Here is a 144179-nt window from a genome sequence, read left to right as displayed (position 1 = left end):
CTAATTTCTCCTACGTCTTTTACTTACAGTATTTCCCTTTCTCGCTTGTCATCTCAATGGGGTCTGAACCCCCCCTTCTCTCTGCCTATCTCGTCCTCTATCCTGCTTTACCACATACACATCTTCCTCTACTAAAACACATAGTTTAACCCTCGTTTTTTTTTTTTTTTTTTTGGAGATGTCTTTCAGCACGTCTGGCATATTCATGGACTGCTTGCAAACTGGCTACCCAGTGGTCTACCATATGTTGACTCACAAAACTGCAAAGACATCCTCATAGGAATGCATTTTTTAGTTGTAGCTCATAAAGACTATCATTTACCATGCCCTGATCTGGTATAGGCACACCACTATATGTGTCAAAGACTTCCTTCAGTTTACAATAATATCAATCCACAATCCCTTAATTATCTTATTACCTGACATATAGTTGATCTTGTACCTTGCCTTTCTTGGCATTCCTTTCTTTATTTTCCCTCCTATTACATTCCTCATAATATTGCATTGGAAAGAAACTTATAACTTCACAATAACGTATTTGCATAATGCTTTTACATTACATGTCTGATGCCCAATGCTCCTGTATGAGGAGGCTGCCATATTTGTGCAGCAGGAGGCCGTTAGCATTAGAGTCTCTAACTGACAGGCTGACAAAACAGTCAGGTTGGCAAAACAGTCAGGTTGGCAAAACAGTCAGGTTTAGAAACTTCATCTAATAATTACTTACAAAAACAAACCTCCCAGTAAAGAGAAAAAAAAAAAAAAACATGACCTATAGGTAACTTTTAATGTACATTTTTTATCGTCAGTACCTCTCCAACAAGCAATCTATACTGTTCCTTGTCTAATATAGGGTTAAAATTAGAATCCTCTTTCTACCTTTTAAGAACCTGATATTATTTGGATTCTGATCACGCATGAACTGAGCGTCCTCAGTTAGATCATTGATACTTTTACAGCATTTATTTCCCATGGTTAGTAGGTATAGATGACAAACAATTGACAAACAATTTTGTGGAGTCAAACGCCTGGTGAAGCAGTACTCACGGATATGCCCTCACAGCTTGGAGCTCGGCCAAGTAAAACCTGAGGAGCAAGGTAGTCCGTTTGCCGAAAATGTTCACCGGTCAGTGTATCGCCCTTTATGGCCTGTCTGAGGGGTTGACCATTCCCTCTTTGACTCCCAAACACTCTCTTTCACACACTTTCAAACAACAAATTCAGCGGTCCCCGGAGTACTCTTTATCGTTAACGTGCACACGGAGTTAGTTATTCCTGTAGTCTTCTCACACAGACTATGGACTTGTCCGCTTGTCACTCTGTTTCTTTATCAAAGGCGGGCGATTATGCCACTTAACACCTTAATATCAACAGTCTAGGTGACCGGACCCACTATCACTCCCTGTCTCTTTATCGAAGGCGGGCGATTATGCCACTTAACACCTTAATATCAACAGTCTAGTGACGGGACCTTTACGTAGCAACAGTCTAGGTGACTGGACCCACTATCACTCCCTGTCTCTTTATCAAAGGCGGGCGATTACGCCACTTAACACCTTAATATCAACAGTCTAGTGATGGGACCTCTACGTAGACAACTAGTAACAACAACAACAAAAAGAAAACATATACGTTACCAGATTCCAGTGACCCTGGTCGCTGTGTTCTTTGGAAACCGTCACTGTTCCCCCAAACGAGTGCAACTGGCCTCTCTTTACGACAGCTGTCGGAGGTCTTTCGGTTCAGTCCACAGAGAGAATAGGATTAACCCTCTGCAGTGACCACAGTCACGTTTCCCGTTTGAGAAGACAGATGTTGGTTTCCGGCTCGAAGGACCAAGTTGTTAGAAAAATCTGCCAATGACCATTCAGGGTTCAGAGGAATGTGATAAGTTTTATACTCGCTGCGAGGGGACAAGCAATACAGAAGTAAGCTGCAGGTTGACCAGCTAATACAGAAAGTAGCTGGCTTTTATAGATACTGTAAAATGTTACAATCTTTCTGCAGCTGATCTGGCCCCACGTTCATGTCATTTATTCAGGGGACAGTTAGCTGTGTACAAATGCACTGTTTCAAATTATCACAAAGACTTGTTATTGTTAAAGAAGCTACAATTATCACAAGGACATGTTATTGGTAAAAGAAGCTACATTTCACATATCATGCGTTTCAAGTATTAACTCAAGAATTTCCTTACAGAAGGTGTTTTTGAGTCTATCATGTTGATTTTCATTCACAATGTTTATGTTTGATAGTTCTAACAGTTACACTTTACTATCTACATTATTTTTTGTTTTAAATTTTACTTTCAAAATTTAGTTTTTTCACTATTATTTGTTTTATGGCATATATGTTGTCTCTTATTTCTCTCTAAAGGCTAAAACCCCCATTTTGGTCACTTCCCATCACTTGATGCTCAAATATTTTGATAATGGATAAACTTACAATAGTTTTTTGGAATGTAAATGGAATTAACTCGCCTATTAAACGTAAAAGAATGCTATAAGAATTAAAAAAAAGAGGAGCAGATATTGCTTTACTACAAGAGACCCATTTAGATGAGGTAAATAGTTTCAAGCTTTGTGCGTCTTGGGTAGGAGAATCTATTGGTTCTCCAGCAATTAAAAAAAAGGGAGGAGTATCTATTTTGATTAACAAAAAATTATCCTATCACAAAATAAGATCTGATAAGGATAATATGGGCAGATTCACACAGGTGGAAATTTTAATTAATAATAAAACTTGGAATCTTTGTTCTATTTACGTTCCCAATGATAATAAATCATTATTTTTTTCTGACATCATCTGCATCATCCAAAAAATAACCACCCTTAGTGCTACTAATCTAATAGTAGGAGGTGATTTTAATGAGTCTCATCTATGGCTTTTGGACAAATGCATTACTCAGTATAATAAATCTCAGAAAAAGTCTAAACTTCTTTCCAATTTTTTAGATCAAACTAATTTAAATGATGTTTGGAGAATTCTTCATCCCTCCGAAAAGGAATTTACATTTTATTCACATGTTCATGGAACTGGTACAAGGATTGATTATCTATTTACTTCTACTAATTTTTTAAGTCACGTTCATGAAGCCAAGATAGGGAATTTTATTTACTCAGATCATACCCCAATTAGTTTGACTTTATTAGCATATTCTCCTCCCAAATCTTATATTCCGTGGAATTTGCCATCTTTTCTTTCCGGTAAAATAGAATTTCAAAATATGCTTAAAGATCGCTGGGAAACTTTTTTGATTAATAATACAATTCATACAGATAATCCTCAATTACTTTGGGATTCATGGAAGGCCTATATTAGAGGCGAAATTTCATCATTTAAATCCTATTTTATGAAAAATCTCAATTCTCAAATCCTTAAATTGAGCAAGCAACAGAATGAGGCATATATTTCATTTAAATCCGATCCAAGTCAAAATAATAGGTTTGCCTTTGAAAATTCTATAAAGGATATGAAATTGTGGCTTGATATGAGAGATTCAATTCACCTCAGTTATTTTAAGGCCAAATATTTCAATTTAGGGAATAACGCTAATAAATTATTATCTAATTTGACTAAGAACTGGTCTAAATCTCAAAAGATTTCAAACATAAAAAAGTTTAATGGTGATATTATCCATAGCCCTTTAGAAATTGTTGATGCTTTCAAAAACTTCTCTGATAAATTATATTCTCAAATTGAAACAAATTCGGATAATAGAAGATCCAAACTAGAGAATATTAACTTCCCTCAGATATCTCATGATGATTTAATTGATCTTAATTCTCCAATTACAGAACAAGAGATAAGGTCAGTCATCTCTTCATTGAAATCAAATAAAGCGAGTGGTCCAGATGGTCTCTCAGGCCCTTTTTACAGAACTTTGATAAACAAAATTTCTCGATTTTTGACTAATTTATACAATAATTTAATCTCAAAAAAGGTCCCTTTACCTTCCAGTCTGAATTCTTTAACAAAAGTAATTCCTAAACAAGATAAGGATCCTACTAAAATTGAGTCTTATAGGCCAATTGCATTGTTAAATCAGGACCTGAAAATACTTACCAAGATAATTGCCAATCGCCTTTCATCAATTCTTCCAAAAATTATCTCTCCAGAGCAAGGAGGATTTATTAAAGGTAGATCAAGCACTAGAAATATTAGGACTGTTATTAATACTATCCAATCTGTAAAATTTGGTAAATTCCCACCGCTCTGGTTGGAATTGATGCAGAAAAGGCCTTTGACAGTATTTGTTGGAAACATTTAATGGATTCTTTAACAGCTTTTGGTTTTCATGGACCATTTGTGGATTTAGTTAGGCTACTATATTCTTCACCAAAGACTCGTATAATTGCAGCAGGAGAAATGTCTGACTCCATTCATTTGAAAAGAGGGACTAGACAGGGTTGCCCTCTTTCGCCATTATTATTCAATATATCATTAGAACCTCTTATTAGATATCTCAAAAATTCAACCTTTTTACCAGGAGTAAAATTCAATAAGGGTTTACTTAGACTATCTGCATTCGCTGATGATCTTCTCCTTATAGTTAAAGACCCAAATGAAAATTTAAAAAACATTTTCTCTATTTTGAACATTTTTGAATCTATTTCAGGATTTAAAATTAACGTTAAAAAGACTGAACTTATGGATATCTTTGGACACACTTCTATGACATCCTTAAAAGAGTTGGGTATTGAAAAGAGACAGTCTCATATAAAGCATTTAGGTATCTTTATCTCTGCTGATCTAAACAGATTATACTCTCTTAATTTCACTCCTTTGGTTAAGAATGTTATACATTTATGTAATAAATGGATAAATCTTCCTCTGAATTTAAAAGGTAGAATAGCTTTTTATAAAATGTTGATTTTTTCAAAATGTATTTATTCTTTAATTAATTTACCTCTGCTTTTGAGACATAAGGATATTATAACTTTAGAAAGTTCTATCTCAAGATTTCTTTGGAGAGGAAAAGTAGCTAAAATATCTTTATATAAGTTAAAACAATCAAAAATGTATGGTGGTTTGGGAGTTCCTAATTATAGGTCTTTTAACCTATCTTCGATTACCCGTTACATTATTGAATGGATATGTGAAAAGGATAAATATACTAATGTTCCCCTAGAAATAACTAATGATACAGGAGAAAATATTTTAATGCTACTACATAAACCTTTTAAAAATTAACTTACTGAAGTAAAGACAAATCCATTATATAGAGATACTTTCTCAGTTTGGAGATTGTTACACAAGTTATTTAAATCTGATTTTAGGAATACTCCTTATTAGCCTTTAACAAGAAACAAAGACATTCCTTGTTCATTGTTCTCTCTAATGGTAACTTCCTGGAAAAGGAAAGGTATTCGTCTTATGACATTATTTCACCTTCAACAGGTAAAATCTTTGATTGGGATGAATTCAGACTCAAATTTCACATTTCAGGAAAAGAGAAACTTCTATCTTCAATTGGTTCATTGGTTTAACAAATTAGACAAGAAAATTTTTTTTGTCTTATAACTTTATTATCTTCCTTTTTCAACAAACATTTATATTCTACTACAGATATTAATAACAGATACATTCAAACCACTTTATGGAACAATATGGATTGACCTATACTCGATATGGAATTTAAACCTGACCCGATGGAATCAACTGCACAAAAGTGGTCCATTTATTTACAAAAGGAAATTAAAGCTGATGATCTAACTAGTTCTATAAATAGTTTTGATAAGCTTATTGTATCTGAAGTTTGGAGGGAACAACATTTCAGATTAATTCATCTAGGTTACAAGGGATTTAAATTCAAAGCTAAAAATTCTAGTTTCCTTAATAGCTGTCCAAAATGTGAGTTTCCTTCTCCTAATTCTTTCCATATGCTTTCGGATTGTAGAGAGATAAAAAAACTTTTGGATTAATGTTGAGAATTACCTTAGTAGCATTTTAAATTTCAAGATATCTTTATCATCTCAAGATGCTCTTTTTGGGTGGACTAACTCTATAGATCTTGGATCATTAGTTTGACAATCCAAAGATTTTAATTCTGCACATATTTCAAAATGTATAAAACTGGTTTTGGCTTCAGCTCGTAGAGTTATTTTTAAAAAATGGATTGAGAGCTCTTTGCCTTCTTTAAGTGAGGTTTTGTTGGAGTTAAAAACTCTTTATACTAATGAGGCTATTGGTTATAGAGTAGAAAATATACAGAACTGTTTCAAGTTTATAACCAAATGGAAAATCTTCTTCCATACTTTAAAAGATGCAGAAAGAGTTAAACTCAACAAGATTCTTGATTGTTCCATTGATACTTGATTGTTCCATTGCTATTTGTTAACTTGTAATTTGTTATTGTATTCTAGCCTTATGGTTATGAATATTTGAATGCCTATTCTTTGTGATATTGATCCATGTTTATGTTACTTATATTATTATGATTTTTTAGTTCATTTGTTTATCTTATATTTAAATGTCATCTTATAAAATGATTGTTTTTCTTTAATGAATTAAGAATAAAAATATATTAAAAAAAATAAATAAAATATATTCAATCATAATAAAAATGAATACAAAACTCTGGCAGGTAAAATTTGTTGAGGTCCTATAGATTCAGTAGGAGCTGCGCTGATCTTATTGGACTGTTTTAAATCAATTCAGACAATATTTTGCCATGGCAGAATCAAAACATATTCAGTTTAAAGAAAATAGAGAAAGTCTCAATGTAGTGGCTCAGTGGCTAGCACATCTGCTTTATAGCACTGGTCCCTGAGTTCAATTCCAGCTTGGGCACTGTGTGCAACAACTTTGTATGTTATTCTATGTTTGCTTGGGTTTTCTCTCATACTCAAAAAACATACAGGCAGGATAATTGTCTTAAGGCTAAAATTGTACATAATGTATGTTATAGGGAACTAAGATTATAAGCTTCAAGGAGCAATAAATGCTTTATAAATATGGAAAATATATGGAATGTCCAATATTTGTTGCTGGCACATGATTTACAGAACATGAGCATACTGTATGTAGAGCAAGTACTCAAATAAAACATCTTCCAACCAGGTGAATAAAAGCAAGTAGAGACTTTATTTATGTACATATGAAGCAACTTCATGATAAGAACACTTAGTCATAGGCTGGCTAGGCTATTTATGATAAAATATATAGGGCAAAGAATTATATAGAATAATGGTAGTTGAAATGTCAATGAGGTTTGTTCCCAAGTAATTGTGATTTTGTGTTAATTTCATGTTTAAACAAAATTATATAACATTTGTGTAAAAATATACAGGCTAAAAGTCCAGCACTTGAGGTGAGTATGGCAAATATCTCCACACACACAGTGTTTTTGCCTTTGGTGCTCAGATAGGCCGGGATCATTGTGATCCAAACACTGCAGAAGAGCAGCATGCTGAAAGTGATGTACTTGGCCTCATTAAAACTGTCCGGTAATGTCCGAGCTAAAAATGCTAAAACAAAACTAACAGCTGCCAGAAGCCCCATATACCCAATAACTGAGTAAAAGCCAATAGCTGAGCCCTCATTGCACTGAATGATGATGGTTCCAGGGTAAGTGTGAATGTCCAGTTCCTGAAAGGGAGGAGAAATGGCCAACCAAGTCATGCAGATTATTATTTGAATGGATGAGCAGAACAAGACTACAGAATTGGACAGTTTGACTCCCACCCATTTTCTCCATGAGCTCCCTGGCTTGGTGGCTTTGAAGGCAATGTAAACCATGATAGTCTTGGCCAGGAGAGAAGAGACAGCTATGGAGAAGGTGATTCCAAAAGTGATGTTACGCAGCATGCAGGTTATATCCACAGGGCGACCGAGGAACAGAAACACACTGAGGAAGCTCAGCTTGATGGAGACAAGGAGGAGGAAGCTCAGGCTCCTGTTGTTGGCTCTCACTATGGGGGTGTCCTGGTATATAATAAAAACTGCCAAAATCAGCACAGTTATAAGAAATAAGATAAATGAGATTGATGAAAAAATCACAGAAATCACATTTGTGTATGAGAGAAATGTTTCTATTCTCGCAATGCAGATAGTCCTGTTCTTATTGGACCATTCCATGTCTGGGCATCTGATGCAGTTCTCACTGTCTGTGAGGGGGACAATAATGAGAAATCAATTAAATTCCAAAAATAAATTATTTATTTAATACTTTAACACATGGTATTCAAGTTCAAACTTGAAGAAGAATTATCAACAAATCATATAAAAATATGAAATATCTAATGCACCTCTGAATAGTCATAAAAATAATCCAACAGAAAAGAAAACAAAGAATATTAAATTAACTCAATACAAATGGTACTGCACCACTTCAGTGGAATCAGGTAAAACATAAACACAATGGGGCTCATTTACAAATACAGGCACATTGAGGGCAATAGCATTGAAATACTCACAAGTGCTGGGAACATGTCCAGACATAAGTATTTTAATGAATGGTGCCAATAAACACAACGACTTGTTATGGAATTGGCCATATAAAAAGTTGACCTAAATGTGAACCATAATTTAAGGTAGGGTGTTCCAAATTAGATATGGAACACTTCTGAGAAAACCAGTGGTCTCAAGCATTCAGGATAACAGATCCCACATCTGTAGAAAGTTATATAAAAATAAATTTGCCAGTCAATATTCAACCTCAGCAATATTAATATTGTTCATCTTAAATTAACTTTTAGTTTGGTGTAGAGAGTGATATACTGAGACAATTTGTAATTGTTTTAATAGTTTGTAATAGTTTCCATTTTTAATTATTTGTGGTTTTTGAGTTATTTAGCTTTTTATTCAGCAGCTCTCCAGTTTGCAATTTCAATATCCAAATTCCCCTAGCAACCATGAACTGATTTGAACAAGAGATTGGAATATGAATAGGAGAGGCCTGAATAGGAAGAGGAGTAACAAAAAGTGTTAATAACAAAACATTTGTAGCCTTACAGAGCATTTGGTTTTAGATGGGGTCACTGCCTCCTTTCCATTTGAAACTGAACAGAGTCAGGAGGAAATAATTTAAAAAAGTATGAAAAAAGAAAACAATGAAGGACAGTTGAAAAGTTGCTTAAACCTGCCCATACTATAACATACTAAAAGTTAATTCAAAGGTGAATCATCCCTTTATATATGTATGAATAAGTTATTACTCAAATAGACCAAAAAACTATTACTTTACAGTCTTAAAGGAATTGTTCAGTGTAAAAATAAAACTGAGTAAATAGACAGGATGTGCTAAATAAAAACAATATTCAATATAAATGTTGTAATCAGTATAGATTACAAAAATGTAATGTATAAAGACGTGAGCTGAGGTGTAACATAATAGTAAGAACACTACTTCCTACTTTGCAGCTGTCTGATTACCAGGCAGTAACCAATCAGTGACTTGAGGTGGGACCACATGGGTCATTTGCTTTTGAATCTGACCTGAATGGTAGGGATCAAACTCAAACTAACTGAACATTTATGTCCCATGTGACCCCCTTTCTTCATGTCACTGACTAACTCAGAGAACTGCAAAGCAAGAAGTAGTGTTCTGGCTATTGTTAGACATCCAGTTGCTCCAACCTCCTATAGATGACACACTGGCTAACTAACTAGAAATAGTTTTATTGTGTTCAGCCTAGCTATTTACCCAGTTTTTATGTTTATACTGAACTGTTTAATTTTAACTTTCAAACATCAGTATCCAAAATCCAAGAATTTATGAGATGCAAATGCCAAACCTCAAACATGGAATTCAGATGTAAATGTCCAAATAATGTGATAATGCAGCTCCACTCAGTCTGCTCTGATAAACTGTGTGTGTGACATTCATTATATTTCCTCATATTCTATTGTATGTTCTTACACTGGGAAAAGTAATGTTTATAAAGCAGTTGTACCAGTTTTGTTGGAGATTTCTCCCTCATTACATCGGACACATGTATAACAACAGGTATGAGATCCAGGCAATAACACCTTACTGAAGCCGGGGAGACAATTTTCATTGCACTGAGCTCTTGGCACCTAAAATAAAAGAAATATAGAAAATATAGAAAGCTGTGAGCATTATGGAGGGAGGACAAGGTTTATAATGGTGTTATGAGAGAAGTTTTATCAATGGTGGCTCAGGGTAATTATTTGATAAAAATGTCTTGTATGAGGCAGATTTGTAGGAAAGAACTGTTGAACTCAATTAGTTAATGACCTAATATGTTTATGATTTCTATTGGTTCCTAATATGTATTTGACTTCTGAAAGAACTCATAGAAACTTCCTTTATTATAGCCGGGGGCACAATATGTACTCGGATACTAATAACCAATAAGATCTCTGCTTCGGGTGTTCTTGTTGGAAGCCTGGCCAACTCCTGATGAGCACATGGGAAGCAAGATCTGCTGTTGACCTAGTGGTTTAATGTATGAGCTCATTGTTTATTAGAGCATATAAAAACGGGTTCCCCATTTTGTTGGCTGAGATCTCTCCTGTGGAGTAAATGGGTGAGGCACATTTATCAAGGGTCAAATTTTAAATTCATTTGAACTTTTTAACTCATTTAAATCAAAATATATTCAAAATTCTACTGGGGGGTTATTTAAAGGAACAGTAATATCAAAAAAGTAATTTTTTTTTTTAAAGCAATAAGAATATAATGCAGTGTTGCCGTCCACTGGTAAAACTGCTGTGTTTGCTTTAGGAACACTACTATAAATAAGCTGCTGTGTAGCCACGGGGGCAGCCATTCAAGCACAGGATACACAGTAGATAACAGATAAGTACTACTATAGTTTATATAAACATACTGCTGTGTAGCCATGGGGGTAGCCATTCAAGCACAGGATACACAGTAGATAACAGATAAGTACTACTATAGTTTATATAAACAAGTTGCTGTGTAGCCATGGGGATAGCCATTCAAGCACAGGATACACAGTAGATAACAGATAAGTACTACTATAGTTTATATAAATAAGCTGCTGTGTAGCCATGGGGAAGACCATTCAAAGGAGAAAAGATTTACACAATAGATAATAGATAAGCTCTGTAGAACATAATGGTGTTATCTGTTATTGACTATTTAATCTATTCCCATATAGCCTTTTATCAATTTCCGCCATTGCTACATAGCAGCTTGTTTATATGAACTACAGGTATAGTAGTACTTATCTGTTATCTAATGTGTATCCTGTGATGAGCATTTAAGGAACAGTGACAATAAACTGACCACCTTTGAGATTGTGTTGCTGAGACAACTGTATAAGGGAGAAATTGGTCTTTAAGTTAAATTTTAGTATGCTATAGAAAGGCAAATTCTAAGCAACTTTGCAACTGGCCTTCATTTCTACTTTTTTATAGTTTTGAAATTATTTGCCTTCTTCTGACTCTTTCCAGCTTTCAAATGGAATTGACCTTGTCTATAATGATACAATAATAAATTGTAAGGCTATAATTGTATTGTTATTTCTACTTTATATCACTCATCTTTCTGTTCGTGCCTCTCCTATTCATATTCCAGTCTCTTATTCAAATCTGGATTTGGTAAATGGGAGAGCTGGAGGTGCTGGAGGGAAAATATGATGTGATTAGTCTTGTCAAAACATGGCTTAATGAGTCACATGACTGGGAGGGACATACACAATAGAAAAGTAGGAGGGGTGTATCTGTTTATTAGGCAGGATTTAAAAGCTTATATAAAGGAGGAGGTTATGTTAGAAAATGAGGGGGCATAAATCTTATAGGTGGAGCTCTTCAACTATGATAGAGTCCAATATATCATTATTAAACCCTCTGATAAGGGTGGTAACATTGTGATATGGTCATGTGTCATGTATTTAACAGAAGCATTAAAACAACTCAATGATAATTCATGTTATCACAAATTACATGGTGAACCAACAGATAAGTTTAGGACATCATACAACACTCTGATCGAGGATACTTTTCAAACTGGATTAATTAATAGAAATGAATACAAAGCTCTCTGTATTATTTCTTCCACAACTCCCACATTCTATATGTTGTCAAAAATAAGAATATATCCAAACCCCCTGGATGTCCGATTGTATCAGGGAATGGCAACCTTTGCGAAAAGACAAACCAATACATAGATGGCAAACTGAGGACATTTGTTACCAATTTTCTCTCATACATCAGAGACACAGGGAAACTATTACACAAATTTCAAGATATCAAAGTGGATACTGGAACCTTTTTAGTAGGATATGAGTCCCTATACTCGTCAATTTCACACAAGCATGGCTTACAAGCTGTGAGATTCTTCATGGAAACTGAGAGTAACTGGGACAGTCAGTACATATACTTTACGATCGATCTAAGTTTTGCCTAACTCACAATTTTTTTGTCTTTAATGACAAATTTTTATTTACAGGTGAGAGGGGTTGCCATGGGAGCAGCATTTGCACCTATGCTAATATTTTCAAGGAATGGTGGGAAGCCTTCTGCATATTTGGAGACTTGATGTCCCGCTTCACCCAATATAAAACCGTATGGTTTCGCTATATTGATGATCTTGTGTTTTCAAGGTTGGGTAGCCGGGGATATTTGGATAAATTCCTAGCAGCACTGAATGATAATGATCTGAACATCAAACTGATACACGTCATCAGTAACCAGAGTATAGATTTCTTGGATGTTACCTTAACTCTGAATGATGAGGGTATGATATCAACAGATCTGTTTTGGAAAACCACTGCTACCAACTCCATATTACATTTCCAAAGCCACCATCCCATGTCTACAAAAAGAGGAATTCTTGTGGGAGAATTCCTACGGCTAAGACGCAACTGCTCGGATTTACCCACTTTCAAACAACAGGCAGCCGAACATACAGCACAACTCTGGCAAGAGGCTATTCTCATTCTCTAGTTCAGAAGGCCTACCATAGAGCAATCAAGACCTCTCAAGACTTTTTGCAAACAATGGGCAGCTATCAATTCTGTAATAAACAAACACTGGCACATATTACTAACCAATCCAGTTCTGGCCACGACACTTGGACCCCGTCCTCTTACTTGCAGTCGAAGGGCACCCAATTTGCGTGATCGCTTAGTTAAAAGCCATTTCACCAAGCAAACAACCAAACCTATAAGACAAGGGACATTTCCATGTGGAGACTGTAAAGCCTGTAAATATATATATATATATATATATATATATATATATATATATATATATATATATATATATATATATATATATATATATATATATATATAAAACCAAGCATCTGTAACAGATAGGTTTGGCAGGCAACATAAAATTACACATTACTTCACATGTAATACAGATTGTGTAATTTACATGCTGACATGCCCATGCAACAAAATACATATTGGGAAAACAAATCGTGCTTAAAATCATGCTTTCAAGAAACGAATTCTCGAACATGCATTAAGCATTGACAATGCTCTGAACTGGATAAAATCAAAAGCTGATGACCTTTGAGTCGAGACAGCTTTTCTCTACTAATCTCTTTTTAATTCACTATGGTTTTTGGCATTTATTTTAAATATTATAAATAAAGGTTAGGTTTAACCTAATTTCAAAGTGGGAACTCAGGTTCATACAGTGGGAGGGTGCAAACCTATGGGTCATACTTTTTTCTCTCTTAACCTATTTATTTCATATATTATTTGACCCTGCACACCACTAACTTGTTCTTACATCTCAAATCAATGGAAGGTGCTACCTACCACTCTCCTAACACAGTCCAGTAAATTAATTGTAGGGGTCGCTATAGACCCCCTAATGTAAGTAAAGAGGTGGAGGAGGCTAAGTTCCTGATGCAAATAGAAAAGGCTGCTAGTGTGAGAAAAGTAATAATAATGGGGGATTTTAATTACCCAGATATTCACTGGAGCAACAGTACTGCCAGGAGAGTTACTGGGAACAAGTTTATAAACTTGTTGCATGACAATTTTATGGCACAAGTTGGAGCCAACTAGAAAAAAATGCTATTCTGGATCTTATGATCTCTAATGAGCCAGAACTTATAGCAAATATGCAAGTGATGAACCCCTGGGTAATAGTGACCACAATGTCATATCATTTAATATCTGGTGCAAAAAACAAATATAGACTGGGGAAACAAAAATCCTGAATTTCAGAAAAACTCCTTTTAGTGCCTTGAGGGCTGCCCTTCAAAGCATAGATTGGGGCATTATGTTTTCTGCTAAAAACACAGAACAGAAATGGTTGTCATTTAAAATGATATTAAATCATTACTGTTCTCAATGTATTCTCTTAAGAAGAAAAAATGTAGAAGCACCAAGAATCACCTGATGTGGCTTAATATAGAAGTAGAAAGGAAAGAACAGAAAGGCATTTAATAACCACAAGTCTGTGGGGAGAAAAGCTGCATTTCATGAATATAAACACTTTAATACATTTAAAACAGCAATTAGGAAGGCAAAGATAGGAGATAAGCAGAGCATAGCGGCAGATGTTAAGTCTAACCCCCAAAAGCTTTTTCAAGTATATTAATAGTAGAAATATTCGGGTTGAGAGTATGACTCAAATTATGGTACAGTATGAAGGTAGCAGATACAGAAAATACAAATGTGCTAAATCAGTTCTTTTATTCAGTGTATACAATAGAGTAGTCAGAGTTCACAGACTCACTTCATAGCTGCACTGTTGGCTCAGTTCAATTTAGTGAGTGGCTGACTCAGGACATGGTTCATAAACCTTTACTAAAAATCAATGTGAATAAGAAGCCAGGGCCAGATGGAATACACATTTGGGGTTTAAGAGAGCTTAGTTAGTTTTAGATTGACCTCTATATCTGATTTTCTCAGACTCAGATTTTCATCTGGTATGGTACCTATGGATTGGAGGAAAGATGATGTCTGTAGCGACCATGTTGTCAGGAACCTTGTTAGGTGACTGTACCTTGTGGATGCACATAATTCGTGAAAAAATCATAAGCGAGATACAGGCAGGGTAAAAGGTTTAAGGCAGGCGGCAGAAACCATAGTCGAGAATCAGGCAAAAGAGTCAAAAACCAGGGATTCAAAAATAGTAACAAAGCTTAGGCAGGATCAGTAAACTGGAACCAGCTTGGGCATAGAAAAAATGCAGGACCGGCCTTTTAAAAGAGTTTTGGCGTCAAAATTCAAAAACCGTTGTCTCTGTCTGACGTCATGAGGCTCTGCGTCACGACGTGAGCGTCATGATGTTCGGCATCACACAGGACGCGAAAACAGAAGTGCACGCCTGCGTACCAACAGGTGAGGAGCCGGGAGGTAAGAGACTTCAGCAATCTCCTGGAGCGTCTCACAGTACCCCCCCTTCAGAAGTACCCTCCTGGGATTGCCAAAACTTCTCTGGAAACTTCCTATGAAAGACCCTGATCAGTCGAGGAGCATGAGTGTCAGCAGCTCTTACCCAAGATCTCTCCTCAGGTCCAAATCCCTGCCAATGGACCAAAAATTGTAGCTTGCCTCTCACCTTCCTGGAATCCAGAATCTCTTGAACCTCTTGGTGATTATGAATAGGCTTGGGCGAATTTGACCCGTTTTTTTTTTGATGCGAGACGCCATACAAGTATATTGGCGTAATTCTCACAGCGAAACAAGGTGAAAAAAATCACCCATCCCTAATCATGAAGAATGATGAGAGCAGGGGAAGGTAAGCAACTGAAAAATTATTCCTAACAAAAGGCTTGAGCAAGGAAACATGAAAAGCATTGGAGATGGTAGTTCATGGTAGAACAAGGTTCCTGACAACATGGTCGCTACAGACATCATCTTTCCTCCAATCCAAATGAAAGAACACAGGGTTAATCACCTCCTTAATCTTGAAAGGTCCCACATAACGAGGTCCAAACTTGGGAGAAGGTAGATGAAGTTTGATGTGTTTAGTAGAAAGCCAGACAAAATTAGGATTAGCACAACGTGTTTGCCGGCCGCTTTCAGAAGAGATTGGTGGACTTGAGACCAAATGGTTTTGAAATCCAGAAAAATTGCATCTGCTGCAGGAATCTCAGTCTTGAAAATCTCAGATGGAAGGGCGGACAGATTGTAACCATACACAGGGAAGAACGGAGAAGATCCCAACGAGTCATGCTGCAAGTTATTGTGAACAAACTCAGCCCAAGGAAGAAGTTCAATCCAATCATCCTGATTACAAGAGATAAAGCACCGTAAGAACTGTTGCAGGATTTGAATGGTCCTTTCAGTCTGACCATTGCTTTGGGGGTGATCCCAAAGATCATTGTAGACGTCAGGAAGAAGAGGACTAGATGCTAAAAGCAGAGATGAAGCAGCCATAGGAATAACAAAAGAAGAGATGCAATTCGACAATACGGACTCCAGGCCATAAGTTCTCCTGTAGACCAGTAAATGGAAGGGTTGTGAAGCGGAAGCCAAGGAAATCCCAAAATGATTGGAGTATCAGGACAATCAATGAGCAGAAAGGAGATCTCCTCTTCATGAAGACTGCCCGCTCAAATTAGGACTGGAGCAGTGGCAGAAGAAAGAACACCAGGGGAAATGGGCCGGCCATCCACAGCCTGGGCAACAAGAGGAATCTTGAGAGGTATGGGACTCAAACCAAAGGACTTGGTGAAGGAATTATCAATGAAATTTCCTGCCGCTCCGGAATCCAGAAAAACTTGGCAGGAAGAAGTACCAGACAAGATGGAAAGGGAACGAAGAAGGCCCATGCGAGACTTGAAGGAAACTGGGAGTGCAGAAATCTTGCCTAGGGGAGACTCCCCCCTCACACCTAGACCAGAGCATTTCCCTGATTCTGTGGACTGGTAGGACAGGATCTCAGAAGATGTCCAGCGCTTCATTATAATATCAAAATATGGTCGCGGAACCAGAGGCCTGGGAATGTTCCATGTTTGGGCCCATGCTAACTATAACGACCACGTTGTCAGGAACCTTGTTCGGTAACTGTACCTTGCGGATGAACAGATGAACCCTGTGGGTTCCGGTGCTCACCGGAATCCAACAAGAAAATGTGTGGAATAAAATGTAAGTGAGGTACCGGCAGGTTTGAAGAAAAGACATAGTCGAAGTCGGGCAAAAGGTTCAAGACACGAGTGTCATGACGCTCTGCGTCACACAGGACGTGAAATCAGAAGTGCACGCCTGCGCACCAACAGGTGAGGAGAGACATTCCGGGAGGTAAGAGACTTCAGCAATCTCCTGGCGCATCTCACAATGTCATTCCTGTATTTAAAATAGGATTATGATCTTGTAGGCCATTAAGTTTGACATCTGTGGTGGGCAAATTATTTGAAGGCTTGTTAAGGGATCACATTCAAATTTTGTCCTGGTGAATGGCATTATGAGCAGCAATCAGCATGGCTCCAAAGTGTTTGATACCGTGCCCCACAAACGACTGCTCTCTTAAGCTGTTTGGCTTAATGAAGTAGTTTGCATATGGATAGAAAACTGGCTACAGTGTTGGGTACAGACGGTTGTTGTTAATGGGACATTCTCTACTTGTGTTAAGGACATGATACTGTTAAAATCTGTGTCTTTCTGACACAAAGGCAGGAATTTTGCAATGGCCTTTATGATAAAATAATATTGATGAAAGAGACTATAATAGGTATCCAAGCAAGCCTTTGAAAACACGGTTATGTTAAACAAAGTAAAAGGTTTGGAAGACAGTTGGTGTTACTAAACCAAACTAAGAAGATAGTCACCTTTCTCAACTGAATCCAAGTAAAGAGTGCTGATCATCTCCAAGGAAAACTAGTTTAACAGGAATATAGTGTCACCTAATGGATGGTATTCAATATAGTACAATACTGGAATTTAATTGATGCCTATGGGATTTGAAGTATCTCATGGTCCAGAGTGACTACTACTGAACAGTGTTTCATCCTGTTACAAGATGTGTACAAACAAACATTAGAGGGCTACTTCCAGGTTGTCATGGAGGGCAAAGAGCTATAACTGGAAGCTTTTCCATTTGGTCTAGCAACAAAAGAAGAAACCAAGGAATAAGGAACAGATTATATATCTGCAGAAACACTGGTAAGGATAGCCACATAGTCATAACTCCATATGCTTCACACCAAGACATTAGGTTAGAGTAGTTAGAATATTCCTTATAAGCATTGTATGTTGTATGCTTCTTTCATTATGGGATTTAATGTACACTATGGTAACTTTTATGTCTCTAAGTTACCTGAGTCTTTTATATGTTAGTCTAACCTGACAGGTTAGAGTTGATAACCTGGTATTTAGGGGGGCTTTTTACAACTTGGAGTATGGTTCTTAGTGGGGTCCCTCGGGCTCTGTATTTGGTTACCTTTTTTTCCTTGTTCATTAATGACTTAGGGTAAAGTTTTGTAAGAAATGTATCAGTGTTTGCAGCCCAATTAATTCCATCAAGGATGCAACATCCGTGCTGCAGGATCTTGACAACTGGCAATCTAGGTGGCTATGTGGCAAATGAGATTCAATGTAGATAAATGTAAAGTAATGCACCTGCAAATGTAAAAATGTGCAGCCACTTATTGTCTTAATGGGACTGCAGTAGGCAAATCCATAATGGAGATGGAGCTTGGAGTCCTTGTAGATGATAAACTTGTCTGTAGCAAGTAATGCCAGTCAGCAGCATCAAGGGTAAATAAGGTCTTGAGCTGTATTAAAGGGACAGATATTTGAGGGAGGAGGGGGTTATTCTTCCACTGTATAGAGCACTGGTAAGGCCCCATCTAGAATATGCCGTACACTTTTGGTCTCCATCACTCAAACAGGACATTATTGAATTAGAGAGGGTACAGAGACTAAGCTGGTAAAAGGTATGAAAAATCTCAGCTATGAGGAAAGACTGGCCAAGTTGGGGATGTTCACGCTGGAGAAGAGGTTCTTAAGGGGTGATATGATAACTATGTATAAATAGTTATATAAAGGTCACCTATTCAGAAAGACAGGATGAAATAAGGAGTATAACTTTATCTAAAAGGCCCACGTCTGATTTTTATCTGGGGTAACCAAGTAGTCTGGCCCCATCTAGGTATAAAAATCCATTGAATACCTAAATAGACCATCCTAACTGCCGGAACTATGCTATGAACTAACCCCTACTGCAAAAACCGCTTCCATAGCACCCAAGGAGCCAAAGATCCGAGTGAGGCCTACTCACTCTCGGAAGCCGGGGGCTCATGTAGGATCCGGAACTGGGAGCAGACCGGAACCGCAGCATCAGACAGGTATAGCGGCCACGCAGGTCCACTGCGGGCTGCCACCATCAGAGCCAGTCGCCAGCTGCCCTGTACAGCACAACTTGCCCCTCTAACACCAAGGGAGCCAGAGATGCTAGTGCGGCCTATCCGCCCACGGAAGCCAGGAGCTCGCGTGGGGGTGGGATCCAAGAATACAGGCTGACTGGAGCTGCGTTGCCCAACAGGCACAGTCACAGCAAACTCTCATGACTTGCGACAAGTCCCCCAAAAGACCTGCTAAGGGGTGAGTACCTCACTGCATCTGGACGCACTGTTCCTCCACGCCATACATCCATAGCTATCCACAGTCCCATTGCCTCCCTGCAGCTTTACACTCCATCACAGCCAGGCTGGACAGACATAGGCAGCCTATTTTGTAGAGCACCTTGGGGAGACTGCTGACCAAGTAGATACACAGACTATAATGCTCTAATACACAGACTATAATGCTCTAAAGACACAACTTCACTGGGGGCATATGCGTGGCACGATTTGTTAAAGATGCATTAACCCTGAGTTTCACACTCCATGGCTACAGGCCTCCTCCTTTCAATAAGCACCAATAAGCTTTAATTTTCCACGGGGATAGCCCTACATAAGCGTGCACCAATGGGGAAACAAAGGAATCGTGAGACTCTAGGCACAATGTCTCCATACCTTCACAAAAACTCCACATGCAATACACGGAGAAGGGCCCAAGCTCACCATCACGGCCATAAACTCCCGAGAGCAATATAATCTCCTCCTCTCCTCAGACAAGCACCTCGGAGCTGCCATCAACACAAATGGTAACTCCCGACTTCCTTAACAACTAGCCGCACTGCACAACTCCCTGTCCTCAGCAATAGCAGGCACAGTTAAAGCAGCAGTAAAAGAAATTAAAGCAGATATACACTCTCTGGGACAGAGGGTAGACAAGCTGGAAATGATAGCTGACAACCTCATTGTAAGACAAAACACCTTAGAAGAAGAGCAGCTTACCTTACAAGAGGAAATGATTAAAAGGAAAGCATACTTTGAGGATTTGGAGAATAGAAACTGATGACAGAACCTCAGAATTAGAGAGATTCCAGACATCATGTCCCCTAAAGAAATCAGACAATTAGTGTATGACAAAAACAAAAAAGATGCGGGTCAAAAATGTTTTACTGCGCGTCAACATTTTTTTTGTCACCCATAGACTTTAATGGGCGTCGGCGACATTTCGCCAGCGGAAATTTTTGGGGAAGTGAAACAGATCAAATTCGCCCATCCCTACAGACAATACCTCAGATCCCTATTTTCTAAGCTCTGCCCCGATTTACCAGCAGAAGCATGACACTTTGATAGAGCTCATAGAGCACTTGGACCAAAACGCCCAGGTCAGCAAAACCCCAAGGACGTTATAGTTTGCTGCCATTATTACGAAAGCAAAGAAAAAATCATGGCAGAAACTAGAAATAGTTCAACTGTGGACTTCCAAGGGGCTAAACTGCAAATTTACAATGACATCTCTCCAATTACATTAGCCAAAAGAAGGGAATTGAAACAGATCACAAAGCATCTCCGAGACAACAATATTCCCTACAGATGGGGATTCCCTTTCAAGCTGATAGCTTCACTGAAAGGCCAACAACACATCCTTACAGATGTAAGCCAGGCAACAAATTCATACTGTCCCTGGGACTTTCTCACATCCCAATTGATACAGGCAAGCCTGCACACTAACGTGCAAAAATGACACCGGAATGGGAATCAGTGAGCCCTAGATGTGCAAGGCCCTCGCCTTCTTCATCACATTGGTCCGGATCCCCAACATGAGACACCATGCCTAGATCTTTACGCCACGGAAATGCAACCGACCCATTGATGGATGCACACCAGCAATACCACAGCCATGGGCGTGAACCAGGAACTTGTGGAAATGGAGACGAATCGGATCACCTAGATGCTTCCCCTGGTATTTGATAGAAACATACCCACAGTGTCACCAGGTACCAAAACAAAGGTACACCTAATGACTGTACAAAGTTTTTTTTTTCTGTTTGCTTTTTTCATATTTCCCTTGTGTAGTTTCTGGCAGGAAATTTATCTCCAGTTATTTTCAACACCCCCCTACTGCCAACTCGAGGGTAAGTTTTTGACTCAGAACCTAGACATAATTTCTCAGCCACATTATAACCATCTAACGGATCTCCGCTCCACAACAATGGATAGCCCAATAGAGCCATCATACTCTAGAACACAAACAGATTGCAAAGTCCAAAGGTTTAAGTGTCTCACAGTTGTTCCACTAGTTCAAAACAACATACCAATTTTCCCTCTGGTTCAGGTAATCACTTATTTAATGGTACCAGACTTACAGTAACTCTAAATAGTAGAGTGGAACATCCGGTGCATGCTTTACTGTATATATTGATAATTGGTTCTTGTCAGCATCTGCTGACACATTTGGTATAGGCATATGAGTCCAAAACAACATACAAATTGTTTCTGTAGTTGAAGCATTTACTGGTTTATTGGTATTAGGTAACAGGATAGAGATACACTTCCAAATCAAAGCTCTACAATAACTCAAAAAGCTAAATAATTTAGAGCCTTAATTAGATTGCATGCATTATTTGATTCCTGGTGACTAAATCACCCAAGGGATCAATGTTACACATTCTACTCCTCACTCCATTCTACTTCCATGAGATTGGACTATTTTTTCATATCTCAAAACTGTTTAAGGTACCCTATAGATACTTCCATTAAGGCAATATCATGGTCGGACCATGCCCCCATAACTCTTCAAATAGCCTAACCCCGATGATACCAAAACAGTCGCACTGGAGAATGAATGAGACTATTTTGCACAACTTGGATACTCCGAACAATAGCTAACCTCATAAAAGAGTATTTTGAACTTAATAAAGGGTCCGTCCAATCTAAAGCTTTAGTCTGGGAAGTGCACAAAGCGACTATTAACTGGCACCTCATATCACTCTCCACAGCCAATAAAAAACGTAAAGAACAAGAAATGTATACCATAGAAAACAAACTGAGGTCTTTAGAAACTATGAATCAGCAACATCCCAACCCCCTCACACATCGGGCAATACAGGAAATATGAGCCTCATTGAAACAAATAGCTATCCAAGACGCAGAAAAATCTATAATTTGGTCCAAACGAAAGTATTACCAGATGGGAAATAACATACCCTATTAGCTAACCAACTTCGAAACCAAACTAAACAATCTCAGATTTTAACTATAAATATACCAAACGGCCAGGTAACACACAACCCATCACAGATTACTGACACCTTCCATTCATACTATACATCACTATATAACCTACCCCCATCAAATGTGGAAGATGACTCCCCACAATTAAGTCAATTTCTGGAAAGCTGTAATTTACCCACCTTATCTATAGAGGAAACCGAGGAACTCAATAAAGAAGTCACCACGGAAGAGGTCCTCTATACTATAAAAAATCTCCCCCTTCATAAATCCCCAGGACCCGACATATTCCCCAATTCATATTATAAGACCTACAAAGAATATTTCTCACCAATACTGGCAGACCTTTTCAATGACTTTTTACAAGACAAAGAACCCATACCACAACATATGCTTTCTTCCTATATCACTGTTCTACCTAAACCAGGAAAAGATAATGCAGCAATTACAGGCCCATAGCATTACTCAACTGTGACCTGAAATTTTTTACCAAACTCCTGGCAAACAGATTAACACCTATCTTACCTCGCCTAATTGATGCAGATCAAGTAGGCTTGTTTATGGCAGGCAAGCAGGTGACAACACACGCAGAACAATAGATTTAATAGACATAATTCAAACACAAGGCATCCCCTCGGTAATCCTAGGATTAAATACTGAGAAAGCCTTCGACAGGTTAGATTGGGGGTATATGTTTCGACTTCTCCAACAGTTTGGCTTTAGAGGACCTTTCCTACAAGCTATACGCTTGCTCTTCTCAAATCCAACAGGTCACCTGAAAATGAATGGGAACACCGGGAACCCGATAGATATTAAAAAAACGGTACAAGACAGGGATGCCCTTTGTCTCCGCTATTATATGCATTGAGCATTGAAACTTTAGTAGCCAAAATTCGTAACCATCCTGACATAACAGGTATACCAGTTGGCAAAGAGGACTATAAGATCTCCCTCTATGCAGACAATGTTATGATGACTGTAAGCAATCCACATGTATCATTACCCAATCTACACAGTTTTCTACAGAACTATGGTCACATATCCAGTTACAAAATAAACTGGTCAAAATCAGAAGCGCTTGCACTAAATGTGGAAGAACGCTCCAAGGCAGCGCTAAGGTCCACATTTAAGTATAAATGGCAATGGACACAAATTAGATATTAGGTATAAATCTGACATCTACCTACCAAAAGCTGTACAAGGCAAACTATATCCCATTGGTGAAACAACTTGAAACAGATATGAAAGAATGGAAAAAACATAATATCTCCTGGCTAGGAAGAATAGCAGCGGTAAAAAATGAATATATTGCCTAAATTGTTATATCTTTTCGAAATACTGCCCATAAAGGTACCCATCACTATGTTACAGTATATCCAAAAGCAGATAATTGGCTTCATATGGAACACCACAAAAAGCAGAATCCCATGGTCAAGGTCAGGCCATGGCCTGGCAGTCCCTGATATTGGCAAATACTATGAGGTGACTCACCTAAGACAAACCTTAGCATGGTTACAACCCGATGCACCTACAAAATGGTCTTTACTTGAAGCACAATGAACTCAAACTTATCACATCAGTAACCTTATATTAACTGATAAGTCTAAGGTCCAACTATCAAATTTGGCTCCTAAACCTATATGCTTTACGATCACTATTTGGGCTCAATGTGTTAAAAAATTTAAGATCTGTGCCCATCCCTCACCATTGACATTACTCATACAGTGTCGGACTGGCCCAGTGGGACACCGGGAAAATACCCGGTGGGCCCCGACTCTCATGGGCCCCCGCTGGGCCAGAACCCCTTTCTAAATATTTATATTTGAAAAAAAAAATCCCGGCACTGTGCAGCGCCGCCTGTGCATGCGCGACAAGCGACGCTGTTGCGCATGCGCACCGAGCGGCTTCCTTGCTGAGCCGGCGTGTCACAGTGGGGGGACGGGTGGCCCTCTGCAGCAGTCCCGGTGGGCCCCGGTCCCCCCAGTCCGACCCTGTACTCATAGCCAATCCTGTCTTCACCCCGGGGCAACAAAAGTCTTTCTCCACAAGCTGGGCTAACCACAATCTGGTTAGAATCATAGATTTCTTAGACCCCCGAAACCATAAAACATATCCCTATGAAAAACTAAAGGACAAATGCAAGTGGGGAACAAATAAAATAATGGACTATAACCAAATGAAACACTTCATAGAGATCACAATGATCACTCCCTTTGAAAAAATTCTAAGCCCATATCCCTATAAGGGTCTGATCTCCCATTTATACATATCGATGAACACCTTGGGGCAAATTCACTAAGAATCGAAGTTGCGCCAGGCGCAACTTCGCCGCTCTTCGCCGCACTTCGCCGCACTTCGCCAGGCGAATTTTCGCCAGCGCTCCGCAAATTCACTAAAATGTGAAGTTGCGCACAGGGGTAGCGTAAGTTTGCGAAGTTGCGCTAGCGTTGTTTCGCTACATAAAGCGAAGTTGCGCTAGCTGTAATGGAAAGCAAGGAACCTACCCCACGGGACGTCCAAGATGGCGACCTCCTGCTCCACCATGCGGTCCTTCCTGGTCGCAATATGGCCGCGTCAGAAACGTGTCGCCCCAGGATTGGTTGCCGGCGACGGAATGGACGCCGGCGTCAGAATGTGCGTCAGCGTCAGGACGTCAACGAGAGGACGCCGGCGTCATGACGTCACGGCGTCAAGTTTTGGCGCCAACTATGGACTATTTAGTCTCATTTTCCCTTTCTGTCCTTGCCCAATTATAGGTCTATTTCGTATAGTTCCTGGGTGTGATTCTGCTATTTCTGATTATCCGTGTACCGACTTCTTGCCTGTTTAAACGATTCTGATCCTTGCCGCCTGTATTGACCATTTGCCTGCTTACGACTATTCTTCTGATAAATCCTTTTGTACCGCGAACTTGGTGTTGTGTCTCCTCCTTGGTCCTCACTACTACTGAGCCTTCGGGCCGTGACACTAGCGAAGGCTAATTTGCATATGGCGCGAAATTCAAATTTCAATGGAGGAACACGTATCTGCACTACAAATGCCTAGAAAACCTTCAAATCAGCCAATAAAAATGTTATTTTGCCTTACACATGTGCCCACTGTCTAGGTAAGTTGCCATGAGTCAGGAAATGTAGGGGGGGGAAGGGGAGCCCCAAAAAAATTTCGATCTTTTTCAGCCTATCACCACCTGTCATGTAGAAAACACGCCAGCGTTTTTTGGGACTTAGAAAAATTTTTGACTTTTTTTGAAACAATCCCTATCTACTCTATTGTGCTTCGCCAGGTCTGAGGTGGCGAAGGAAGTCTAGCGTAAAAGGTAGCGTTCGCTACACTGCGCAAGTTAGTGAATTTGCGTAGTTCCGTCGCTAGCGAAAATTCGCCTGGCGTAAGGTTGCGAAGTAACACTAGCGAAACGACGCCAACGTTCGTTAGTGAATTTGCGCAGTAGCGAAAATGCCGAACGCTAGGGAAAAAACGCTAGCGTTTGGCGCTTCGCGCCTTAGTGAATTTGCCCCCTTGTTGGAAGAACCATTTCAGAAACACTCATATATGAAATATTGGGAAACAATTTTGGGACAGGAATGGTCTATGCAACAATGGTATACTGTATGGGAAAATGCATGCAAAATGGTGACGTGCATCCAGCAAAAGGAAAATATTTACAAAGTCATGATGAAATGGTACCTAACCCCAGATAGACTAGCCAAAATATTCCCATAGGCAAATCCTAATTGCTGGAGGGGGTGCACTATAAACTGTACACTAAGCCACATATTATGAACTTGCCCCAAAATAGCAGGCTTCTGGGAGAAGATTTCTAATCTAATATGTAAACTTCTGAACACCACAGTAGAGATTGGAATGCCTCACCTGCTATTAGCCCTCCCAATCCTGAAGTTTACAAAGCCTGCCCAAAGAATAGTCAACCAAATCACAACTGCAGCTCGTATAGCATTAACCTCTAGATGGAAATATTCAATGACTTCCACCATAAAAGAGGTTATCTCCAGGGCTGAAAGTAATAAAAGGTTTAAAGAAATGACAGCCAGAATAACTAACACGGCACAACAATACATAAAAACATGGCAAATCTGGGAAGAATACTCAGCAATCTTACAGAATACGGTAGATACAGTAGATAACCTTAATACTTACACAGCAGCCCCTCCATACCATGAACATACCATGAGCAAAGAGGGACCAGTCAATGACTTACCCTCTTCTCCACTGCTAGAACAAACAATGATTTGATTTAAAAAGACTATCAATGCAGAACCCATTGTCCACTAAGATTATTTATGCTTTAAATCTGACTGAACCGTTATAACTGTAGGATTTTCTGTTTTTTTTTATCCAGGACAAAAACGAATAAAAATATAAGTTACAAAAAAAACCACTAGTTTCACACCTTCATTCTTACCTAAGGGACTCGAGTCATCTGTTAGAGAAATTAAAAGACATCACATGGCTTGACACTAGTGATGGGCGAATTTGCACCATTTCGATTCGCCGAAAAATTCGCGAAACTGTGAAAAATTCGTGAAACGGCTACGGCATCTTGTTTTTGACGCCGGTGCCCGTTTTTGAAGCCGGCGTCCATTTTTTCGAAAAAATTTTTTTTGACTCTGGCGAATTTTTGCCGCAAATTTTCACGGGCGTTTCGCGAATTTATTCGCTGGCGTCGAATTCGCACCTGGCGAATAAATTCGCCCATCACTACTTGACACCTATTGTTGGATATCGATGGATGTCAAGTTGTTATATTCATGCATACCACACAATATGGGACTATATTCAATCACTGAGATTCTGACTAATTCAGGACAGTATACACAAGATTTTGTTCACTACATCACTCTGGTTTTAGAATTTTTACTCATTTATAACTTTTTTCACTTCAATGGGGGTTTCTACCTCCAAAGATGTGGGACTGCTATGGGGGCATCTTTTGCCCCCTCCTATGCCAACCTATACATGGGTTGGTGGGAACAGTCCCACATCTTTGGATGTTCCAACCCCCATCGAAAACACATTGTATGGTATGGTCGCTATATAGACGACCTTTTGTTTATTTGGGATGGGTCACTTGAACTCATACAGGACTTTCACTCTTATTTAAATAAGAATAATTATAACCTTATCTTTTCATTGACACATAATACACAAGAATCTGGATCTTAAACTGAAGGGGAACACTAATTCAGTCAATATTGAATCGGAAATTTTCTGCAAACCCACAGCCAGCAACACCATACTTAGGGCAAACAGCTGCCATCCAGAACATTCACTACGCAGCATACCTTATAGCCAATTTGTCAGGTACCATAGGAATTGCAGCTCTAACAGATCCTTTAGAGAACAGTCTAGGGAGTTATCCAGTAGATTATACAGAAGGGGGTTACCCGATGAATTTGATTAGGAACTCATATGACAGGGCAAGACGAGTTAATACAGGAGATAAGTCCAAGAGAACACCCCTGAAATCAGCGTATGACAAAGAGAACATTTTCTTTGTGACAGATTATAGCGAGGAATTCTCTGCAAAACAATAAGAAAATACCTCCCCATTCTATATAGTGACAACCAACTTAAGGATATATTTTCCTCTAATGACATTAAATTTGTATCAAAAAAGCCCCCACTTTAGGTAAGATTATGGCCCCTAGTGTGGTTTCCTCCCCCATATCAGCTACTGGGGCGAGTTGGCTCTCTATGAAGGGCACACATAAATGTGGAGCTACCACGTGCAAAATTTGCAAAGTAATTACAGTAAATTAGGGCTTCAAGTCTAATATAACAGGCCATGAATACCAGAACAAGGGGTTCTTCAACCGTAATTCGAAAAACATAGTTTACTTGTTAGAATGCAAAAATTGTACCAAACAGTACATTGGGCAATCGACTCGTACTTTGAAAGATAAAATACGGGAACATAAGATCCCCCATAGGAAAACACTTTGCAGCCTGTTCCCGTAGGGGCCCCCTTGATTTGAGAGTAAAAATTATTGAACAGGTTAAGATTCCCCCCGCCCCCCTGGGTGGGGACATTCTACGCCCTTTGAATCTGACAGAAGCCTTTTGGATTTTTAATTTGGATACTAGGGTCCCCAAGGGCCTGAACACCAAGCATGATCTTGCATACTTATATTAACATGTTTTTTGACTATACTTGCCCGTATATATATTTGATTTTCAGTCTTCTTAAAAAAAAGATAGCAGAATAAAAGAATATTTTTCTCCTTATGTTTTCTCCCTTCTCCCATTTCCCATATAAATATTCATACAACACACTATTCTGAGTTTTCAGAATTATTGTTTAATATTTATGGCAATAACAGATAAGTCACTATTGACAAATATAACATGTTATTTGATTCCGATAGCAGCCTTATATCTCAAATAACTAATTAATAATCATTTTTTACATATTAATTTATGTTTTCAAATTTAAAGCAATTATTTTCTAAATTCCAGGTAAACCTGAAAGCATTGACCATTCACAAAATTGGGTAACAAATTCTCTTAACCAAAAGTTTTTTAACTAAAAGTTTTCCTTTTAATATATTAATAAAAGGTGGTTTTAGTAATTTTGATACATAGAAATTAAAGATTTTGATATACATATATACAAATAACTTTTCTTATTCTCTTTTTAAAAAAAAAAATATTTGTAACATGTAGGGCTTGATGTTTAGCCCACTCGAGGTCACTGTGACATCAACTATTTAATGAAATGTTGAATGTGAATTTCCCGAAACGCATAAGCCAATGATGTTACCCACTATGATGCAATAAAGACAATTCTTTATACTTATCCGGAGTGCCGCCTGGAATTTCTTTTGGACTCATCCCTATTCATATTCTCATTTAATTAATTGATTACAAAAATGTAAAATAAATTCATGATAGGTAACACATTTTTGAGAGGGAAGGGAGCTTATCAATTTCTTTACTATAAACATACAACTAAAATTAATGGGGTAGACTTTAAAGTTAAGTTAAGTTATAGGATGTCATTTTCTTAGCAACTTTTTTATTGGATTCCATCCTTCCTCTTTTGCCTATTTCCACATTTCAAATGGGAGAGGGCGTCATTGACTCTAGCAGCCAAGCAAAGCTACACTTTTATTGTTGCTACTTTTTTGCTAATCTTTTTACTCAGACCCTCTTCTATTCATATTCCAGTCTCTCATCCACACCACTGTGTGTATTATTTATTTTGTTCAATAAATTCAACGGAATAGTTTAAGGTTTACATTTATTCTGTAAGAAATGGATTGAATAAACAAAGGCAAAATATTCACATTTCTTACCTATTATTTGTCCCAATATTATAAAACGTTGATTGATGGTAATAGCCTTTTGATACTTGAAAGAGTTTCATTCGAACTACTACACTGAATGAATGATGTGAAATTGGAAGAGTTATGGTACATGTGAAATGACAGCAGGTGCCATTAGTTTATATCATAGGGTCTGAGGCAACAGCTCGGTGGATAAATTGCTGCACATGTTAGTGTAAAAAACATTATAAAGTAAAATATTGAAACACATTGTAAGGACCATCTGGGATTTGAACACTTGGGACTGGGGTTGCTGGACTTTAAGTGTTCAGTGGGTGCACTTACCAAGTGAGCCACTGGAGGCTCTTGGGGTTGTTCCTGAAAACCTTGTATGCCTAGGTCCTGCCTTCTTTGTTTCATGTGTTATCTGCCTATTCACAGTCTGTTTTCCGCCCACCTCGTTTACCCTCATGTGTTTCCCATTCCTAATCACCTTCCCTTTATAAACCCCGCCCTGAGCTGTGCTCAGGGCTGAGTCATTGATTGTATTCTGTTTGTTCCTGACCTGCTAATCTGTTTGAACCTTGAATCTGTTTGTATCTGAATCTGAATCTGTTCCTGGATATTCCAAGTTCCAAGTTCCAAGTCCTGAATCTTGTTCCTGTGTTTTTGTTCCAGCTTTTCATTGCCTGCCTGGTAAAGACTTTATTTTTGACCTGTTCCTGTTTTTCTTCAGTTTCATTAAACCCTGTATATTTCAACATGCTTGCTTCAAGTATTTGTGGCTTTTTCCCTGGGCTTCCACCACACGCACTTCCAAGTGTGAATTCAACTCCTGTTGCAGCGGTTTCCTGCTGTGAACATTACACACATACTGTACATGCCCATGAGCACATACATATTGTATCTATTGAGGGAATCAAGAAGTAGTTTCTTACCTCTTTGTCTGGGGTGTTCCATATTATTATATTTGGATTTAATATCAATCTTTGCTCCACTGGAGCCCATGGTACATAATGTCCAACTGTTTTCCAGGATAACTTGCCTCCAGGATCAAGGAAAGGATTAATAATATCATATTGACTCACAAACTCTCCTTTTCTATTAAAAGATAATACTTGGCTCCCGTTGATGGAATATGAGACATTTCTGAGGTAGCGGTGTAACTATAAAGTGCAGATTATAAAGCAGTTAGTAGGATGTGTGTTTATATTCAGAAAGAAAGCAAAGGAACTACAATAATTAGATAATACAATATAATCATTATGTTGACTTTCCATCTGATTACACACTGATTACCAGGAATGACAGAGGGATAATGTGACAAGTCAAAATGATATTTTATTAAAACGTTGACAGAACAGGGAGATTTACTGTATATTAAAAAAGGTTTAGCCAAATTATTTCTTCATACTTAAAACGATACCAGTCAAACCATTGTGTTGCAAACCCCCCCAACATTTTGAAGAACAATAGTTAGTGTTGTCATTGTCGCATGACTTGTTGACACAGACATAATGTAAAGATCAAAACAATAAGTAAAAGTTGATCTTGGTCAATTGGCATGGGGCACTTTAGAAATCACTGCTATCATAAATAGATTGCCTCAGACCCAGGTTAGGCATAACTCCCTGCAACTCCCAGTGGGGCACGTCTTGCAAGTACCTCTTCTTCACAGGGGGTTCTCGCTTACTGTTGGGGGAAGGGTTAACCACACTGATTCCACACACAAAGATTGATTGATTTAAATAAACTTGGGCACCAGTGGTTCATTTAAAACAGATTGATGGATGTTGCATGAGTTCTTTTTGGTGGGTACTGATCCTGATGGTATAATATTTAATCAATAAATGGTCAAATCTTTCTCAACCAGTTGTAATTTGCTGCCATCATTGTAGTTTTCACAACAGCCAGAGGTAATATTGCCTGTCTTGGTGAATAACGCCAGCACTAAGTGAAGCTCACAATGTATTACTCCTGGAATCTCTCTATTCCTGAGCCTGATGCTTGATTCCCTACACTGGCAGCATTGACTACATATGGTACTAACCCTTATTAGTCTCCTCATTCTTTTTGGTTTTACTAGAGGGATTGTTCCTTTACATCACATTTTCTTTTCTGGGGCCTTGTTGTCCTCGGCTCCTCAGAAGACATCTCTGTTTCACAGGTAAAGCCCAAAGAGAGAGAGCCATGAACTCCCAGTCACTATATAAAAAATCCCAGGAAGTAGTCATAACTATAGCCGGCCAATAGGGAGTACTATCCCACCCAGGTACCTGTAAAGGTAATACAAACCCTAGAACATTTACATTTTGATAATCCATTAGAAAAAATGTTTCATCTTGCCTAACATCTATATAATGATACCATTTATGTCTTTGTTCTCAATATAATGGTTTTTATTTGAAAGTAAATTGTCTCATAATTTCATGTAATTACCCATCTCCACTCTTCACTCTTTAATATCCCTTTACCCAAAACACACACATTGAATTTAAGGGAACACAAAAGAGCTAATTCATAACTTAAAATCCTTAAACAGTTAATTAGAACATGCAGGGCCGCCATTAGAAATCACAAGGGCCCATACAACAAAATTTTTGGGGCCTGCCCACACAAGCACCCAAGCCCCACCCCAGATCCCGCCCACTCCACCCAAGCCCCAATCCACCCCGCCCAAAGACCACACAGACATCAGCGCTAAAAAAGTAACCCCCCACACACAAGTTATAAAAAGTTATTGATCAGGACCCCCTCATAAGTTAAAAAAAAAAACATTGGTGCCACGGCCTCCCTTATAAGTTAAAAATTAGGGCACCAAAAAATATTTTTTCAAAAAACATTGGTGCCAGGGCACCCCTTACAAGTTAGAAAAACATTGTGGCCCCAAATTTAAAAAAAAAAAAAAAAAAAAAAATTGGTGTCAGGGGCCTATAGAATATTAAAATAAAACATTGGTGGCCAGGGGATTAAAAAAAACCCACATTGGTGTTCAGTAGAATTGAACTTCAACTTCGCCTCCTTTCGTGACTTTGGGAGTTCAGCTTTGGCTGTTTTTGTGGCTTTGGGTCCTACGGCTTTGGTGCTCTCAAGGGGGAGCAACTGCAGCACTGCTGGGCCCCCTTCATGCCCGGGCCCTGGTCACTTAGCCCTCCTGTCCCCCCCTTGATGTTGGCCCTGAGAACATGTATTGGAAAATGATTAAAATTGTTGAAAGTAAGTAGTTCAAAATATCCATAAAAGAGTTATTTAAGGCAGTGTCTTGCCATTTTTTTCTGATGGTTATTCATTGCTTTTGACTAACCCAGAAGTTAATTGACATTGTCATGTAATTGCAGTCCTTATATATCATTTCAGTACATTTAGGAAGACCATGGGTGCAAGTGCTAGAGCATAAAGGGGAACAAATTTGTATAATTCTGGGGTCTTGCTACTCTATTCACTCCTGTTTCATGTAGTTTTTATTTAAGTGATTGTGCCAAATACATCTTGCCCCCTATTAATACATCACAGCTTATTGTTGCCAAATTGTGGTTGGACGGTCTCTGCTCATTACTTTGTCTTCTGGAAATGTTCAGCACACAGACACAGACTGGAACAACAGGGGGTTTCCCTACCAACCAACCAATTTACCTGGTAATTATAATTATCCATCCGTCTGTCCTTCCCATGTGTTTGTTTGCTATGGGAGTTGTACATGTCCTCTAGTGCCATAGTCATTATATCCACTGCTTGTATCATACTGGCAGAGTGATAAGAATTGAGATAATTAGGAATACCTGTAAGATTTTCCTTTCCAGTGCAATCACCCAACATAAAAAAAATGAATATATAATACATATTTTTGTCATCATTAGATTTAAGGAGACATCTATGGTTCCATATCCACATATGTTGAAGCAAATCATCATCTGGGTATTTTGATGGATGGAAACTGTGTGAGAACTCTATGAATTTTGCATCAAATTCATTATCTAATCTATTCTGCATGAATATTACAGTGCCAGCAAGAAATAAGGTCAATCGCATTTCTTTCAATTGAGTTAACCATTTAGATAAAAAGATACAGGTCTTTTGTCTTAATATTTTAGGTATATAATCAACTTCTGGATTATATTCAATGATGGGATCTCCACAAATAATAACTACCCTGGATAAGGTTGTCTCAATATTTTCATGAATTCCGTCAACCAAATGCATTTTTATCACAAACTCAGTGCAGATTTCTTCCCTAGAGAGATATTTGATCAGCAGTTGAGCCTCTCTTTCTCCTCTGACATTATCTACATGAACAATTCCAACCCAGTTCCAACCAAAGAATTTCAGTAATTTGCTTAAAGCAATAATTTCCTCTTCATCACTTTGTAGTGTCCGGAAGAAATAAGGGAAAGTGGCTCTATCACTGAGTGTCGGGTCTGTAGCTCCATAACTGATCTGTAAATAAGGAACAAGTTAAACAGGGACAGACTTGCTCTATAACTCACATTAATCCTATTTAATCAGTTAAAAAAGAGAAAAAACACAATTCTGGATGCAATTTGAAATGTTTTCCAGCATAATCGCAGGTGTGAGGGGAAGGTGCGTCTGACAAAATTGTTCTGGATGGTTAAATACAAATTGGATAGAATTCTGCTGGAAATTGATTTCACTTTTCTGATGCTCAGCATTAAAATGCATCTGTGTGTGATACTTTAGGTGCAAGTATCTTACATCTATTGTAGTAAATCCACTATAGGAACCCTGGAGCTACAGACAGTTTAAAGGAACAATAACATTAACAAATACAAAGTAATGAAAGTAATAAAATATCATGTAGTGTTGCCCTGCACTGGTAAAACTGATCTGTTTGCTTCAGAAACACTACTATAGTTCATATAAACAAGCTGCTGTGTAGCAATGGTGGAAATTGAAAAAGGCACAGAATAAATAGTGGATAACAGATAACATTATGTTCTACAGAGCTTATCTGCTATCTGCTGTGTAATTTGAGCCTTTTCTCCTTTGAATGGCTGCGCCCATGGCTACACAGCAGCTTGTTTATATAAACTATAGTAGTACTTATCTGTTATCTACTGTGTATCCTGTGCTTGAATGGCTGCCCCCATGGCTACACAGCAGCTTGTTTATATAAACTATAGTAGTACTTATCTGTTATCTACTGTGTATCCTGTGCTTGAATGGCTGCCCCCATGGCTACACAGCAGCTTGTTTATATAAACTATGGTAGTACTTATCTGTTATCTACTGTGTATCCTGTGCTTGAATGGCTGCCCCATGGCTACACAGCAGCTTGTTTATATAAACTATAGTAGTACTTATCTGTTATCTACTGTGTATCCTGTGCTTGAATGGCTGCCCCCATGGCTACACAGCAGCTTGTTTATATAAACTATAGTAGTACTTATATGTTATCTACTGTGTATCATGTGCTTGAATGGCTGCACCACACTCACTGGATTTAGGCTTTGTTATAACCATAGCCATAATCATGGCCCTTTTATCTAAACTTCTGGACATGGACAACCTATATCATTGTCAAGAAGCAGAAGTCCACCGCAAGCTTTGCAAAAGCACAGGAGAAGGAAGGTTTAATTAGCTCACCGGTTATGAATGTGGGTATTATTATTATTAAGATGAATTTTTAGGGAATTCTGGGGGGCAACCCAAGAGATGGCAGCATTTTACTGAGGCTCCCGCTGGAGGACACAAATCTGCAGCCATCCACCACTAAACAAAGGGTGCAAATATCACCAACTGAGTGCACATACCAGGGATAAGCTTCACTACAAAAGATTTTTAACTTTCTGGCCTCCCTCGCCTTGCAACCCCAGAAGCCATCACATTGCTACTGCAAACCTGGACCCAATAATCTACCACCACACAACCACTGTTGCAATCCAAACAACCGGCTCTGATCAGCAGGTAAACACTCACACAGGCAAGTGACCATCAGAGGGACCTTTACCCAGTCACAGGAAGACAGAAAAGACCAGCTCCGGTATTATGACTTACATGCACCACACGGACAAAACCATTCTGACCACCATTCAGGAGCACCATCAATTTCTGGGGAACTAGTCAGGTACCTCTGTCCTTACCAACATCTAGGAAAGCCTAGACTAAGTCACGGAAGAGCAGATTCACCTTACCCACATCAGCTAGCCTCAGTGTTTTTATGTATTGTGCCCCTGAACATTACTTTCTGTCTCAAATCACTGGGCCCATACAGCACTAAATCACCCTGCTATATTCATTGGGGTTAAATAAAAGCTATTTTGCAGTTTCCTTATTATGAGATTTTACTGGCAGAATTTACTACTATGAAACTCAACTGCCTAAATGACACCCGTGATTACCATTTTAAATACATACCTTGGAAAAATTTGGCCCACAGCGCTCACTACTCTACTACCAATATTGTTCTGAATAAAAAGACTCCCGTTAATGATGCTATTGGAATGAACCATCTCTCCATCATGCCTTGCTTCATGCTCTAACAATTTGCTCACACACTTAGAGCACAAGAAGCACTGCCAATAATAACAGGAGGAAATGAACAACTCTGCATTGAGACATTAATTACTTTGCCTCTTCCATTCTCTCTCAACGCTTACTTTTCACAAGGTATGAAAAACTATCTGGGACAGTCTAATATAATTCCTCAAAGACCCTCTAAAGCAGTGATCCCCAACCAGTAGCTAATGAGCAACATGTTACTCACCAACCCCTTGGATGTTGCTCCCAGTGGCCTCAAAGCAGGTGCTTATTTTTGAATTCCAGGCTTGGAGGCAAATTTTAGTTGCATAAAATCCTGGCTCAATGTTGGTTGACAATCCACATAGAGGCTACTAAATGGCCAATCACAGCTCCTCAACTCCTTTTACTTCTGAATGTTGCTCATGGGTTCTAAAGGTTGGGGATCCCTACGCTAAAGCAAAATAAAATAATAAGAAAGCTCAGACAGAACAAAGTTCTTCACAAACAGAACCCTCTTACCAAGCTCAAGACCCACCAAACAACATGCAACTCAAGACCTAATTAAAATTCTAGGCTCACTATTAGACCACAAATTAGCAAGCATTAAGGATTCCATTGGGGAAGTCCTCCAACAATTTACAGACCAAACACAAAGGCGCACTGAAGCGGAAAACAGAATTTTCACTGTTGAAGATGAGTTAGACATGGCACAACAAACTATTGAACTGCAACAAAAGAAAATTAAAAAACTAGCAGACAAGATGAAGGACCTAGAAATTCATAGTAGACTAAACAATGAGACTGGTGGGAATCGCTGAAACAGTCAAAGGGAAGGGGTAAGAGACACTACAGCTGGACTGGCTCCCATGAAAACTGCTCCAATTCAAATTGAAAGATTTCACAGGATTGGATATCTTCCCTCAACAGACTCAGTTAGACCTTAGCAAGTCAATTATAAGATCTTTAACTATGCTGACAGACCCAAAATATTAGAGGCTTACTGCAAGACCAAAACACTAACTTACAGCAATCAACAACTATTTCTGTTCCAGGATCTCTCAGCTGCTGTCTCAGGAAAACTCCAACTGCAAATTTCTCTACTCCTCGTGATACAAATTTGTCCAACCAAACTAAAGACTACTGGCAAACCTCTTCTTTGAGGTCCCTAAACTTGCATCAAACTATCTCAAGCAATTACACCCCTTGTGAAACCTGCAACGTCATTTCTCTCAGAAACTCATGATGGATTCAGGAATGACTTTGAGAACCTAATCTCACCTTAGTTAAAGGGATCCTGTCATCGGAAAAGATTTTTTTTTTCAAAACACATCAATTAATAGAGCTACTCCAGCAGAATTCTGCACTTAAATCCATTTCTCAAAAGAGCAAACAGATTTTTTTATAGTCAATTTTGAAATCTGACATGGGGCTAGACATTTTGTCAATTTTCCCAAATGAGTGCAAGGGCATTACCGCAACGTTTCAGACCATGCAGTCTTTTATCAAAAGATTGCATGGTCTGAAACGTTGCTGTAATGCCCTTGCACCAATAAAGGCTGTTTTATGCAAAACTGTGGGTGCTGGACTAACTTCCTATTCAGTATTGCCAGTGGAAAGTGGCCATTGGAGGACGTGCACCAACTAAGGAAGAAAGTGAGAGTTGTGCTGACTACTAGTCTGCTAATTGCCTTTACACCTTCTGTCCTCTCTCCATGCCTAATTGGCTGTGGACAAATCCCCATGCAGCTGGTCTCAACTCAACTGTGCAACTTGAACAATAGAAATGCGTTGTTTTCTATGTTTGCTATTGTGGTACAAAAATAGCAGTTGAGCATGAAAGAATTATTTATTATGTTATATTATGTTTTAGGAGGCTTTGTTCTGTCACTCAGATTGGGGAGGGTTTATTGTCTCTATAATCATGCTTTTAACTGAGGAGCACTGCCAGCATCCTGTGGTCAGAAAAATCACATTATTCAAAACATTTTTTTTACAAAAGATTAAACATTTTTATATGTAGGAGGATTACAGTTGGCTGAACTGAGCATGCTCACTGTCCTGGACTGCAGCTTCTTGCCTGCACCAAACACAAAGGCAAATGCGATAGAAGGTGCTATAGTTGGACATTAAGGGGGTCATTTACAAAAATCCAAATTTATCTCCAATATCCAATATTTATAAAAAAAACTTGACCAAACACCTGTGTCCAATCTTTAATAAAAAAAAAACTTGATTTAATCGGATTGTGATAAAACTTGATAAAAATCGAACAAACCGTATAATTTTATTTTTTGGGGCTTTTTCCAGAATTGCTAGATTTTTATGAGTTTTTGAACAAAAACCCTGAAAAAGTAAATTTTTGGTTGAAACCCACCGTAACTTCATATTGGAATAGGTGCCTTTCCTATTGACTTATACAGAACTTCAACAGGTCTGAGATGGTGGCTTTGGAGTTTTTCGGATTCAGGCATTTTGCATCATCGGGGTATTATTGTCACGATCGCCGCCCGGAGCAGGTCCAAGAGCTCCGGGCGGCGCGTCCCTCCTTGCCGGCGTCGCTCCCAAAATGGCGGCGCCCATGGCCGCCACGTGGGTAGCGGCGCCGGCGCGATGACGTCAGTGCGCCGACGTCGGCGCAAGGGCGTCAATGACGTCACAATGGCGCCAAATTCAAAATAAAAACGCCAACTAGACGCCAGAATGGCGCCCAAGTATAGGACTACTTTCCTTATAGTATCCTGGGTTTCCTGAGAAGCTTTATTTGCTATAATCCTGTTCCTGATTGATTTCCTGACCCTTTGCCTGGACCTTGGACTTTGCTGATATTCTGCCTGCCTGTGAACTCTTGCCTGGATCCTGACTATTCTTCGATTAACCCTTTGGACACCGCGACCTTGTACCCTCCAGAGGGCTTCCTCCTCGATCCTGACTACCTCCCTGGAGGGAGCTCCCGGCTCCCTGACATTATACTTGGGCCATGGATCCTACTGAGGAAGCTACGCCTGATGTCGGACGAGCGCTCCGCGGACTGGCATCCCGCATGGAGGAATATGAAGCCCAGCAGTACCACATAGCACAGGCACTCGATACCCTTCTCTCCCGTGTGCCTCCAGCGCCTCCTGCTTCCCAAGTGGCTACAAATCCTCCCATGGCGGACGTCTCATCTAACACAGGTTTCTCGTCTGGTGAGCCTCGTATTCCGCCTCCTCCTCACTTCAGTGGGGACCCACAGGCCTGCAGAGGTTTCGCTACACAGTGCCAGATCCAGTTCGAGTTCCAACCCTCGCACTTCCCCAATGAACGTTCCAAGGTGGGGTATGTGATGTCTCGTTTGGTGGGCAAACCGCTTGAGTGGGCAACATCTCTTTGGGAGAAGAATTCTCCGCTGACTTGTGATGCCAAGGCTTTTCTTCAAGCATTTCGTACTGTATTCGATGCCCCGGGTCGGGTCACTAATGCCCCTTCTCGTCTTCTGCAACTCCGGCAGGGAAACCGCAGTGTCAGTGACTATGCTATTGACTTTAGAACTTTGATGGCTGAGACTTCCTGGAATGACGATGCCTATAAGGCCGTATTCTATCAAGGTCTGTCTATCCGCATTAAAGATGATCTTGTCTCCAGAGAGTTCCCTGACCTGCTGGAGGATCTGATTGCACTTTCTATTAAGGTGGACACTCAGCTCAGAGAGCATCAAGTAGATAGGGATGTCGCGGACTGTTCTGCGGCGAACTTGTTCGCACGAACATCGGCTGTTCGCGTCCGCCGCAAGTTTGCGAACGTCGCGCGACATTCGCGTCAAAATCATTCGACCATTCGACCATTCGGTCGCTAAAATCGAACGATTTTCGTTCGATTCGAACGAAAATCATTCGATCGAACGATTAAAATCCTTCGATCGTTCGAATCGAACGATTTTCGGATGTTCGAAGTTCGCGAACTGTTCGCGAACTGTTCGCATTTTTTGCCGGTGTTCGCGAACGGCGTTCGCGAACACATTATCGGCGGTTCGCTACATCCCTACAAGTAGAGAGGGAGCGCTGTAAAAGATTTCAACCCTTGCTGGCACCTCGCTTTCAGAGACCTCTCCTGCGGACTCCTGCCACTCAAGCCTCTCCTTCTCCTCCGGAGGAACCAATGCAAGTTGGAAGGGCTCGTCTATCCGAACAAGAAAGACTCCGTAGACGAATGGCTGGCTTATGTCTGTATTGTGGCGGACAGTCTCATTTTGCGAACTCTTGTCCGGTGAAGCCCACGAGTTCTGTCCCCCGAGGTATATCTAGGGTAACTCATGTAGGGGGCACTACTCCGAAGTCTCAAGAGAACACTCACAGGTTTCTCCTTCCATTACAGATTCGCCTAGCCACTAAGACTATTGTCGGCTCCGCTTTCATTGACTCTGGAGCTGCTGGGAACTTCATGGACGCTCAGTTCGCCAAACACTTGGAAGTTCCCTTATTCCCATTGTCTACTCCTCTCCGAGTCACAGCCATTGACGACAGACCCCTGGAGGCTGAATTTATCTCCATGACGACTGGGGAATTGCCTGTGCAGGTTGGGACGCTGCATAAAGAAAGACTTTCGTTCCTAATTATTTCCTGCCCATCCGTTCCAGTTGTGTTGGGTCTCCCTTGGCTGCGCCTGCATAATCCTTCCATTGATTGGTCCGCAGGACAGATTTCCCGTTGGAGCCCATTTTGCCAGCAGCACTGTCTTCCTGCTGAACCCCTCTGGAGGGTGAATATCTCTTTGTCTGATCTGAAGACTCTACCCCCCTTTTACAAGGAATTCGCTGATGTGTTCTGTAAGAAGTCTGCAGAATTCCTTCCTCCACATCGACAATACGATTGTCCTGTCGATCTCCTGCCTGGAACCATGCCCCCTAGAGGTCGTACTTATCCTCTCTCTCCAGCGGAGACCACTGCTATGAAGCAGTATATCCAAGAAAATCTTCAGCGGGGGTTTATTCGCCCTTCTACCTCTCCTGCCGGGGCTGGATTCTTCTTCGTGGAAAAGAAGGATGGAGGCCTTCGTCCTTGCATCGACTACCGGGGTCTTAATAAGATTACGGTTAAGAACCGGTATCCCTTGCCCTTGATTGCCGAACTCTTTGACCAACTGAAGGGGGCTAAAATCTTCACTAAGTTGGATCTCCGTGGGGCGTACAACCTCATTCGCATCCGTGAGGGTGATGAATGGAAGACGGCTTTCAACACTCGTGACGGGCACTATGAATATCTCGTTATGCCCTTCGGCCTTTGCAATGCCCCTGCCGTCTTCCAGGAGTTTGTTAACGATGTGTTCCGGGATCTCCTAGGAAGGTTCGTAGTCGTGTACCTGGACGACATCCTGATCTTTTCTAAAGACCTAGAAAGCCATCGCTCCCAGGTGAAGGAGGTACTCTCTCGTCTGAGGAAGAACTCTCTCTTCGCCAAGTTGGAGAAGTGCGTCTTCGAGGTGTCCAAGATCCCCTTCCTAGGATACATTATCTCTCCTGAGCGATTTGAGATGGACCCCGTGAAAGTGTCTGCCATCCAGGAGTGGCCTCTCCCGCTGAGTACCAAGGCAATCCAGAGATTTATCGGATTTGCTAACTACTATCGACAGTTCATCCGGGGGTTCTCTTCCCGCATTGCACCTATCCTGGCCCTCATCCGGAAAGGGGGTAAACCCAGCTTGTGGCCTCCATCTGCCATTGAAGCTTTTCAGTCCTTGAAAGAGGCCTTCACGTCCGCTTCTGTCCTCCGACACCCCAATCCCGAACTACCCTTCTGCATCGAAGTTGATGCTTCTGAAGTCGGAGCCGGAGCCATCCTGTCTCAGACACCCTGCTGATGGGAAGTTGCATCCCTGTGCTTATTTCTCCAAGAAATTCTCGTCCGCAGAGCAGAACTACGATGTCGGGAACCGAGAACTCTTGGCTGTTAAACTTGCCCTTGAAGAGTGGCGTCACCTCCTGGAGGGTTCTCTGATTCCTGTTCAGATTTACACCGATCATAAGAATCTCGAGTTCATCCAGTCCCTCAAGAGGCTAAACCCCAGACAAGCAAGGTGGGCTCTCTTCTTCTCTCGATTTAATTTTATCTTGACTTATCGCCCAGGCTCCAAGAATCGGAAGGCCGATGCCTTGTCTCGTAGCTTCACTCCGGTGGACCGCTCTCCTGAGAGACAAGAGCCAATCATCCCTCCAGTCAAGATTATTGCCTCCCTGTATCCACAGTTTGCCGACCAAATCCTGGCTGGTCAGTCTTCTGCTCCTTCCGATACTCCCATTGGAATGGCATTTGTTCCTCCTGAGCTGCGTCTGCCTATCCTGCAACAGACCCATTGCTCCAGGCAAGCCGGACACCCTGGCCCAGCTAAGACTCTTGAACTCTTACGACGCCTGGTCTGGTGGCCTGATATCCGCAAAGATGTGAAGGACTTTGTTGCTGCTTGTAATGTTTGTGCCACATCTAAGTCAAGCCACTCCCGCCCCAGTGGGTTACTACAGCCTTTGCCGGTTCCTTCCCGTCCCTGGACCCACCTGTCCATGGACTTCATTGTCGAACTTCCTCCCTCTTGTGGGAACACTGTGATCTGGGTTGTCATTGATCGATTCTCCAAAATGGCCCATTTCATCCCTCTGAAGAAGTTGCCCTCTGCGGTGGAGTTGTCCCAGCTATTTATCCAGTACATCTTCCGCCTGCATGGTTTCCCGGTGGAGATCGTCTCCGATAGAGGCACCCAGTTTACTGCCAAATTCTGGCGTTCCCTATGCAAAGACCTGGGAATTGTTCTTCAGTTTTCATCTGCATACCATCCGCAGACGAATGGGGCAGCTGAACGTGTCAACCAAGCCCTGGAACAGTTCCTGAGGAACCACGTATCCCTCTGCCAGGATGACTGGTCTGATCTCCTCCCATGGGCGGAATTCGCTCATAATAATGCTTGTCATTCCTCTACAGGGAGGTCTCCGTTCATGTCGGTGTATGATCAGCATCCTCAAGCTTTTCCCCAAGACTTTGTGCTATCTGACGTCCCGGCTCCTGGGAAGGACACCGTGATGTTCACGCTCCTCGTCTGGTGAGGGAGTTCCACTCCAAATTTCCCCAGAAGCCAAGTCCTGGTGGTCCGGAGGCCCCCCGTGAGGGGGGGGTACTGTCACGATCGCCGCCCGGAGCAGGTCCAAGAGCTCCGGGCGGCGCATCCCTCCTTGCCGGCGTCGCTCCCAAAATGGCGGCGCCCATGGCCGCCACGTGGGTAGCGGCACCGGCGCGATGACGTCAGTGCGCCGACGTCGGCACAAGGGCGTCAATGACGTCACAATGGCGCCAAATTCAAAATAAAAACGCCAACTAGACGCCAGAATGGCGCCCAAGTATAGGACTACTTTCCTTATAGTATCCTGGGTTTCCTGAGAAGCTTTATTTGCTATAATCCTGTTCCTGATTGATTTCCTGACCCTTTGCCTGGACCTTGGACTTTGCTGATATTCTGCCTGCCTGTGAACTCTTGCCTGGATCCTGACTATTCTTCGATTAACCCTTTGGACACCGCGACCTTGTACCCTCCAGAGGGCTTCCTCCTCGATCCTGACTACCTCCCTGGAGGGAGCTCCCGGCTCCCTGACAATTATAAATCTCAAAAAAAGAGATTTTTTTTCGGTCTATAAATGTTAGATTTCTAGTGAAAAAAACACTCAACTTTTTAGAAATTGCACAACTCGACCTTTACCCTTCTCTAAATTAGATTTTTTCCCCCCCTCTAAAAATGTGAAATGTCTAGTGAAAAAAAAATTACTTGTTAGAGATTTCACAACTCGACCTTTAATAAAAAGCCCCCTAAAAGACAAAGAACAAAGCTTCCTTTGATCTGTTACTCTTAAGGGCATGTGCACATGGGCAGATTCAGGGAGATTTAGTCGCCTGGTGACTAATCGCCTCTTCTGCGGGGCAACAATCTCCCCGAACTGCCTTCCTCCTGCCTTCCGCCTGCTATAATGAGAAAACGCCAGCACCAATACACTCACGGCAATTCGATTTCCGAAGTCGCCCGAAGTTGCCTCACAAGTTTTCTCATTGTTGCCCCAGAGAAGAGGTGATTAGTCGCCAGACGACTAAATCTCCCCGAATCTGCCCGTGTGCCCCTGCCCTAAGGACACACATAATTTACCCTTCTCTGTAGAAAAGTAACCAGGACAAATGTTTTTTTCCTTTAGCTTAAAAATGTAAAACCAAAATATTCTAATGAAATGAAGTGTACATAAAGTGCAAGTTAATGACTCCTCCAAATAATTAAACACAACTATTCTGAATTTATAAAAACGTAAGTGTCTCACCTGGGAATATCCGAGCCCACTCAGAATATGTGCAATGGATACAGTTGTTTCTGAGGGTAAGTCCCCAATAAAGCCAGCAATCCTTCCTTTTCTCCTGCAGGAGTAATTAGGTATTAGCTTCCTGGTACCAGATAATATCTTCATAACACTCATCAGAGCTCTCCGTGTGTCTCCACAGGAATCTTCTATGTGGTATCCCAGAGTTATGTTGGGTAACCGGGATGGATTCTCATTAATTTGCTTTACACGGAAGGCTAAATCCACAAGATATCTGTATTTCTGAACTTCGGGTCTAGGGACATAAAATCTTTCAATCTGAAATTCATTCTGGCAAATAATAATAAATGTGCAAATAACATTTCAGAAAATTTCCCCCAAAATAGTCATGAGCCTTGAAATCCTCCCACACTAGGCCATCAATATGTGTCTTTTATTTAAATTCAAGTGGAAGGTCACTATTGTTCTACTATCTTTTTGGAGGATGTCACTCAGCCAGCTTGCTTCCCCTTCCCATTGAAAATGTTCTGAAAAAATAAAGTTAAATATCTAGTAATATGGAGTTACATACATCATGACCAATACCAGCACAAAAATTGAGGAAGGCCCTGTGCAAAAGAGCTTACAATCTTAATGGAAGGGAATAAAACACAAGGTGTGGGAGTGGGCAAGAACAGAATTAAGTGGGTGAGAAATGTATTCCGGTATGTAGTATGTGGTAGCTAAGCACAGAGAGGGTAGGCTTCTCTAAATAAATAAGTTTTAAGAGATCTTTTGAAAGCAGAATGTTTGTGAGAAAGTTGAACTGTAAGATGCGCCAGGAGATCCCCAGGTCTCCTTATCTCCCGGCACGTCTCTCTTCGCATCTTCGTATGATGACACTAGGTAATCGGGTCATTGGTGGTGATGCCAGTGTAATGACGCTCGCATTTTGACGCCGACCATCATGATGTCATGTTTTAAAAGGGGAATTCTCCATTTTGACAGTGCCCAAGCTGGCTTCAGTTTACTGATCCTGCCGAAGCATTTACGGACTTCTATCATTTCACACACTAACTTCCTGTTGGTTCAACAGCAGAAAGCCCAGGGCCCCAAAAGGGCATCGTGAACACCGGAATCCGCAGGGGTGCCCTGTGCATCCGAATGTACCCATGGCTTTTAAGGTTCCAACTGAATAGTATGTTACATGGACAGACCATGGGAGAGAATTCCAGAGGAGGGGGGCAGCCCTTGCAAAGTCTTGAATGTGAGCGTGTGAGGAGGTAATGAGAAAAGAGCTGAGGGGTAGGTCAGTAGAGGAGCATAGTAAGAGTAGAGATAGCGGACAGGCAGTAGGGACCCGAGTTAGGAGTTCTGGGTTGAGATCAGGAGATGAGAGATAAATTTGAGTTATATCAGCATAGAGGTGGTAGTTGAAACCAAATGCATTGATTAGTTTGCAGACGGTGGAAGTAAAGAGGGAGGATAATAAGGGACCCAGGACAGAGGCTTGAGGAGCCCCAACAGAAAGAGGTTGTAGGAGATACTGAAGTAATGATTAGTGATGTAAGAAGAGAACCAGGACAGGGCTGTGTCATGAAGGCCAAGTGAATGGAGGGATTAGAGGAGGAGAGGGTGATCCACAGTGTCAAATGCAGCTGAAAGATCAAGTAGTATTAGTAGTGAGAAATGGTTGTTGGCTTTAGCTGTTAAAATGTCATTAGTTAGTCGGGTTAGCTCCCTGTTCACGGCTCTTGCTTCTGCCTTTAACAGCCACCTTTCACCTCAAGAGTAGCCCTCGGCTAAGCAAAGTCTTTTGGGCAGAAGGTCTCAGTGCAAGGAATAAACAGAAGTCGTAGTCAAATCAGGCTGAGTCAGGGCAGGCAGAGTACAAGCGGAGTCAGACAGGCAAGGGACAAACCAGGAGATCAATCGGAAGGGATGCGGATATAGAAGAGTCAGTTACCAGGCAGGGTCAGGATTGCAGAAGTCAGGATCATCAAAACAGGCAGGAGGTCACAACAGGTATCAGATATCAGCCAGAATTCAGGCTCAGAATCACCAGGAAAATACTAAAAATTATCCTATAACGGGCAATGAGAAATTGTACAAGGTCCTTTTAAATAGGTTTGAATGTTGCACCTTCGCGCGTTGACGTCATACGTCAGCGCCAATGCGCCTGCAAGAAGAGAAGATGTGCGCCGTGCGCCCCCTAGTAAGCCGGCATTTTAGAAGAGGATCGGCAACATGGCGGGCGTTCCCACCGAACCACTAGACCACCAGGGAGGTGTGTTGTTACACAGATTTCATTAATATTATTGGAAACATTGATAAAATTAATGTATCGCTGGTATATGGTTCCAATCAAACCTTTCAAGATTTACCCTCACTCTGCTTCTAAGAGGTGCTGGTGTAATTGTTACCATATTAGCTCAATGATACAAATTTGGTGGTCATGTCCGAAACTTACTATATACTGGTTAAAAGTATTTGACTTACTATCTATTATTAGTACTGAATATCCTATAACACCGAATTCATCACGTGCCTTGCTTAATTTAGACATGGGTCTATTAAGAACACACAAAAGTCTCTAGTAGTCCATATTCTGGCAGTGGCTAGATTAATTATCGCACATCATTGGAAATCTGATAAATCTCCAGTATTTTTAGATCTACTCAACTGAGATTGACGAGAGAAACTGGAATACTATGAAGCCAAGAATAATCACTCTCTCTCCAAACATTATGCAAAATGATCACCGTAGACTACTAGTAACTATTCAAAAATGGGGTCATAATATGATTATTACTGTTAATTTAGAGGAGATTTTATATCTTTTCTTTTTATTTTACTTTTATATTTCTTAAACTTTTCTTTCTTTTTTTTCTTGGTTCTTCTTAATTATATATTGTCCAATGACGTATAAACATTTGTATTGCTTGGATTTGGATTTGAATACAGCTTGGTAAGTCACTCAGAATTCAGGAATCCAAGTGCTAAAAAAACCAAATAAATAAATAAAAAAAACTGGGATACAGCCAAATCCCAAATCAAATCAAGAATGTCATGCATCCCCTTCTTTTGATATTGTTTATATCCCCAATCAAAAGGTGAGTCATTGAGCAAATTGTATATTTTGGAGATCAAGCCTGTCTGAGGTTGTCCCTGTAGTGCAAAAGATTTAAGATTTCCTGGGCCCCCTGGGCTGCGCACATCGCAAGCTCCACCTACAGGACTGCCCCCCACCCCACAGGTCCACCCCCTACCACACAGTAAAAAAAAAAAAAAACATTGGTGGCTCGGGTTCCCACATGTTGATAAAAAAAATATTGGTGGTCAGGGCCCCCCATTAAAAAAAAGTTGTGGTCAGGGACCCCCCATTAAAAATATTGGTGGCTAGGACCCCACATGGTAAAAAAAAAATTGGTGGCCAGGCCCCTCCCCACATTATAAGAACATTGGCGGCCCCCTTAAACATCCGTGTAAAAAAAATTAAGAAGTTTGAAAAAAATTATTGGTGCCACAAACAGGTACCAAAAAGGGTTATCTTTAGGGGGGCCCTGCCATGTTGCACTTACTTCATTAGTGTTGCCCACCTGCTGTCAGTGAGCTGCCAACTACAGAAGGGAGGAGGGGAGCACTGGTGGCTGCATCTTCTTCCAGTGACAGCATTTTGTTCACTTATTGGTCACAGAATTTTAATTCCCGGTAAAGCTACATGGTGATTGGATGAGCTGGAGGGGAAGTTTAAACCTCAGCTATCCAATCCCTGAGCAGCTCAACTGGGACTTAAACTCTGTGACCAATAAGGAAAGTAATGGACAGAAAATGCCTCCACCTGTGCTCCTGCCCTCCCTTCTGAAGTCGGCAGCTCTCAGAAAGCAGGGGGCCCGACTAATCAAGTAAGTTTGGCGTGGCCAGGCCCCCCCTTACCCTCAGGGCCCCCACAACTCTCCCCCCTGTCCCCCCCTGATGGCAGCCCTGCTTAAACCATTTAATAAAATTATCCAGAAAATGATGAATCTGAAAGGATATATACAAAGGCAGCATTGAGACTTCACTTTTTTAAAAGTAAGCACTGTCATCAGGGCTGGGTCTATCGTGTGTTGGAAACTAAACAGAGAGTTATGTTCATCTGGATGTGATTGCGTAACAACCTACGACAGATGTTGGTGTACCCTAAAGACACAGCATCAAATCACATGAAGGGCAATGTGGTCTATGCTGTCCGGTGTAGTGAAGAGTGAGATAAAACAACCACTTTGTAAGAGAATGGCCCAACATAGAAGGACTAACTCCTCAGGACTATACTCGGCAGTCTATCTATATCTCAAGGACAACAATGTGCACATTTTGTATAGAGAGGACAGATGATTTTAAAGAGGTTGTTAAAGAGGCCATTAATGCAAAAACTGCTTGTCATCAACATACAATGGCACTTTGACATCTTTACCCCAGCGGCTGTACAACAATTCCTACTTTCAGTCATGTACAGTACATTGAAAGATTAACACCTGCCTCAATGAAAATCATGGCACCATTGTTACTGGATCACACTGTTTAGCCAACATCTTACTGAAGTTCATTGAGATTCGATGTCTGTAACTTTATTACCCTCAAGGGTTTAAATGCCGGGGAATTTCCTAACATTTCATTTAACTTAACAAAGCCACTTGGATGAGTGGTAAAATGTTTTCAAGGGAAAAAAACTCTAAATGTAAAGTTGCCTTTGACTTAATTCTACTAGACTTATTCTTATTGGTTATTACCAGATCCAAAGAAGAGTCATTCCAAGTAGGTTTTACATATTTACATATTTACAACCTGCTAGGTTTTTCTGACTTGGCAGTCCCATTACCCCAGTCAATGTCTGAATAATTGAAGTCACCCATAGTAATAAATTGACCCAGCTGTGAAGCCGCTTCTATTTGTAAGAGTAGCTGGGCTTCATGCTCAACACTTATACGAGATGGTTTATAACATACACCAATGATCATTTTCTTTGTAAACTCCTCCAAAAGGGATTCTACCCCCTCCCCAGTGCCATCAATGGTTATTTCTTTAGCGTATGGCTTAAATTCAGTCCTCCACCCTTTTTAATCCCTCTGTCCCTCCTAAAAAGGTGTAACCATTTAAATTCACAGTCCAGTCACATGTTTCATCCCATCAGGTCTCAGTGATACCAATTATATCATACTATTTAGCACATGGAATTAACTTTTTAAATTTGACAGTAGGTCTTTACAGCTGACGTGAGGTCACCCATAGAAAACAGGAGGTTCTGCCTAAATAGTTTTTTTTTACAGTAAGAGCTGTGAAGATGTGGAATTCTCTCCCTGAATTAGTGGTATATGCTGATACTTTAGATAGACAGACAGATAGATAGATAGATAGATAGATAGGAGAGAGAGAGAGAGAGAGAGAGAGAGAGAGAGAGAGAGAGAGAGAGAGAGAGAGAGAGAGAGGGAGAGGGAGAGAGAGAGAGAGAGAGAGAGAGAGAGAGAGAGAGAGAGAGAGAGAGAGAGAGAGAGAGAGAGATAGATAATAGATAGATAGATAATAGATAGATAGATAGATAGATAGATAGATAGATAGATAGATAGAAGTCAGGAAGGAAATTTTTCCCCTCTGAGGCAAATTGGAGAGGCTTCAAATGTGGGTTTTTTTGGCCTTCCTTTGGATCATCTGGTAGGTTTAAATAGAGTTAAAAGTTTGAACTTTATGGATGTGTCTTTTTTTAACCTAACTTACTATGTAATACTGCTACTCAAGCCCCCCCCCCCATAATTATCAAGCTCACCCACCCTACTTTGCCTACTTTAAACACTCCTCGAACCTCTTAGCCATTCTTTCCCCTGGCACAGATTAAAAAAAAAACAGGAACAAAAAAATTTAAACGTATATAACAAACGTTTTACCTTGTTTGAGCCACCTTTTGGTTTAAACTCCTATATTTGTAAATTCACTTACAGCCACTTACACCACTACTACTCCCGTGCATGTACTGCCTAAATAACTTAATGTCCATTCAAGTGATGCTCACTACCTCACTAGGTGTGTTGTTGACAGTCCTCAGGCCAAACACAAACACTTGCTAGTCCAAGTCCTGGAACCCTGTTGGCCCTCTTCCACCTTGTTTGAATTACCCCCTACCCAGCATGTATCAGCTTGGGTTTACCCTCTTTTATATCAGCCAGGGATTCCCATAGTTCACAATGTCCTCCTGCCTTCAGGACAATTCTCTAGCTACAGTCGCTGCCTCGGCCATAGGTGGGGTTATTGCCATAACTGGGGAGGGTCACACAGCATTTACATCTCCCTCTTGGCTTCATTCAATTGCCTCTCTCAGGATGACACAGAACAATATACTATTGTAAACCTTTATCTTAATAAAAGAAAAACCTTTCAAGCACCATCCCTTTCCTCCACTTCCCTTGCTTGGTTTGTAGGAGAGTCCTGGGGTCTCACCAGCTCACTGAGTTTAGTTAGCAGAGTCAAGTTGGAACAACCAACAGATGAAGCAGCCAATAGGAGCATTTTATGTGTATATTTTTGTCTTGAGATTACATTCTGGCATGACTCTGCTCACCAATTTCCTCTCATTTATTTGTTTTTTTTCCTGACATGTGACTCTCACACGAAGCTGGGAGCACTGTGACATTTACTTTAAATGGAATTCCAGCAGTTTTATATTGCAGTAGCATGTATAGGGCACAGTGTAGATTTCTTCTAGGAGACAAAAAATGAGAGGGATCTAGGGCAGGAGTTGGGCACTGTTTATTTGTAATAAAAGGTGACATTAAATGGGGAAATGCCAGCACATACTTTAGCTCAGTGCAGCTGGAAAAAGAATAGGGAAAATTGTATCATACTTTCCGTGATTTTCCTTTCATGGACAACTCCATGTCATACTTACTGGGATAGCCCCAGCCCCAGTGCTCCCATCAGAAGGAAAATCGATCAAGAGACTTAATAGCGTGAATCAAGAGGGTCTGAACGATTATTGGAGAGTAAGTTGCTTTCTTTAATGTGTTATGAGCTTTGTATGCATTTATTTACCATTGCCTTGTAACAATTTATACCCTTCTCTTCCTACATAATTTGGCTGATAAAGAATAGAAAAAAATTGTTTGCATGAAAATATAGCTTGAATATGAATAGCAACACTACTTAAGGGTGAGAGAATTTCTCCTTGTCTATATGAAGTTGCCTTATATAACAAATTGAAGCAGATGATGGCAGTGTCACAGTGTTTTCTTTGCTTTACCTGCTGTTCTATTGTTACTTTTATCATTGCCCTTTTTTTGGGACTCATCTAAAGAGACTCTTTTGCTGTTCACACACCAAAGACTTTGAATGGGATACACATGGTGAAAAAGGACCATTAATGAACTCTTTTTTTACTTTTTGAAACTCTTTGATTCTTTCTTTGAAGGCATGGCTAGGCTGACAAAAATGTTCCCCTTAGCAGTGGCTACCAATACCTTGCATTACTAATTGGTGGGTGGGATGAATTACTTAAATATGATGTGAGGGCAAACCACACTCAAGATAATTTTAACACTATGGGTGCTGTTCATATCTATGTGCAGTATCACATAAATTGGATTAACAAATTAACCATCAATATTGAATTATAAACTTAACTATTGTTCAAATTAAAAAGTATATCCAGAAAGAGGAGTTGTATGTATAGCTGCGAAAAACGATGCCATGTGAAATTAAAAAATATTTATAAAAATATACAGATTCATAAACTGTCAGGTTATTTTAACAAGCAACTAAATTATTGGATTTATATTCACAACACAATACAAAAAAATGTATCTAATTTGGAAATTGGCATACAATTCTTCAAACTTAAAAATTTTAAAATTTAAGCCCAAGCTTGTACTTAATTTAGTTACATTTAATTTATAATTAGATAATTAATACAGGAGATATAGGGTGAGTTCCTTCTCTTTTTTTTGAAAAAAGAAAGCAACTCATTAGCTACTGGTGTTATATTAAAATGTAATTTCAGTTTACTTTTTATCTAATCCCTTCATTGGGTTAAAGAATGCATAGATTGGTGTATATGTATACATTTGTAGGGGACTGGTAGATTAGTTCCCCCATATTATTTAGCAGGCAGTACCCTAGTGTTATGGACACCTAACTGGGTCCTAAAATACAATTAGGAGGGTAAACTTTTTCCTGTTCCATCTTTAAGCTTTGCCCCTTGTTGTTTTTCACAGTGACCAGTAGATGGCACTGTGCTAAAGTATACAAGCCATTTTGTATTACTCCTGGTCTGAGCAGGCAGACAAGACCCCTGTGGAACCTAAAACTGAATAGGGTTTAGTCAGTATATGTTATCTCCTTAATAGGTCAGTCTAAGAGTGTAGGGACTAAGTGTACAGACCTAGGGTAGAGTTGCCTCTCAGGTTCCACTTAGGGGAAAGGCTGAAAGCTGGATGTACCTCCTCAAAGCTGCATACATATGTCTCCTATCTCTGAGGAGACAGATACTGACCAAAGGTGTTGTGAGTAAATGCCTATTAACTGTTGATATATGATCCTGTCTGCTTCTATGAATGTACACTCCATTTAGGATTGCATATGTTAAATAAATGTGTTCATTGGTTAAGTTATAAGAATCACTGGCACCCAATTATTGCACCCTGAATACAGTTACAGTTTTACTACACCCTGCCTCCACATCGTTGTGAGGACTCACTCCATAAGGCTTTAAGATCTCATCCGGAGCACAAATATTGGGAGTGGAGCTAATTGTCAGAGAAAGGTGCACTCATTTTACTATAGCGTTAAACATTAATGAGAGCAATTTATTCAGTTTAAATGCACTTATGCAGATACGTTTTATGCGGAAAAGTTTTATGTAACAGCGATGTCTTTTACATGTATATGCTATGCTTACTATACATTTATGGGATTATGTGATTTGGATGTTCAGTGTGTGGACAGACTCTGTGTGTGGCAGTGATGTCCCTTATATTTACGTGCAGCGCTCATTGCAGAAGTTCCAAGTGCAGACTTAGTTGTGTTCAATTCATTCATAAATTCATTTACACTTAAGTGTTTTTGAGTTCCTTTACCCAATGTAGCGCTATAGTAAAATGAGTGCACTGTTCTCTAACTATGAGCTCCACTCCCAATACTATGCTCCAGATCTTATGGAGTAAGCCCTTGCAAACAGTGTATTAACTGTAACTTAATGCAGGGTGCAAATAATTGGGCGCCAGCGGGTCTTATAACTTAACCAAAGAACATTTATTGAACAATACATATCCTCAATGGAGTGTACATAGAGCAAAACAGGATCATACAGTGGATAGGCATATACTCACAGCACCATTGGTCAGTTTTAGTCCCCACAGGGATAAGAACATGAACACAGCAGCAAATGAAGGTACACCCAGCTTTCAGCCTTTTCCCTAAGTGGAACCCAGGGGAATATCTACATCCCTAAGTCTGAACACTTAGTCCTTACTTCTGGGCAATCAGTACCCGAGATCTTAATCCCTCTGACTCTCCTCATTGGAGCCTTAAGCTGTTTAGCTAAATAGCCTGTCTATCTTCTACTCCTAGAGTGACCTATTAAGGTGAGTAGCCTATCCTTACTAAAACTGACCTGTCTAGGTTCCACTCAAGCTCTGCCTGCCTGCTCAGGCTAGAGCCAGCATAAGAGAGCATGGCTCACAAGGGTTTTATACTTTAGCACAGTGCCATCTACTGGTCACTGTTGTGAACACCAAGGGAATAGTTTAAGGCAGAATAATGAAATAGGTCCCCTGTAAAGACCCATTAAGCGTCTATAATACTGGGGATTTGCCTGCCAATATTATTAGGGGTGGCTAATTTGTCAGACAACAAGTTTAGTGACATCAGCATCCTTCACATGAATATATTCCATTGCAGATAGAGCCAGGCTGGTTTGTACGTTTGATGAGCTGTAACTTTATGGGATAGACACGATATCTGCACTGAATCCAGTTCCCCACGTTGCCCTATCGAACCAGAAAAGTTTCCTTAAACCGCATTACATTAAATTGACACCAGGTGGCATGGTACACTCAACTCTTTACAGCAAGAACGTGAACGAGACACAGGGGCAGAGGGGAAATCAGGGGGACAGCCAGAGGCATGGGGGAGAGGAAGTTCGGGGAGAGAGCAAGAGGAAAATTAGGGGGAGAGAAAAAGACATGGTGGCAGAGGGAAAAAAAAAATCATTCCTCCACCTTTTGTCACAGTCAGGATGATGTATTAATCATTTTTATTAGTTAGGCTATATGCCTGTGGGTTTCAGATCCTTATGGAGTTCAAATTTGTAGCTACAGACAGTGGCAGTCTCCTGTAGTGTAATGGGTAAGGCACATGTTACAGAGGGTCATCAGTTCAAGACGTGTGATTTCTTTTTCAAACTTTTTTTTTTTTACTTTTCTTATAAATGGTCAGATCCCTGATGCTTTATTTAATATGGACAGAGTTCCCACAATTTAAAGATATAGAAAAAACCTGAAGGAAAGCACAAAGGGGTACAAAGGGCAGTGTTAGTGTCTACTTGGCTCACAATGAATGAGATTGTTCGGTAGAGGGAAAAAAATCAAAGGAGGGAGAGTGAGAGACAGATGCAAAAATCAGGGGAGGGAGACAGAGACACAGATTGAAATATTGGGGGAGGGAGAGAGAGAGACAGAAGCAGATGGAAAAATCGGAGAAAGGAAAGACAGACACAGATGCAAAAATCTGGGAAGGGAGAGAGCGACACAGATGGAAAAATCGAGGGAGGGAGAGACTCAAATGGAAAAATTGGGGGAGGAAGAGAGACACAGAAGGAGATGGAAAAAATTGGAGAAAGGAGAGAAAGACACAGATGCAAAAATCGGGGGGAGGGAGAGAGAGACAGAGGGAGATGGAAACATCGGAGAAAGGAAGAGAGAGAGACACAGATGCAAAAATTGGGGGAGGGAGAGAGACACAGAAGGAGATGGAAAAATCGGAGAAAGAAGAGAGAGACACAGATGCAAAAATCGGGGGAGGGAGAGAGACACAGAGAGAGATATAAAAAATCTGAGAAAGGAGAGAGAGACACAAATGCAAACATCGGAGGGGAGAGAGACATAGATTGAAATATTGGGGGAGGGAGGGAGAGACAAAAGGAGATGGAAAAATCGGAGAAAGGAGAGAGAGACACATGAAAAAATTGGGGGAGGGAGAGAAACACAGAGGGAGATGCAAAAATCGGAGAAAGGAAGAGAGAGACACAGATGCAAAAATCAGAGAAAGGAGAGAGAGACACAGATGCGAAAATTGGGGGAGGGAGAGAGAGACAGAGGGAGATGGAAAAATCGGAGAAAGGAAGAGAGAGATACATTTGCAAAAATTGGGGTAGGGAGAGAGAGACACAGATGGAAAAATTGGGGGAGGGATAGAGAGACACATAAGGAGATGTAAAAAATCGGAGAAAGGAGACACAGATGCAAAAATCGGAGAAAGGAGATGACACGTATGCAAAAATTGGGGGAGGGAGAGAGAGACACAGATGGAAAAACTGGGGGAGGGAGAGAGAGACATAGAGGGAGATGGAAAAATCAGAGAAAGGAGAGAGAGATAGATGCAAAAATCGTGGAAGGAGAGAGAGACAGATGGAAAAATTGGGAGAGGGCGAGAGACACAGATGCAAAAATCGGGGGAGGGAGACAGAGACACAGAGGGAGATGGAAAAATCGGAGAAAGGAGACACAGACACAGATGCAAAAATCGGAGAACGGAGAGAGAGACACAGATGCAAAATTCGGGGGAGGGAGGGAGAGAGACACACAGTGTGTATTGTGTGTATTAATATCAAAGGATCGGGCTCCAGTTTTATTATAATGAAAAATGTACTTTTTAATATAAATCAGAAGGTAAAAAAAAAAAACTTTCACTGAGGATTGAACACTAAACTCACTGACCAAAAGCATCTACTTAACGCACTAGACCACCACTGCATCATGTAAGGTCATGAGCTTTCCTCCTTTTGTAACTGATTTACTGTATATTTGAACGCATGGCATTAGCTAGCGGCTAGTGGCCACTACTGGAATTACATGCTGGTAAACGCGATAAACGCAGCGAGGCAACGTAACACATGGCATTTTCTTCTGCTTATCTAGTGTTACAGCGCGATAAACTCACAAAAGAAAGTGGCTGCATCTGTAGTAACAGCAATTCATTATGCAGAGCCTACTCGGCATCTGAAATATATTATTGGAATATTATATGGACATGATTTGGGGATTTATCTATTTGCTTACTAAAATCAATTAGTTTGGCTTATCTCCTGATGTATTAATTGTCGAATTATAAATTAAATTAGAATAAAACTAAATTAAGTTAATTTTTGATTAATTTAATGCCAATTTCCAAATTTGATACATTTTTTGTATTGTGTTGTGTTGTGAATATAAATCCAATAATTTTTTTGCTCATTAAAATAAGCTGGCAGTTTATGAATTTGTATATTTATATAAATATTTTTTAATTTTATATTGCATAATTGCATTGTTTTTTGTAGCTATATATACAACTCCTCTTTATAGATATAATATTTCGTTTGAACAATAGTTTATTATGCAAAATTGATGGTTAATTTATGCAATATATAGATATATTTTTATATGCTGAACAGCACCCATAGTGTTAAAATGATCTTGAGTGAGGTATATCCTCACGTCATATCCTCTGTTTAGGGTTTGAATATGTGTAACGGTTTGCTCTGAATGTGTGCCTATGACTATGTATCACTAAGATACGAAATGAGTTAGGACATTTGATTTTAACCTATGGAATAAAGATCTAAATTTTATCCTACCTGGTGTGTCGCAGGAGTCCATGCTCATTTCCTTGCATCTCACCCCAAGATACAGGTTAGGGGCACTGCGCCCGGGTCACCTTTCTTCATCGTTGAGTGTGAACAACACTTATATTACTTGTATTAATCTGCCAAAAATTTTTTTTAAGAGACGGACCTTGGGCCATGTACCCAGGTCAAGTTCAATGCCGGGTGAGCTTCAGTCCTTTATTAGAAATTTTGAGTATTTACCTTTTGGATAGAGCCTCATTTTTTCTTGTCTGCATAACACATGCACCCTATCAATGAAAGGTCTATAGAGTAACTGAAGGAGATGGACTGCCATCACTGCAGGCATACCTTACATGCCCTGTGAGGTATCTATGAGCATACAGCAGCCTAGGCACTAAAGAAATAACAATAGCTGATACTGGTGAGGGTGTAAAATCACTCTGAGTAGAGATTTTGACTGGGCAAAAGGTTACAAATAAAAATTTGTGTGAATGCTAAAAACCCCCTTGTATACGTGACTAGTATGAAGCCCAGCTACTCTTAAAAAATAAGCTGCTTCATAACTAGGTCAACTTATTACTATGGGTGACTTCAATTATCCAGACATTGACTGGGGTAATAGGGTTTCCAAGACAGAAAAAGCTAATAGGTTTGTAAATATGCTGACAACTTTTTATTCCAACTCATTCAAGAACCTACTAGGAATAACTCTCTTTTGGATCTTGTAATAACTAATAAAACTGAACTCATCTTTAACATTTGTGTGGGTGAGGGGCATTTAGGGAATAATAATCATAACATGGTCTCCTTTGAGATTTTGTTGCAGAGGCAATTCCATAAGGGAGTAACTAAATCACAAACTAAATCAAGTGCAAACTTTGACAGTATGCTTTTCAAAGCAAAAATGTGTTGCAAAGCAAAATCTTTTTGGTTCAATAGAAGTGTTGGTGTTAAGAGGGGGGGTGTAAGAAAAGATTTTCAAGTTAGCTGGGACAGCCAGATCATTTAAAAGGTGTAAGAAGGCCAATAAATCAGGAAAGCTAAAATCGATATTGGAAAGGATATTAAAGAAAGCAGTAAAAATAATCCAAAATTATTTTTTAAATATGTTAATAGTGAAAAAATGAAGCAGGAAGGGGTGGGACCCTTAATATGAGTGGGGTTGATGAGAACAAAAAAAAGCTGAGATTCTGAACTCATATTTTTCATCTGTCTACACAAATAAGGAACCAGTTAATTAAGGTTTCCTTCTTAATAGTCCCAATTCTAGTAATAGAACTAATGATGCATGGTTCATACATGAGGAAATTCAAAAGAGACTAGAACATCTTAATATAAACAAAGGTCCTGTCCAGATGGTATTCATCCCAGGGTACTTAGCAAGATTAGCTCGGTGATTGCCAAACCTCTTTACTTAATTTTTCAGGATTTATCGAGGTCTGGCATAGTGCCGAGAGACTGGCGAATTGCTAATGTGGTGCAGCTATTCAAAAAGGGATCCCGTTCTCAGCCTCAAAACTATAGGCCAGCTAGTCTGACTTCAGTGGTAGGAAAGCTTTTCGAAGGGTTAATAAAGGATAAGATACTTCATAGCAAATAACAATACTATGAGTTTGTGCCAGCATGGTTTTATGCATAATAGATCTTACCAGACTAACAGTTTCTTTTTATGAGAAAGTGAGCAGGGACCTTGATTCTGGGATGGCAGTGAACATAATTTACTTATACCTTGCTAAAGCATTTGATACAGTGCCGCACAGAAAGTTACTGGTTAAATTAAGGAATATTGGCCTGGAACATAGTTTTTGTACCTATTTTGTTGAGCAATGTGGCACGTCAATTTTTTTTTTTTGTGCAACAAATTTTTTCATCCAGTGGAGTCTATGGGCTTCATTTTTGTGGCAAAACCTAGCAAAAATGTGCTCATCACTAGGTAAGCACTGTCATGGATAGTATTGGATGTGATCTACTTGAACTTTGCTAAAGCATTTGATACAGTGTCACACAAAAGGTTACTGGTTAAATTAAGGAATGTTGGCCTGGAACATAGTATTTGTACCTGGATAGAGAACTTGCTAAAAGATAGACTACAAAGAGTGGTGGTAAATGGAACATTTTCTAATTGGACCAGTGTTGTTAGTGGAGTACCGCAGGGCTCTGTACTAGGTCCCTTGCTTTTCAACTTGTTTATTAATGACCTGGAGGTGGCCATTGAAAGTACTGTTTCTATTTGTGCAGATGATACTAAATTGTGCAGAACTATAGGTTCCATGCAGGATGCTGCCACTTTGCACAGTGATTTGTCTAAGTTGGAAAACTGGGCAGCAAACTGGAAAATGAGGTTCACTGTTGATAAATGCAGGTTATGCACTTTGGCAAAAATAATATAAATGCAAGTTATACACTAAATGGCAGTGTGTTGGGAGTTTCCTTAAATGAGAAGGATCTTTGGGTTTTTGTAGATAACAAGTTGTCTAATTCTGGGCAGTGTCATTCTGTGGCTACTAAAGCAAATAAAGTTCTTTCTTGTATAAAAAAGGGCATTAACTCATGGGATGAAAACATAATTGTGCCTCTTTATTGGTCCCTGGTGAGGCCTCATCTGGAGTTTGGGGCAGTTTTGGACTCCAGTCCTTAAGAGGGATATAAATGAGCTGGAGAGATTAATAAGTGCAATTAAGCTAGTTAGAGGGAGGGAAGAGTTCAATTATGAGGGGAGACTGACAAGGTTGGGGTTGTTTTCTCTGGAAAAAAGGCGCTTGCGAGGGGACATGATTAGACTTTACAAGTACATTAGAGGACATTATAGACAAATAGCAGGAGACCCTTTTACCCATAAAGAGGATCACTGTACCAGAGGCCTCCCCTTTCAGACTAGAAGAAAAAAACTTATAGTTAGTATAGTTATTTAGGTATATATAATTTATGTGAAGGTATGGAGGGGATCCTGATAAATATCATACCAGTTATGTGAATAGACCTTTGCTTATCATCAGAACATACAGAACCTTAACCACAACCAAGGAGTAATGTTACCTCCTATCAGATGCTCAGTGTAACGGTCGGCATCCAACACCAGAACAAACACCAGGCACCCTGGCCTCGGCTCGTGCTTCACCAGTAGTGTGACCGCCTTTGGGCCTCGGGAGGAGCCCTCGGCTTACTTGGATGCCACCTGGACTTAAACAAGAGGTGCAAGATGAGGGTTCTGGATAGGGATGTAGCGAACCGCCGAGTATGTGTTCGCGAACGCCGTTCGCGAACGCCGTTCGCGAACAGTTCGCGAACAGTTCGCGAACTTCGAACATCCGAAAATCGTTCGAATCGAACGATCGAAGGATTTTTAATCGTTCGATCGAACGATTTTCGTTCGAATCGAACGAAAATCGTTTGATTTTAGCGACCGAATGGTCGAATGGTCGAACGATTTTGACGCGAACGCCTATTGGCGAACGTCGCGCGACGTTCGCGAACTTGCGGCGGACGCGAACAGCCGATGTTCGCGCGAACAAGTTCGCCGCAGAACAGTTCGCTACATCCCTAGTTCTGGATTGGCAAAGGGGCATGACTGTAGAGCAAAGTCTTTTGGACAGAAGGTCATAGTACAAGGCGTTAGGCAAGAGAGTAGTCGGATCAGACCGGGTCGAGGCAGGCAGAGAATAAACGTAGTCAGGCAGGCAAGGGTCAAACCACAAAGTCAATCAGAGGGGTTTAAGTAGAATCAAAGTCGGTAATCAGGCAAGGGTCAGGATTCAGAACTCAGGATCATCAAATAGCCAGGCAGGGGTCAAAACAGGAATCAGAATAACAAGTTAGCACAAGGCTCAGAAAGCACTAGGAACAATTCCTATAACGGGCAATGGGAAACCCTGCTCTGTGGCTTTAAATAATTCAAATTTCACGCCACTGCGCGCTGACGTCACACGCCAGTGCGCATGCGCAGATAAAATTGGAAGAGATGTGCCGCGTGCGCCTAACAGAGAGGCGCAGAGGAGCGGCGGTGAGGCGAGCGTCCAGGCCGAGGAGGCTGCAGGCGTCCCTGCAGACCTCCTCCCACTAGACCACCAGGGTAAGTCCTCACACTCAGGCTGTGGCAATATGAGATTCCTTGTTGAATCCAAAACAAAATATATATATATATATATTTATTCAGCCCAAGACCTACCCTATCGCAAAAGGCAGGATACAATATATAACGTATTTTCAAAATAAGCAGGCATAAAGTCCAGGCATAGAACCCTTATTCTAATTAGTGACTTCCCGATGGCTGATTACTACCCCTCAACCAGGCTACAGTTCTGAATGTAAGAAATATGGACCACTTATACCCCAATGGTTGTGGCCTCCAAGTCAGCAATTGCATAATAACTACCTGCTACTATTGGTTTGACTGATGCATTAGCGCACATGTGCAATATAGCCTTATGCATTTAAACCAGAATTGACCACTACTCTCAAACCAGTATCTACACATGCCCATATTGACCTTTGTGTTACACAAGTGTAAAATCCTATATACTACATATATACTACATTGCAGCTGGCCCAACCATTCTTAAGAGTTAAGAGACTCCAGAATCAGGATGGCATTCCCACCTAGCCTAGTTCTTAACTGCCAGCAGATCAAAGGCCCCAGGGTTTTTTTTTTGTAAATTACATCAACCTTGGGAAAGACTTGTGAGGGAGGCAGCTGGCTCTGAAACCTAAATTCCTCCAGAAAAATAATACCCCAGTATAGGGAAAAAGGAGAAAGCGGCCATAAGGCTCACGCCACTAACTAAACATTTTTCACCACAGATATCTGCTAACCCCACTCTGTCACCTCTCTTTCCCATCCATAAAAATCACAAGGGGTGTAGGGGCCATACACCTCAATGCCACTGGACACTTTTTAGACATGCCCAGGTAGGCACACAGCTGGGGGGACATAGCACTTGCCACTGGACAGGTTATAATCCGGCCTGGAGGGCACATGGTTCAAGGACAAACCAGTACCTACCTGATCCAGATGATGAAACACTGAAGACTCCATACATGAGGTAATGTGCTTAGGGGGAAAAAGATCACAAGGACCAAAACCCCAGTCCCTAGGACTCTTTTCCAGCAAGCCCGAATGCTTCCCCAAGGCTAAAAAGAAAACTGCTTTTAACAGGAGCAAAAATAAACTGAAGCAGAAGGAAAAAAGACACAGGATTGGGGGGTGGGGATTGGGCATTTAAAGCTTTGGGGAGGTCCTTCTGATGGGAGCACTGGGGAAGGGGCTATCCCAGTAAGTATGCCATGAAGTTGTCCAGTGAAAATATGTTTTAAACATTTTGAGCCATATTAAATTCAGTGAGAAAAAATGACATCATTGTTCATCACATGAAAACTCATGGTGATTCAATTCAAGGAGAAAAAAAATTCTCCAAATTCAGTTCCAGATTTTTTTATTAGACCAGTAGAGTTTTTTTTTGGGATAAACAGTGAGTTGTTCTTCTGAATTGAATTAAATCTCTCAAATTAAATCTCGTCCATGAGTTTTAAGGTGATAAACCTTTTTCTCCCATAAGACAACTTTGCCACTCTTTTTAAACTATGGAAAGATTTTTTTTTTTTAAGAACGGCCATTTAGTTGGAAGAAATGGTTTGACTGAATATACCATTTTATTTTACTTCCAGTATTCTGCAGTCTTATTGGAGCAGTTCTATCTCATAGACCTATTAATATTAATGGAACATGCAGTATCCAATATATTTTGCTTCCATAAGTATTTCAGAATTTCTATGTACCTGCTGCAAAATGTTTCTCTGTAACACAATGAGGGAAATACAAGGCTATACCTGCTCCAGATAAAACCACTGTGACAATGTGTTTCTTTGTTATGTCTTCTTGTTTCATAAAGTTTGTATGAAATGACACTTACTTATTACAGTTTGCTATTTTTGGGTCTCTATAGGAACCTCTGACACCAACAGTCAACACTCCTCCAATCATGATGTCTCCTTCCTTTATATATTCATATTGCTCATGTGTTATAATCATCATCTTCAGACGACAGGCAGGATTGTTGGGGTGATCCTCAGATGTGCAGGGTGCCATAGGAAGGACTATTAGATAGATCAGCACTTTCTGAAATTTAGATGCACCTCTGTCTCCCAACATTGCACCCACATACAGCAAATGATATCAAAGAGACAGAGGGTCAGAGCATTTCCCAGCAGCAGTCAGTAGCACAGAGAGACACAGAGGATCCAGGATTGGGCTGTATGTGTAGAACAGAGTAAGGGGACTGGCTCATCCAACCCTCATTTTATAGAGAACAGAGAGAGAAGTTACACAGTATAATGAATATAGACACAGGCACCTGGGGGATCTTTGGTCAGTTCATAAAAAGTTACAGTTATTTTCTCTGCTCTGGAGATACAGATCCATCAAAATAATTCTTCAGTTCTCTGTACAATTCATGTCCCTCAGGCAACTCTATAACTCTTTGTGCATTTTATAACTTCATAAATTAAATCTAAATGTCAGTAAGTTTTTACCAATAGATACTTTTTTTAAAATATATTAACCAGTGAGTACATGGATTATTAAGAGATCCAGAATGCTCCCCTCTCCACACACACAGCCATGTTGTGCTAACAGGCAACCTAGGCACTAATCACACAAAGCAACTCCAAATGCACAGCCCCGGAAAAAGCAACTTGAAAACGAATGCTTCTACACACTAATATCCAGTCTCATAATCCCAAACAACTTTTCAACACTTTCAACTCCCTGTTACATCACTTGATGCCTCCTTTATGTCTTCTGTGGCCAAAAAACATTTTATCGCCCATTGAAACAAGTCAAATTCGCCCATCCCTACTTACATCCTTTTCTCACTGACAGAGGAGACTGTCTATCTACTATCTACTGTTTAAATCTCATCTCAACACATTCCTTCTCATCTCATTTCTCCTCTTTTGCCTATATTCACTCCGATTCTCACTTCTCTCTTTATTCACTCTCTCTTTCTACTGGCACATTCACACACTCATTCAAACACAGCTTAATTAAACCTCAAATTCATTAGTATTTATATGTGTTACTGGCTTGTCACTGCACTCCAGCAGTTTGTACAGTAATTTATGATACAGCAATGATTGATTAATTAAGGTACATTGAATAAGCTTCTTTAATCAGGTGGGGCTTTAAGGAGCATTTGAAAGTTTGGAAAGAAGGAGAAAGTCTGACACCTGGAGGCAGAGCGTTTCAGAGAAAAGCAGAAGCCCGAGAGAAGTCTTGTAGACGAGAATGGGCTGAAGTGATGGGAGGAGAAGTGAGGCAAAGGTCAAAAGCAGACTGAAGGTTGCATGGAGGGTATTTGGAGATCAGACATGAAATATAGGGAGGGGTTTCATTATTAAGGGCCTTGAATGTGAGTGTTAGTAATGTGAATTTGATTCTAGAGGAGATTGGGAGCCAGTGAAGGGACATGTATATGGGAGCAGCTGATGTTGAGCGGTGAGATAGATGAATGAGTCTAGCAGCAGCATTTAGATCAGAGTTGTGAAAGGTGACTTGTTGGAATACCTACGAGGAGTAGGTTGTAGTAGTCAAGAAGGGAGATGATAAGAGACTGAATAAGTGTTTTGGTTGAGTTGGAACTGCGATATGGTCGTATTTGGGCAATATTAAGCAATTGAATACAACAAAATTTTTAGTGTTTGGATGTGTGGTGAAAAAGACAGATGCGAGTCTAGGATTACTTCTAGGCAGCCTGTGTGGTGAAATGAACGGTGGTGTTGGGGAAGATCTTGGAGGAAATATAATGACTTCTGCTTTTGAAAGGATGATTAATGGACTAATCCAACTGAGACAGTGGACAAGCTGTAAATGATGATACATATGGTGATAGACTAGATCCGGACTGCCCAATTAGAGGCCTGTGGCCTGGATGTGGCTTTATAAATTATTTTTATAGCCTCGAACCTGCACAAAGGCTATATGGACTTTACTGTATGATATCATTTTAATATACTCCAACCTTCAACATTCTAGAGCTTTATTACTTTCCCTGGTAATGCAAGTGCAGATTAAAAATCCAGCAATGGATAGCTACATTCCTCCCCCCTTAAAGGGGAGGTTCACCTTTAAGTTAACTTTTAGTATGTTATAGAATGGCTAATTCTAAGCATCTTTTGAATTGGCCTCCATATTTTCTTTTTAATCATTTTTGAATTATTACTTATCTTTCCAATGTCATCCTTCTCCTATTTGTATCCCAGTCTCTTATTCAAATTAATGCATGGTTGCTAGGGTAATTAGGACCCTTGGCTGACATTAAAAACTGGAGAGCTACTGAATAAACAGCTAAATAAAAAATGAAAACCAACTGCAAATTGTCTGAGAAAATCCCTTTCTACATCCTACTAAAAGTTAACTCAAAGGTGCTCAAACAACCCCTTTAAGCCCTGTATTAATACAGTAATGCCTAATGCAAAGATGTGTCGATATTTGCACAGTACGCCATGCATTATGTGAAGTGCAAAAAAAAAGATGGCTATTTACAGACTTTTTTGCACTTCACACACTTTTTGGTGCATTGTAAATGAGCCCTACGATGTGCAAAATAATCATCCCATGTAGTTGGCCAAGGATGCTGTACAGATAAGACGTGTTCCATCTTAGCTCCATTCCCAGGGGGGACTTTTCGGCTTATATCTGGACTTTTGGTAACATATCACTGGTGTTTTTTACCTTGTGCCCTGTCTACAAGAAGCCTAAAAGCAGCAGAGCTAAAAAGCAGGCCACGCCTAAACATGAGGTTCTCACTGCACCACAGTTCCTTAAACAACCTGCCTCACCCAAGATGGCCGCCGGAGTGATCTCCTCTTCTCCTCACAGCTCTCCACGTTCTGTGAGCAGCTTAGATCTGGTCGAGGAAGATCGACCAGATCAAGGGGATGCTTCCCTTATAGGCAGATATAAACAAATGCTACATGCTGAACTTACGGAGGTCGAAGACTCCATAACCAGTCGCATCACGCAGGAGATTAAGGAACTCGGCACCCCGAACGGCCGCTATAGAAGATAAAGTGGATGAGGTGGTTGCTGAAACTACTGCCCACTCGGATCTGTTGACAGACCTTCAGCAACAGATTATAGGTCTACAAGACTGATTGGAGGATGCCGAAAACAGGTCCCGCAGGAACAACATCCGTATACACGGCCTACCTGACATGGTAATTAATCTCCAGGAGGAGATCTCGCCATGCTGGTGGATCTGATCCCGGATGTTCCGCATGATAAGCTGATCCTGGATAGAGTGCATCGGGCCTAAACGGGATGGCGATCTGCCAAAGGTCATCATTGCCCTTCTCCATTATTACACCACAAAGGAGGCAATCATGGCATCAGCAAGATCATCTACACACCTGGAATACAAAGGTGCTAAATATTCTTAATTTTCGGACCTCTCCGGTATTACGCTGCAGCATAGAAGGGAAATGAAACCGGTATCAATGATCCTTTCAGCTAACCACCTAAAATACAAGTGGGGATTCCCATTTAGGATGACTTTTTCATGTAATAACAGGTCTTATTCCATCTACATGGCGAATGAAAGGTTGGATTTATTGGCAGATCTGAAGCTGACCACATTGCTTCATAATTCACCATGCTCTACACCTTCTCACTCTAAGGCCAGACAGGGCTCTGTCTCGGTGCTCTGGCAAGTTCACACAAAAACATGAGGTACTACATGAGAGTCCCTCTCAACACGGTAACTATCACCTTAATTTTGAGCACACTAGTGAGTTAAGTTTTTTGCCCCCTGTAGCCGACGTGTTGTTTCAGCCCACCCCTGATTGTCAGGGAGCTTTATGCAAATACCCTTCTACTAGAAGTTATTCACCTCTTGTTTGGTCTATTTTTATGTTGTTATTTGTTCTTGAATTCTCTTGTATCCTATGGGACTGTTTAACTATTAATCTTTGTGACAGAAAATGTGACAGTTATACACTGTATGACACAATGGCATCATGGCACTGACGTGCGCATTCCATAATACTAAAGGGCTTAATTCACCACTTAAATGTTCTAAGGCCTTTAGACAATAACATTCAATGCATATAGATGTGTTTTTTGTACAGGAGACGCATATCTCCCAATCCTCAGAACCAAAATTCTTTCATAGGATGTATCCCTGGGTATATACCTCCAATGCTGTAAAAAAAACACTGCGGGGTTGCAATATGCCTCCATAAAAGGCTGAATATCCAAATACAATCTACATTGGGTGATAAAGAGGGGAGATACCTCATATTAACAAGTTTGCTGCAGGACTCTGTGGTCACATTGGCAGCGATTTATGGCCCAAATGACCAAAGTAAATAATTTTTTCAAAAATGTTTTGCTATCCTTGAAAAGAGCACCGGAGAGGTATTCCTATACTAGGAGGGGATTTTAATGAGGTGGTGAATCCAGCATTAGATAGACAAACCCCTCTCTCCAGCAGTCTGCAATGACACCCTCATTATTTTTCTACTTTATTACAAACTCACTCAATAGTAGATGCATGGAGGGAATCTCATCCTTTTAAGCAAGACTTCACTTTTTTTTCCCACCCTCACACATCATATTCGAGAATTGACATGATTCTTATAGACAATACCATGACCCCCTCAATAACATATACCTCAATACATGTATGTACCCGATCGGACCATTCCATAGTTAAACTCCAGTTAAGAGGTATTGCACCTAGGCCACAGAAATATATGTGGAGATTGGATGATACTCTTTTATCTAATCCTCACACAACTAAGGAAATTGAAAAAGAAATTCAGTCCTTTTTTTCAGTTAAATAAAACCCCTGATACCTCCACACTCTGGGCAGCCCATAAGGCCTACATTAGAGGCTTGCTAATACAAGCTTCAGCAAAACGCAAAGGAACTAATAGAGAGAAAATGTCATCTCTGATGGTTCAACTCTCACAACTTGAATCAGCTGACAAGAACCGGCCTACTAATACTCATAGGTGAGCAATAGAGAAAATAAGAATGGAATTGAATGTATTAATGACTGAACAGGAAGACAAGAAGCTTCTGTGGGTAAAACAAAAATACTTTCAGAAGGCCAACAAAGCAGATACCATGCTGGCTAGAAAACTAAATAACAAGTTTAACCAAGCCCCTTTTACACAAATCCATACCAGAGATGGAGCTTTAACGGGCAATCCAGGAAAAATTGTTACAGAGTTTGCCTCTTTTTATAAATCCCTATATGAGCAGAAGGGGCTCCCTACATCCCAGGACATTGATAAATTTCTTAACAGTATCCCTCTCCCCAAGTTATCACAGCCACAACGTGATGGCATTTCTAAACCAATAGACATTGATGAAATAACAGCAGCCATGAAGGAGCTTAAATTATCTAAAGCCCCAGGACCCGACAGGTTTACTACCAAATATTATAGGCTGTATGCTTCGACGATTGCCCCTATTTTGGCCTCTTTATTTAACAATATTATGTCTGGTAAGGAAAATTTTGATGGAGATTCCCAACTTGCTCATATAGCGATAATTCCCAAGCCAAATAGGGATAAGACACAATGCAAAAATTTCCATCATATATCAATATTCAACATCGACCTCAAGTTGTTAGCTAAATGAAGGCAGATTAAATACTTTCATTTGTAACTTGTTTCATAAGGATCAAGCTGGGTTTATCCCGGGTAGGCAGGTCACGGACAATATCTGTAGAGTTATTAATATGATACATCTGAGCAAAAAGAAATCCATCCCCTCCATGCTTCTGTCATTGGACCTGGAAAAGGCCTTTGACACTGTCTCCTGGCATTTCCTAATGCAATCCCTCTTGACATACGAGTTCCCACCTGCATTCTTAAATTTCATTAAAGCACTGTACCATTCCCCCAGCGCCAGTGTCCGGCATTTAGGTTTTCTCTCTAAAAAATTTCAGATCAAGAGAGGCACCCGCCAGGGGTGTCCTCTCTCCCCTCTCTTATTTGCCTTAATCATTGAACCACTGGCAACCCATATCCATCTACATAAGGAAATTTACGGCCTTCAGGACGGCAATGTACATCATAAATGTGTTTTATATGCAGATGATTTGTTGTTACTAGTCACCAAGCCTATGATATCTCTCCCACACTTGTATAAGGTTCTTTTGGATGTTGGTGCCATTTCGGGCCTGAAGGTTAATTCCCAGAAGTCTGAAGCCTTGAATATTAATCTCCCCACCCATGTACAGAAACTGCTTGAAAACAATTTTGAGTTCCAATGGCAACCAAAGAGCATAAAATATCTGGGAGTCCATATAACCCCTGACTATAGTGGCCTTTCTGCAGCTAACTACCCAAAGGTATTTACAAAAGTATCTGACAGAATACGTGTATAGGAAATTATGAAATTGACTTGGTTAGGTAAATTTCATGCCGTAAAATGTCTACACTTCCTCAACTTTTATACCTTTTTCGTACTCTACCAGTTTCCCCCCTATGACTATTCAAGCTTCAACCAAAGTGTCAGAAATGTGTTTGGGGTGGTAAATGAGCAAGAATGAAAGCTAAGGTGACTTATAGGAATAGACATAGAGGAGGTATGGGAGTCCCAAATTTTTGAGCCTACTTTTATGCATCCCAACTAGCTCAGATAGTGGAATGGCATGTCACAGACAATTCCACGCTTTGGATGAACCCGCAAGCTCTTCTACCCCCCACCGTGAATCATTTTCTACAAATCTGGAAATGTAATCGGGCTTCTAATCCCTTAATGTCTCCCCATCGCCTAGCTCTTTCCATACTTAACAACACAGATTTTTCCCCGGGCTGCGAAAAGGGTGCCTTTATGTGGTGGCGATTAAATAATTTCTCATCTTTATGCCGATTAACCCTTGAGCATAAATTTATCTCTATACAATCCTTAATGGAAAAATATCTTTTGCCTAGTTCTGAAACCTTCAGATATGCTCAAATCGGTCACTATGTTTTGTCTCTGGTGGGGACAGACCCTCAAAATTTACCTCCCCCCACTATTTTTGAAAAGTTTCACACTCTCCCCTTTAAAGAGGCAATTTCCAGAATTTATGATATGTTAGTTCATCAGCAGCCCCTGAAGGATCTGTGCTATATAAGACAATGGGAACAGGAGCTACACATTACCCTAGAAGAAGATGACTGGCTAGTCAGGTTCCAGGATATGACTAAGTGCTCTCCAAGTATATTAATTCAGGAAACGTCCCAAAAAGTCTTAACAAGATGGTATTTGGTTCCAGAAAAGATATCTAAGTGGTACCGTAGGCACCGTCAACGTGCTTCCGACAGCAATTGTAAGAGTAAAGACACTACGAAAGAGATGTAAAATTTCAAGTGTTTATTTCTGTTTATTACGGCACAATGTAACGTATATACCTTTTTCTTTTTTTTGTTGTACCACTGCAAAATGTCATATTCCTTACTGCCATTATGCCATTGTTTTGTTTTTTTCCTTTCTGTATTTTATTGCAAAACAAAATAAAAACTATTTAAAAAAATAATAATAATCATCCCATGTAATACGTTGTTCAGATAAAGGTACAATGAATATTGGCATTTACTCAAATAGCTTTTAAATGACCATTACATGGGACAAGTCCAACTGGGGAATGCAGTAGATGCACTGTTCTGCATTCAAAGAGAACCACATGTAGGAACAGGCAATATTACCCACCCCAACCGTAATACTAGTTAAAAAGGCACCAAAGGATGAAGATGATATATGTGATTTTGCAAATCACAGCATTCTACAGTACACAGCTAAAAACACAGCAAGGGGAGGACATCTAAGATGGTGCCACATCTTCTTCATCCAGTGCCTCCTCTCCAGACTGAAATGATGATGAAGAAGAAGGAAATGCAATGACTTCTGGTTTGACTCCCAAAAGGACAGAGAAGCGGAGTTAGACCACCTGCTGTTTGGGGGTCAAAAAATCAGCTTATTAAAGAATTTGATTGCTGGAACATAAACCTACCTCGCTCTGGAGGTTAGTGGTGAGTCAGAGAAGATGCAGTGCAGGCTGTTGGGCAGATTCACAGATGTTATTTGTCATCTGCTGTTTGCAGTGGTGGCATAGGCCTTTGAAGTGAAGCAGCGTCACTGTTAGACCACATATTTCTGCTTGATAATCACTTGTTGACTGTAAAGTTCTTCTCAGTGATGATGGTGGATTGCACTTATTACACTGTGCGTTCCTGACACACTATTTTCATGAGGTGAGGTTTTGATGCGAGCAGGCATCACAAAATGGCAGATCCTAACAGAGCTTAGTGACAGGACTTTTCAGCAAGCAGTTATCTTTATATCACCAAATCTTTTTGCCTGCTATAATAATACTCTGTTCAGTGATGTTCACAGTGAGTCTCCTGTAATACAGCTTTACTTGGAATATTATTTCCTAGATCTCTTCAACTGTACCTCCTCAAAGAAAAACAAATTATTTTCAAGCACACAATAAATTTAAATTATTAGATTTAGAAGGGCTGAAGATCCTCTTTTTCACGGACTACTCACTAGTTCTTTCACAAAAACACAAGGAAGTTTTCAAAATCTGTCAGGCTCTAGTTAATCTGCATATTAACTTATTTCTACTGTACAACTGCTAGAATCAAAATCTTCTTGCCTCTTCTGAAGCTGCTACAGAATACAAAGGCAATGTTCACTCTAAAGAACAAAGATTTTGAAAATACAAAAAGCCTCATCAATCCAAAATGTCTAAAGACTTAAAATCAACACAATCTCATATTAAGGGGTCATTTATGAAAGGTTGAGTTGTCTTTTACCCGAAAACCCCCTCAAAGCTGCAAATAGCTTGAATCTGAACATACACCTAGAAGTCAATGACAGCGGTCCCTTGAACCAATTGAATATGTTTTCAGCCTTCTTAATGTTTGAGTTTTTTTGGTGAGTTTCATTCAAAAACTTCATTAATCAAAGCAATTCCAGTTTTTAGGTTGTTCACCCCAAAACTGATTTTTTTCCATTCAAGTATTTTCTTAAATTGGAAACATTTGAGTTGTGGGTTCATTCAAGGTATAAAAAAAACCTATAGAACTAGACCTTTGATAAATAATCCCCTCAGTCTAGATGAAGGTCTAGATCACCACACCCTCCATGGGTGATTAACCATCCACACTCCAGAGAGGATGATATGATAGTTGCAATTTAAACTGTCATGTTTATTCCTTTAAAGACCCCCTTCTATGTGGGTGTTGTGTACTCAGAATAGATTGTTTAGTTAAAAAATATGTTGTTTTCACAGTTTACTGTTTTATTTCACTATGATTATAATTGCAATTGAGTTGCTTAATTAATTCTAGCCCAGTGGATGTTTTTCTTTGTATCATACCTTGTGAAAGTATGTCTCTGGTGACATCCCAATGTAGTACTTGTCCATTAACATTGTTTCCTGGAATGTCAATAAATGAAATATTACTTAAAAAAGCTTAAAATGTCAAGGCAGACATCCTGAAAGGACTGTGCATCTGCAAACAGACACTACCTATGCCTTCTTACAGAGAAATGTTTTTGAAAATGATTGATTGTTCTTATTATTCCCTTCTAAAATTATACCAACTAACAATATGGCAAATGCTTTAAATGCAACAAAGAGGGCTCAGATATGTTTCACACCCTCTGGAATTGCCCATTCATCAAGAAATTCTGGAGGGAGGTAAGAGATTTTTTTAATGCAAACCTCCTAAATTATACTCCAATATCTGCAAAATGGGCCACCCTAGGTCTCACAATATGCCTCCCATCTGAATTAACTAAAGGTAGTAAAAGGCTTTTAACCATCATATCAGCAGTATAAAAAAAATATCCTCCAGGACTGGATCAAACCCCCATCTATTTCTCTTTCGGTCAAAACTAAGGGTTAAAAAATTCTTTGAAACATGGGAGAGCTACATAATCATGAAAACAACACGCATTGGTGAAGTGCTTCTAAGGAACTTCATGATATACGCAGAGAATAATTCTTCAGGATCCCCCAAAATAGTATTATAATAGTTCATACCAAGTATTGTTAGGGAAGGAGGGAGAAGGTTCTAGACATATATAATGCATATTGTATGAAACAGTATACTGCTCCATAGTAGATATGTACTACCTCCTCCTTAATTGGGTTTGAAGCTCTTGTAGTAATAAAAATGTACATGAATAATACATGTATGCAATATCAAAACAGTATACAGAGGTTAATCAAACTGAACTGTAAAAATACTGTACTTTTAACTTAATGCTTATGATTAAGGGCACTTCTGCCTGAAACGCGTCAAGCAGCGTGCACAACATGTCTTCATTTTAAAACTATGGATGAATAAAGATTTTGATGTTTTAAACCGGAGTGCAGAACCGCTTCTTCCTATTTCCTTTTAGCTTCATGCCTGAGATATGTAATACTGTCTGTTCATCAATTAAAAAAAAGATGTTTTAAAAAGAGATATAGTATTCACTATCTTTTTTACAATAAAAAAGAATACAATGTTTTTTCAGATTTAAACCTATTACTTAATAAAACAATTGCCCTACCCCACCTCTGCATCCTCGGCCACACTTTTGCTTATCCCATGTAGCCCAACACAAAAGCAGCATAGTCTGCGACAAGGTGTCATCATAATCAGCTCTCAGTATGCTCTTCCTTCCTGATAAAGTCACCCCCCTTGCAAACCTTCAGGTCTGCACCCCCTGAAGGAGCCAATCACACTGATTCCCCCCCCCCCACAAAAGATGATGTCATAAAGATATAACATTTATCAGAAGCCTGCCATTCGCAATGAATTATGGGGATTGTAGTTCAAATCTGAAATTCATTCCATTAGTATATTTAAGCCTCCCTTTTAACAGTTGCGTATAATGGGGATCAGAGAGGAAATATGCTAATATGAAAGAATAAACATAGCTATAATCTCAGCCTTAAAGCAAGGACAGTATATATATATATATATATATATATATCATTTATGTTCATACATACTCCAGCAGTTTGTCTGAGGTTTGATCAGGTGAACAATACACTTACAGTCTGGGTCTGAGGTGTGAACTGTACATGGTTTTACAGGCATGAACAATACTGTGGTAATTATAGAATTAAACAAAACTGGAGGAGATTATAGTTGTGAACAATACATGGACCCCACGCCCTCTGAGCAGAAGCAGCACTGCTGAAAATGATCCTCTACACAGGCCCGGATTTGTGGAGAGGCTACCAAGGCCCAGGCCTATGGAGGCAGGATTTTAGAGGGCAGCATTCTGCCCAACCACACCCATATTGGTTCAGAAACACTGGGGATTCGCAGAAGTTGAAACCATTTTTTAAATTTCCAGTGCTCCAATCCCCATTGCTCCAGTCCCGATGAAAATTTAGCGGGAATAAAAAGGAGGGGACATGGGGTGAGAAACTTCAGCAGGCCTAGGGGTGCCTCCTATGTAAATCTGGCCCTGCCTCTACAATCAGTTTGAAAAGTTCTTTTCTGTGTCAACGATACCAGAGGCACAAATGCAGCTCTTCGGTAATGCTTCACTGTCTGCAAACAGAAAAGTGTTTGGAACATTGGTGGGCCTAAGCGAATGTTGCTGCAATAGAATGGACACTCAAAGGTCGAGGTGAATTTTTGAATGAAAAAAAATTTGAGTTTCAAGCTATTTTTTTTGTGTACTTTGACTAGGGAATAGTCCACATTCAATTTGAATTTAATAAAAAAAAATTTGAATATTGAAATTTATGTACTGTCTCTTTAAAAATGTGACTTTGACCATTCGCCATCTAAAACCTGCCAAATTGCTGGAAAACCTATGGGGGACCTCCTATAACTTATTTGAGGTCCTATTGGATTGAAAAAGGACCTATTCGACCAAAAAAAAACCTTCAACTTAATTTCGATTGGTCTTTATGAATTCAAATTTCGACGTTTTTTCAATTCAAAATTCGACCCTTGATAAATATGCCCCTAAGCGTGTATAATATAATTTTGATTCAGTTGGGTATAGATTTTATTGTACTAATTAATGTTATATAACTGTAAAAAAAATGGTATGGTTTATAGTTTATTACAGTTTTCCTTTAATGAGTCTGATAACATCTGGTTAAAAAAAGATTGGATTGGAGACATGTCTTTTTCTCCAGCCATAAATAAGAAATGTGGAGTAGCTGTTTTATTCAATAATAAACTAAATGTAGCAATACTTAATTATTTTAAAGATGAAGAGGACAGATATATTTACACTGAAGTACGTATTATTATTGTTATTATTATTATTATATTACCTGTCATTTTTGTTTAGCATATGCCCCAAATAATTCAAGATATTACTATTTTACTCGGCTTAAGCAACAGGTTTCTTTGCTTAACTTTATAAATGTAATACTTGCTGGTGACCTAAACAAATCTTACATCTGGTCCCTAAATAGATTAAACTGGAAACTGAATGATCACTTTAAGATCACAGGCCTTAATGATGTGTGGAGAATTTTCCATGTGGCTGAGAAATATTTTGCCTTTTTCTCTTCTCCCAATAATAGAGGAACCCAAATTGACTATATTTTTAACTTTCAATAAACTTCTAAATAAAACAATTCATGCTCACATCGGTAATATTGATTTCATTTCAGACCATGCTCCAGTTTTTATCCACATTTCAAACTCAGCAGCTCCTAAAAGTTTTGTTTTTTGGTCCTTTCCAAATTCTTTGACAGACAATCCTACATTTGTCAAGATGTTACATTATAGGTGGAACTTATTCTTAAATTAGAACAAAGTTCATAATAATCTATCTTTGACATGGGAAACTTGGAAGAGGAGAGAGCTGATGTCCATCAAGTGCAACCCCTCCAAATGAAACCCAGCATCCACACACACACACACTGACCCCTTCATACACACATAAACCATATTTACTCATATACTAACTATAGATTTTAGTATCACAATAGCCTTGGATATTATGTTTGTCCAAGAAATCATCCAAGCCCCTTTTAACCCTTTCGCTGCCAGACAATTTGGCTGATTTGGTACTTCTATTGCCAGACCATTTTTGAACATTTTGTGCTCTTTCACTTTAAGGGCCTTTCCTGGGGGGGGTCTTTTACCAGGGAAACAATATATGTTTTTTTCAGGACAACCTGAGCTTTCAAAATATGCTAGAATTTTTGTGTAATTCAACTTCTGTAAAAAAATATAGGCTTCAAAGTGCCTAATAAAATGAAAAAAATCAGGTTTCACATAGTACAATTACATATATCAGAAACATCATTTATTTTATGTACGAGAAAACAGCAGATTTGGAAAGGTCTATGTCTCCTGAACGCAACAATACCAAATATATATAGTTTTATTGAGATTTCTCACTTATATAGATCAAAATCTACAAGCAGTACACTAGTAAATTTCCAAAGCACCGCTCCACAAAACGGCAAACTTCTGATTTCAAGGCCAAACATTCCACTAACAGTAGGTTCACCCCAGAAAACCATATATTTTCAGTACACATTCCCCCGAATCTAAATTGGGTATGCATGTCTTTCTACCCCAAAGCACCAAGCCGCAAATCTTTCCTAAATTTGCCAATTTTGGGGACATTTCCAAAAATCACCTCAAAACTTCCACCCTGCAGCATCTTATATCGAACAAACTATTGGTTATCAAGACAAATGACACCAAATATGAAAGCCTGGGGTCCGCTGAACAGTTTGATGCCCAATATGTATAGGTGTACCTAAGTACGTGGCATATAGGGGCCTCAAAAGGAAGACCCCCCATTTGGTCTATCATTTCAGGTGCAGCAAAATCAACACATTTACATCATTTTGAGGTTTGCAAAGGTAGAAAAAAGTACGTTCAACCCAGAAAACCATATATTTTCAGAAATTACACATTCCCCCAAATCTAAATTGGGTATGCATGTCTTTCTACCCCAAAGCACCAAGCCACAAATCTTTCTTAAATCACCTCAAAACTTCCACCCTACATCATCTTATACGGAACATGCCATTGGTTATCTAGGCAAATGACCCCAAATATGAAAGCCTAGTGTCCGCTGACCAGTTTGATGCCCAATATGTATAGGTGTACCTAAGCACATAGCATATAGAGGCCTCAAAAGGAAGACCCCCCATTTGGTCTATCATTTCAGGTGCTGCAAAATCAACACATTTACATCATTTTGGGGTGGGAAGGATAGAAAAAAGTATGTTCACCCCAGAAAACCATATATTTTCAGAAAGTACACATTTCCCCAAAACTAAATTGGGTATGCATGTCTTTCTACCCCAAAGCACCAAGCCGCAAATCTTTCCTAAATTTGCCAATTTTGGGGACATTTCCAAAAATCACCTCAAAACTTCCAACCTGCAGTATCTTATATGGAACATACTATTGGTTATCAAGACAAATGACCCCAAATATGAAAGCCTGGGGTCCTCTGAACAGTTTGATGCCCAATGTACATAGGATTATCAAAGTACATGGCATGTAAAGACCCCAGAATCTACCTTATGCATACTTATTTGATGTCTTACATTTACACTAATTTCCAAACATTACCAGTTTTATATGGGATAAAAGCTACAAAAAGTTATGGTAACCCCTAAAATCCATTTATTTTTGGAAAGTACACATTCTGCCGAATCTAAAATTATGTCTTTCTACTCCAAACTACCTTACTGCAAAGCTACGCTAAAGGCAGTGGTTTTTATGACATTTCTGAAAATTGTCTAAAAATATTGCAATTGGTCGCATTTATCTCACCCAATTTGTAACATACAATTGTAAAACACCCTAAATATTGATGCCAAGGGTCTACTGAACAGTTTGATGCCCAATGTGCATAGATATACGAAAGCAGCTGGCATGTGCGGACCCCCAAAAAATTTGTGTATTTGAATTTTCTCCGCTGTCTTTTCGCCTTCTGTGAAGTATGACCCATGACTGTGTAGTATTTGCCAAAAGACCCTCCTAACAGCACATAGACCCCCAAAATCATATATTTTTGTAAAGTACACATTCTGACAAAAAATAAAATTGCAAAAAAAAAAGCCTGAAAATAAAAAGAATAAAGCTAACTTTGTAAAATGTGTATTGTGTACATGGATGTGTATGTAAATGAGTGTATAAGTGTTACATAAAGGCCACCTACCGTTCTGAAGTCCAGGAGGGTCCTGGGCAGCCAAGGGAGGTCCTACAGCAGAGTCCATGCAGCAGGAAGTCCTGATTGCGCTGGAGCAGGCAGGCAGAAGACGCAGCACAGAGCAGACACGGGTCTGCATAATGGCAACCGGGTCCTGCGACGATCGCGTCGCAGGACCCATGTGACCTCCCCCTCCGGTGTCCCTGCTCGTTGCCTAGGGGGTTGGGAGACACCGGAACCCTCTGCTGAAGCGGCAATCGCCGCAGATGCAGAGAGGAGCCCTTTACAGCCAAGAACGTAGGTACTACGTGCTTGGCAGTTAGGGCTTTCCCATACAAGAACGTAGTACCTACGTTCTTGGCAGATAAAAGGTTAAAGGCATTAACAGAATCAGCCATAACAACATCATCCAGCAGTGCATTCCACAACCTCACTGCTCTCACTGTGAAGAACTACCTACACTGCTTCAAATTAAATTTCTTTTCCTCTGAAGGGGTGGCCTCTGGTGCGGTGATCCTTTTTTTGGGGGGTAAAAAGGTCCCCTGCTATTTGTCTATAATGTCCTCTAATGTACTTGTAAAGTATAATCATGTCCCCTTGCAAGCACCTTTTTTATCAGAGAAAACATCCCTAACCTTTACAATCTACCCTCATTATAAGTCTTCCATCCTTCTAACCAGTTTAGTTGCATGACTCTGCACTTGCTCCAGCTCATTTATATCCCTCTTAAGGACTAGAGTTCAAAACTTCATACTCCAGGTGAGGCCTTACCAGTGACCTATAAAGGGGCAAAATTATATTTTTATCCCTTGAGTTTATGCCCTTTCTATAGTACAATACAGTACTTGCTTTAGTGGCTTCAGAATGACAATGCCCAGAATTAGACAAATTGTTATTCACAAAAACACTAGATTTTTCTCAGTTAAGGAAACTCCCAACAAACCGCCATTTAGTGTAATCATTTTAAATCCAATTTGTAAAGTACATAGAGATTTTATTGACATAAACAAAAGACAAAAAAGTCTTTATTTTTGTTTTAAATTACAAAATACAAAAGGGTCACTGATGATTTCAAAGCTTGGAACACTATTAGAAAAAAACACTCTTTCTTCTTATATGCATGCTAAATGTAGCAACCTTTACATCATCAAAGGTGTTTGATTATATTATTTGAGGACATGTTTTACTTGTTTGGAAAAATTTGGTATCAGTGGTCAGTTCTATCAATACATACAATATCTATACTCTAATCCCAAAATTTAAGTTATTTTAAGGGGTCCTAATCTCTACCCATTGGTATTAAAGGTAAAGACAGGGGAGACCCTTATCACCTCTTATATTAAATATTGCCCTAGAACCACTAATTCATGTTCTTGAATCTTTAACATTTTCCAGGGAGTTAAGATTAACAAGAAATAGTTAAAAATACTAGCATATGCTGATGGTTTACTGTTAATAATTAGAAATTCTAATTTTACACTTCAGGCTGTTTTTCCTCTTCCCAAAGATTTTTAGTCATTCTCTGGATAAAAGGTTAATATGGCTAAAATCAAGATAATGAATGTATATTGATCTATATCCAACTCCATTTTGAAGAAATTACAATTTAATAATCCGAAGTCTCCCGAGGTGAAAGGCGGTTGTTAAAGGCAGAAGCAAGAGCCGAGAACAGGGATTGATTTGTCATTCTCTACCGCATACCACCCTCAAACCAATGGTCAAACTGAAAGGGTTAATCAGTCCCTTGAACAATTCTTAAGGTGTTATGTGTCTGACAACCAATCCTCATGGGCTGAACTATTACCCTGGGCAGAATTTGCTTACAATAATGCAACTCATGCTTCTACTGGTCAATCTCCATTTTTTTATTGTTAACGGTTTAAATCCCAAAGCATTTTCTTTTTCGGGTTCATTATCCTCTGTACCATCTGTTAATTCTTCTGTCAAACAATTTCAAGAGCTGGTCTGGGGTACACAATTCCCTTTCTTTAGCTATGGCCGCTCAAAAAACGGCAGCTGATAGGTCTCGTATGGAAGCACCTAAATATCAGGTAGGAGACCCAGTATGGTTATCCACAAAAAACATCAAAATTAAGGTTCCTTCACTCAAGTTTGGACCCAGGTTTATTGGTCCATATCCCATTACTGAAATAATCAGTCCTTCTTCCGTTCGTCTCAAATTACCTGATAATTTTAAAATATCTAATTCTTTTCATGTGTCTCTTTTGAAACCAGTTTCACAGGTCCGGCCACAATCTTTTCCTCCCCCAGTGTTGGTAGAGGGCCAGCCCGAATTTGTAATCCAAGAATTCCTTGACTCTCACCTTGTGCGGGGTAAGTTACAGTATCTAGTGCAATGGAAGGGTTATGGCCCTGAGGAGAATTCTTGGGTTCCTGTTGTGATGTTAGGGCTGATTGTCTCAGGAAACAATTCCACCTTAAATCTCCTGAGAAATCTGGGGGTCCGGTGGCCCCTCCTCGAGGGGGGATAATGTAACGACTTACCGCCCTGGTGATCTAGCGGTGCGGATGACCGCGGCGCCATCGGCGGGGGTGCCTGCAATGCCATCGGCAGGAACGCCGCCTCGCTGCCCCTCTTCTGTGCAGTGGTAACTAGGGTGCGCACGGCGCGCTTCTTCAGTATTTATAGGCACATGCGCGTCAATGGCGCAAAATTCAAATGTATTTAAAGGCACATTTGGTATTTTGTTATAGGTTTCTTCCTTGTGAATTCTTGGTGCCTCTGTGCTGTTTAAGCTTCTGATATCAGATTATCTGTTGTGACCCCTGCCTGTTTTGACAATTCTGATCTCTGAAATCCTGGCCCTGCCTGGTAACCGACTCTCCCTTATCCGTATCAGTCCTGATTGATCTCCTGGTTTGACCCTTGCCTGCCTGACTCCGCTTGTACTCTGCCTGCCCCGACCTGGCCTGATTTGACTACGCTTTCTGTCTATGCCTTGTAGTGTGACCTTCTGCCCAAAAGACTTTTGCTTTACCGTCGTGCCCCTTTTCTCGTTCAGAACCCTTCACTTGGCACCTCACTTAATAAGACCTGGTGGCATCCGATTACCAGAGGGCTCCTCCCGAGGTGAAAGGCGGCTGTTAAAGGCAGAAGCAAGAGACGAGAACAGGGTGCTTAGTATTGGTTCTGGATTTAGGGTGCCGACCGTGACAGATGTGAAGTTTTTTAATTTCAAGATGAAAACAAGTGTCAGGCTATCTCCAAGTTTTGGTTTATTGCATATTAATAATGGTAATTATTTTCTAGCCCCCTGACAGATTATTCAGCAAAAACAAATGAACAAATTGTTGTTTTATTCATGACTGCCTCTAAAAAAGCTTTATTTTACAACTGGTTAACAAAATTGTCCCTTGGTAACTGATATCATTTCATCCCTTAATTAGTTGAACTGGCGGGAAGCTATTAAAGCAAATACAAGCAAAACTGTTTTTTAAAAAGACAGTCACTTTATTTTGATTTTATTGACTCCACAAATAAAGATCAGGTTTTTAAAATGTTTTACATTTAAACAGATATGTTTGAATTTTTCTTATCTAATCGAACCAAGATAGTGTCCTTCAGGAAACAATAGTTCATTATTTTCTTTTCATCCACTTGGCTTAAATCTGTTTATTTGTTAATTTGAAAAACTTGTAACTTTCCATGTTTATTATAAAATTTCAATAAAATGTTAGAAACAACAAAAAAAGAAACAAATGCAGATAAATGTGTTGATTATCCTACTAAAAATTATGAACACAAATTAAAGCAGATGATGGCACAGTTAAGGGCTAAAATACAATTAGGTTGCCACATGAATCATGGAGAGCAGTGCTGTCCAACTGGAGGTCCACAGGCCGCATCCATCCTGCCAACCAGGTATGACCCTCCATTGAAGCCTGGCTGCTGTGACTGGTTATCTTTGTGTAAGCTTTAAAGGGATCCTTTCATCGGAAAACTTGTTTTTTTCAAAACGCATCAGTTAATAGTGCTACTCAAGCAGAATTCTGCACTGAAATCCATTTCTCAAAAGAGCAAACAGATTTTTTTTATATTCAATTTTGAAATCTGACAGTTGTCAAGATTTTGAAAGGGTCAAATTTGCCCACCCTACTCGCAGTGAACCAGTAGTGATGAGCGAATTTGTCAAAAAATTTGCGAAATGCATTGAAATCAACGGGCGTCAAAAAAGTTTTTATGTGCAACAATTTTTCTTTCTCCAATTGCAGTTAATGAGAGTTTTTTCTTGTGCCAACTTTTTTTGTATGTGCATCTTTTTTTTGTCAGAATGCATTAATATAACCAATATATTTAAACTTCATGGGGCTCCATTAAACTTTGTCTCTAATAGGGGATTCAGTTTGTTTCACTTATGTTTCACAAAAATATACATTGACTGTCCCAAAACCATATTGTCATGTCTCCAGCATATGCCTGTACCTTGTTTTTGGATTTCCTTATTCCTTTGCTGTGGGCTCCCTCCTATGGACACTTTCTGTAAGTGCACAAGGTCACTTATTCTTCACCCATAGTGCTTTCGGTAGTATTCTGAACTAATTAGGCTACCGTACTGCCACCATGTGACCTAATGCAATGCCTTGTGGGAGCCAGGACTCCATTTTACACCATCCATGCTGCTGAAAAGACACAGTTCTGCATCTCCCTTATGATAGAATCGCTGGTAAGGAAATAGTTGCACCAAAACACCTCCACAACTGCCAGCACCCCCCAGAGACATTGCTACATAGACATTTCATGCCAGCTAGCATTTGATGTTGCATGTATATGCATATATGTTCGTTTGCATGTTCATTGCAAACTTACTTATGAGACTTTCTGTTATTGTATTACAGTTTCACCTATTATTCCACTTGCCTATCCAGTAAAATCTACAGACTCCAAGCTTAGTCTCTTCATTGGATTGTGGGAAGGTTTAGCTGCATGTCAAACTACACACTGCCCCAGGGTAATACGTAGCGAGGACAGAACACATATTTTTTGAAAGTATACATTAAGCCGAATCCAAAATGAGTAACCATGCCTTTCTACTCCAAGCTACTGAGTTGCAATGCTTTCCCAAAATTATTGGTTTTGATGAAATAGCTTCCAATTTCTAGCATCTTTTCTCCCATATAGCATTAGGTACTAAGAAAAAAACATCCTATATATGAATGTCCGGGGTCCAGTGAACATTTTGATGTCCGTTGTACATAGGATTACCAAAGTATCCGGTGTTTAGAGACCCCAAAATTAAGTTAGCTCATACAAATTGTCCTGAAGATCACTTGAAAAATCAGCAAATGTGCTGCATTTTTTGCAGGGTAAAAATAAAAAAGATACAATGACCCCCCCAAAACCAAATATTTTTTGAAAGTACAAATTTAGGCAAATCCAGAATGGTTAACCATGTCTTTCTACTCCAAACTACTAAGTTGCAATGCTTATCCAAAATTGTTGGTTATGATAAAATACCTGAAAATTGCCTCAAAGCTTTACATTTCTAGCATTTTATCTGCCACATAGCATCAGGTATATCCTAAACATAAATGCAAGAGGCCTACTGAACACTGTGATGCCTAATATACATATATTTGCCAAATTATGTGGTATAAAGAGACCCCCAAATGAAAATAGTGCATATGAATTTTCACATCGGACACTCTGGCTGCTGCGACATAAGCACCCGGTATCTGCTACAAGGCCACTTCACAGTATGGAGACTCTAGAAATAATACAATTTCTCCAAAAATCCAAAGCCCTCCTGCCTATACCAATCTCTCAGCCACATATTAATCTTCCTAAGCTCCCGCTGTCACCTTAACATTGTTTATGGCACAGGTAATATCTTGGAAGTCCTCAACTACACCGAGATTTTAAAAAATCATACTTGAGGACTTCCCCCTCTCCTCTAACTTTGTCGTTGGTACCTATGTAGGGATGGGCAATTTTGACCCGTTTTGTTTGACCAAAAATTCACAGCCGGCGAAATGACGCCAAAAAAAATTAATTTTTTTTTGACGTGCGTCTTTTTTTTGTCGCACAATGCCATACAAGTCTATGGGCATCAATTCCGCAGAGAAACAAGGCGAAAAAATTCGCCCATCCCTATACCTATGTATTTATTTTCATGCAGTCTTCTCTTTATGCTAAACTTGGATATGGATACTCTACCTCCTGAATAGGGTTACTCACTTGTTTGACTGTTGTGAAGGGGTTTCTCTTCACCATGGAAATGATTCTGTGATCATCAACCACTGTTGTCTTCTGTGGATGTCCAGGTATTTTTGCGTTGCTGAGTTCACCAATGTTTTCTTTCTTTCTCAGGATGTACCAAACTGTAGGTTTTCCCACTCCTAATATTGTAGCAATTTCTCAGATGTTTGTTTCTGTTTTTGCATCTTAAAGATGGCTTGTTTCACCTGCATGGAGAGCTCCTTTGTCCTCATGTTGTCTGTTCCACATACAAGCACCCCCCTCAAATCAACTCCAGGGCTTTTATCTGTTTCATTAATAATGACATAACAAAGGAAATGCCCACACCAGTAGGGATGCACCGAATCCAGGATTCGGTTTGGGATTCTGGCTTTTTCAGCAAGATTCAAATTCAGCCAAATCCTCCTGTCCGGCTGAAATTAATCTGAATCCTAATTTGAATATGTTAATTAGGGATGGGGAGGGAAATCACATGAATTTTTGTCACAAAACGAGGAAGTAAAAAATGTTTTCCCCTTACCACCCCTAATTTGCATATGCAGATTTGGATTTGGTTCGGTATTCGGCTGAATCCACAAAAGTGGATTAAGGGCATCCCTACTTTTGAGCCCTTGAAATAAAGTGATTGTGTTAAAAAAAGGCTTTAGTTCCTCACATTTTTATGTAATCTTTTTGATCAACCCACTTAATTAAAACTGATCAGTTCAACTGCATCTGAGTTGTTTTGAAATTCATTCATTGGTTTGAAAACATTTCACTCTGCTCCCTTGTTGAAGAAATTTGCAAGCTTTACATTTATGGCAGCAAAAGGTTACCCCAAATATTCACACTCGTCGCCCCTTCCTCTCCTTCCCTATCAATGGGTGCTAACCAATTCTTTTATGGCCTTGCCTGGGAGAAAACAATTTAAGGGAGAGAAGGGCATTCCTGAGCCAAAAAGCGGTCTGCTAAAAGGTTCCTTCAACACAGTTCTGATATCTGTCCAACAGATGTACTTGAGGCGCTTCAACGAGTAACAAGCGGTACCGGTCCACTGTCGACCCATCTACTCTTATTGCTGGACGCTACTTCCAGCGGTCGGCTTGTGTTCTTGGCGTTCCTAACACAACTCATCATACAGCTGTATGATTGCTAATCAGGGAACGGGTTTTCTTCCGGACCTGCTGACACAACATCCAGCTAATTGAAAGGCTTTCTTGCCAAATTCTCCTGCATGGACCCGAGAGCCAGCAGAGTTACTGGTCCTAGCTGCGTCAAAGTCTCTTTCAAGAAAGTCACACCGCGAGCACCCCAGATGGGACTTGAACCCACAATCCCTGGCTTAGGAGGCCAGTGCCTTATCCATTAGGCCACTGGGGCACAGGATGGTCTGTTGGCAAAGTTTCTTTTAGTGCTGTTTGCATTCATAGCAAATCAGTTGCATGGGTTTTGGTGGGCAAAGTTGCACCCTCTTTATTTAACCGAATGCAGACTGGCAACCCTTGAAACGCACAGATATTATTATGGTTTTATAGCCAAAAAGTCATCATGCATTCATACATCCTACATGATGACCGATGAAGCCAAGGACATTTTTGCCCCGGCGTGGCTTTGTTTTCTTGCAAAGGCTTCACCAACGTAAACCTGCAAAAAAACAAAAAAGAAAAGAAGAGAAAGGCAAAAACCGATAGGCGTGAGCGACGGGGACGTTTCTTGCATGCCGGCAGAAGGCAGCAGGACGCATCCATCAGTTTCACGTGGTGCTGGTGCACTGAAATTCGATGATCAATTATAAATGGAAATCAAATTTCAACGTCCCTTTTAAAGTCGATTGAAAATTAATTTAAAGGCATGTCGAGCCAGGCAGGAGTCGAACCTACAATCTTCTGATCCGTAGTCAGACGCGTTATCCATTGCGCCACTGGCCCCCCGTCAATCAGCAGCTGGAAAACAGATCTCTCGGAAGTTCCTGTGAATCCCAGAGACTCTGCGTACTGCCCGCCAATATGGTAAGGAGAGAGACTTCATGTCCCCGAATTCATCCCTGGAACAAATGAAGGGAGGAGTTGCATTCTGCTCTCAACCTAAGGGATCTTGGGAAATAGCTTGTTGGACTCGTCCTGGGTTCCTTCGATTTGTACGGTGAGGTGTTTTAAATGCCTTCCTAAGACTTGAAGGGCTTTTACAAGTCAGACATCCTTGTTTATAGCTCTGGACCGGTATTACACAGAGCATTAAAAACAATTTCAGAAAATAAATCCGATCATAATCGGCAACATCTGTGGAAAATGTTGCGCAAAAAGTACACAACGTCTTGCGTGCGGGGACAGCATGGGGGTTTCTGTAGTGTAGCGGTTATCACATTCGCCTCACACGCGAAAGGTCCCCGGTTCGAAACCGGGCAGAAACAAAGCTCCGTTTATACCGCGAGCTGCTTGTTTATCATTCATCAACCCAAAGCGGAAATGGGAGAGACGCGGCACACTTTCCTTTAGAATTGACATTTTGTACGGATATTTGACTATGGAAAGCCCAATGTTTGGGAGTAAGTGCAAAACATTCACGCATCCCAAGAAAACGAATGGCATCCAGGCAAACAAAAAACATTAACCACGCCAAAAGTGGAGAAAGCTCGGCGAAGGCCTCAGCTGCCATATGCAAAAGGGGGCACGTGCACAACGGAGAAGAAGCGCTTTAGAAGAGGAGGGTTACAAAATAGTTACATAGTTAAATCGGGTTGAAAAGAGACAAAGTCAATCAATCAAGTTCAACCCGTCCAAATGAAAACCCCCGCATCCATCCATCCACACACACCCCTCCCTGCTCTCACATCAATTATATTTCCCCATATCTATACTAACTATAGAATTTAGTATCACAATAGCCTTTGATATGACGTCTAGAAAAGAAATGTCTTTGCGTCGTAAACAATTCTGCGTTGGAGTTGATTGCCGTCAGTTGCATCGAGGAAGCTCGCCGTCGGCCTCCCTGGTGGTCTAGTGGCTAGGATTCGGCGCTCTCACCGCCGCGGCCCGGGTTCGATTCCCGGTCAGGGAAAATGCACTTTTCTGACTGGTGGCTTTAACGCTGGGGCTTGAGAAGGTCTTTCCCAAACTACGGGTGGTGCAAGGTCTCAAGTGCTGTACGGAAGAAGGCGCTTGTATTCGTATGGTAAACGTGTCATGACTCGAGAGAAACTGAAGAAACTGTCTGATCTAAAGCCATGTCATGCCTTTAACCTTTCCAAGAACAATACAAGACTACCATTGTTCACATGGGATGCTGTGAGACAATTTTCTGTGTGAAATGGGATATACAGTATGATTCGAGTGAGTTCAGCTATTCTGTGTTAAAGGCACAAACCAAAGTGGCTTCATTTGTATATCTCGCCGCAAAGAAACCAAAATCAGCAAAGGAGCTTAGGTAACACCATTTAAATAGGACATTGCGCTGCAAAGCCCTTCCCTTTAGCTCAAAACCACTTGAGCGCTTAGCTGAAGCCAAAAACCACTTCTCGCTACTTACACTTCTAGACCTCTCAGCTCTTTTGACTCGGTGGACCAGCCTCTCCTCCTCCAGTCCCTCTGTTCTCTTGGCCTTTGTGACACCGCCCTTTCCTGCTTTTCCATGACCCTTTTCGGTGTCTCCTAGTGTTCATTAGTGCGGGCCGCTGCTTGGCGGCCTCAGAGCGGTCACCGGCCGGACGGCTTTCCCGGCGACTCAGATCGGAGGCCCCTAGACGAGCCCCGCAGGTGGTTTCTGTAGTGTAGTGGTTATCACGTTCGCCTAACACGCGAAAGGTCCCCGGTTCGAAACCGGGCAGAAACACTGGCCATTTGCCCCCTTTTTATTTCTTCGTTTCCCATAGTGCTCTCTCTCGCAGGAATGTATTTACAAATAAAAAGCATTCTAAGCCAGTTGAACGATTGGAAAAAAACAAAAACCCAGGCAAATGAAGTGAGTGTGTGGGTTATCATGAATTTTAACTGTGGATCGGGAGGTTTTAGGTTCGCCTCCTTACGATTAAACTGCATTTTGAAAAGAAGAAATTGTAAATGGGAAAGCCAAAGGCATTATGGGAGTCAGTGTTCTTTCTTTGCAAAGAAAGTCGGACAAGGGCCAAAGGTTTTTCAAGAGAGGCTTGCCGTGGGTCATCTGGAATGCTGAGTCGGTAAAATGGGTCGAAAGGGAAAATGAATGCCAACTACAATTGTGCTGAGGAAATCAACACAAGCAACGTGGACAGAGCAGCCGCCACTCCCAAAGCAGGCCAACGCAGTCCTGGCCCGCAGCATGCCGTGATCGTATAGTGGTTAGTACTCTGCGTTGTGGCCGCAGCAACCCCGGTTCGAATCCGGGTCACGGCAACTTTTTACCCTTGTTTAAACTTGACCCTTTTCTAGCACTCAAACGGAAATTTGAAAACGACTCTTCTTCCTCACTTTGAAATGGCGCGCCCTTGCAAAATGAATAGGTAGCCGTAGCTTCCTGTCGGCCATCTCCTCTTTAGCTGGCTTTACGCATTACACTTGAATTGTATGACACAAATTCATTTGGAATCTCCATCTGATCAAGGATTTTGGTATGAAAACCACATGGCTTTGAAAACATTTCACTCTGCTCCCTTGTTGAAGAAATTTGCAAGCTTTACATTTATGGCAGCAAAAGGTTACCCCAAATATTCACACTCGTCGCCCCTTCCTCTCCTTCCCTATCAATGGGTGCTAACCAATTCTTTTATGGCCTTGCCTGGGAGAAAACAATTTAAGGGAGAGAAGGGCATTCCTGAGCCAAAAAGCGGTCTGCTAAAAGGTTCCTCCAACGCAGTTCTGATATCTGTCCAACAGATGTACTTGAGGCGCTTCAACGAGTAACAAGCGGTACCGGTCCACTGTCACCTCTTATTGCTGGACGCTACTTCCAGCGGTCGGCTTGTGTTCTTGGCGTTCCTAACACAACTCATCGTACCGCTGTATGATTGCTAATCAGGGAACGGGTTTTCTTCCGGACCTGCTGACACAACATCCAGCTAATTGAAAGGCTTTCTTGCCAAATTCTCCTGCATGGACCCGAGAGCCAGCAGAGTTACTGGTCCTAGCTGCGTCAAAGTCTCTTTCAAGAAAGTCACACCGCGAGCACCCCAGATGGGACTTGAACCCACAATCCCTGGCTTAGGAGGCCAGTGCCTTATCCATTAGGCCACTGGGGCACAGGTTGAACCCTTGGCAAAGTTTCTTTTAGTGCTGTTTGCATTCATAGCAAATCAGTTGCATGGGTTTTGGTGGGCAAAGTTGCACCCTCTTTATTTAACCGAATGCAGACTGGCAACCCTTGAAACGCACAGATATTATTATGGTTTTATAGCCAAAAAGTCATCATGCATTCATACATCCTACATGATGACCGATGAAGCCAAGGACATTTTTGCCCCGGCGTGGCTTTGTTTTCTTGCAAAGGCTTCACCAACGTAAACCTGCAAAAAAACAAAAAAGAAAAGAAGAGAAAGGCAAAAACCGATAGGCATGAGCGACGGGGACGTTTCTTGCATGCCGGCAGAAGGCAGCAGGACGCATCCATCAGTTTCACGTGGTGCTGGTGCACTGAAATTCGATGATCAATTATAAATGGAAATCAAATTTCAACGTCCCTTTTAAAGTCGATTGAAAATTAATTTAAAGGCATGTCGAGCCAGGCAGGAGTCGAACCTACAATCTTCTGATCCGTAGTCAGACGCGTTATCCATTGCGCCACTGGCCCCCCGTCAATCAGCGGCTGGAAAACAGATCTCTCGGAAGTTCCTGTGAATCCCAGAGACTCTGCGTACCGCCCGCCAATATGGTAAGGAGAGAGACTTCACGTCCCCGAATTCATCCCTGGAACAAATGAAGGGAGGAGTTGCATTCTGCTCTCAACCTAAGGGATCTTGGGAAATAGCTTGTTGGACTCGTCCTGGGTTCCTTCGATTTGTACGGTGAGGTGTTTTAAATGCCTTCCTAAGACTTGAAGGGCTTTTACAAGTCAGACATCCTTGTTTATAGCTCTGGACCGGTATTACACAGAGCATTAAAAACAATTTCAGAAAATAAACCCGATCATAATCGGCAACATCTGTGGAAAATGTTGCGCAAAAAGTACACAACGTCTTGCGTGCGGGGACAGCATGGGGGTTTCTGTAGTGTAGCGGTTATCACGTTCGCCTCACACGCGAAAGGTCCCCGGTTCGAAACCGGGCAGAAACAAAGCTCCGTTTATACCGCGAGCTGCTTGTTTATCATTCATCAACCCAAAGCGGAAATGGGAGAGACGCGGCACACTTTCCTTTAGAATTGACATTTTGTACGGATATTTGACTATGGAAAGCCCAATGTTTGGGAGTAAGTGCAAAACATTCACGCATCCCAAGAAAACGAATGGCATCCAGGCAAACAAAAAACATTAACCACGCCAAAAGTGGAGAAAGCTCGGCGAAGGCCTCAGCTGCCATATGCAAAAGGGGGCACGTGCACAACGGAGAAGAAGCGCTTTAGAAGAGGAGGGTTACAAAATAGTTACATAGTTAAATCGGGTTGAAAAGAGACAAAGTCAATCAATCAAGTTCAACCCGTCCAAATGAAAACCCCCGCATCCATCCATCCACACACACCCCTCCCTGCTCTCACATCAATTATATTTCCCCATATCTATACTAACTATAGAATTTAGTATCACAATAGCCTTTGATATGACGTCTAGAAAAGAAATGTCTTTGCGTCGTCGTAAACAATTCTGCGTTGGAGTTGATTGCCGTCAGTTGCATCGAGGAAGCTCGCCGTCGGCCTCCCTGGTGGTCTAGTGGCTAGGATTCGGCGCTCTCACCGCCGCGGCCCGGGTTCGATTCCCGGTCAGGGAAAATGCACTTTTCTGACTGGTGGCTTTAACGCTGGGGCTTGAGAAGGTCTTTCCCAAACTACGGGTGGTGCAAGGTCTCAAGTGCTGTACGGAAGAAGGCGCTTGTATTCGTATGGTAAACGTGTCATGACTCGAGAGAAACTGAAGAAACTGTCTGATCTAAAGCCATGTCATGCCTTTAACCTTTCCAAGAACAATACAAGACTACCATTGTTCACATGGGATGCTGTGAGACAATTTTCTGTGTGAAATGGGATATACAGTATGATTCGAGTGAGTTCAGCTATTCTGTGTTAAAGGCACAAACCAAAGTGGCTTCATTTGTATATCTCGCCGCAAAGAAACCAAAATCAGCAAAGGAGCTTAGGTAACACCATTTAAATAGGACATTGCGCTGCAAAGCCCTTCCCTTTAGCTCAAAACCACTTGAGCGCTTAGCTGAAGCCAAAAACCACTTCTCGCTACTTACACTTCTAGACCTCTCAGCTCTTTTGACTCGGTGGACCAGCCTCTCCTCCTCCAGTCCCTCTGTTCTCTTGGCCTTTGTGACACCGCCCTTTCCTGCTTTTCCATGACCCTTTTCGGTGTCTCCTAGTGTTCATTAGTGCGGGCCGCTGCTTGGCGGCCTCAGAGCGGTCACCGGCCGGACGGCTTTCCCGGCGACTCAGATCGGAGGCCCCTAGACGAGCCCCGCAGGTGGTTTCTGTAGTGTAGTGGTTATCACGTTCGCCTAACACGCGAAAGGTCCCCGGTTCGAAACCGGGCAGAAACACTGGCCATTTGCCCCCTTTTTATTTCTTCGTTTCCCATAGTGCTCTCTCTCGCAGGAATGTATTTACAAATAAAAAGCATTCTAAGCCAGTTGAACGATTGGAAAAAAACAAAAACCCAGGCAAATGAAGTGAGTGTGTGGGTTATCATGAATTTTAACTGTGGATCGGGAGGTTTTAGGTTCGCCTCCTTACGATTAAACTGCATTTTGAAAAGAAGAAATTGTAAATGGGAAAGCCAAAGGCATTATGGGAGTCAGTGTTCTTTCTTTGCAAAGAAAGTCGGACAAGGGCCAAAGGTTTTTCAAGAGAGGCTTGCCGTGGGTCATCTGGAATGCTGAGTCGGTAAAATGGGTCGAAAGGGAAAATGAATGCCAACTACAATTGTGCTGAGGAAATCAACACAAGCAACGTGGACAGAGCAGCCGCCACTCCCAAAGCAGGCCAACGCAGTCCTGGCCCGCAGCATGCCGTGATCGTATAGTGGTTAGTACTCTGCGTTGTGGCCGCAGCAACCCCGGTTCGAATCCGGGTCACGGCAACTTTTTACCCTTGTTTAAACTTGACCCTTTTCTAGCACTCAAACGGAAATTTGAAAACGACTCTTCTTCCTCACTTTGAAATGGCGCGCCCTTGCAAAATGAATAGGTAGCCGTAGCTTCCTGTCGGCCATCTCCTCTTTAGCTGGCTTTACGCATTACACTTGAATTGTATGACACAAATTCATTTGGAATCTCCATCTGATCAAGGATTTTGGTATGAAAACCACATGGCTTTGAAAACATTTCACTCTGCTCCCTTGTTGAAGAAATTTGCAAGCTTTACATTTATGGCAGCAAAAGGTTACCCCAAATATTCACACTCGTCGCCCCTTCCTCTCCTTCCCTATCAATGGGTGCTAACCAATTCTTTTATGGCCTTGCCTGGGAGAAAACAATTTAAGGGAGAGAAGGGCATTCCTGAGCCAAAAAGCGGTCTGCTAAAAGGTTCCTCCAACGCAGTTCTGATATCTGTCCAACAGATGTACTTGAGGCGCTTCAACGAGTAACAAGCGGTACCGGTCCACTGTCCACTCTTATTGCTGGACGCTACTTCCAGCGGTCGGCTTGTGTTCTTGGCGTTCCTAACACAACTCATCGTACCGCTGTATGATTGCTAATCAGGGAACGGGTTTTCTTCCAGACCTGCTGACACAACATCCAGCTAATTGAAAGGCTTTCTTGCCAAATTCTCCTGCATGGACCCGAGAGCCAGCAGAGTTACTGGTCCTAGCTGCGTCAAAGTCTCTTTCAAGAAAGTCACACCGCGAGCACCCCAGATGGGACTTGAACCCACAATCCCTGGCTTAGGAGGCCAGTGCCTTATCCATTAGGCCACTGGGGCACAGGTTGAACCCTTGGCAAAGTTTCTTTTAGTGCTGTTTGCATTCATAGCAAATCAGTTGCATGGGTTTTGGTGGGCAAAGTTGCACCCTCTTTATTTAACCGAATGCAGACTGGCAACCCTTGAAACGCACAGATATTATTATGGTTTTATAGCCAAAAAGTCATCATGCATTCATACATCCTACATGATGACCGATGAAGCCAAGGACATTTTTGCCCCGGCGTGGCTTTGTTTTCTTGCAAAGGCTTCACCAACGTAAACCTGCAAAAAAACAAAAAAGAAAAGAAGAGAAAGGCAAAAACCGATAGGCATGAGCGACGGGGACGTTTCTTGCATGCCGGCAGAAGGCAGCAGGACGCATCCATCAGTTTCACGTGGTGCTGGTGCACTGAAATTCGATGATCAATTATAAATGGAAATCAAATTTCAACGTCCCTTTTAAAGTCGATTGAAAATTAATTTAAAGGCATGTCGAGCCAGGCAGGAGTCGAACCTACAATCTTCTGATCCGTAGTCAGACGCGTTATCCATTGCGCCACTGGCCCCCCGTCAATCAGCGGCTGGAAAACAGATCTCTCGGAAGTTCCTGTGAATCCCAGAGACTCTGCGTACCGCCCGCCAATATGGTAAGGAGAGAGACTTCACGTCCCCGAATTCATCCCTGGAACAAATGAAGGGAGGAGTTGCATTCTGCTCTCAACCTAAGGGATCTTGGGAAATAGCTTGTTGGACTCGTCCTGGGTTCCTTCGATTTGTACGGTGAGGTGTTTTAAATGCCTTCCTAAGACTTGAAGGGCTTTTACAAGTCAGACATCCTTGTTTATAGCTCTGGACCGGTATTACACAGAGCATTAAAAACAATTTCAGAAAATAAACCCGATCATAATCGGCAACATCTGTGGAAAATGTTGCGCAAAAAGTACACAACGTCTTGCGTGCGGGGACAGCATGGGGGTTTCTGTAGTGTAGCGGTTATCACGTTCGCCTCACACGCGAAAGGTCCCCGGTTCGAAACCGGGCAGAAACAAAGCTCCGTTTATACCGCGAGCTGCTTGTTTATCATTCATCAACCCAAAGCGGAAATGGGAGAGACGCGGCACACTTTCCTTTAGAATTGACATTTTGTACGGATATTTGACTATGGAAAGCCCAATGTTTGGGAGTAAGTGCAAAACATTCACGCATCCCAAGAAAACGAATGGCATCCAGGCAAACAAAAAACATTAACCACGCCAAAAGTGGAGAAAGCTCGGCGAAGGCCTCAGCTGCCATATGCAAAAGGGGGCACGTGCACAACGGAGAAGAAGCGCTTTAGAAGAGGAGGGTTACAAAATAGTTACATAGTTAAATCGGGTTGAAAAGAGACAAAGTCAATCAATCAAGTTCAACCCGTCCAAATGAAAACCCCCGCATCCATCCATCCACACACACCCCTCCCTGCTCTCACATCAATTATATTTCCCCATATCTATACTAACTATAGAATTTAGTATCACAATAGCCTTTGATATGACGTCTAGAAAAGAAATGTCTTTGCGTCGTCGTAAACAATTCTGCGTTGGAGTTGATTGCCGTCAGTTGCATCGAGGAAGCTCGCCGTCGGCCTCCCTGGTGGTCTAGTGGCTAGGATTCGGCGCTCTCACCGCCGCGGCCCGGGTTCGATTCCCGGTCAGGGAAAATGCACTTTTCTGACTGGTGGCTTTAACGCTGGGGCTTGAGAAGGTCTTTCCCAAACTACGGGTGGTGCAAGGTCTCAAGTGCTGTACGGAAGAAGGCGCTTGTATTCGTATGGTAAACGTGTCATGACTCGAGAGAAACTGAAGAAACTGTCTGATCTAAAGCCATGTCATGCCTTTAACCTTTCCAAGAACAATACAAGACTACCATTGTTCACATGGGATGCTGTGAGACAATTTTCTGTGTGAAATGGGATATACAGTATGATTCGAGTGAGTTCAGCTATTCTGTGTTAAAGGCACAAACCAAAGTGGCTTCATTTGTATATCTCGCCGCAAAGAAACCAAAATCAGCAAAGGAGCTTAGGTAACACCATTTAAATAGGACATTGCGCTGCAAAGCCCTTCCCTTTAGCTCAAAACCACTTGAGCGCTTAGCTGAAGCCAAAAACCACTTCTCGCTACTTACACTTCTAGACCTCTCAGCTCTTTTGACTCGGTGGACCAGCCTCTCCTCCTCCAGTCCCTCTGTTCTCTTGGCCTTTGTGACACCGCCCTTTCCTGCTTTTCCATGACCCTTTTCGGTGTCTCCTAGTGTTCATTAGTGCGGGCCGCTGCTTGGCGGCCTCAGAGCGGTCACCGGCCGGACGGCTTTCCCGGCGACTCAGATCGGAGGCCCCTAGACGAGCCCCGCAGGTGGTTTCTGTAGTGTAGTGGTTATCACGTTCGCCTAACACGCGAAAGGTCCCCGGTTCGAAACCGGGCAGAAACACTGGCCATTTGCCCCCTTTTTATTTCTTCGTTTCCCATAGTGCTCTCTCTCGCAGGAATGTATTTACAAATAAAAGCATTCTAAGCAGTTGAACGTTGAAAAAAAAACAAAAACCCAGGCAAATGAAGTAGTGTGTGGGTTATCATGATTTTATGGAGGTAGGTTTAGTTACTCTTTTAAAAGATTTTAAAGAAGCAAAGGATATGAAGTTTTGAAAGTCTCATGCCAAAGGAAGGACTGGCCGGTTCGGAATGCTGGGTCCGAAGTGAAAGGAAAAGAGCAAAAATGCCAACCAAAGAATGACAAGCAACGACAAGCAGGCCAACAGCGGCCCCAGCTGCCGGATCGAAGGTTTATGTTGTGGACCGGTGGCCGACACGGTCATCGGTACATTTTCCTTAAACTGTTACCTTTCTTGCTACATCAACAATTTTGAATGGAACCTGCTTTACACATCTCCCCTTGGTAAATTGCACTTATTATGCAAAAATTATTAATTTCACAATCTGCTTCCTGAACCACATGGTGAACAACTTTCCTTCCTTGGAAAAATTTAAGAATTAGGCCAAAAAGGTACCTATACCCTCCCCTGTTCTCCATTCTGTAACAATGCTTTAGGCCTTCTGGGAAAACATTTCGAAGCATTCTGAGCAATTGGGTTCTTAAGCGGTCGTCCAACGCAGTTCAATCATTTCCCAACGTTACTGGCGTTAATTCAATAAGGAACGGTTTCCTCCGGACCGCTAACACATCCTATTGGGATTTTTTCCCAGCTGTCTTGGTTCCTACAAAGCCACGGTTACTGTATCATGCTCAAAAGTACGGTTTGGACCCGCCATTCCCGATTGAACAACCCTCGGTTTTGGCCCTTTCCTTCAGACTATGGCCGGCCAGTTGCTTGGAAAGTTCTTTTAAGAGACTCTAGACCCAAAACCATTTTGGTGGGCAGTTGCCATCCTTATCACGAGCAGGAGGAACCCTTGGCAAAGTTTTTAGTGTTATGCCAAGCAATGTTGCATGATCCTGGTAGGGCATTACCAAGGCATTTACCCGTGTCCCTTTAAAACAGATTTCTAAGGAATTTAAAACAAAAATTATGGATTAACAAACATATCCGATGACGGACATTGCGCGTGGCTTTGTTCCCGCAAGGGGCCCATCGTATTAAAAAACAGAAGAGAAAACAAAGAGAATAAAAAGGAACGGACGTTCTTTTGGCGAGAATAATTAACGGACGTGCGAGCAGGGAAACGAAGACTTTATCAATGGAGTTATATTAACGCCATCTCAATTCACCATAAAAGATCTCGCGGGACAGTAACCAAAACTTCGACCCCGCAAGTGGCCAGCACTGGCCCCCGAATTCACGCTGGAAAACGATGCTGGGGACTTGATCACAAGATCTTCGGCCTTTTAAGTGAATGGATTCCGTTGCCAGTTCCGGGGGATAAGAACAGTTGAACCTTACCAAGTCTTGAATATTGTTATGCTCCCGGTTCTTAAAAGAGTTGAAGTTTTAAAATCCTAGATTCATTTGCAAAGTGGAAAATTTGCCAAATTAACACGTTAACAAGAAGGGTTTCTGATTGGTTATAAGGGAATTCTGGGAAAATTTTCCCGGGTCAAAATACAACGCTTCGGCGAGATGGTCCTTAGTTAGTTATCACGTTCACCCAAGCGGAAATGGGTCGGACCATGCATTAAAATTCTTTTACCGGATTTTGGTTAAAACCCAATGGAATGGCAAACCGCCACTCCTTTAGAACATTGTGGATTTGGCAAAACCCATGTTGAAAATGAAAAATCCGGGGAAAGGAAAGAGCATTAGCAAAGGGTCACAACAGAAGAAGCAATGGAAGAGGCCCCAATTACAAGAATGGTAAAGGAGAAAAGCCTTAGAGAGGTGCACAAACTCCAATAAAGCCCCAAAAACAAAACAACAACAATTAACTTTAAATAACCCCTCCATCCTAACCAAAATCATTCCTACCTTAATGAGCCTCAAATATAAATATCGTTTGTAAAAATTTTTATGACTTAAAAAATGTTTGCTCAAAAATCTGCCGTTGGCTTCATGGTCATTGCTCGGATTCAGTCGCTCCTGGGCCAGGTTGATCGACCCTCAGAACCCCTTTCGATCGTCTGAAACGATGCCTTTCGGAGGTGGCTTTCCAACGCGGGGGATGGTTCCAAGCTGGGGTGAACCGGCGCGGGTATTTGCTACTCGTAGGTAAAGTTCTGATGAAACTGCTGGAAAACGTCTATCAAACCTTACTGCCAACTCAAGAACTAAAGCACTGGATGCTTAAGGCAATTGTGAAAAATACTGTTAAATTTCGAAGTAGTACTTTTCCCTGAGTCACAACCATTTTGTTAATTGAACAACTTTTAAACTAAAGAACCAATAACAATTATTAATGCCCATAAATAGGCTTCGTTGAAGCCATTGAAAAACGACGCTAAAGTTCCCAAAAACCTTCGCTCAGCCTTTGACCCCAGCCTTCTCTTACCCCCTCTCCTTCCTCGTACTTCTTTGCCTTTTCAGCCCCTTTTTCCCGGTTTCCAGACCTTTCCGTTCCCTGCTTTGGTTAGACGCGGCCCTGCCGGGGTTCTCAGCGTCACCTCGGCCCTTCGGCGGCCGCTGTTTGGCCCGGTAGCGGCACGGGCCTGAAGTTAGGTCCGCGCGAAGCCAGAAACCCCGGGCTTTGGGGAGTTTATTGTTTTGTCCCCTTTACTTTCCTAGTTTAGCAAAAAGCATTTAAACCATTTAACTTGAACGAATAAAATAAACAGTAAATGGTAAGTTTAAATTGAAGAATTTTAATTCGGCGATTAACCCCCTTTTGAAAATTGTTAAGGGAAGAAATGGATGGAGTATGTTTTTAGTAGAATTTCGTAAAGAAAATGGAAAGGAAAAGGTTTGCGGGGGTTGGAATGGTAGTGGTAAATGGGTCGAAAGGGAAAATGAATGCCAACTACAATTGTGCTGAGGAAATCAACACAAGCAACGTGGACAGAGCAGCCGCCACTCCCAAAGCAGGCCAACGCAGTCCTGGCCCGCAGCATGCCGTGATCGTATAGTGGTTAGTACTCTGCGTTGTGGCCGCAGCAACCCCGGTTCGAATCCGGGTCACGGCAACTTTTTACCCTTGTTTAAACTTGACCCTTTTCTAGCACTCAAACGGAAATTTGAAAACGACTCTTCTTCCTCACTTTGAAATGGCGCGCCCTTGCAAAATGAATAGGTAGCCGTAGCTTCCTGTCGGCCATCTCCTCTTTAGCTGGCTTTACGCATTACACTTGAATTGTATGACACAAATTCATTTGGAATCTCCATCTGATCAAGGATTTTGGTATGAAAACCACATGGCTTTGAAAACATTTCACTCTGCTCCCTTGTTGAAGAAATTTGCAAGCTTTACATTTATGGCAGCAAAAGGTTACCCAAATATTCACACTCGTCGCCCCTTCCTCTCCTACCCTATCAATGGGTGCTAACCAATTCTTTTATGGCCTTGCCTGGGAGAAAACAATTTAAGGGAGAGAAGGGCATTCCTGAGCCAAAAAGCGGTCTGCTAAAAGGTTCCTCCAACGCAGTTCTGATATCTGTCCAACAGATGTACTTGAGGCGCTTCAACGAGTAACAAGCGGTACCAGTCCACTGTCATTGCTGGACGCTACTTCCAGCGGTCGGCTTGTGTTCTTGGCGTTCCTAACACAACTCATCGTACCGCTGTATGATTGCTAATCAGGGAACGGGTTTTCTTCCGGACCTGCTGACACAACATCCAGCTAATTGAAAGGCTTTCTTGCCAAATTCTCCTGCATGGACCCGAGAGCCAGCAGAGTTACTGGTCCTAGCTGTGTCAAAGTCTCTTTCAAGAAAGTCACACCGCGAGCACCCCAGATGGGACTTGGACCCACAATCCCTGGCTTAGGAGGCCAGTGCCTTATCCATTAGGCCACTGGGGCACAGGTTGAACCCTTGGCAAAGTTTCTTTTAGTGCTGTTTGCATTCATAGCAAATCAGTTGCATGGGTTTTGGTGGGCAAAGTTGCACCCTTTTTATTTAACCGAATGCAGACTGGCAACCCTTGAAACGCACAGATATTATTATGGTTTTATAGCCAAAAAGTCATCATGCATTCATACATCCTACATGATGACCGATGAAGCCAAGGACATTTTTGCCCCGGCGTGGCTTTGTTTTCTTGCAAAGGCTTCACCAACGTAAACCTGCAAAAAAACAAAAAAGAAAAGAAGAGAAAGGCAAAAACGAGAGCGACGGGGACGTTTCTTGCATGCCGGCAGAAGGCAGCAGGACGCATCCATCAGTTTCACATGGTGCTGGTGCACTGAAATTCGATGATCAATTATAAATGGAAATCAAATTTCAACGTCCCTTTTAAAGTCGATTGAAAATTAATTTAAAGACATGTCGAGCCAGGCAGGAGTCGAACCTACACTCTTCTGATCCATAGTCAGACGTGTTATCCATTGCGCCACTGGCCCCCCGTCAATCAGCGGCTGGAAAACAGATCTCTCTGAAGTTCCTGTGAATCCCAGAGACTCTGCGTACCGCCCGCCAATATGGTAAGGAGAGAGACTTCACGTCCCCGAATTCATCCCTGGAACAAATGAAGGGATGAGTTGCATTCTGCTCTCAACCTAAGGGATCTTGGGAAATAGCTTGTTGGACTCGTCCTGGGTTCCTTCGATTTGTACGGTGAGGTGTTTTAAATGCCTTCCTAATACTTGAAGGGCTTTTACAAGTCAGACATCCTTGTTTATAGCTCTGGACCGGTATTACACAGAGCATTAAAAACAATTTCAGAAAATAAACCCGATCATAATCGGCAACATCTGTGGAAAATGTTGCGCAAAAAGTACACAATGTCTTGCGTGCGGGGACAGCATGGGGGTTTCTGTAGTTTAGCGGTTATCACGTTCGCCTCACACGCGAAAGGTCCCCGGTTTGAAACCAGGCAGAAACAAAGCTCCGTTTATACCGCGAGCTGCTTGTTTATCATTCATCAACCCAAAGCGGAAATGGGAGAGACGCGGCACACTTTCCTTTAGAATTGACATTTTGTACGGATATTTGACTATGGAAAGCCCAATGTTTGGGAGTAAGTGCAAAACATTCACGCATCCCAAGAAAACGAATGGCATCCAGGCAAACAAAAAACATTAACCACGCCAAAAGTGGAGAAAGCTCGGCGAAGGCCTCAGCTGCCATATGCAAAAGGGGGCACGTGCACAACGGAGAAGAAGCGCTTTAGAAGAGGAGGGTTACAAAATAGTTACATAGTTAAATCGGGTTGAAAAGAGACAAAGTCAATCAATCAAGTTCAACCCGTCCAAATGAAAACCCCCGCATCCATCCATCCACACACACCCCTCCCTGCTCTCACATCAATTATATTTCCCCATATCTATACTAACTATAGAATTTAGTATCACAATAGCCTGTCCTTTGCATGGCAGTGGGCCAATAAGGGGTTAATCCCCCGCCGGAAGGCGGCACAGGAAGTACAATAAAAGTCCATCCGGGTCCCCCCGCGCCCATCTCAATTTTCCTGTCGAAGATACCCCCCATACCAGAGGTGCTACTCTCTCCCTCTGACGCGCCTGGGACCGAGGTTCTTACCTTGTGTGTGTTCCAGGGGAAGCCGGCGGGCTTCTGGCCTTTGTTGCCGATGGCGCAATCAGCCGCAATGCTGCCTTAACGGAGGTAGCGCATGCGCGATAAGACGCCAGCGCCCATCTCTCTAATGGCGCCTACGTTTTCACGCTGCGAATTTACGCACGCGCCTTTTCGCGCCGGTTTAAAAGGACGAGCGCATCACAGGTCAGTTCCTCTTATGATTTCAAACGAACTGGCTGGTGTTCATTTCTGGCAAGACAAGACTGAGGAATCTGTGTGCACCTGTATTCTCGATTGATCCCAGGTGTAAGTTACATGGAGGTTTTAAACGCTGGAGCCTTATTCTTTGGAATATCTTTTTAATTACTTGACAATGTTATTAATTTCCTCCAGACTGTCAATTATGAGCTGCAGACGCTCAGGCTCCAGGGGGTAAGGCACTAAGAGAGTTTTTTTCCATCGTGATTGATGCAAACTACAAGCAGCTGTGAGTAATTATAATACCTTATTTTTCAGGAGTCCCCCATTAAGAGAGGAATCTCAAAGAAGGAAGACTCCCAGAACTGATTGTATTGCATGCGGAGAAGCAGCAATTCTAGGCAAAAGGCTCTGTGAGAAGTGTCTGCAGGAAGTGGCTGGGCCCTCCTCTGATCAACTGCACTCTATTAAAGACTGGATGCAGACTACCATAAAAAAATCTATGAGTGATATGGTCAATGTAGTTACTGAGAAAGTACTACACAATCTAGATGAAAGACACAAAGCGCCCTCCTCTATGACTGAGGTCAGTGGCAGACCTCACAGGAACACGCACTACTCCAGTGTTTCTGAAGGGGAGCTATCTTTAACCGATCAAGAAGAAGAAGAGCAGTCTGAAGATACCTGTTCTTTCAACCTTGAATACCTAGAGCCACTCATCAAAGCAATGAGATTTTCTCTGGAACTTGACAATACTGAGGATACTCCTAAACATGACAAAATGTTCAGATCAGCGGTCAAAAAAGGAGAAAAATTCCCGGTACACAGAGTCATTAAAGAAACCATTTTAGAGGAATGGAAGACGCCAGATAAAAAACTTAATTTCTCCAGAAGACTTAAAAAGATGTATCCATTCGAAGAAGAGGACTCAAAACTCTGGCAAGCCTCCCCTAAGGTGGATGCGGCCATCACTAGAGTGGCTCGACGTACTACCTTGCCTGTGGACGAAGGAGTCTCGCTAAAAGATGCGATGGAAAGAAGACAAGACATGACACTCAAAAAATCGTATCTAACATGTGGAATGTCCAACCAAGCCTCCATAGCCATTACCACTCTGGCCAGAGCCAACCACATTTGGATATAAGAACTGGAACAAGCTGTCAAAGCGGGAACAGACAGAAAAAAACTTATTGAAATGATCCAAGATGTCAAAACCGCAAACGAATTCACTACGGAAGCATCCATGGATCTTGTCAGACTCTCGGCCAAAGCTATGGGCCTTAGTGTGGCGGCCCGTAGAGCTCTCTGGCTGCGCCACTGGCATGCTGACCCGCAAAGTAAACATAACCTTTGCTCCCTCCCATTTGAAGGGTCACTTCTGTTTGGTGAAAGACTCGACAAAATCATATCCAAAGCCTCTGCAGGAAAATCGGCTTTTCTTCCTCAGGACAAAAGAGACAAGAGGCCCTTTAGAAAAAATCCCCTGCAGGAGGCCAAACAGTATAGACCGGGAAAGCCCTTTACTAGGCAACCCTGGAGAAGAACCCAGGGACAAGGGGCACCTGGAAGAAGGGACTTCAAACAGGACAAAAAATCGTCATGAGGGTGCGCGAACCCCTCTGTCTTGCCTTGGAGGAAGACTTCAGAATTTCAGGACAGTGTGGGCTCAACACGTATCAGATCAATGGGTTGTAAAAACCCTAAGCAATGGTTATGCCCTGGATCTTCAAAAACTTCCGACGTTTCACTTTGTGTCTTCAGAAAAGCCTCGATCCCCACTAGCTGTTTCTACCCTAAAGATGATCCTTGGGGACCTACTAGACAGAAAGATCATCACAGAAGTCCCCAAAAGAGAACATTACAGAAGTATATATTCTCACCTATTCTTAAGAAGAAAAAATAATGGGGATTTCAGAGTAATTCTGAACTTAGGCCATCTGAACAAATTCCTCAGAACAAAAAAATTCAAAATGGAGACACTGAGGTCTATATGCCAGTTCATAAACCATGGAGACTGGATGCTCAAGATAGATATACAAGATGCCTATCTGCATGTTCCAGTGTGGGAACCACACAAACAATTCCTACGGTTCCTGATCCTGGGAAAGCACTTTCAATACCAAGCGCGCCCATTCGGACTAGCTTCAGCCCCAAGAGTTTTCACCAAGGTGCTTGCTCCCATGATGGCTTTCTTAAGGCTAAAGGGGATCCAGATTTTCGCATATCTAGACGATATATTGGTGAAAGCTCCTTCCAAAAAACTCCTCCTACAACACCTGAGTATAGTTCTAGATACTCTGAAAAAATGGGGGTGGCTCGTCAACTGGGAAAAGTCCATGTTGGAGCCAACACAACAGATTCAATTTCTGGGAGTTATCATAGACTCCAAAAAACTTCAAGTAAGTCTAACAGAGGAAAGGATTTCAGACATTCAACACCAAGCAGATTATCTGTCTCGTCATCCATCCTTGACTGCCAAGAGATGTCAACAAATTCTGGGGAAACTTATGTCCACCATAGAGGCGGTGAAATGGGCACGAATTCAAGCAAGACCTCTCCAGATAGAATTCTTGAACCAATGGAACAGGAATCACCTGGAAAACTCCCAGTTGATTCACCTATCACAGACGACGATCTCTCATCTCTCATGGTGGCTCAGGAGAGAGAACTTGCAAGTTCCTGTATCTATCACCTCCCCTACTTGGGAAACACTGACCACGGATGCAAGCAGAGCGGGGTGGGGAGCACACTTCAAACACTTCCAAATTCAAGGGAAGTGGACACCCATAGAAAGCAAAAAATCCTCCAATTGGAGGGAACTGAAGGCGGTGCTACTAGCGATCCTACACTTCCAAAAACACCTCAGAAAAAATCTATACTGATCAAATCAGACAACCTAACCACAGTGAGTTATATAAACAACCAGGGAGGAACCAGATCCAAACAAATGTTGTGCTTGACCACAACTATTTTCGAATGGGCTCAAAACAATGCGAACCACCTCAAAGCCTCCTACATACCAGGGACATCGAACACCTTAGCGGATCTCCTCAACAGGAAATTTCCGGCTATCGGGGAGTGGGAGTTGAACCAGCAGATTTACGACCTAATATGCCGAAAGTGGGGTCACACATCCATAGACCTGATGGCTACCTTTCAGAACAAGAAGAATCTAGTGTTCTGTTCGTGGGACAAGGACCCCAGAGCGACCTTTTGGGATGCTTTCTCATTCCAATGGAACTTTCAACTGGCTTACATCTTCCCTCCAATCTCGATGTTAGCAAAAACCATCAAAAAAATTCAGGAGGACAAAGCTCAAGTCATCCTCATAGCTCCCTGGTGGCCGAGAAGACTCTGGTTCCCCCTCTTACTTCAGATGTCTCAGGAGGAGCCCTTCAGACTCCCTGTAACTCCGAACCTTTTACACCAGGGATCCCTACTGCACCCAGACCCAGGGTACTGGGCCCTGACTGCTTGGAGATTGAAAGGATAAAACTCAGAAAGGAAGGACTCTCAGAGGGAGCAATCAACACTCTTATTTCTTCTAGAAAGATGTCTACCTCTTCCAAATATAACAAAATCTGGGAGAAATTTTCCAGCTGGGGGTTAGAGAAATTTGGATCGTCTTTCCTCATCTCAGAGGTCACCATCATCGAATTCCTGCAGTCAGGTTTAGAGGCCAGTCTCAGCGCTTCTACCTTGAAAGGTCAGATTTCTGCCATATCTGCTTATACGGACATACAATGGTCCTCATATCCTCTGATCAAAAAGTTTTTCAAGGGCCTCATCAGAATCCATCCTCCAGTTAAAGACACAGTCCCTCCCTGGGACCTCTCCCTAGTACTGGATGCACTAACCAAAGCACCCTTTGAACCTTTAGATGATTTACCATTAAAAATCCTGACGTTGAAGACGGTCTTCCTACTTGCCATTTCCTCAGCAAAAAGAGTGGGAGAACTACACGCTCTCTCATCTGATGCAACTAAGATCCAGTTCCTTCATGATAAAGTTACTCTAAGAACTCGAGAAAACTTCATTCCCAAGGTTGCCACAAAATTCCACATGTCCCAAGACATAGTGCTTCCTACTTTTTTGAGAATCCCAAGAACGAAGAAGAGAATAGACTCCACAATCTCGATGTGGTGAGATGCCTAAAGCGCTATATACACTAGGTGTCAAGTTTCAGGAAATCTGAAAATCTTCTTCTTCTCTTCGGAGGTCCTAGACAAGGCATGGGAGCTTCCAAAAAAGTAATCTCAGCATGGATTAAAGAATGCATTCTCATGGCCTATTCCTCTCAAACAGTACCTGGGCCATCATCAGTCAAAGCACACTCCACCAGAGGTATAGCGGCGTCTTGGGCCTTCCATGCCCAAGTTCCAGCTGACGAGATCTGCAAAGCTGCTACCTGGAAAAATTTACATACTTTCTCAAAACACTACTGTTTCGATGTTTATTCAAAAAACCTAGCTGGGTTTGGGCTAAGTGTCCTCTCAGCTGCTGCAATAAAAGTTCCTGAATAATCCCTCCCTATGTGTTCTGCTTTTTACATCCCCTTATTGGCCCACTGCCATGCAAAGGACAGGAAAACAGAAAATCTTAACATACTTACCGTGATTTTCATTTCCTGGACTGTAGCATGGCAGTGGGCAGGGGTTTCCCTCCCTATTAGGGGGTATTGTCTCCAGTCGTTGAGATGGGCGCGGGGGGACCCGGATGGACTTTTATTGTACTTCCTGTGCCGCCTTCCGGCGGGGGAATAACCCCTTATTGGCCCACTGCCATGCTACAGTCCAGGAAATGAAAATCACGGTAAGTATGTTAAGATATTCTGTTTTCCTGCTTTTCCATGACCCTTTTCGGTGTCTCCTAGTGTTCATTAGTGCGGGCCGCTGCTTGGCGGCCTCAGAGCGGTCACCGGCCGGACGGCTTTCCCGGCGACTCAGATCGGAGGCCCCTAGACGAGCCCCGCAGGTGGTTTCTGTAGTGTAGTGGTTATCACGTTCGCCTAACACGCGAAAGGTCCCCCGGTTCGAAACCGGGCAGAAACACTGGCCATTTGCCCCCTTTTTATTTCTTCGTTTCCCATAGTGCTCTCTCTCGCAGGAATGTATTTACAAATAAAAAGCATTCTAAGCCAGTTGAACGATTGGAAAAAAACAAAAACCCAGGCAAATGAAGTGAGTGTGTGGGTTATCATGAATTTTAACTGTGGATCGGGAGGTTTTAGGTTCGCCTCCTTACGATTAAACTGCATTTTGAAAAGAAGAAATTGTAAATGGGAAAGCCAAAGGCATTATGGGAGTCAGTGTTCTTTCTTTGCAAAGAAAGTCGGACAAGGGCCAAAGGTTTTTCAAGAGAGGCTTGCCGTGGGTCATCTGGAATGCTGAGTCCGGTAAAATGGGTCGAAAGGGAAAATGAATGCCAACTACAATTGTGCTGAGGAAATCAACACAAGCAACGTGGACAGAGCAGCCGCCACTCCAAAGCAGGCCAACGCAGTCCTGGCCCGCAGCATGCCGTGATCGTATAGTGGTTAGTACTCTGCGTTGTGGCTGCAGCAACCCCGGTTCGAATCCGGGTCACGGCAACTTTTTACCCTTGTTTAAACTTGACCCTTTTCTAGCACGCAAACGGAAATTTGAAAACGACTCTTCTTCCTCACTTTGAAATGGCGCGCCCTTGCAAAATGAATAGGTAGCCGTAGCTTCCTGTCGGCCATCTCCTCTTTAGCTGGCTTTACGCATTACACTTGAATTGTATGACACAAATTCATTTGGAATCTCCATCTGATCAAGGATTTTGGTATGAAAACCACATGGCTTTGAAAACATTTCACTCTGCTCCCTTGTTGAAGAAATTTGCAAGCTTTACATTTATGGCAGCAAAAGGTTACCCCAAATATTCACAATCGTCGCCCCTTCCTCTCCTTCCCTATCAATGGGTGCTAACCAATTCTTTTATGGCCTTGCCTGGGAGAAAACAATTTAAGGGAGAGAAGGGCATTCCTGAGCCAAAAAGTGGTCTGCTAAAAGGTTCCTCCAACGCAGTTCTGATATCTGTCCAACAGATGTACTTGAGGCGCTTCAACGAGTAACAAGCGGTACCGGTCCACTGTCGACCCGTCTACTCTTATTGCTGGACGCTACTTCCAGCGGTCGGCTTGTGTTCTTGGCGTTCCTAACACAACTCATCGTACTGCTGTATGATTGCTAATCAGGGAACAGATTTTCTTCCAGACCTGCTGACACAACATCCAGCTAATTGAAAGGCTTTCTTGCCAAATTCTCCTGCATGGACCCGAGAGCCAGCAGAGTTACTGGTCCTAGCTGCGTCAAAGTCTCTTTCAAGAAAGTCACACCGCGAGCACCCCAGATGGGACTTGAACCCACAATCTGGCTTAGGAGGCCAGTGCCTTATCCATTAGGCCACTGGGGGACAGGATGGTCCCTTGGCAAAGTTTCTTTTAGTGCTGTTTGCATTCATAGCAAATCAGTTGCATGGGTTTTGGTGGGCAAAGTTGCACCCTCTTTATTTAACCGAATGCAGACTGGCAACCCTTGAAACGCACAGATATTATTATGGTTTTATAGCCAAAAACAAAGTCTTTTGCCGCACACCACTTACTTTCTTGCTGGGTGCATCCGTATCCCTGGCCGCCTCCACGCCAAATATTACAACGAATGTACAAGGTGGGAAAGAGCACACCAGAATATGCAGGCAATGCCTTAGTTCATTTGCAGATTTATTGAGTGCACAAGCTTTCGGGGTCACAGCCCCTTCCTCAGGTGCAATATTGCACCTGAGGAAGGGGCTGTGACCCCGAAAGCTTGTGCACTCAATAAATCTGCAAATGAACTAAGGCATTGCCTGCATATTCTGGTGTGCTCTTTCCCACCTTGTACATTCGTTTATAGCCAAAAAGTCATCATGCATTCATACATCCTACATGATGACCGATGAAGCCAAGGACATTTTTGCCCCGGCGTGGCTTTGTTTTCTTGCAAAGGCTTCACCAACGTAAACCTGCAAAAAACCAAAAAAGAAAAGAAGAGAAAGGCAAAAACCGATAGGCATGAGCGACGGGGACGTTTCTTGCAAGCCGGCAGAAGGCAGCAGGACGCATCCATCAGTTTCACATGGTGCTGGTGCACTGAAATTCGATGATCAATTATAAATGGAAATCAAATTTCAACGTCCCTTTTAAAGTCGATTGAAAATTAATTTAAAGGCATGTCGAGCCAGGCAGGAGTCGAACCTACAATCTTCTGATCCGTAGCCAGATGCGTTATCCATTGCGCCACTGGCCCCCCCGTCAATCTGCGGCTGGAAAACAGATCTCTCGGAAGTTCCTGTGAATCCCAGAGACTCTGCGTACCGCCCGCCAATATGGTAAGGAGAGAGACTTCACGTCCCCGAATTCATCCCTGGAACAAATGAAGGGAGGAGTTGCATTCTGCTCTCAACCTAAGGGATCTTGGGAAATAGCTTGTTGGACTCGTCCTGGGTTCCTTCGATTTGTACGGTGAGGTGTTTTAAATGCCTTCCTAAGACTTGAAGGGCTTTTACCCAAATCAACTCCTTACCCTTATCAACCCTAATCAATTAATATGTTAATTACGTCGTTATGAATTTATATGTTATATTGTTTATTAGTGTTCATTTGTTTAACAGCCTGGGTCTGCCAAATACATCCATCAGTGATTTCATTCTCTACTCTGGGTGGGGGAATAAATAGTAGGACATAGTTGTCTTGGTGCCACCCAATTAGTTGATAGAATGTTCCAGAGGCACAAAGTGTGACTAGTGATATCATCTGATGGATTCTTTTATCAGATAATTGAATTGTCTTGATTTGATCCAAAAAAATATACCAGTTGAAAATATAATAAAACATAACATAGAAGTAATTGGGTGTAGTTATGTAATTTTATCCAAGGAAATAATAAAAGGACATAAGGAAATATTAATCATTTTGTTTTAAAACGTGTGCGTATAACATAATATTTGAGATGGTAGTACTTATTGACTGAACAGAAACAAAGAGTTAAGATTCTCAGTTCCACCAGCTGATCCATCTGTGCCGGGAGTCCTGGGAGTCGTCACTGATCTCTTTAAATAGAAGGGAAAAAAATGAATTATACGTGTGTAACTCATGCACCTATTAAAAAGAAAAAAGTACCCCGTAGGTAACAACCTAATCAGTATCCAGCATACATTAAATCTCTTAGGATTTAAATAAATTAATTAAATAAATAAGTTAAGGTGAGAAAAGTGCCCAATCAATTAATGAATTAATTGATCAACTACTTGATTTTGAAATAATTCATAAATACTATAAAGTGCCAATTAGTGCATAATACCCATTAAGTAGTTTAATTAATTATCATTCTCAAAATAAATAACAATTCATGGTTGAAATCAACCAAAAAAAGCTACAAGGATAAAAATGACAAAGTTCATCAAAAGAGTGCAATTGACTGGGAAAGATGCTTAAATTAAGTGAGTATTATTAAAAACACAGGAAGGTATATTAAATTAATCAAGTGCTAGTATTAATATAAAGAGTCCTGGAAATTAAATTAATTGAAAGGATCCCATTAGATTAAAAAATGACCAAAATCGGGTAGAAATAATACCAATGCTACGGTCAGCAGAAAAGAAAGAGGATATAATGAAATATAAGAAGGTGGAGTTGTCCCAAAAACTAACTGCCTGTTGTTTTCTAAGTCTGGGACACCACAAAGAGGAAGGCAGGACAGGGTAACCGAGACTGTGGCCTTGGTAAATTAACTTGCCCTGATCTTAAGGAGACTAAGTTAACCCTAATAAGCCACAAATCACCGGCCCCTTAGAATGGAAGGAAGATTGTTTAAGATGAAAGAAAGAACCGTAGCAATAAGGATTAGATCCAACCCCAGTAAAAGCACCAAGATTCAATAATTAAAATACAGGATTTGAGCAACTCGCCAACGCGTTTCGCTTAATAGCTTTCTCAAGGCGAAATAATTGATCCGTTTGGAGACGCTGTAGAAATAGGTTCCGGGTTCGTTGTCAGAATGCGTCATTACGTTGTTATCACGTGATCTTTTCTTCTGATTCGTAGTTGCAGCTAAAACGTCCTGCGTATCATCAGAACGCTTGACGTCGGGAGGTGCAGACCCATGCGCAAGACGCACACCCCCCGGCAAACCCATCTCATTTGCCAGCACAATCATGACACTAAACGCATCATTAGGATTTCATGACACTAAATGCATCAAGCGTAAAGCGTTCTGATGATACGCAGGACGTTTTAGCTGCAACTACGAATCAGAAGAATCCTAAGATCACGTGATAACAACGTAATGACGCATTCTGACAACGAACCCGGAACCTATTTCTACAGCGTCTCCAAACGGATCAATTATTTCGCCTTGAGAAAGCTATTAAGCGAAACGCGTTGGCGAGTTCTCTTCTATTAGACCAGGTCTGATTAAGAGACATAATCCTCTATGGGCAAGAGAAAGCTCTAGAAACAGAATCCCACTATGTCTTTGTACCTCCCCAATGGGCCACCGGATCAACAGACGTCAACTCAAGATGGCACAAAACAGTTTAGATCACATCTAGATCAGACCTCATCAAGTGCATCTCCTTCATCCTTAGAGGTTTGACTGTTTCCCAGGCTGTTACAGCTGCCATTAAAGATTTACAAAGGGATTTTACAGACCTGGGCCTAGACTGTTGCATCCTGCTCATTGAGGCAAATTGCTTTCCACACTTTATTCAACTAAATACCAAGTCACCTTCTAAATCACCCAATCACCTCTGAGCCTTTAATGGAATACAGTTCCCACATCACCATGGGCTGCTCAGCTCACATTGAGCTTTTTTCTCATCTGAGAGAAAGTCAGTTCCACAATGTGAGTGGTTCCAAAAAAACATTCTAAATCTTGGTCTTGAAAGTCAACTAGCTACTGTATTCTTAGCCATATTTCCCAGAAAATCATTAATCTCCACAGACAGATTTGTTTCAATCTTACTGCTGGGCATTATTTTCTACACTTCTTCTGCTTCTTCCGCCCCCATATTCTATACGCTTCTCCTACTACAGTTTTAGGGGTATATCTCCCAAACTCGTCACATTTCTTCATTCTATTTTGGAACAGGTTGCTTGTGTTTTTGTAAGTGATCCCACCCTCCGTCTTTTTAGGGCAGCACTCAAAACACCCCAATTTTTCCTTTGACTTTGACAGGGAAGATTTTCAAACTGCTGCCACTTTTACAGTTTTGAAGCCACACTCACCAGAGTCATGGGGTCCCCCCGAATGAAAAAAACAAAAAAAAAATGTATTCCCTAAAGTGGGAGGAGCCAGCAACAATCACATTTCACCCATTGACTTTCAATGGGGAAATTTAAACTGCTGCCAATGTTAGAGCATTGAGGCCACACTCAACAAACTTGAATCACATAGTTACGGGGTCAACCTGAATGAAAAGGTGATATAGGTTTAATACCCAGAAGTGGGAGGGGCCAACAGCATTGACTTTTAATCTGGAAATTAAAATTGTTGCCACTCTTACATCATACATGAATCCACACTCATACTATTTGCAAAAAACTGATATATTAACTGAATCAGAATCCTAATTTACATATGCAAATTAGGGGCAGAGAGGGAAATCGCGTGACTTTTTGCCACAAAACAAGTAAGTAAAAAATGTTTTTCCTTCCTTGCATATGCAAATTAGGATTCAGATTCGGTATTCGGCCGAATGCTTTGTGAAGGATTCGGGGGTTCGGCCGAATCCAAAATAGTGGATTTGGTGCATTCCTAATCATGTACAACATTTCTACCTACTAAAAGATTTACTTCTGCTTTAAACTTTACCCCTTAAAATGTATAAATATTCTTAAGTGTGGAATCAGATTTATGGAAAAGATAACATTTCCTAGATACTGAGTTAAAAGTAACTGACAATAAAATGCATACACCAATTTATTGCAAATGGCATAGTGGAAAATGTTTGGATTTGTGGCAAACCACTGAATGGTTTCTCCAATTGTGGAGAAAGAAATTGTTGCTTACATGGCTGAAACTATGGGTACACAGAAGAGGCACATGTCTAGGGTGCAACCCTCACCTACATTATTAGCCCATGTTTAGTTTCCTATAATTTCAGCTCCCAGACCAGCTGATGAGTCCCACATGTCACCTTGGTTTAAATTAAATTCAGATGATGAGATTTTTAGCACATGGATTTATAAGGTTCTTGGATCCTGGAATTCTATGCAGTTATATCTCTGGCAGCCAGAAATGTATTATCCGCCAACATAATAAAGTTTCTAAAGAAGAATCAGATTAAAGGATATATTAACTGCAATTCTATGTCAGTAATTTATCTGTTGACTTGCCAGAACCGACAGACCTTCCTAACTGACAGACGTCAGTCAGGATTGGAAACATCATCTCCAGAACACCACATTGATCACCGGAGCCCCTCAAGGCTGTGTGCTTAGTCCTCTACTGTTCACTCATCTGACGCATGACTGTGCAGCCACGCACCACACAATCACATCATAAAGTTCGCTGATGACACGACCGTGGTGGGTCTCATCAGCAATAATGACAAGTCACCATACAGAGAGGAGGTGCAGCGGTTAACAGACTGGTGCAGAGCCAACAACCTGTCTCTCAATGTAGACAAAACAATGGAGATGGTTGTTGACTTTAGGAAGACTAGGAGTGACCACCTGCCACTGTACATTGACGGCTCTAATTTGGAGATCGTCAAAAGCACCAAATTCCTTGGTGTCCACCTGGCGGAGAACCTCACCTGGTCCCACAACACCAGTTACTTAGCCAAGAAAGCCCAACAGTGCCTCTACTTCCTGCGCAAATCCCATCTCCCACCATCCATACTCACAACCTTCTACAGAGGGACTATCGAGAGCATCCTGAGCTGTATCACTGTCTTGGCTGGGAACTGCACTGTCATGGAGCCCAAGACCCTACAGAGGATAGTGAAGACAACAGAGAAGATCATAGGTGTTTCTCTTCCTTCCATCACGGACATTTACACCACTCACTGCATCCGTAAAGCCACCAGCATTGTGTCTGATCCAACACACCCCTCACACTCACTGTTCACACTCCTGCCATCTGGTAAAAGGTACCGAAGCATTAGGGCCCTCACTACCAGACTGTGTTACAGTATCTTCCCCCAAGCCATAAGGCTCCTGAATACTCAGGGACCGGACAGATCTCTCTCACACTCACACTCCATCTGACCTTACTATATACCACAACGTTACACAGCCACTGTACGCCATTGTATAAATAAATAGCCATGGGATACAAATGTTCTCTATGAGCACATCTGCACTTTATCATGTTATTTATCATGTTCTTGCTACTGTCATATCCCAATGATACACCATCATGTCTGACGTTGAGCATTATTTACTTAACATATTACATCTGCTGAGTGTGTCTTGTCCTGTCCCTGCACTGTGCTGTCCTGTCTTGCAGGAGTTGCATATTTTTGCACTTGCACTTTTTGTCTGTTGTCCAGTACATCTATGTTGTGTTTAGCACCACGTTGTTTAGTTTCACTGTGTATTGTACAAACGTATATGGATGAAATGACAATAAACTCACTCTTGACTCTCTTGAAATATGGTAAACTAAAGGTATGGTGTACCACACAATGCACAAATATATAAATATATATAATACATAAATATGTACGGTATGCAATGTTATATTTTTTATATTGTTTGTAGCTTGTGTCAGTAAAGTTGTTGCGCGGCAGTAATTAAATTTTGGGAGGAATTACCAAATCAACCCCTTTAGGGTACACACCATTGTACACACAGCAGTGGGGACTTGTAGTTGCAAACTGAGAGGAGAATAAACTGAAGGTTCACACAATTTTGCCGATGAACACAGTAACAGTTCATTTATAGTAAGTAGCACGGTTTCTCCAATAATAATTGTTATACAAATCCCAATGTTGTTATCAATAAAACAGAATTACGAGCCAGTGCCCGCCCCCTTCTCTTGCCTACCTATCTGCCTCTTTTCTTCAGTTCAGGGGCTCTGTATTTCACAGACAACTGGCACAAGAGATAAAAGTGCCCTCTACAAGGTAACAAGAGCTATGTGGTCCTAGTGTCTACTGGGTCCCTATTTGGTGAGGTACCACCTGTGCACTGGCCCCTAAGTCTTGGATGAGTTTGGTACCTCACTAGCATCACTCACTCTTTTCTTCTTACAGCAACCAAAGAAGAAGCCCTCCACTGTTTTTTCCCATTGTTTCTTTAGGTAAAATGCAAAAGAACCTGCTTGAAAACCTCCTCAAAGGAATCCAATACCTATCAGTGCCATCCAATCATTGAATCAGAATGAACATAATTTTACACAATTATATCATATCTTCGCCATACATGCCTATTTATTTAAGTGATGTCTTATACTTGCATGTATCACTTTCTATTATCTTTTAGCACTAACATTGAAACTGATGCACAGGAAGAATATATTTTTCTAGACTTATAAAGTGTTAATATAATATATATAATATATAATATAATGTAAGCTATTGGATGAAATGCTGATGTAATGCATTCTGACTGATTGTAATTCATTGAGGGGAGGTTCTGTTCATTTCTAACAACTAAGGTGGGGATCTTTACTGCCTATGAATAAGAACCATACTGAACAAATAAATACAATACTGAATACCTCCATTGCATATAAGGGCATAAACTAAACCAAATTCAAACTTTAGTTTGCATATTCAAATCTGAAAAGATCTGTGAATAAAATCTGTCCTATTCATTTGTCCATAGCAGCTAAACCATTTCTTTAAACATAAGATAATCTGATGGCAATCTTTAATGCTATCATTGGCTCACTGGGGGGCACGTTTAATTATCTTGAGTGAAAGATTAGAATAAAAAATACTTTGAATTTCGAAGGTTTTTTTTGGCTACTTCGACCATCGAATTGGCTACTTCTTCCTTCGACTATGACTTCGACTTCGAACTTGAACGATTCAAACTAAAAATCGTTTGACTATTCTCCAGATAAATGATGTGTTCATCCACATTCCTTATTATACTAGAGGAATGGAAAATTTACAGTGTCTCTTGTAAGGGCAAGTTAGTTTTTCTCTTTTGTTTGCTTACAGGATATACAGTATCAAGTAATATACAGTATTCATGTTAGTAATGTTTTCTTCCAATAAAAAAACTGTCTGGCTCATTTCTTAATGTATCAGAACAAGCACTAAATGTATTTATTGGGACAAAACCGCACTTGCACCTGCCCACTCATCACAAGAATAACATGTTTATAACTCCTGCCTTGTGCAGATGCAAAGTACAGGGTCTGTGGGTACAAGGGTCAATGAGAACTTTATTTAGGCTCTAAAAATAGATAAATACAAAGCCTTTTGTGTCTTGTGGCAGTGGGCACTTAATCATAGGCCAATGGGCACTTAAGTCATAGCACGAAACACTTAAGGATATGTATTTATCTATTTTTGTGGCCTAAATAAAGTTCTCATTTCTTTTACAAGCCTGTTTTATGGGATCTGGGAGTGCCTGATGTTTTTCTACTTTGGTTGGAAACCTCCAGCTCGAGATGTAGCTATGGGGCATGAGCATCATTACTGGTGAGATAATACATTTTTTTGGGTCATTACATTGGGGCTTTCTTTCTAAGTATAAGGCATTCTTCTTGATGGGATAGGGTGGAGGTTCTTTATCATGGAGGTGGGGCAGCAGTGTGTAGTAGTTACACCACTGAAAAGCAAGTGTTTCAATGGCTGGCATGTGTTATTGCACAATACTACTACTACTGCTACTACTACTACTACTACTACTACTACTACTACTACTACTACTACTACTACTATTACTACTAATACTACTACTAATAATAATAATGCAGTAATAATCCAAACTTAATTTAATGTTTGACTAAGCCACCTCCAAATTTACCAAATGTTTTATTCTTTTTTTTGTTTCTTTGTTTCAGTATAATTGTATGGGGCAGGCAATAAAAAGTCGTGACACTGATATAATCTCCCAACATTCAAATTCATGGGCATAGATTTAATTCCTGAACCCACTAGGGGAGGTGATTGGGATCGCATGTTATTGCAAAAGGAGGTATATTGGATCAAAATGCTAAACACCATTGCCCCCAGAGGACTTAATGAATATTGCTCGTTTACTTGCTTTTTATGAGTAATTATAAAGCTTATACCATTCTATGTATTGTCATTGACAGTTAGTAATGTATTTACATGCAAACAGCTTATGTCCTATGGATTTATGATATTGTTTTTAAAGTATTTTATAACACTGTTAACACTTTATTTATTACATTGTCACTTTAAAAGAAAAATATTTTCACTAATTTTATTACAGTTTTTTAAAAGTATTTATAATATGTGATTATGTAGTTTTATATACTAAATTATATGGTTCTATGCACTTTGTTTTTCAGACCAAGTTAATACTATCCATGTTCGCTGGACTTTTGGGTCTTCTAGGGTTAAAATATTCACTTGACATATGGGCGTGTTCTGGTGAAGGTTCACTGGTGGGTGAGTCTATAAAATTGCCTACACTTGCACTTTGTATTTATCTTGATAAAGGTCCATGTGTGGACCGAAACGTCGATCCAATAAAATAAGTTTTATTTTGATAAATCCCAGTGTGCGTCAGCTTTCTACATGTATATATATATATATATATATATATATATATATATATATATATATATATATATATATATATATATATATATATATATATATATATATATATATATATATATATATATAGATCCAGGTACAAATACTATGTTCCAGGCCAACATTCAACATTCCAAACACTTTCAACATTCCAAACACTTTTAAGTCAATGGGTATTTTTCAAACAACATAATTCAGACTTCACAACTTAAATTTTTGATAATAATTTAAATTTTTTAATATAATCCACATTAAAAACATTTGAACTGTACATAATAGAAAGACAAAAAAAACACTAAAAATAATTTGAGGAAAACAAATATAAAGCAATTCTTCCTAATGGATGGCAAAAATCATTCACAAAAGACTAAAAAAATCAGAAATATGTCTACTTAGATATCATAAATTGTAGATAACCTTCTGCTCCGGGCATAACCGTACATAAGAAAAACATTCTTAATGTATGTATATTCAAGTTTTTTTCAGTCAAGTTTTATTATTTGGATTTTGTTTTAATTAATAAGCATTCAAATTTTGTTAATTGTAAGTTTATTTGAAGTAGAAAAAAAGCACAAACTTTAAGAAATACGGCCGTAAGTAAAATAAAAATGTATAAGCAAGATTAAAAATTCATCATTATCTGCATATTAAATTAGATTGAATAAAGATGTAATCACATCAGGATAAACCATTCCAAACCATGTAAAAGATGAATCAGATTTAAAAAAAAGCCCAAAGTTTGATACCCATAATCTAATTAAACTCCTTCTGCCCACAAAGAGCAATTTGACGGGTAAATCCGGAATACAATATATTTTATTTTTTGAATAAATGTTGAACCTCATGTTGAGTCACTCATTCACTCCTTCTGTAACTTATTATTTGCCGTAACTCTTCAAAAAGTTTCATATAATGAAGGTGAAAACACATTTATGTGTAACCCCATCTTGGCCACCACCCCTGTGCCAAAAAATATCCACCAAGGGAGATGTCTTTAGAGCGTGTAGTTTACAGGTGTTCCTTCCCCACGGTCTCTCTCAATCTTGCTCGGTTTCCTGCAATAGAAGTCGCATATTGTGAACTACCATCAGGCTCTTGTTAATAGAGCCCTGAAGTCGTCCATACCTACCGGAAAACCTGTAAACTACACACCCTAAAGACATCTCCCTTGTGAGTAGTTCCAAACCTATATATAATTGCATTTAAAGAAGGTATGACACTATAGAGCACTTTTTCTTCTTAGGAACAGATGAATACGGCTTTTCTTAACCACTCCATTGCAGTTAAACAAATAGAACAGTATATAAGAAGAAAAAAGGCAATATGCAATTATACAATGTAATATAGATCCTGCCCTTGGGTACTCATGTGGTCCTCTAACTTCTGGCATAGTCTCTACCCAGGACACAGTCCAAAACTCCACTCATGGTGGACACACAGTCACAATCCCAAGAGCTCTTTACCCCAGGTAGCGCTACATGCCCCTATACCTATCCTTTGGATAGTGGCAGTAGCTCCCATGTTACAGGCTATTGAGCACAACCTGTCCTCACACAGGGGACACATGCTGGGATCCTTTCAATACTTTTACCTCAGGCGGATCACTCACAGAGGGCTCACGCAGAACTGGTACTGGCCTTTTCTCAGGCCAAAACTCACTGAGGGCGCACATATAACTGGTACAGGCATCCACAGTGCTCACAGGAATCTTCAGGCCAACTCCAACACCTCTACTGAGTCTGAGTACTCCCAAGCCTCTTTCCTTGGAATCCATTTCCAGTAATCTCTCTCACTATGAGGGTCCCATTATCCCTGAGCCGACCAAGGGCATCACAACCCATGGGGTGTCTCTCCATAGCCTGGGGTCTGGTGCTGCCAGCACCCCAGCAGTCAATTCTCCATTCTCTGTGAAAGTGAAAACATACTGAACACTGAGTACATGGCTCTAAGCCATTGATCCCCAACCAGTAGCTCGCAAGCAACATGTTGCTCCCTCAGGGAGCAACCCCTTGGATGTTGCTCCCTGTGGCCTCAAAGCAGGTGCTTATTTTTTAATTTCTGGTTTGACTGAAAGCTTTAGTTGCATAAAAAGCATTTGTACTACCAAACATAGTCCCTTGTAGGCTGCCAGTCCACATATGGGCTACCAATAGCCAATTACAGCCCATATTCTTGCACCCTGGGACCTTTTTGCATGGTTACTTTTGCTCTCCAACTTTTTTTTTACATTCGAATGTGGCTTGTGTAGTGCTGCTACGTGTACTTTCACTGTAAATTCAATTTGGCGCCATATGCAAATTAAGCATCACTAGCGTAAACTTCGCTTTGCCTGGCAAATTAACGCTAGTGCAACTTCGCAACCTTTCATTTCCCCTAAGCACAACTTCAGATTTTAGTGAATTTGCGTAGCGCTGGCAAAAACTCGCCTGGCGAAGTACGGCGAAGCGGATGCTGGCGCAACTATGAATCTTAGTGAATTTGCCCCAGAGTGAGATAAAAATGTGCTTTTGAAAATATAAAATCTATCTACATCAAGGAGCTTATATTACAATTTGATTTTAATATTCACAACAAGGATCTTATATAACAATTTGATTTTAATATTCATAAGTTCAAGTAACTCCCAAATGGTCAACATAGAAAAAAGAAATTATCCAAGAGTAATACATATGCAAAAGAGGATATTTTCAAATAAGTTTTTTTCATTAGAATGAATTTGGCACCTGGCTGATAAGAATTCCAAGTGGTACCCCAAATATAACACCTACATTTATTATTTCCCTTTTATTACAGATGCTCAAAATTGTATGAAATGCTCTAAATACGAAAAGTCAAATTCTGGAAGAAATGGCTGCATCCTAAGAAATATAAATTACCTTTCCTATGAAGACCAACTGGGTGCTACTTTAGCCGCCATCTCGGTAATATTATCCATCACTTGTGCTGTAATCCTGGGAATATTTAGAAAGTATCGTGAGACTCCTATAGTGAAAGCCAATAACCAATATCTCAGCTGCATCCTCCTTATTTCTCTCATGTTGTGTTTCCTTTCCTCTTTATTATTTATTGGGCTCCCAACACAGATATGCTGTCTCCTCCAACAAGTAAACTTTGGGATTGTATTTACTGTTTGTATTTCATCTTTGTTGGCTAAAACTCTCATAGTTATTACTGCCTTTAATGCCACAAAGCCTGGGAGTAAGATGAAGTATATAGGAATCCAACTGTCTATCAAACTAGTCATTGTATGTTTTTCAGTTGAAATTGTTATCTCTGCTGTGTGGATGGCCTCCAACCCCCCATTTGCAGAGGCTGATACTCTTTCTGATCCAGACAATATTTTTCTGGTCTGTAATGAAGGGTCTGACTTTTTTTTCTTCTGTATGATTGGTTACATGGGAACCTTGGCCCTAATAAATTTCATTGCTACATTTCTAGCCAAAGATTTTCCTGACGATTTAAAATATCACTTTCAGTATGTTGGTGTTCTGTAGTGTGTGGGTGGCATTTGTCCCTGCATACCTGAGCAGTAAGGGGAGTAGAATGGTGGCTGTTGAGATATCTGCCATCTTATGCTCTAGTGCTGGCTTATTAGGTTGTATATTTATTCCCAAAATGCTATATCATTTTTCAAAGGCCTGAACTAAACACAAAAGACCCCATTGTTAGAAAATGATAGAATAATTCATGGAATTATTCCTTTACTTTCTAGGAATCCTTGAGGGGGGATAAGGAAGGCAAATGTCTCTATAAAATGGAGTGTCATTTTCAATGTTTGTTTTTAAACAGATTACTTGAACTCTGTACTTGCCTTCAGAAGGTTAAAGGGCCAAGGAGATTTATTAGTGATTTTTACCCTGGGCCACCCATTCAACATTTAACCTATACCTTTATACATGTAGAGCAGGAGTGCCCATTCTTTACTAATGCGAGGTCTACTTTTAGTGATGTTGTCCTATTATGATCTACCTCCATAATAGCATTGTTAGCATTCTGTTACATGGCAAATATTACTTAAATATTGATTTATAAGAAAGTGTATATTGCTATATTCACAAAACAACTATTTCTTCTGTAACGATAACATAATAAATATCTGAATGAAAAACATGAAACAGGAAGGTGATTTAGACAATTCATTTGTGGACAGTGTCTTGAGATCTACTGATCACCAGCTAAAGGTCTACTGGTAGGGCATCCCTGCTGTAGAGGCAACTTACAAACTGATATATGACACCGACACATTAATATGATGACCATATTTGTGATTCGTGCTGCACATGGTGATCATTAGCCCTGTAGCAAAGTCTTCAGAGTAGCGCAGTTGTTGCCATTCTGCTTAAGAGATGGGATAACCGGTAGCTCAATCTCACATGAGCCTGCAGCGTTCTTTTAGACTGAGGAGAAACTGCACACAGACACCATGCTTCTCTTGCTTCAAGAAGGCAAAACTTGATTAACACTTCTGCATTAGCAGACAAAGATTGTATTAAATGACACTGTGTCTGTATCAGATTAGAATGCAACACCCATTAATGCATATCTTAACATATATTAAACACCACCACTCTATTAAGGACTTAAAACCCAGATACTTAACCAAAATTCTACATTTTATCAATTTTTTTCATCAATTATTACTTTTGACCAGCATCATTAAAAATACCCTAACCCATTAACCAAATAAAACCAATGCAGATTAGATCAATGGGCCATTAGAATAAATGACAATATAAATATTGATTGGTAACTTCTTGAGTATGATATTAAGAATTGCTACTACCAATGCCTAGACATGATGAATGTGTTGAATCCGATTCTGCAGATGAACTTAATAAACAGAAAAGGATGAAGTCTGCGCTGTTATATATGAAGTTTCTACGGGGAAAGCAGCTCCAGAGGTAGTGGATCCACACTTCCACTGTAGATACTAGTATTAAGCAGAGAGGTGCGCTGATATTCCTTTTTCAAGATATGCACAAACACCTAAAAAGAAAGAACTGTATATAGAGTAGTACGTTCAGCACTTCTTGAATATTTTACGATGTTAGAACTACTTAGTACGTTCAGCACTTCTTGAATATTTTACGATGTTAGAACTACTAAGTAGTTCTAACATCGTAAAATATTCAAGAAGTGCTGAACGTACTACTCTATATACAGTTCTTTCTTTTTAGGTGTTTGTGCATATATTGAAAAAGGAATATCAGCGCACCTCTCTGCTTAATGCAGAGGAACTTAGTCCATTAAATTGAATGATGAATGTGCATATTCTAGTATCTCCGCTTGTTGGTGGCGGTGAGTGGTGCCAGAAGAAGCTGAGGTAGAGGTTGGTTCTGTAGGTGAAGATACTGTTACTGTTGTTTATGTAATAGGACCCTGCTGGGGCTTTGATACCACCAATCATTTAGGCCTATAATTAAGTGCCCCAACAGGCACAAAATACGTTAAGTTGCTGTTCACCATGTCTTAATAAATATTTTGTACTTTTTTACTACCTTGACTGATTTTTGGAGGGACTAACAATTGTTATATTTTTTTCTCATGGGAATCAGGGACAGCATTACTGAAGGCTAGACCTGGCTATGGGGTTTCAATGAACAAGTAACCAGGAGTTGTTTGTAATAGGCTTAGAAAGTCCCTTAAATGATAAATTTAATTGAAGATAAAATTACATCATGTCAGTTACACTATAATTTATCACTAAAGCCAGGCAAGATGGTTGGCAGTTATGTCTGATTCTGTCTCTGTACATACTGAGTTATTTAGACCCAGATGGTACCTACATTAACATATTTATATAAATTTTATATATGTAAATTATTGACTATTGTACTAAACTTAGTAAATTTACTTCCCTTGTTCTTTGATCATTTACCTGTATGCTGACGTACTCCAATGTTTTATTGTTTCTCCTTACTCCCATTGTCCCCCTTCCCTGTTTCCCCTATGAAGTTAAATAAATATGTTAATTAATTTATATGTTATATTGTTTATTAGTGTTCATTTGTTTAACAGCCTGGGTCTGCCAAATAAATCTATCAGTGATTCCGTTCTCTACTCTGGGTGGGGGAATAAATAGTAGGACATGGTTGTCTTGGTGCCACCCAATTAGTTGATGGAATGTTCCAGAGGCACAAAGTGTGACTAGTGATATCATCTGATGGATTCTTTTATCAGATAATTTAATTGTCTTGATCTGATCCAAAAAAATATACCAGTTGAAAATATAATAAAACATAACATAGAAGTAATTGGGTGTAGTTATGTAATTTTATCCAAGGAAAGAATAAAAGGACATAAGGAAATATTAATCATTTTGTGTTAAAATGTGTGCGTATAACATAATATTTGGTTTTGTTGTTAATTCACTGAACAGAAACAAAGAGTTAAGATTCTCAGTTCCAGCAGCTGATCCATCTGTGCCGGGAGTCCCGGGAGTCGTCACTGATCTCTTTAAATAGAAGAAAAAAATGAATTATACGTGTGTAACTCATGCACCTGTCACTCTCCAGGCACAGAACTAAAGCTGCACGTCAGTATGTCGCTATTCGCTCCTCCTGGTAACATAATTACCGGTTTAACTTTCATAACTGATTCTGAAACTTTTGTTTAGAAAATAACAGTCTGGCAGCTCCCGCGGGACCCTCTCACCTAAGTGATTCCAGCAGCTGTGAGTTATGTGAGCTCAGTATATCTGATCAATCCTACGGGGACCACCTGTAACATTGTCTTATTCTGAGTTTCTTATTCAGCCGCAAAGAACTATTGTATCAGTATCAATTGTGTGTATCCAACTGTCACATCATCCCTGAACTAAAATATATTGGACAATGTTGGGCCACTGCCCAGTGAAAAATGTGTTTGTTACTCCAGCCCTGCTCAATGTATATGTAACGTTCACAACTAGGAACTGTTGTGACCGAGGATAGCCACTCCAAGGGGAGTGGATATGGTGGACGCCCAGGGGTGTAGCCATAGGTAATAGTAGGCAAAAACATGATGGTGATGAAGTTATAGCAGGTTTATTGCAGACGGAACACAGAAACACAAAAGGCAGGAACAAGCAGAATGGCTGATCGAGGAATCCACATGGTGAGGGAAAAAAGGGGAACACCGGAACAAAAGTACTCACTCAGGAAACAAGGTAACAAGGTTTTCAGGAACAAGACAAACAAGGTTTTCAAGGTTCAGGTTCAGATTCAGGTTCAGGTTCAGATTCAGATTCAGATTCAGATTCAGATTCAGATTCAGATTCAGATTCAGATTCAAAATAGCAGGTCAGGAACAAACAGGATACAATCAATGACTCAGCACTGAGCAAAGCTCAGGGCGGGGTTTATAAAGGGAAGGTGATTAGGAAATGGGAAACACATGAGGGTAAACGAGGTGGGTGGAAAACAGACTGTGAATGGCAGATAACAGAAAACAATACACACCAAAGTTCAGAATCAGCCCTGAGAGCCCCCAGTGGCTCATCAGGTAAGTGCTGCAATGAGCAGAACAGCACCACCAGAGTTCAAGTCCCGGGCTGATCCTGACATTACCCCCCCCTTGAGGATCGACCTCCGGGCGATCCCAGGATCAAATGGTCCCCCATCCATTTTAGTCCAAACCCTGGGGAAATGGGCCGAAGCCTCGCCAGAAACGAGAACAGGAGCTTCTTGAGGATTGGAAAACAAAACAAAGAAATTGCTGGGGTCAGGAGCCAGAACAGGAACATTGGCAGAATTAGGAGCCAAGATATCACAGCCAGAGTCGGAAACCAGGACATGAAGACAGACAAAATCAATACAGGCACCCATTACAGGTGGCGGACCAGGAGCTTGGACACCCATCACGGGTGGCAGACCAGGAGTTTGGACACCCATCACGGGTGGCGGATCAGGAATACAGGCACCCATCACGGGTGGCGGATCAGGAGTTCGGACACCCATCACGGGTGGCGGATCAGGAGTTTGGACACCCATCACGGGTGGCAGACCAGGAATACAGGCACCCATCACGGGTGGCGGATCAGGAGTTTGGACACCCATCACGGGTGGCGGACCAGGAGCACGGGCACCCATCACAGGTGGCGGACCAAGAGCACAGGCACCCATCACAGGTGGCGGACCAGGAGCACGGGCACCCATCACAGGTGGCGGACCAGGAGCACGGGCACCCATCACAGGTGGCGGACCAGGAGCACGGGCACCCATCACAGGTGGCGGACCAAGAGCACGGGCACCCATCACAGGTGGCGGACCAGAAGCACAGGCACCCATCACAGGTGGCGGACCAGGAGCACAGGCACCCATCAGAAATAGGAAGAGGCAAGCCAGGACAGCAATACCAACACCTACAGCAATAGACCTGATAGAGACAGGATTAACCGCCCTACCAGGTCCAGTAGCAGGGAAAGTGGCACTATCCAGGGCAGGCAGGTCCTCAGGCCCGGAGGCCAGGGCAAACAGGTCCTCAGGCCCGGAGGCCAGGGCAAACAGGTCCTCAGGCCCGGAGGCCAGGGCAAACAGGTCCTCAGGCCCGGAGGCCAGGGCAAACAGGTCCTCAGGCCCGGAGGCCAGGGCAAACAGGTCCTCAGGCCCGGAGGCCAGGGCAAACAGGTCCTCAGGCCCGGAGGCCAGGGCAAACAGGTCCTCAGGCCAGGGCAAACAGGTCCTCAGGCCCGGAGGCCAGGGCAAACAGGTCCTCAGGCCTGGAGGCCAGGGCAAACAGGTCCTCAGGCCCGGAGGCCAGGGCAAACAGGTCCTCAGGCCCGGAGGCCAGGGCAAACAGGTCCTCAGGCCCGGAGGCCAGGGCAAACAGGTCCTCAGGCCCGGAGGCCAGGGCAAACAGGTCCTCAGGCCCGGAGGCCAGGGCAAACCGTACAGAAACTGGCTCGGGAAGAAGCAGTCTTCTGCGAGCTGACACGGGAACGGAGTCTGGCTGGGCTGCTGGCACGGAGACTGGAACCGTCTGGGCTGCAGGCACGGAGGCTGGAACCGGCTGGGCTGCAGGCACGGAGGCTGGAACCGGCTGGGCTGCAGGCACGGAGGCTGGAACCGGCTGGGCTGCAGGCACGGAGGCTGGAACCGGCTGGGCTGCAGGCACGGAGGCTGGAACCGGCTGGGCTGCAGGCACGGAGGCTGGAACCGGCTGGGCTGCAGGCACGGAGGCTGGAACCGGCTGGGCTGCAGGCACGGAGGCTGGAACCGGCTGGGCTGCAGGCAGCTTTCGGGGAGCAGGCACAGGCAGCTTTCGGGGAGCCGGCACAGGCAGCTTTCGGGGAGCCGGCACAGGCAGCTTTCGGGGAGCCGGCACAGGCAGCTTTCGGGGAGCCGGCACAGGCAGCTTTCGGGGAGCCGGCACAGGCAGCTTTCGGGGAGCCGGCACAGGAACAAGGTCTGGCTGGGAAGCCGGCACAGGAACAAGGTCTGGCTGGGAAGCCGGCACAGGAGCAAGGACTGGCTGGGAAGCCGGCACAGGAGCAAGGACTGGCTGGGAAGCCGGCACAGGAGCAAGGACTGGCTGGGAAGCCGGCACAGGAGCAAGGACTGGCTGGGAAGCCGGCACAGGAGCAAGGACTGGCTGGGAAGCCGGCACAGGAGCAAGGACTGGCTGGGAAGCCGGCACAGGAGCAAGGACTGGCTGGGAAGCCGGCACAGGAGCAAGGACTGGCTGGGAAGCCGGCACAGGAGCAAGGACTGGCTGGGAAGCCGGCACAGGAGCAAGGACTGGCTGGGAAGCCGGCACAGGAGCAAGGACTGGCTGGGAAGCCGGCACAGGAGCAAGGACTGGCTGGGAAGCCGGCACAGGAGCAAGGACTGGCTGGGAAGCCGGCACAGGAGCAAGGACTGGCTGGGAAGCCGGCACAGGAGCAAGGACTGGCTGGGAAGCCGGCACAGGAGCGAGGACTGGCTGGGAAACTGTAGAAAAACTAATAAACTGGGGTTCAGGTCTGAGAGAAAAAGAGGGTGACCTGGGTTTGGCAGCTGCCACAGGAGCAGAAGGTTGTGGAGGAGACAAGGGCCCAAAAACTGGAAGTGGCCGATCTGACACAGGCCAGATAGCGGTTTGTAGTTCATCTTCATCCGAGTCTAGATCCTCCCAGTCCTCATCGAAGGCTGAATCCTCCCACTCATCATCGGAGACAAAATCCTGCCAGACATCATCAGTGAAATGGATGGCGTCTTCTGCCTTACCCTCTCCATCCCAAGGGAGTTGCAGTTTAACAACAGAGTCAGAAGGCATGGAGGGCTTTCCCAAAGGCTTCCTGTAGTTTGGCTGAGTCATTCTGTAACGTTCACAACTAGGAACTGTTGTGACCGAGGATAGCCACTCCAAGGGGAGTGGATATGGTGGACGCCCAGGGGTGTAGCCATAGGTAATAGTAGGCAAAAACATGATGGTGATGAAGTTATAGCAGGTTTATTGCAGACGGAACACAGAAACACAAAAGGCAGGAACAAGCAGAATGGCTGATCGAGGAATCCACATGGTGAGGGAAAAAAGGGGAACACCGGAACAAAAGTACTCACTCAGGAAACAAGGTAACAAGGTTTTCAGGAACAAGACAAACAAGGTTTTCAAGGTTCAGGTTCAGATTCAGGTTCAGGTTCAGATTCAGATTCAGATTCAGATTCAGATTCAGATTCAGATTCAGATTCAGATTCAGATTCAGATTCAGATTCAGATTCAAAATAGCAGGTCAGGAACAAACAGGATACAATCAATGACTCAGCACTGAGCAAAGCTCAGGGCGGGGTTTATAAAGGGAAGGTGATTAGGAAATGGGAAACACATGAGGGTAAACGAGGTGGGTGGAAAACAGACTGTGAATGGCAGATAACAGAAAACAATACACACCAAAGTTCAGAATCAGCCCTGAGAGCCCCCAGTGGCTCATCAGGTAAGTGCTGCAATGAGCAGAACAGCACCACCAGAGTTCAAGTCCCGGGCTGATCCTGACAGTATATTGTGAGAATTACCCCCACCCTACCCAATAAATATTGTGAGCATTACTCTAGCACTACCCAAAAAATAATAAGAAAATTACCCCATCCCTGCCAAATAAATAATATTTCCACAGCCCTGCCCAATAAATAATATGAATATTACTCCAGCACTGCCCAATACACAATGTGAATATTACTCCAGCACTGCCCAATAAATATTGTGAGAATTATGCCAGCCCTGCCAAATAAATAATATTAATATTACTCCAGCTCTGCCCAGTAATATGAGTATTATCCCAGCCCTGTCCAATAAATAATATTAATATTACCCTATTCCTGCCAAATAAATAATGTGAGAATTACACCAGCAGTTCCCCCCCAGCTTTGCCCGATATATAAAATTAGTATTACCCCAGCCCTGCCTAACAAAGAGAGAATTCCCCAAGTGTGGACCAATAAATAATATGAATATTACTCCAGCACTGCCCAATAAATAATATGAATATTACACCAGAGTATTACCCAAGCACTGTCCAAAATAATATTAATAAGTAATATTAATGTTACCCCAGCCCTGGCCAATAAATATTGTGAGTAGTATTTCAGTGCTGCCCATTAAATAACGTGATTGAATATTACCCCAGTCCTGCCCAATAATAACTCATATGACTCTTCTTATTTAGGCATGTATCAATTATTCAATTGAAACATATTTACTGATTATATCAGTTTTGTTATTGAAATGATATGAAAAAGATTAGTAAACAATTATGGGATTGGCTGTTGGGACATGTGACTTCCAACTACTGCCCAGTAAAGATAGAGAGTGAGGCAAAAGGGACATGTAAGATTAAAGTCTAAGTTTCATATACTCAATTTGATTTTAACATCCATGAAAAAAGTATCACCCACATGAATGTCATAAGAAAAAGTAATTTTTCAAGAGTAAATATTCAGAACCTAAAATTTTAAAATCTGGGGGTCATGGCTGACCATGATGGAGAGTGTACCCATTGTGTAAGAGCTGTGTATCGTAAGAGAACTTACCACACAAATATATGCAAATGACTCTTCTATTAGACCAGGTCTGATTAAGAAAGAGATAATCCTGTTTGGGCAAGAGAAAGCTTCAGATACCTCTGGAACTGGCACCGCCACATGATCAACAGACCTCAACCCAAGATGGAACAAAACAGTTCAGATCACATCTAGATCAGACCTCATTGAGTGCATCTCCTTCATTCCTAGCAGCTAAACTGATTCACAGGTTGTTACAGTTGTCATATAAGATTTACAAAGGGACTTCACAGACTTGGACCACCAGACTGACAAGCGTGAGATTTATACTGATGATATGGCTCAACAAATTGCCTTGAACTGAAGAATTGAATCTAGAAGAGAAAAATGCCGCATTGAGGGGTGAAATGGCTAAACATAGAGGTGCATGTGAAAACCTAGACAATAGATCTAGGGACTTTCTACTTGTTGTAGACCAAGTTACTTGCCATTCTGAAGGTTGTTATATTCTGATGTTAACAACCTACACTGGGATTCCTTTAAGCTTGCTTAACAAATACTCCCATAACAGACACCGAGTAGCATTTTTACATAAGATTTTGGGTACAGTATTAGATATCATTCTTCCTTAATTATACACACATAGATCATTATTTAATCACACTCCCATGTCTTAAACTGGGCATACATTGCATTGCATGGTCAGATCATTCTCTCATTGCACTGCACTTAAACTTACTTTAGCTCCTTGAAGAGAGCTTCACTGGCCATTAACTGAAACCATCCTCCATGAACCAGAGGCGATCAAACATATAGAATCAGTGCTAACAGAATACTTTGAATTGAATGAAGGCTTAGTGCAGTCCTTACCTATTCTGTGTAAATCTATTATTTTCAACAAGACAAACAGCTCAAACTATTAGCAAACAAACCTGAGGGACCAAGAAACTTCCACTAGAATTATTTTGTTTAAGACTCCAACAGGCCGAATAACTTAAAATCCTAAACAATCATGAACAATTTTTAATATTTTAATTAATGGCTTAAGATTTACAGCTTAAATGTACAAATACCATTAAGTAAGGGGGAATCAGATTTATGGAAAAATAATAGAAAATGTGGAATTTCCAAGGTATTGAATGAAAAGTGTAAAGGAAACCGTAACTCACCATGCTTCGCTCCAAGATGGCATCCAAGATGGAAGTGCCCTGCTCCTCCATGTGGATCCTGCTGGTCGCATCGATGGGACGCCAGTGTCTTCTCGCCCGCTGATTGGTCGCCAGCGTCAGAACGGGTGCCGGCGTTGGAACACCAGCGTCAGCATCATGACGCCATCACGTCCAGCTTTTGGCGCCAAAACAGGCCTATTTAAAGGAGCTTGAACACTGCAACATTGCCCAAGTATAGGTTTCACTTTGTGCATTCCTGGGTGTGACTCTAGTATTGTTATATTGATTCCTGTGTACTGACCCTTGCCTGAATTACTGTTTTGACCCTATTCTGCCTGGATTGACCCCTTGCCTGAAGTTTGACCATTCTATTGCCAAACCCTCTTGTACCTCGAACTTTGTTTGTTTGAACTGCTTCCCCCTTGGTCCGCACTCTAACTGTGCCTACGGGCCATTACAAAAAGTAACTGACAATAAAATACAGACAACAATTTGTTGCAAATGGTATAGTGGGAACTCCTTGTTGTAGACATTGTCTTGTCAATTCAAGAGTTTGAATTGGTGGCAATCCACTGGACTGTTTCTCCAATTGAGAAATACATTTTTGCTTATGCAGAAGAGGCGTATGTCTAGGGTTTAACTGAGGGTGAGGAATGCACATCATTTACAGGATTAGCCTTTGTTTGGCTCTCTATAATTTCAGCCCCAGACCAACTGAGGGGTCCCACATGTCACCATGGTTTAAATTGCATTCAGATGATGAGATTTTTAGCACATGGTTTCATAAAGTTCTAGATATCTTGGAATTCCAGGAAGTTATATGTCTGGCAGCCAGAAATGTATTACTTGCCAACATTATAATGTTTCTAAAGAATTCCATTCTACAGTTTCAGGCAAGATGGATCAGACTAAAGGAAATATTAACTGCAATTCTATGGCAGCGATTTATTTGTTAACTTGCCTGAAATATGGTAAGCTATAGGTATGGTGTACTACATGACTCCTAAAAGGAAAGAATGAGAGCATTTGAATCAAATTAAGTCAATAGAACAAAGTAATCCCACAAGACAATTTGCACATTGGAGTAGGAGTTACATTAAGTCTTTTTTGTTCAAGGTATAAAAAAGATGAAGTTAGGAACAAGATGGGGGATATAGTATTTACAAAAAGAAGTGTTTTGGATATTTTATTTACATACTCAATTACCACTTGGTATAAATTGTGCTTTTGATGTAACTTGCTATACTAAGCAATATTTATGCAGTAAGTTTTATATTGTTTTTAGCTTGTGCCAGTAGTGTTGTTGTGCGGCAGTACTTAAATGTTGGAGTGAATGGCCAAATCAATCCCTTTAAGTTGCACACTTAGAGGAGAATAAACTGAAGGTTCCCAATAATAGTTGCTATATAAACCCCACTGTTGTTATTAGTGATGGACGAATTTGCGCGTTTCGCTTCGCCGAAAAATTCACAAATTTCGAGCGAAATTAGATTTACCTATACTAGAAAAATTAGCGAAATGTTGCCGGCATCTTGTTTTTGACGCCGGCGTCCGTTTTTTGACGTGACCGTTTTGCGAATTTATTCGCCAGTGGCGAATCGCGCAAATTCGACGCAAATTTGCGCCTGACAAATAAATTCCCCATCACTAGTTGTTATCAATAAAACAGAATTACTGAGCCAAGCCTCTCCTTCTCTTGCCTGCCTATCTGCCTCTTTTCTTTAGGTCAGGGGCTCTGACAAAAGGCACAAGAGTCAGCGTGTGATGAAAGTGCTGTGATGAAAGTGCCATCTACAAGGTGACAGGAGATATCTGGTCCTTGTTTCTACTGGGTCCCTATCTAGTGAGGTACCACCTATGCACTGGCCCCTTCCTTAATCCTCATTAGAGCCTAGGCTAGAACCTAGGCTAAGACATTCTCCATTGCAGGGAGGAGCCCTCGGCTACTCAGATGCCGAGAGGACTTGAGAGGAGCCAAGCAAATTTTCTGAACAGGCAAAAGGGCATGTACAGTATGTTAACATGGTTGGACAGAAGGCAACAACAGTTCAAGGAGTAGACAATAGCAGAAGAGGAAACACCACGTGGCGGGCACTAGACCACCAGGGTGAGTCGTCATTACAAGTTACACTACTGAAAACCTAGTGTTTCAATGATTGGCACGTGTTACTAAACAATAATAATACTGTTACTGCTTGTTTATAATTATTTTTTTTGGCTCCAGTATAATTGTATGGGGCAGGATTCCAGCAAACTCAGAAATAAAAATTCAGGCCACTGATATAATTATACTGATGGTTCATATACCAGCAGGCAAATTCTTATATATTTGTTCTATTTAATTGGATCTGGGCTTTTATTTTGCACACGTTTTTGCACCTTGGCGTGAATCTTTTGTTGAACCTTGGAAAGGAGGCAGATGAATTATACATACATTATATATAAATATATATATTAACACTATATTGTTTCTGAATTTAAACTCTTTGATGTCTCCCTACCTAACAGAATCTCATTCAGATACTATCGACACCTACTGGTTCTTATTTATACAATTGGAGATACTGCCTAATGTTACTTTGGGTTATCAGGTCTATGACTCCTGTGCTTCAGGGATGAAGTCTTTTGAAAGTGTTTTCAGCATTCTGTCTGGAAAACAACAAGAAATCCCAAATTACAGTTGCTGGAATAAAAGAAAGGTTGTGGGGTTCATTGGAGACTTGTTTTTAGAATCATCTCTCTCCATTGTTTGGCTCACAGGGATCTACAGGTACCCTCAGGTCTGTATTGGAATGATATACTTCAAAGACTGCTAGTAAATTTATCCCATTACTGATTTCTTTTTAGATTTGTATCTGGGGGGTGTAAGTCAGGTTCATTGTTGGACAGAACCTAATAGGGACCACCAGAGTACTGGATATTATGGAAACATACTCACAGCAACAAGATATACAGTAGATGGTATCAAATGATATCTATCTGTTATTGAGTAATTGCCCTTTGCTTGGGCACACTAGAGCTTTGGACCACTGGGGGATCCCATGGTACTGTTCAGGCTCACAGCAGGTATAGTGTGACCCCATCCTCCCCTTGTTCTATTGTGAAGTAATGGATTGTAGGAGATGAAGTCCTTATGCTTCTGCACAGATTCTCTTGAAAACAGAGGGACCTCAAGTCCCAGAATTCAACATAAAGAAACTAGGGCATGGCGGATGCATTGAACTGTGAGCCCAAAGTGAGTGAATATACTGTACCCATGTAGTCCAAACTATCAGAAATAGTCATGGGTGAATCTCACCCGTTTCGCTTTGTCGAAACACCAAAAAACTCATCAACCACATTTAAGTCAATGGCGATTTTTTGCACATCATTTAGATTTTTAAAAAAATATAATCCACATTAAAACCATTGGAACTTTACACAATAGAAACACAATAATAAAACACAAATTATTTTGAGGAAAACTTAAAACACATTTAAACCAATTCTTTTCCCTTCCAAATAGATAGCAAAAATCATTAATATAAGACATATAAAAAAATCAGAAATACGTCTACTTGTTTAATAATCCTGAAACAAATTGATTTAACCTTCAAAGATGTATTACATAGTAAATAATCGTCTGCTACTGGCATAATCATAATGAGAAAAACATTCTATGAATATTCCATGTTTTGCAGTCAAGTTTTATTATTTGGATTTTATTAAATAAATAATAATAAACAACGAATTTTTTTTAAATAGCATGTTTTTTCGAAGTAGAAAAAAGCTCTAAAAATTACTCAAACACAAACTTTGATAAATAAGGCCCTAAGGATCAATAAAAATGCATGAGCAAAATTAAAAATGCATCATTATCTGAATTTTAAATTAGATTGAATAAAGACGTAATCACATCAGGTTAAACCATTCCAAACCCTGTAGAAGATGAATCAGCTAAAAGAAAAAGCCCAATGTTAGATATCCATCATCTAATTTAACTCCTTCTGCCCACAAAGAGCAATTTGATGGGTAAATCACTATTTCTTTCAAAAAATGTTGAACCTCCACACTGAGTCACTCATTAACTTCTTCTATAACTTATTTGCCATAACTTTTAAAAAAGTTTTCAATAACGAAGGTGAAAACATACTGTATGTATAAATTAGAGTCCAACTTTTTGTTTTTGCCATTCCTGCCAATAAGTATGAAGTTTCATAAATTATTTAAATAATCCCATATCTGTCGTTTATTTTAGCTTAATTATAAGAAACTGTTTTTTTAAATTAATTTTTAGCTTAATTATAAGAAACTGTTTTTTTTAATTAATCTGGAGATCAGTCCTGGCTCTGATGATCCAATATTTAATAACAGACTAGAGTTTCCATCTTTCTGCTGAATGATCCCTAATGGGTTATCTGAAATTGAAGCTATAATGAGTATTTTGGCTGAAAGTGGGTTGGACTTGTTGTATCGGAAGATTAATATGGTAACAGGGCAAGTAAATGGCTGGAAAAAGTAATAAGAAAAGATGGTGTTTGTTTGGCCTTTCTCATTAGACTTAGATTAAGATTTAATACAAGAGATGTCATTCAATTCATAGAAACAATCTACAGAAGTACAGCTATGGTGGTCATGCTCTTTCTTGGTTCGAGATATTCTCACATATTTTTTTTAGTTGGTGATAATAAAAATACAGATCGCATCCTCATCTCTCCCTCATATAGCTGAGCTGCGATATTTACTACTATTTATTGCTTTAAATGGAACTTTGGTATTTTCCTTCCAACAAGATAGATTCCAGGTTTTAAGCAGTTTTCCTATTCCTTAAATCCATTTAAAATATCAGCAGGATATTTTATACACAATATTTAATTTTAATCCTTCTAAATTATCTCCTGCACACATACAAATGAAGATATCAGGATTTCACATTTTGTTGTACTGTGTCCAGACACCATTTTTTATTGCTAAATTCTGCCTCTAGATGGCGCTAAAGTGCAATTTGTTTGTCACATAAGCTGATGCTACAGGTTTGCTGATTATTCAATTCTGATGCTAATTGCACTGGTTTCTGTGCTGCCATGTAGTAATTATGTGTATTAATTACTAATCAGCCTTATATTGTGACATTTCTATTCTAAGGGGCAGATTCACTAAGGGTCGAATTTCGAAGTAAAAAATACTTCGAAATTCGACCCTCGAATTGAAATCCTTCGACTTCGAATATCGAAGTCGATGGATTTAGCGCTAATCCTTCGATCGATCGATCGAAGGATTTTTCGTTCGATCGAACGATTAAATCCTTCGAATCGAACGATTCGAAGGATTTTAATCCAACGATCGAACGAAAATCCTTCGATCAAAAAAAGGTTAGCAAGCCTATGAGGACCTTCCCCATAGGCTAACATTGACTTCGGTAGGTTTTACCTGCCGAAGTAGGGGGTCGAAGTTTTTTTTAAAGGGCAAGTACTTCGACTATCGAATGGTCGAATAGTCGAACGATTTTTCGTTCGATTCGTTCGATTCGTTCGATTTCGTTCGAATTCGAACGAATTTAACCAATTCGATGGTCGAAGTACCAAAAAAATACTTCGAAATTCGAAGTATTTTTCATTCGAATCCTTCACTCGAGCTTAGTGAATCTGCCCCTATGTGTTCTGTATATTGTGAGTGGCTCCCTAAGCTCAGTAAGTGACAGCAGCACAGAGCATGTGAATCAGTGAATCAGCAGAAAAGAAGATGGGGAGCTACTGGGGCATCTTTGGAGACACAGATCTTTACTGCTAAAGGGCTGTGGTTGCCTTGGGCTGGTACAGAAGCACAAAACATCATGTACAACATTTCTAGCTACTTCTTTAGTTAGGCTTTAGTTCACATTTCATGAGCAGTCCTTAAGGTATAATAGACTACCTCTGTTTTGTATGTTAATACATTTCTATGTTGGCCATAGGAGAACCAAGGGGAACAAACGTAAAAATTAAAATAATATAAGCTTCCTCATACTGAAACAAAAACTTTCTAAATAAATCAATTAAAAATTCTGTACCATTTCTGAAATAATCAAGTTTATATTCACTATCCCGCTCTCAGCAAATTCTGAGAGGGGGAGAGTGAAGAGTAATGCTGGCCACAGACGCAAAGATCCGATCGTACGAATCAATGTACGATCGGACTTTCCCATCTCCCGACCCTCCACTAACCATTCAGATCAAAGTCTTACCATTCCGACCAAATAAAGTAGTAAAAGAACAGATCAGCCGAAGTTCTGCCCCTGACAGTAATCGTACGATAGACAAAGCTGGTGACAGTCTCCCACTGAAAATCGTACGATCGGCAATACACGCAGAGATATTATCGTCAGCCGAGAGAAATTTTCTAACCTGTCCCATCGACCAAACGACCGATCTCCACCGGACAAAAAATGTCGGGACTCTCCCCACACGTTCCGAAATATACCGGAAATGAAGGCAGGCAGATTTTGAAAATATTTAGTGCAACTGGAAACAAAGACATTCAAAGGTCTCTTATGTGCCCCTATATTTAAAGTGGAGTTAAGGTACTCCATTTAGTGATCTATCTTTTACCTGTATTAAAAATTCACTACTAACTTGAGATTTGATTTACATTCCCTATTAAGTGCTCAATCAGGCAGCAATTTTGTCTTGGGGGATAAGTGTGTACCTCTCTTGTAGTGCACAGTGGAGTGAGGTGCACATTGCAGCATCAGAAGGCAAAGGCTAGAACTGTCCTTACCAACTATCATAGAGGAGTAGGTACAAACTGTGCTTAATTGTGCCCTGGGTACCCCTGGAACTATAGCAGGGAGACTGTTACCCCAATGTTTCTATATATCTGTAACCTTGTTATGAGCTAAGGGGGCCCAGTCTGAAGGTCAGTTAGGGGGAGATTTGGGGTGAGTGTTTATTTGTACCCTGGGTACCCCTGGAACTATAGCAGGGTGACTTTTACCCCAATGTTTCTATATATCTGTAACCTTGTTATGAGCTAAGGGGGCCCAGTCTGAAGGCCAGTTAGGGGAAGATTTGGGGTGAGTGCTTATTTGTACCCTGGGTACCCCTGGAACTATAGCAGGGTGACTGTTACCCCAATGTTTCTATATATCTGTAACCTTGTTATGAGCTAAGGGGGCCCAGTCTGAAGGTCAGTTAGGGGGAGATTTGTGGTGAGTGTTTATTTGTACCCTGGGTACCCCTGGAACTATAGCAGGGTGACTGTTACCCCAATGTTTCTATATATCTGTAACCTTGTTATGAGCTAAGGGGGCCCAGTCTGAAGGTCAGTTAGGGGAAGATTTGGGGTGAGTGCTTATTTGTACCCTGGGTACCCCTGGAACTATAGCAGGGTGACTGTTACCCCAATGTTTCTATATATCTGTAACCTTGTTATGAGCTAAGGGGGCCCAGTCTGAAGGCCAGTTAGGGGAAGATTTGGGGTGAGTGCTTATTTGTACCCTGGGTACCCCAGGAACTATAGCAGGGTGACTGTTACCCCAATGTTTCTATATATCTGTAACCTTGTTATGAGCTAAGGGGGCCCAGTCTGAAGTTCAGTTAGGGGGAGATTTGGGGTGAGTGTTTATTTGTGCCCTGGGTACCCCTGGAACTATAGCAGGGTGACACCCCAATGTTTCTATATATCTGTAACCTTGTTATGAGCTAAGGGGGCCCAGTCTGAAATTCAGTTAGGGGGAGATTAGGGGTGAGTGTTTATTTGTGCCCTGGGTACCCCTGGAACTATAGCAGGGTGACACCCCAATGTTTCTATATATCTGTAACCTTGTTATGAGCTAAGGGGGCCCAGTCTGAAGGTCAGTTAGGGGGAGATTTGGGGTGAGTGTTTATTTGTACCCTGGGTACCCCTGGAACTATAGCAGTGTGACACCCCAATGTTTCTATATATGTGTAACCTTGTTATGAGCTAAGGGGGCACAGTCTGAAGGCCATTTAGGGGGAGATTTTCCAACACAAGAAAACATGTGCATTGCACTCATGATGGAGTGATTCAAGGCTTCTTTTTTCAGGATAAATGTACATTTGAGGGGGGATTTAGACAAAATACTGGCTGAATTAATTTTCATTTACACATTAAAAGAACACAGGTCTATGTTTGGTTTAAATGGGCAGCTGAATTGTCAGGCCTTTTTACAGCAGCTATCAGGCTCTGTAATGGGTCCGACGAAATAATAGCCTCCCCTATGCCTCTCACTGGAACTTAGAGCCTGGGTGGAGACAGGAATAAGTCCAGATGGAGAGTAACAGAGGTGCCGGTAATAGATGTTGGGTAGGCACTTGTAAAAAGTCTAGTCGAGGTAGCCAAACAGGGATAAGCAGAAACGTAGTCAAGCCAGGCGTGGGTCAGGAACGGAATCAGCGGTACCAGGGGAAATCCAAGAGAAGAGTCAGAAACAGGCCAATAATCAGGAAACCAGTGGATCAGCAATGTGGAATTCAAAAACGCTTAGTGTCAGAGGCAAGATCACTTCGCAGTGACTTGCAGGCCTCGGCGTCCTTTTACGCACCGTGTGCATGCGTCAAAAACGTGCGCGCGCGTCAAAACGTGCGCGTCAAAGACGTGCGCGTGCCCGCGAACCTCCGTCCACGCACGCGCGCACAACTCGACGCAACCGCGCCGGTGCGCACACATGCCGCGATCTCTTGCCGGGGCGCAAGCCAGTACCAAGGGACTGACATTGCCCCCCCCCCGAGGCGCGGCCTCTGGACGGGCCCAGGCTTAGCAGGATAGCGTTTGTGAAACATTTTAATAAACCGAGGAGAATGAACATTGTTTGCTGGTTCCCAAGACCTCTCTTCAGGAGAATAACCCTTCCAATGTATTAGATATTGTAACTGACCTCTGTGATACCTGGAATCCAAAATTGCACCTACTTCGAATTCTTCAACTCCTTGAATGGTTACTGGTATTGGAGGAGAAGAAGAACAACCAGGAAACGTGTTCTTGACAACCGGTTTGAGAAGAGATACATGAAATACTGGGTGGATCTTGAAAGATGCAGGTAACTTCAGCTTAAAAGCCACATTATTGATTTGTTGAATGATGGGGAACGGACCAAGAATTTTTTGCCCCAACTTCTTGGAAGGACAGTCTAATTTAACATGTTGGGTGGATAACCACACTTGTTCCCCCACTTTAAAACCTGGACTCCCTCTTCTCTTCTTGTCGGCAAAAAATTTATAATTTCTTTGTGACACAGTCATAGCTTGTCGGATCTTTTGAAGGTTACTGGATAAAAATGTAAGTCGGTCTTGAAGTACGGGCAGTGTCACCTCTCTAGGAAGGTTAGGTAAAACTTGAGGGTGAAAACCATAATTGGCGAAAAAAGGAGTCTGCTTAGTTGATGAGTGCACGGAGTTATTGTAAGAGAATTCGGCAAATGGGAGAAGTTGATACCAATCATCTTGTAGGAAGGAAGTGAAACAACGAAGATATTGTTCAAGGGTTTGATTCGTTCTTTCTGTTTGTCCATTAGTTTCAGGGTGAAAGGCTGTGGAAAAAAGAAGTTTAATCTTCAGAGACTGGCAGAGTGCTTTCCAGAACTTGGACGTAAATTGTACCCCTCTGTCGGAAACAATCTCATCCGGAACCCCATGTAGTCTGATAACCTCTTTAATAAAGACCTCAGCAGTAGAAGCAGCCGAAGGAGTACCAATCATGGGAATGAAGTGTGCCATCTTGGATAGACGATCGACCACAACAAAGATTGTATTAAAGCCTTGAGAAGGAGGTAATTCCACAATAAAATCCACTGAAAGTGATCCCCAAAACCTGTCAGGGACTGGTAATGGATGAAGAAGCCCCATGGGTCGACAATGAGAAGATTTAAAACGAGCACACGTCTCACAAGAACTGACAAACAGCCTACAGTCCTTACTCATCCTGGGCCAGAAAAAAAGTCTTTTGGCTAAATTAATAGTTTTTTTTGTACCTAAATGTCCAGACAGAGGATGACTATGAACAAACTGAAGAACGTCCACACGAAGTTTCTCAGGGACAAAAATTTTATTCTTAAAAAAAAGAAAACCATCCTTTGGTTCCAGATTTGGGGAGATATTAGTGGAAAAAGAAGCTTCTTTAACTCTGGACATAAGTTCAGACTGTAATAAAAGGAAGTTCTGAGGTTGGAGAATGGTATGAATCTGTTCAGGAATTTTATCATCTTCAGAAAATATACGGGAAAGAGCATCGGCTTTACCATTCTTTGCTCCTGGTCTATAGGTAATATGGAAGTTAAAACGGGAGAAGAATAAAGCCCACCTAGCCTGTCGAGGCTTGAGACGTTTAGCTGTACGTAGGTATTCTAAATTCTTATGATCAGAAAAAATTAAAATAGGATGTAAAGCCCCCTCCAACAAATGTCTCCATTCTTCAAACGCAGCTTTAATTGCAAGGAGTTCCCTGTCGGAAACGTCATAGTTCTTTTCTGAATATGAGAGCTTTTTAGAAAAAAAAGCTACAGGAAAAAGAGAACCTTGGGCTCCAAACCTTTGAGAAAGAATGGCACCGACTGCAACCTCAGAGGCATCGACTTCAAGGACAAACGGCAAAGTTGGATTTGGGTGTTTAAGAATCTGTGCAGAAACGAATAACTCTTTAAGTTTCTGAAATGCAGATTGAGCCTGAGGAGTCCAGACAAAGGGTTTAGAAGAACTGGTCAAATCTGTGATGGGGCGATGATCTTGGAAAAGTCTTTAATAAATTTTCTGTAGAAATTGGCGAAACCAACAAATCTCTGAACAGCTTTACGATTATCAGGAACTGGCCATTCAAGAATTGTAGAAACCTTCTTCTTATCCATGCATATCCCTTGATCGGAAATGATGAAACCCAAAAATTCGATGGAAGATTTATTAAACTCGCATTTCTCTAGCTTAGCAAAGAGACCATGAGTACGGAGCCTATTGAAAACTCTCTTCATGTGTGTAACATGTTCTTCATAGGATGTGGAGAAAATAAGTATGTCGTCCAAATAAACGATAACGAATTGATCGAGGATGTCTCTAAAAATATCATTGACGAAATGCTGAAAAGTTGCGGGGGCGTTGCATAGGCCAAACGGCATGACTAAATATTCAAAATGTCCATAGCGGGATCTGAAAGCTGTCTTCCATTCATCGCCCTCTCGGATCCTCACCAAATTATAAGCACCTCGTAGGTCAAGTTTTGAAAATATCTTTGCCCCTCGAAGACTCTGGAAAAGTTCATGAATAAGAGGAAGAGGGTAACGATTCTTGACAGTTATATGATTCAATTGCCTATAATCAATACATGGTCGTAAAGAGTGGTCCTTCTTTTCGACAAAGAATATGCCTGCCCCAGCTGGTGAAGTGGAAGGACGAATAAAACCCTTCTTTAAATTATCGTCGATATAGTTCTTTAATACAGACAGTTCAGGTTCCGAAAGAGGGTAAATTCGCCCAAAAGGAATGGCTGCTCCAGGTAGAAGGTCGACAGGACAATCGTAAACACGGTGAGGGGGAAGTTTGTCAGCTCCCTTCTCATCAAAGACATCCAAGAATTCGTGTAAAAAGTATGGTATTTTTGTTAAACGATCGTCAGAGGAGGGACACAGAGCCATGGAAACCTCTTTATTTTCTGTAACTGAATGAGAAATACTGACTTCGGAGTCGAATTGCAGGGTACCAGTGCACCAATTTATTGAAGGATTGTGACGTTTTAACCAAGGTAAGCCAAAAATAACAGGGAAAAGGGGAGAAAACATCACATTGAAAACAATAGACTCTGAATGGCAGGAGTTTATCATAACCTTCAAAGGGATCGTCTCATGCGTCACACGCCCGGAAGAGAGCGATGAACCATCGGCTGTCCTTACAGAGAAGGGCTCTTGTTTGAGACGAATAGGGATAACGTAAGTCTTAACAAACTCAGAATCAATGAAGCAGTCACACGCCCCAGAGTCAACGATGGCCGATGCTTTAACTCTTCTTTCGAGCCACTGTAGAGAAATGGAAAGAGTTAAGGGTGAGAATCCTCTGGACGAAGTACTAACAGATAAAAAAGACAGTCCAGCTTTACCAGAAGGACGAGTGGGACAGTCCTTCAGAAAATGACCAGACAACCCGCAATAAAGGCAGAGGTTCAGTTGGCGTCTGCGAAGTCTTTCTTCAGGAGAGATAGCAGACCTTAGAAGACCAATTTGCATAGGTTCACCCGACTCCACAAGATGAGAAGAGGCAGAAAGGCGAGGGAGCAAAGGAGCCTTGGGAAGAAGCCAGGAAGAAGACCTTTCAGCACGTCTTTCTCTCAGGCGTTGATCCATTTGGATTACTAGATCAATAAGGCCTTCCAAATCGGTGGGCATTTCAACACGAGACAGTTCATCTCTTAAGGCATCAGAGAGTCCAAGACGAAATTGATGTCTCAAAGCCTTGTCATTCCACACTGTGTCTGCTGCATATCTGCGAAAATCAGAAATGTAGTCCTCTACCGGCCGTCTTTCTTGGCGTAACACACGAGTGGCGGCCTCAGCAGAAACGTCGCGTCTGGGGTCATCATAAATTTGACCTAAGGCCTGGAAGAAAGTATCAGAGTCATTCAGGAGTGGACTTTGGCTCTCCATCAGACGGTGTGCCCAAGCTTGTGGTTCCCCAGACAGTAAGGAAATAATTACTCCAACCTTGACTTGTTCGGAGGCATAGGTCTGTGGTTTCAGGGAGAATACTAATCGACAACCATGGAAGAATGCACGAAAAAGTTGTCTATCTCCGGAAAACTTTTCTGGTAGCGCCACCTTGGGTTCGGAATACACAGGAGCGGAAGCGGAAGGTTGGGTTGGAGCTTGGGACACCGGAGGTGGAGGAGGATTAACAGGAGGAGTAAGATTATGAAGCTGAATCTGGATCTGTTGATAACCTCCTTGCAGGTCCCGTACTGCTTTAGTAAGAGATGTGATTTGCTGAACGAGGGCATCAAAAGGCTGAGAGGCTTGATCACCGCCAGACTCCATATTGGCGAAGTGATACTATCAGGCTCCGTAATGGGTCAGACGAAATAATAGCCTCCCCTATGCCTCTCACTGGAACTTAGAGCCTGGGTGGAGACAGGAATAAGTCCAGATGGAGAGTAACAGAGGTGCCGGTAATAGATGTTGGGTAGGCACTTGTAAAAAGTCTAGTCGAGGTAGCCAAACAGGGATAAGCGGAAACGTAGTCAAGCCAGGCGTGGGTCAGGAACGGAATCAGCGGTACCAGGGGAAATCCAAGAGAAGAGTCAGAAACAGGCCAATAATCAGGAAACCAGTGGATCAGCAATGTGGAATTCAAA

At 41.3% G+C, this 144179-nt stretch overlaps 1 protein-coding gene and 24 non-coding genes across 25 annotated transcripts; 15 read left to right on the top strand and 10 right to left on the bottom strand.

The window, feature by feature from the left end:
- Positions 1-85971: 85971 nt before the first annotated feature.
- trnar-ccu lies at positions 85972-86044 on the bottom strand. The gene has a single exon. It is a non-coding gene; the product is annotated as a tRNA-Arg (tRNA).
- A 475-nt stretch (positions 86045-86519) lies between these two features.
- Positions 86520-86592, bottom strand: trnar-acg. The gene has a single exon. It is a non-coding gene; the product is annotated as a tRNA-Arg (tRNA).
- Positions 86593-87001: 409 nt separating this feature from the next.
- trnav-cac lies at positions 87002-87074 on the top strand. Its single transcript has one exon. It is a non-coding gene; the product is annotated as a tRNA-Val (tRNA).
- Positions 87075-87649: 575 nt separating this feature from the next.
- trnae-cuc lies at positions 87650-87721 on the top strand. The gene has a single exon. It is a non-coding gene; the product is annotated as a tRNA-Glu (tRNA).
- A 698-nt stretch (positions 87722-88419) lies between these two features.
- On the top strand, positions 88420-88492 carry trnav-aac. The gene has a single exon. It is a non-coding gene; the product is annotated as a tRNA-Val (tRNA).
- A 467-nt stretch (positions 88493-88959) lies between these two features.
- Positions 88960-89031, top strand: trnah-gug. The gene has a single exon. It is a non-coding gene; the product is annotated as a tRNA-His (tRNA).
- Positions 89032-89800: 769 nt separating this feature from the next.
- Positions 89801-89873, bottom strand: trnar-ccu. Its single transcript has one exon. It is a non-coding gene; the product is annotated as a tRNA-Arg (tRNA).
- A 475-nt stretch (positions 89874-90348) lies between these two features.
- On the bottom strand, positions 90349-90421 carry trnar-acg. The gene has a single exon. It is a non-coding gene; the product is annotated as a tRNA-Arg (tRNA).
- A 409-nt stretch (positions 90422-90830) lies between these two features.
- trnav-cac lies at positions 90831-90903 on the top strand. Its single transcript has one exon. It is a non-coding gene; the product is annotated as a tRNA-Val (tRNA).
- A 578-nt stretch (positions 90904-91481) lies between these two features.
- trnae-cuc lies at positions 91482-91553 on the top strand. Its single transcript has one exon. It is a non-coding gene; the product is annotated as a tRNA-Glu (tRNA).
- A 698-nt stretch (positions 91554-92251) lies between these two features.
- trnav-aac lies at positions 92252-92324 on the top strand. The gene has a single exon. It is a non-coding gene; the product is annotated as a tRNA-Val (tRNA).
- A 467-nt stretch (positions 92325-92791) lies between these two features.
- On the top strand, positions 92792-92863 carry trnah-gug. Its single transcript has one exon. It is a non-coding gene; the product is annotated as a tRNA-His (tRNA).
- Positions 92864-93632: 769 nt separating this feature from the next.
- Positions 93633-93705, bottom strand: trnar-ccu. Its single transcript has one exon. It is a non-coding gene; the product is annotated as a tRNA-Arg (tRNA).
- A 475-nt stretch (positions 93706-94180) lies between these two features.
- Positions 94181-94253, bottom strand: trnar-acg. Its single transcript has one exon. It is a non-coding gene; the product is annotated as a tRNA-Arg (tRNA).
- A 409-nt stretch (positions 94254-94662) lies between these two features.
- Positions 94663-94735, top strand: trnav-cac. The gene has a single exon. It is a non-coding gene; the product is annotated as a tRNA-Val (tRNA).
- A 578-nt stretch (positions 94736-95313) lies between these two features.
- On the top strand, positions 95314-95385 carry trnae-cuc. Its single transcript has one exon. It is a non-coding gene; the product is annotated as a tRNA-Glu (tRNA).
- A 698-nt stretch (positions 95386-96083) lies between these two features.
- Positions 96084-96156, top strand: trnav-aac. The gene has a single exon. It is a non-coding gene; the product is annotated as a tRNA-Val (tRNA).
- A 3066-nt stretch (positions 96157-99222) lies between these two features.
- On the top strand, positions 99223-99294 carry trnah-gug. Its single transcript has one exon. It is a non-coding gene; the product is annotated as a tRNA-His (tRNA).
- Positions 99295-100055: 761 nt separating this feature from the next.
- Positions 100056-100128, bottom strand: trnar-ccu. The gene has a single exon. It is a non-coding gene; the product is annotated as a tRNA-Arg (tRNA).
- A 467-nt stretch (positions 100129-100595) lies between these two features.
- Positions 100596-100668, bottom strand: trnah-aug. The gene has a single exon. It is a non-coding gene; the product is annotated as a tRNA-His (tRNA).
- A 1124-nt stretch (positions 100669-101792) lies between these two features.
- Positions 101793-103145, top strand: LOC121400422. Its single transcript, XM_041583509.1, has 3 exons — positions 101793-102109; positions 102197-102235; positions 102320-103145. The coding sequence occupies exons 2-3, from the start codon at positions 102207-102209 to the stop codon at positions 103143-103145; spliced, it is 855 nt and encodes a 284-aa protein (XP_041439443.1). The 5' UTR covers positions 101793-102109; positions 102197-102206.
- A 3833-nt stretch (positions 103146-106978) lies between these two features.
- trnav-aac lies at positions 106979-107052 on the top strand. The gene has a single exon. It is a non-coding gene; the product is annotated as a tRNA-Val (tRNA).
- A 467-nt stretch (positions 107053-107519) lies between these two features.
- On the top strand, positions 107520-107591 carry trnah-gug. The gene has a single exon. It is a non-coding gene; the product is annotated as a tRNA-His (tRNA).
- Positions 107592-108368: 777 nt separating this feature from the next.
- On the bottom strand, positions 108369-108439 carry trnar-ccu. The gene has a single exon. It is a non-coding gene; the product is annotated as a tRNA-Arg (tRNA).
- A 799-nt stretch (positions 108440-109238) lies between these two features.
- trnar-acg lies at positions 109239-109311 on the bottom strand. The gene has a single exon. It is a non-coding gene; the product is annotated as a tRNA-Arg (tRNA).
- Between the last annotated feature and the right edge of the window lie 34868 nt (positions 109312-144179).

Source organism: Xenopus laevis, chromosome 1L (genome assembly GCF_017654675.1).
Source record: "Xenopus laevis strain J_2021 chromosome 1L, Xenopus_laevis_v10.1, whole genome shotgun sequence".
Lineage (NCBI taxonomy): Eukaryota > Metazoa > Chordata > Amphibia > Anura > Pipidae > Xenopus > Xenopus laevis.
Note: the sequence above shows the minus strand (reverse complement) of the source record. Positions and strands in the feature narration are given on the sequence as shown.

What these genes read in the sequence shown, in the direction of transcription:
- LOC121400422 (XM_041583509.1), top strand. Translation starts at nt 102,207, where the DNA reads ATGAGCTGCAGACGCTCAGGCTCCAGGGG. An exon ending in AGACGCTCAGGCTCCAGGGG is followed by an intron (nt 102,236 to 102,319) that starts GTAAGGCACTAA and finishes CTTATTTTTCAG; the next exon opens with GAGTCCCCCATTAAGAGAGG.